This window comes from Sitophilus oryzae, unplaced genomic scaffold, assembly GCF_002938485.1.
Source record: "Sitophilus oryzae breed Bouriz unplaced genomic scaffold, Soryzae_2.0 scaffold_1614_pilon_pilon, whole genome shotgun sequence".
NCBI classification, from domain to species: Eukaryota; Metazoa; Arthropoda; class Insecta; order Coleoptera; family Curculionidae; genus Sitophilus; species Sitophilus oryzae.
The window spans coordinates 681,628-825,806 of NW_022146297.1; the positions used below are offsets into that span (position 1 = coordinate 681,628).

The 144,179-nt window shown below is 31.6% G+C and overlaps 4 protein-coding genes across 4 annotated transcripts; 1 reads left to right on the forward strand and 3 right to left on the reverse strand.

Annotated features, from left to right (window-relative positions):
• Window positions 1-22,075: 22,075 nt before the first annotated feature.
• On the reverse strand, window positions 22,076-53,071 carry LOC115880075 (progestin and adipoQ receptor family member 3). The gene is made up of 7 exons (XM_030897203.1): window positions 52,829-53,071; window positions 40,696-40,790; window positions 35,135-35,355; window positions 31,572-31,728; window positions 28,958-29,110; window positions 27,499-27,687; window positions 22,076-22,517 (listed from the first exon to the last, which is right to left on the reverse strand). Exons 2-7 carry the CDS (start codon window positions 40,786-40,788, stop codon window positions 22,284-22,286), a joined length of 1,047 nt encoding a protein of 348 aa, XP_030753063.1. The 5' UTR covers window positions 40,789-40,790; window positions 52,829-53,071; the 3' UTR covers window positions 22,076-22,283.
• LOC115880076 lies at window positions 43,351-44,730 on the forward strand. The gene is made up of 2 exons (XM_030897204.1): window positions 43,351-43,379; window positions 43,795-44,730. Exon 2 carries the CDS (start codon window positions 43,807-43,809, stop codon window positions 44,224-44,226), a length of 420 nt encoding a protein of 139 aa, XP_030753064.1. The 5' UTR covers window positions 43,351-43,379; window positions 43,795-43,806; the 3' UTR covers window positions 44,227-44,730.
• Window positions 53,072-55,630: 2,559 nt separating the features above from the next.
• On the reverse strand, window positions 55,631-80,985 carry LOC115880045 (ubiquitin-conjugating enzyme E2-17 kDa). Its single transcript, XM_030897161.1, has 5 exons — window positions 80,627-80,985; window positions 80,072-80,135; window positions 79,350-79,381; window positions 79,082-79,265; window positions 55,631-57,772 (listed from the first exon to the last, which is right to left on the reverse strand). The coding sequence occupies exons 1-5, from the start codon at window positions 80,648-80,650 to the stop codon at window positions 57,633-57,635; spliced, it is 444 nt and encodes a 147-aa protein (XP_030753021.1). The 5' UTR covers window positions 80,651-80,985; the 3' UTR covers window positions 55,631-57,632.
• A 2,671-nt stretch (window positions 80,986-83,656) lies between these two features.
• On the reverse strand, window positions 83,657-115,741 carry LOC115880108. The gene is made up of 4 exons (XM_030897234.1): window positions 115,583-115,741; window positions 95,805-95,936; window positions 94,914-95,167; window positions 83,657-83,985 (listed from the first exon to the last, which is right to left on the reverse strand). Exons 1-4 carry the CDS (start codon window positions 115,583-115,585, stop codon window positions 83,820-83,822), a joined length of 555 nt encoding a protein of 184 aa, XP_030753094.1. The 5' UTR covers window positions 115,586-115,741; the 3' UTR covers window positions 83,657-83,819.
• Window positions 115,742-144,179: the final 28,438 nt, after the last annotated feature.

Genomic DNA, 144,179 nt, shown 5'->3' on the forward strand with positions numbered 1-144,179 from the left:
TAAATTAATCATAAAATTTTCTTCGAAAATATGATGATTGATGATGGTCTGGCACAAAAACATTTCAAATTTATGATTTCCGTCTATTAACTATTTAGTCAACATGTTTAATTTATGTCAATGATGACAGGTATTGATAATTTTGATTTCAAATATCTCGAGAACTATTACTCGTAGCGATTTTTACCAAGAGATATTTTTTACGTAAAAAAATACAAAAATGTATATTTTGGCACACTGCAGTTCTATACAGGTACGGACAAAAAGTGATTACTCTTCAAAACAGTTTAAACACATGTAGGTGGCGCTCTCTATAAATAGGAGCCATATTGACATCAAAATCGAATTTCTCGTATCAAAAAACTCCCAGACACCAAATTTCATCCAAATATTGATGTTACTTCAGAAATTATTTGGAAAAAATCGAAATAAAAATGAAACTTCTACACCCTGTATCTCCGAAACTAAGCATTTTAGGTCATACATTTATACGAACGTTTTTACTTATTTTTATCTGCAGAATATGCTGCTGAAGTTTCCGGAATACAGTTCGGACCACCCTGTATATATAATGGAGTTCTTAAACACATCTGGATTTCTGGATATTATCATAAATTTGGTTTTCTTGATTTTTATGTTTAAACCCATTGCTTTGCTCTGTTCTCCTACCTTGTTGACCAGTTGTTGTACATCGTAAATACTATCTGCAATGAAGACCGTATCGTTATATGTTATTAATCATCATATTAATCAACACTCCGTTAACTTTGACTCCCATTTCCACATCTTCTAGGGCCTCTTGGAAATAGTAATAACAAATTGAGTAGGAGTGGAGACAGCACGCAACCCTGTCGCACCTTCCTTCTAACTTGTATAGGATTGGACATGGTATTGGCCAATTTTATTTGTGCTGTTTAGTTCCAGTACAAGTTTTCGATGCATTGAATGTCTTTTTGGTCTATATCAAGCCTTTTGAGCAGCTGCATCAATTTGTGGTGTTGTACGCGATCGAATGCCTTTTCGTAGTCTATGATACACAGGCACACATCCTTTCTCTTATCGGAGCAGTTCTGGACAAGCACCTGTGTTGCAACTATTGCTTCCCTTGTAACTAACCCTTGCTGTGAATCGCATATGTCCCTTTCGCATTATTTGTAAATTCTCTGGTGTATCATTTTCAGAAATATTTTTAGGATATGGTTCATCAGGCTGATAAGTCTGTGATCTTCATATTTTCTGGCAGTCTTCTTAGGCAGGGGGATGAAAGTAGAACGCAACCACTGCTTGGGGTAGTGACCCGCCTCATATATAGTGTTGAATACTTTATGTGCTGTTATGCCTCTGTCATCTAGGAGTTTAAGGATTTTTGCAGGAATTTCATCTGGGCCAGCCGCTTTATTATTTCTAGAATTAAGTATGGCTTTTTCAATCTAATCTTTAGTGATCGATGGGCCGGTTGGCGTGTTATTGATATCAGCTGGGGGTCTGTCATCGTCAAAAAGTTCTTCTACATACTTTTCCCAAACATTGTTCTTCTCTATGCTTTCGAGGACTCTCTGGTTGTTATTATTGACTGTCACAGTGTGATCTCATTTTCTTAGATATGCCAGCAGTCTCCTTCAGCTCTTTATCCATTATTAAGATCGTCATGTTGGTTTTGCAGCTGTTCTAATTCTGAACATTCACGTTTAAGCCATTTGTTCTTTGCTATTCTAATCTTTATTCTTATGAGTCTTTGACATGTCATATGTTTTGTTCTTATACTTTCGACTTCATCCATTCATAACAAGATCTCATCCGTCATCCTTTTTTGTTTCATATCCTAACCTGTTATGCATTGATTTTGTTACAACATCTATTACCTTTGTCCAATATCGTGTTGGTTCTTCTCCCATATTCGGTATTATTGCTTGAATATGTGTGTTGATTTCGTCACTCATCTCTGATTTTACTATTGGATCCCTATATAATAAATAAATAATTTTCTTTTAAATACCTCGAATTGCGAATTCGAATTTCGAAGAAGACTTTCTTTAAAAAAATAATACAAATACAAGAACTGTTCTGAAATCAAAACTATATTAGGTATTTACTTTAGATCCAGAGATTAGAGAGATCTAAAGAAGAAAACATTCGATCAATATGTACTACCAGTCAATAAATAAAATGACAGCGATCCTCATTTCATAACAATCGCTGAATTTTATAGAAGCCCTACAAATTGATACACCAATATGTGTATAGAATAACTTGAAAACTATTACATGCGAAACCTATGCATGCGAAACCTGGACACTTAAAACGGGCATTATAAGGAAACTGCAAGTTGCACAATGGTCAATGGAACGAAATATGCTGGAATTAACCAAAAAAGGCCGTAAAAGAATAAAGTGGATACGACAAAAAAACAGGTAATACCGTATGATCGAAAAGCGCCGTCCAGTTGGCTGGGAAATGACTATCGATGACATTTCCCATATAAATTTACATATAAAATGACAGCGATCCTCATTTCATAACCGTCGCATTTTATAGAAGCCCTACAATTTGATACAGCAATATGTGTATAGAATAACTTGAAAACTATTACAAAATTTCTAGTACGTTCCTACAAGACAGATAGATCCTCAAAATATCCATTGACTTCACCTACCCGAAAGGAAAAGTCGAAAAAGGCAAATCTATATAGAGAAAAGGGAGAGGCAATAAAGAAATGATATAAAATAATAAGGCTGAGCCAGGTAAAGAGCGTCGACAAATAGATCAAACCCGCCGCGATCCGCAATTGAGTAGAAAGCTTTAGTAATGATCTCCTTTGAGCCTCCGGATGAGGCAGATATAAATTTGTGGCGCTGCCGCTAACTCCGGCCGTCGTGGGGGCGGGGGGCGGCCAAAATGGCGCTCGGCACACGGGGACCGTCGCCATGGAGATGCGATTCTTGGCCGCTTAGACTGTGACCGGCCTGCGGGCTATAGAAGGCGGAGAGGTAACGGTCTGGGGGCCGGATGGGGGAGCTCTCGAGCCCGCCTGGAGTGGCGGAGCCGCCGACGACGGTGGTGGCCCAACGCATTGGCGTCGTCGGGGGTTTGAAAGGGCGCGGAGGAAATATTTTAATATGATGAGATTTCTTTACGATGGCAATAAAACGGAATAAAGCTCTTTTCGAGCATTGTTTCAAAGTGCGTTGAATGTTGCAGCTAAGCTACTTTCTGATTAACGTGATGCAAGTTACTGTGTTTAGGATGCAATACCTACTCCATCGTGCGTTTTCCACTACATACAGGGTCCGCCAATAGTCCGTTGCAGCGTCTTTTCTAATTCGAAGTTTAATAAAACACAAAGTTTACTTAAGGCAAGATGAGTTACACCGTGATTAGGCCACTAGCTTTTTAATTTAAAAGGGCGCCACGAGATTATATTCTATGAACTCTGCATAAACGATGTAACTATTAAGTAGACTTCAACACTAGCCTCGAACTGTTGAGTGCAACTACCATGAACTTCAAATATTACTATAATTAGTTGAGCTTAAGTGACTCTTACCTAACTATGAGACTAGAATGTAAATAATACTACTAAAAATGATTAAGCAATATATTAAAATATTCAAAAGTTAATATATAAAGAAATAAAATTGAAGGTAAATGAAAATAAATGTAAAGTGAAATGAAATTTAAATCGATAAATACTAAAAGTATGACTCATAAGGGGGATTATGACTCGTCATATTCCCCCATACTAAAAACCAAGTACAATATCCTGGGTGGATTACAAATATCAAACTAAATCTAACTAATATCTAAACGATCTTACTCTACAGTGTAATGTCTTGACAAGTACTTGAAAACTACTCAAACTTCCTCCGGCTTAGCTATAGTGCACAGCTACAGGGTGGCTACGACGGTATACAGCAGCTCGATGCAATGTCACTGGAGCCCATGGATGTCAGCAGAGGTACAGGTGCAAGGCAGGTGTTGAGATTTCAAACGGTGAACATAAAAACCCTAAAAAATATTGGTTGTCTTAGAAAAGAGCCTCAATTATAGAACAAGGACTAGCACAACGTGTAGGTGTCAATAAAGGTAATAAAGAAGGATTAATTAAATCTGAACTTTACCTCAACGAGGGTTTACGATGTCTAATGGGGAACTTTACACGAGCAACAGGACCGGATGGAATTCTGGACTGTTCTGTGCTGTACGGCTCTAGGTCGGACTTCTTGCTCCACAATTACGAACAACGAAATAAGATTTAAGAAAGATAACATTCAACTAATTTTTCTACGCCACGTAAGCGTGTAAAAGTCGAAAAACAGTCAACAATATGAACAAAAATCAGTTGAGCATTGACTTAGAATAAGCAGAAGAATTATAGCATACCTTGGAACTACTTGGAGACTTCTTGGGCACATGGAATCGGAACAACGGGTGAAAATTCGGCTATTTAATCCCTTGACGGAAATTTTGTTGGTGGTCCATACAAATTCAACAAAATCCAAACACGTCTCTGACCAAATGTGCTTCGGAAGACTTAGTCCTTCTCTAGAAGGACCTGCTATTACCAACAGGGAATGCTTCATGAAACACGCAGCCAGTTCTTCCCACGATGTTCTTCAGTCGGGGAATACACATGAAGCGATGCAAGGATTGAATTTCCTTCACAAAATCAAACTTCAACCGGAAATCTCCCTCCAGGATATAGATAGAGAACTATATCTCCCGACTAATCCCACTCGCAAAAAGGCATAAATAAAAAACAACGTTCTAGAATATTTTCCACTGCCATATTCCATATCCGGTCAATGAACGAACTTAACTAAGTAATTCCCACAATTAAATGAACGAATTGCACACTGCGATCCACATCAAAAATAAACGATTTAACTACGAAATTATAAAATAACTACGATAATTATAAAATTTCAATAACCAAAACAAAGTATAAATAAATCCAAAAACATCTGATTTGATCTGACAGTGACAAGTGACAGACAGGTGATCATCAAAGATAAAGAGAGTTCGACAAAAATCCTCCTGCTGGTGGCGGCATCCAGTGACAATGCTGTGTAACTGTATAATATCGCGGTGTATATTCGGTTGTATAATCGTAAAATACTAAATAAAATAATATTTAGCAATAAAATTGTAGTAAAATTGTAGTTATTGGCGATAATTTATGACCTAGCACACAGAGGTCGTAGCGAGGAAATTTGACTGTTACACCATCAGGCATCTGTAGATCCTAGAATTAAAAACTTGAGAATTTTGTTGCAAACCAAAATATGTGCAAACCTGAAGTATGTACTAAGATGTATTTGAAGAAAATATTTTGTCCTATAGGGTGGTTTGGGGTGAGTGGCATTTTTTGGCTTCTTTTCAGGTTATTTTATATAATATGAGTAAATTATTTTGATAGTTTTAGACATAATATTATTAAATAAATAAAAAATTCTTATTTTTCAGCATTTCCTAAAAAAAATATTAAAAATAAATGAACTGTTCTATAATCAAAGCTATATTAGGTACTTATTTTAGATGGTCTGTAATTACTTTGCTATAAATATGGTTATAGTAAATCATACCGGATGTTCAAAATTCTACATCTAACTTTATAAAATATAAAATATTTTTACAAAATTCTCAAGTTTCTATGGGCTACATATGCCCGACGCACTATTGTCGGACCCTGTATAATTAATTAACTGAAATTAAATAGTTCAGATATGTGTAAAGCCAGTAAAATAATCCAAAAGCTCGCAGATTTTTCAAAATTGATTGCTTAATTAATACTTTTATTCATAACTCTGTAGTATATGAGACACATTTTTATATATTTATATTTAGAAAAATATCGGATATTATGAATAGTTGTATATGTGATAAGCTATACCGGGTGTTGCATCGTCGTTGGGAACATAGGAAATCCCATGCAAAATTTGAACTGTCCAGATATTGGCTCCCCTATGGATTTTATAGCGAAGTCGAATGTCGAATAGACTTTTTAAAGGTCTGCATTTGGTAAACACACGTGCCAAATTTGAACAATTTTGGACAAGCCGATTTTTTGAGAAAAACTTAATCGATTTTTAAATTAAAACTGAATAGGTAACAATCAAACACCAGTCAAAAACCGACATTCCTTAAGTTGTCAGCGTTATTTTCAAACGTAACTTAATTTTAATAAAATTTTAATATTCAGTACTAGTAATAATTTATTGTTATACACATAAAGAAAAAGTGGGCATGAGATAAAATACGCGGGAAATAGATTAGACAGTGTATCTGACATGTCTCGGTTAATTTTCCCTAAATATCAATATTTTATTTTAATTTTATTATTTATTTTTGTCAGTTTTTGACTGGTGTTTGATTGTTACCTGTTCGGTTTTATTATAAAAATCGATTAAGTTTTTCTCAAATTACCTAAAATCGGCTTATCCAAAATTGTTCAAATTTGGCATGTGTGTTTACCAAATGTATAGTCTGTCCAACGAGAAGATCCTTGACAGTGGTAGATGTGTCTGTCATTTTAATTTCAAAGTAGTTTATTTTATTTTACAAAGAAATAGGTAGGTACAACTGGAACGCATAGCAGGAAATATTTAAAATTTGATTGACAAGATGACAAGTGATTACTTCAAAATATTGTGAAAAAAACTGTATAAAACTGAAAAAATGTAATCGAGTTATTTTATTTAATAAAACCGGTATGTGTTAATACAAAACAAACTACATACAGAAAAAAAGACACTACATACCAAAAAATAGAAAAAGAACTATTTTTTACTTTCAAGCTTTATGAAACTACCCGCATTTATGATTATATTTATCAATATAACTTATGTACAAATACAAATTTGTAATATTCCACAGGAATAAATAAAACAACATAGGTAAATAAAACAAACTATTTTATTAATAACACCTACCAAATTTTATACCTTGAAGGTTGATTAATTAACTTTAATCTTGACATTATTTTTCTGCAGTACTAAAATCCATTATTTACCTATCGTGTGATGTCGATATTTTACAGCTACTCCAGTTTTTAGTATGTGTTTAGTTTGATCCTTCTACCATATACAAGATGCACTTATCTACGACGAGATGGTATACAAACTTTAACGATGGGGTGTATAAGACTTTCTGCCTGGGCAGCGAGTATTAACCATAAACTGTGCTCTGGGTCTACAGTTAATTTTCACTCGATTTTTCCTCCACTTGACTTCAAAAGACACAAAACACACGTAATAATACGAATCAAAATGCATCATCTTCCAAAACGCAGGGTATTTAACAAAAGTTGACACAAAATTATAACCTATAATTTGGCAAGACTTTGACAAGCGTCAAAAATGACAAAAATCTAAAGGCGAGTTCATACGCATCGGCGTCCGTTTATCGTTCATCGTTCCGTCAAACCAATAAAATTGAAATACGATCTGTCATTTTTTAAATAAACCAATAAAACTGGTTAAAAACAACAAGACACGACGCATGACATATTTATATTTAAACCCATCCATAGATAACTTAAAAATTATTAGAAACTTTTTTTAGTAAAATAAATAGATTGGTATGGGACGTCATCTGCTTTTCTTCTGTCATCGTCTGTCGAAATCTTACCTGAGAAAAAAAAACAGAGTATAGACCTTTAAAAAGTCTATTTACGACTTCGCTATAAAATCTATAGGGGAGAGCCAATATCTGGACAATTCAAATTTAGCATGGGATTTCCCATGTTCTCAACGACGATGCAACACCCGGTATGTATTGTATATCACGAACAGTAATTTAATTACTAATATCAAAAAATTACGGGAATTATTGTTTGCTTGAATCGTTCGTTTGTTCATAACTCTGTAATATACGAGACACATATTTATATATTTATATTTAAACAATATCAGAGGGTTATTGATTATTATTATTGTATATGTGATGAGCTAGATGTATATAACGAACTGTAATTTAATCACTAATATGGAGGAATGACTACAACTTTTTATTTTTAAATGACACCCTCGGTATTTTTTTACTTTATTCGATAGAAAATGACACTCTAAATAGAATGGCATATATCATATGGCAACTTTTGACAATTTCGCTTAAAAAATAGTATTTTAAATTTAAATCTAAAATGTCATGGTTGTGTTAAAAATACTAATTTTAATCAAGAAGCCTTGGATTGTTTTTCGCGTCTTATTATGGCCAGTTAAAAGATGCCCAAACTGTATTTAGTTGCTCATTGACATATTTAGAAAAAGCGTTTTTCGCGAATAATTTGGTTTGGTAAATATTAAAATCGCAATCGCAGGTTACAGTCGCTGCGATTTAAAGATCGCAATCGCAGTTTCAATTGCGATTGGGAAATCGCAGTTTTCCTCATCTCTAGTTAAGCCTATAAATAGAGAAAATTGATATCAATAAAAAAAAGTTTCTAATGATGCCTCTCCCAGATTTTGAAAATAAACCCGCAGACATAAGTTCATTAATATAATGAATTAAATCATTAATTTTGAGCCGATGAACGATTTCATTGGCACAATGAAAAGTAATTCATTAACTCTATGAAATTTAAGTTCATTAAATCAATGAACAGTGTTCGTTAATTTGAAGAACATATTCATTGCTACAATGAACAGATTTCATTAATATAATGTACCTAAATCCTTATATTAATGAACCGTTGTCATTAATACAATGAAATAATTTCATAACCTATTTAGTTATACATTTAAAAGTCGACACTATTAGTAACTCTTGTTATACCATATAATCGATGATAAAGATCGCTGTCATTGATAGTCATTTCCCAGTCAACTACCTAAAATAATTCTACTGTAAATAGATTTCCATTTGAACAAGCCCTTAGATACAAAGGTAACAAAATTACCAATAATGCCGACTTACTTACGAGCACAGTAAATTTTTCCATTAGGGCTTTAAAAAACAAGTACAATAAAATAATAATAATTTATTAAACTCGATATAGCATATACAAATTAAAAATTATAAAAATCGAATCGACGAAGAGAATAGTAATGTTATTATTAATTTTAGGGTAAATTATAATAAGAAAATTAATTTACCAGTCGATATCCTGAGGGATTTCCATAAAAAGACCATTTCTTCATTATATTAGCTGTATCCTCAGACTTGATAACGTCTAGACGAATTTGCAACAGGCTTTCCAAGTCGCATCAAGTGGGTCCGATGTGAAATTGTCTAATTTGAGGGCTTGAAGGCAGGTCTCAACATCATCTTCCGGTTCTAAAAGACGTATAAAAAAATAATTAAAATGTCAAATATTAAAAGAACATTCGAATTTACCAGTTCCATGCCTCGACTTGTTACTATTTTTTTTTATTTTTATCTTCTGAAACATATTTGGAAACCGCTGTTTTAACGAATACCCACACCAGAGATCTCACACAGCGGAATTTGATTTGACAACACAACAAATTAACTACAATACGATAGGACTTTTATTTAAAATATTTAAAATATTGAAGAGAACACTTACCGCTCTAATGAAACTAAGGCCTCACTGAATAATTCAACCACACAAACGTTATTAAAGTGCCAAAGTAACCGATCAAGATGGCCACCATTTAAGTCCTAATATTTTATTTCTGATATTAATAACCGCGTACATTAATATAATGTATTTAGTACATTAATATAATGAATATGTGTTCATTAAAGTTTCAGCATTAAAACAAAGAACGCATTCATTGGGACAATGAACGCGTTCTTTATATTATTGAAAATCTTACATTAATTTAATAACCAGATTTTCATTATATTAATGAAATTGTATTCATACTATTAATAAATCAGGCATCGATCTATGATTAACAAATCATTAATATAATGAAAAAAATCATTGTCCCAATGAAAGAACAGTTAATAATCAATATTCATTAATATTATGAACAATATTTTTTTCAGTGTAAGTTTGCTTGCCATCTTTATGTCCGTCGCCATAATTATGTCCGTAATAGTTATTAATTATTAATAAGTTAGCTTAATTCTATAAACCAGAGAGTGTATCTTCTGTCCCCGAAACCTTGCATCAAGCCTTTACCGGCGGCCTGCGGACCGAGGAACGATTAATCTTGGCCCGCGACACGCCACGGCTCTTCGCGTCAATCCTCCCGCGAACTTTCATAAATCAATCGCCAAAGACGGTCGCACTCGGGGGCGGCCCCCGGCACCGTAGAGGCGGCGGGAGCGGCGACGACGACGTCTCGTAAGCCCCGCACGGCTCGTTGCTTCTAATTATGCACGCGAAAGATTTCGCGCTTAATTTAGCCTTACCGGTCCCGAAGACCCCGGTTTCCCCCTTGTTTTGGCAGTGGCGGCGCGGCCATGAATTACCCTACCGAAGAAAAAGTATTGATGATTAAATGGTATTATCAAGGAAATAGTTATCAAAAGGTGTCGGATGTTTGCTGCTCTGTATCCGAATAGACCGATACCTGGAAAATCTACAATCGCAAGGAATATCCAGAGATTTGAGACCAAAGGTACCCTAATAAATAACTGCAGATGTGAAGCAAGGCAGGAACAAAGAGAAGATGCAAGAAATGATACCGACTTGGAAGTTTTATAGTGCGTGGAAGAGAACGATGGAAAGATCAGCACAAGGAAACTTGAGGATGAAATAGGAATAGATCACACTACAGCGTTTCGAATTTTGAAACGACATAAATACTATTCCTTCAAATATGACAAGCACCAACAGCTACGAGATGGGGACGAAATACGGCGGCAGGCGTTTTGTTTTGATATGGAAAGAGCAAACACGGATAGGGAATTTTTAAAAAACATATGTTTCACTGACGAATGCACGTTTGCCTTAAATAATGAATCCAATGTTCAAAATTATCGATATTGGAACAAAGAAAACCAACACAGGTTTGTCGAAACAAGGACGCAATATCCACAGAAAGTAAATGTTTGGGCAGGGATATTCGGACACAATATTATCGGGCCATTATTTCTAAGGCGAAATTTAAATGCAGAATATTATTTGGAACTACTAGAAAATCATATTTTACCTGCTTTACATGATGCTGCTAGGGAAAATCAGGAAGTTTGGTTTGGTTTGGAGCATGGTTGGCCTAGCAAAAATGATCTGGTGTCTGTGCAAATACTCATATTATTGGAAATAATAATACAGCAATAACAACACGCATCGTTTTTTAAATAATCCTACAATTACAATCCTATAAATAAAAAATGTGTCATCAGACTCTATCACTTTCTAGTACTTCGTATCAGAATAGTGCTTTAATGCCATCTATTGGGAAATTTGGAGACTGGATTTATAATTTAGCACATGTGTTTTTCTTGTCTGTTTCTCTTGTTACATAGATATGTTTGTTACCTATATTATATTTAACTAGTTATTTTAATATTACTCTAGAAAATAATATTATATATTTTCATATAAAGCTGATAAAAGAAATCATCGCGAAATATCACACACCAGTTTCTACTCGAGCGGTAGGTCGAAGAGTTTTGGACGAGAGTATTCAACTACGTCTAACTGAAAGGCACTTTTTAAATTTTATTCCATCCACTGCTCAAAAGAGATCCACTACAAAACGCTGGTAGTTTGCACAAAAAATAAGAGAAGACGCGAATCAAGATATATGTGTCCAACTTGTAATGTACCACTTTTTGTAGTTTCCTGTTTTGAAATATACCACACAAAAAAACACTTTTAGAACATGTTATGCATTCAAAATGTATTTTTTATGTTACCATATTTGTTTTTTGTCGTATTTTTTTTTTAGTTTCTGAACCTGTATTTGAGTTTTAAATAAACTAACATTTAGAAAAAGCTGTTTATTTTTTTTAAGATTAAAAAAAAAGTTTATGAATGTGGTGAATAGGACCACTGCTCTTGATGAATTGGTATATTCGCAAGCGGCAAAAAAATGGTACTTTTAGCCGACCGCCTCGAACCAGCACCGCACAAAAGGGATAGACTGATTAGTGCCTCAAATCTTCTAACTATAATTATCGACATAAATGATTCCGATTCAAACGAGGACAATTATTTAACTCAGGGAGAATAAAGTATCTACCGAATATTAAATAAGTGTTTCAAATGCTGTTAGATTAGAGATAATATTGGCATTTTAAAACCAAAGGTTTTTATGTCAGATATTACTCATGTCTAATAAAATTTTATGTTTCCAACGTGAAATGAGTAAAGCGTTATCACAACTATATTCTGCATGGCATGTAGATTGTAGGTGGTGATATAATTTAAATAAATTAAATACACAAGAACACAATAATAATACGCCGTAAATGAATTATATTTGAATTGAAAATCGAATTTGATCTTGAAACCACTGGTTTAATGTTTGCTATTGCTATATTTACTAATGACATCGAAATTAATTTATTTAGAGGTCATTGATATTTTGCTATAAACTGGCTAAATATTTTTGAATATTATTTTAATTTTTTTTGTTCTTTGACATTGTAAACATTTATATATGTTTATTTTTACAATAAGACTGACAATATTATTTGTATAATGTTTTGTATTATCTTTTGTTTGTTTGTTTGTGTACCTTGTTTTTATTTTTACTTTGTTTGTTAGTTTACCTTTGTCCACAAGTTGAAAAATTTTTTGACAATAAAGGCATTCATTTATTTATTTATATTTATTTATTTATTTATTTAATTGGTGTTAACCATAGAGTTAAAAATAAGTGTTAATAAGTAAAAAAAATGAGTTTCTTGAAAAAAGCCTGGGCATTTCGCCACTGAAAGAGGAATTTAAAAATAAAATAAAAATATTTTTTGTAAACAACACTGGGTAGAATCCTAATAATTCATTGGGTATTATGAATAAAAGTTAAGCAAATGCTTTTACTTAAATTTCTTGAAATAGACTTATACAATTTGTATCAACCAACAAAGATAGTTCTATAGAGAAAGCAATTGCTTCTCTTTATTCATCAGGTTCATTATGTGAGGAGAATTAAAATACAACATTTTAAAAGGAATATTAAAGGAAGGACAAAATAAATCACTCATTCACTACAAAGCACCAAAACACTTTGCTTTTTCGCTCACCATGTTATAGTTTTTCCGAAATCAACTGGAACTGGTTGGGACTCTTAATTTCGGCCTGTCTTTGTCGGCACCATTGTTGGCATCGTCTGGACAAAGAAATTAAGAATCCCTGTACTTTTCCAACTGACATCGGAAATACTATAACATCATCAGCCGATCATCAGTAATTAAAACTAAGTAACTAACTTTCAGTTTTAGTTTTAATCATCTCCTGATGATGCTGACATAGTTAGCAAATTGCGCCTCGTCCTAAAAGTAAAGTGTTTTGGTGGTGAACTAGTGTTTTATTTTGGTGTTTGTCACACCGAAGATTCCAATCCACAACTGTAGGAATACCCTCCAGAAATGTTGAGTACTAATATTGGTATAAATAGATTGTAAATACCCGGTGTTGGTAACCGTAAATTAGCTAGAACTGAAGACAATTCTAACAAGATTGGAAAATACCAGTATAGAGTTCAGCCTTCGCATCGATTACAAGACTAAGGTGTTGATCGTAGATTGCGAAAAGAACAACTGCCTAGACATCACAAACATAGACCTCTGCAAAGTTGTACTAAAATTTATTTAGATGCACTTATATCTAATACCGGCACTTGCAAAATGGAAATACGCCGCAGAACACAACTGAGCTGTAACGCTATGACGCAGCTCAGGAAAATTTGGTCGAACATAACACAATCGACCAAAATCAACCTTGTAAATAGTCCTGTCTTTCTGATTATGCTTTATGCTTCTGTCGCAATGACGCCTTCGAGATGTGGTGCTGGAGGAGAATATTTCGAATAACATGGACAGCACATCGCACAAATGTGTCGGTTCTTAATGAAATCCAATTACCACAGATAGTTTCCAGCACTGTCTATAAACGTATTATTTCCTTGTTCGGTCACGTAAACAGGACCGTGCATATGGAGAGACTTGTAGTGCAGAGAAGACCTGCGGGATCCCGTCGCCGTCGACAGATCGCCAACCAGGTGGGTGGACATGATTGAAAAACTTATGAATACCTGGAGGGTGCCGTTCGAAGAACAGAGAAAAAGGAAAATTGAAGAAGGGCGGTAAGAGCATGCGGTCCGTCAGATACGGAGTTAGACGACGACGAGATAGATAAAAATTAAATTAAAGAAAACAATAAGATAAAATTGATATCAATAAAAACAAGTTTGTAAAGATGTCTCTCCCAGATTTTGAAAAAAAAAAACCGTAGACGTCATTTCTAGCATAAAAACTAGAAAAATAGAGCTAGACTGTCCGAAAAATAGTTAGCTCATTGGTTGGTGCAAGTGGCGAATACGGCCGGCGCTTGTCGAACTTTGTCGAAGTAAGGGAGACGAGAATACAATGGGTTGCCCCTTGGTGCCCCAAGGATGAGATCTGTAGAGACTAGTCTTCTATCTAGTCAAGCATCCCTTTGACCTGGTCCCGCCATCACAGGATTTAGGTTTTTGGTGAGATTGTCTCCTCTTGGTCCGAGCGGTTAAGCTAAGAACCACCACACCCTCTGCCGGTGATACATGATCACATAGAGTAGAGGGTGCCTACTGTGACAGAGTAGTTCCATCCGGCATCGTTATACGTCTTGCTGCAATTCCTTGGCGACGACACTACAGTCAGGGACAAGGCAATGAGATGCTCCTTAGATCCAGCCAAAGTGCCAGAAGTGAGTTCTGCTTGATATTGTGTGTTTTCCTAGGCTTTAGTGTATTTCAGTTTGCAATCATTATATTGAATCAATATTTAATATTTTTAACAAAGCTTGGATATTTCGCTATTGAAAGAGTAATATAAAAAATAAATAAGTTATTTTTTGGAAACACCACTGTTTATTCTTTAGACTACCCTGGACTGCCTCTTGTAACAAACACAATTATTGTTTTTTTTATCCAACATCTTCATACCTAAAATTATGTGTATGTACATATTTGTTCATACATTTTCAAGCGCAGTTTGCCGTAACGCCGGGATGACGAACAAAACCCGCCAAACTAATCTCAATAAAGTCGAAACAAGGGAAAATGGCCGCGGGGATTCGCGTCGAGAACATCGACCGGTGGCACAGCGAGCCCATAAAAAAGAATTATGAAGGAAGAGGCCGAGATCCGGCAAATCCAGTCGCAGTCGGCCGCACAAGTTGGGGATCAATGGCTCACGGCCTCGAGCGGGGCACTGCGTTTCCCCAAGGAAAATGCTCGCGACGACGACTTTCCTTATTTTCCGTCACAATTTCATTTCGCAACTCTCGGAAAAATAAAGATATAGCTAGAAAGTAGGTGGTTGCGTGTAGTGGCGGCAGTTTTTACCTACTCTAGGTATTGGATTTCATAAATGGAACGTTTAGGTACGTAACTAAGTAAAAAGCATTTCTCAAATTATGGTGAGCTAGAGTTTTTGGGATGAACTAAAATATAATTTAAAAAGTATAATGTGTAACTAACAATAACAAATTGCACATTAAACAAATCAGCTAGCCTATAAGCCACTGGAGAGGATTTTAAATAATCTCAGGTTTCCTCACTTCCTCTAGGAGATGTGAGACCTTGACATTGGTGGAGAGGTTCCTTTGACTCCTGACTAGGTGCTAGGGGAAATCCCCTCTGGCACTTTGGCTGGGTCCTAAGAAACATATCATTGTCTTGTTCCTGGCTGTAGTGGCCAAGGAATTGCACGAAGACATATAACGATGCCGGATGGGACTACCCTATCCATCATACCAGGCACCAGGCCTGTGATTATGTATCAAGGACAGAGGGTATGGGAGGGTTTTGGTTTAACCACCCGGACCAAGAGGAGACAACTTCACCTAAATCATACGATGGCGGGACCAAGTCAAAGAGATGCGTGACTAGATAGAAGACTCTACTGTTCTCAACCTTGGGGCACCAGGGGGTAACCCATTGTATTCTCGTCTCGCTTACTTCTACATGCGGGAGTCTGTAGAAGTGGACCGACTAACCCTTGCGGTCTATCACCAGCTTTCCCAGAATTCCAATGGAGATCGAGTTGGCGCGTCATCTACTGGAGGAAGGAGAGCCATAGTCAGGTCCTTACAATAGGAATTGACCTCAAATCTAAGGAGGCAAGGGAGAAAGAGAGATATATCCTCTATTATAAATTTGGGCTAACACCAGTATCAGGTCTAAGTGTGCGAACACAGTGCAAGCAGGTTTGCCGCTTACTAGTAGCCAGCGCCAATCTGGGTACCTATTCTTGACATCGTTCGCAACTTTGCGTATACGCATCACGTGTATTGTTATAAACAGGCTATCCCAGAAATAAGTGCAAGTATTTTAAAGGGTGGTAGATCTCGATAAAAGAAACATATTTTCTCTTTATCGTTTTTCAAATAAGTCCAAAATAACGGAGTTATTTTACTTTTGAAAATTTCAAAAAAAAATGATTTTTGCTCAAATTTTGAGAACCTTCTTCATGTGCCTTCTCCTCATCGGAGGTTGGCGACCATCAATTGGAATTCCTCCCTGTCTTGAGCCAAACGGATAATTGCACTTGCCTCTCCTATATTAAACCACTGGTGCAAATTCCGCAAGCAGGAAAACCGTTTACGCCCGATGCCTCGTCGTCCTTCAATCTTTCCCTCAACGATCAGCTGTAAGAAACTATATTTGTTATTTCGAAAAATATGACCAAAATATGCTGCTTTCCATCGTTTTATTGTAGTCAATAGTTCTTGGTCCTTACATATTCTTTCCAATACTTCGATATTTGTTTGAGAACCACTGGATCTTTTCTGGATTTTCTTTCTTATAAATTTAATCTACTACCTATGTTGCCATATTATCAAGAAATTATTTTTTGAAATAAAAACTAAAAAAAAATTGCAAAAAAATTTCAAAAATATTTTCAAAAAATTCCGAATTTTCAAAAAAAATATTTAGAAAAAAACCTCATAGGCGTGTTTCTGGGGTTGAACTATACTACCAGTTAAGTTAAAATACTTGCACGTATTTCTGGGACACCCTGTATATGGTTACATAGTAGCGCCGCGCCGCGCCGCCTTGCGCTTATAACCTTGAGAAATTAAAGCGTGTTATCAAATCGGTTAGTTCACAGTAAAAGCAGGTAGGAGCCGTCAACCAGCGTTCGTCGGCGTTCTCGCTTTTACCGGAACGAAAATGTATTTATTTCTGCTTTGGCAGGCGCCGACGGCGCACAGAGGGTGTTAAGAACTAAAAGTTGGCCAAAATTATGTTTTATGATTTTTTTGCTTTTTTGCTAGTAATATTAATTATTAGAGGACAGGGTGCTAATATGGAACCTCATTTTGTTTTTCCTACACAATATTTTTTCCTCTACTCTGAAACCCTCCGATCAAATAAGGCCACGATCAAATAAGGCCATTCTGTGCAAAACCAAGCAATTGGATGAGGATGCTAGAACAAGAAAGTAATTTGTATATTATAGACGATATTTGAGCGAGGATGGGTGTTATAGGGTAAAGACTATTTCCTTTAAGAATCTATTTAAATCAATGTTTTTTTGGCAGTGGCAAATATTCGCAAGATTTTTGTACATATTCCAAAGCTGGAGACTTTAAGCATTGAACGGATACTAATTTCTATGCGGAATATTGCCGAATAGTCTTACACCTTATAAAAATGCCTCTGATTTTTTAAATATAAAACATTATAAAGAAATAGAAGAGAAGGAAACGTTTCAAAATAAAAATATGGCATAAAACAAGACTTGCCAGCTGGCTCTGTATCCATCATGACAGTTATTATAAACAATTTGTAAAAAAGCACTACAAACAATTCCACTATTTTATAATCTTAGAAATTTTCAGAATACACTCAAGATAATTCATACTTATAATTGAAATATATTATTTATTTGATAGTCAACTTACGACTTAAAAAAAAGCTAATAAACGCGCTTACATTTAGTATTTATAGATTTGTATTCAGTTAAGATAAAAAATGGAAATAAAAATATTTCACTTTTGGCCAGGTTTATAGACCAAATACCCCTATGTGCGGGGCCGGCGCGGCGGGAGCGGCGTTTGGATATGGTTAGGTTAGGTTAGGTTAGTTAATAAGGTAAATTTCCTCTTAATTAACTACTTCCGAACCCTGCTCGCATCTCCGAAAAAGCCATATAACAATACACGGCATATACGCAAAGTTACGCATCACGTGTATTGTTATATGGCTTTTTCGGAGATGCGAGATGTGAGCGATATGTGGTCAAGAATAGGTCCCCAGAGACGGCGCTGGTTGCCGGAAAGCAGAAACCTGCCTCCACTATGTTCGTACCCTAAAAAAGACCAAGTTAAAGAAGTGGAGAAAAAGGAGACAGATCCTCCAGGCTAAAGGGTACTTTAGATGGAGACAAGCTCCTCGACTGTGAAGGGCACTGATGGTTAAACTCCAACCGTAGAAGGGTGTATACGTAGGAGGTAGATGTCCATTGTGGGGGCTGGCGTACTTGTTAAAATTGATACGTCGGCGTCGTATGAGCGCCAAGCTAGCGTTGGTTAGATAGAAAGTTGGTATACTTGCCAAATACGGAAATATTAGTGTACTTGCCAATTAAACGAGTCGTCTGAGCCCGACTTTAGTGATAAACTATCCATATCTGTAACATAAAATATCTAAACCTGTGCGGGTATAAGGCCACTTATACGGGTAGTGTCGGCCAAGTGTTGGAACAGAAAATACCCCAAAAATTATATTTTTTATTAAACTACTGTTTGATAAAGATTTAAGTCGTCTATTGTTCTATCCAAGTTTGTTAATCAGTTTGTCGAGATATAATTTAGTGTCTTCTTTTACTCTTTTCTGCAAACTATAAGCATGCACAAATCTTATCAGATACACAGAAAAAATATTTTAATAATAATCATAATTTTATTAGATACCTTCCTGAAAGTATCCCCGGCAACTATAATCGAAAATTGGCAACACCTATATAATATCTTTATGTGGCTCTATCAGCTCCAATGTCAGATTCTAATGAAATTCACTTTCCAAAAAAATTCTGTATGGGTATTTCGCCACTGCACTGCAAGAAAATCTACAAAATAAAATAATTATTTTTTGTAAACACTTCTGCGTTAAACCTAAACGGACGCTGCTTGTCAGAAATTATGTTTACAGTAATATAAATTTGTCTAACAAAGCAAAAAAAAATGCTTAACGTTTCGGAAAGTTATCTCTTTCCGTCTTCGGAAGCAAAAAAATACAAAGAATAAAGAAAAAAAAACTATTTAAAATATTTAAATTCAACTATTCGAGAACACTTTACTTTTTTAAAACAGATACGTCTACAAGAAACCGTTGACGTTCTGTTAAAATGACATTTTTAACTTGATATTTAAACTTCAAAATTAACAATTACTTAATAAGGTAAAACCAAAAAGCCCCAAACTTTGTGTTTGATTATTTTTAAATTTTACGTATGTTATGTTTATTTATCTTGTTGTATCTATTGTTCTTTAAAATCAAAGAAGCGATTGCCATACATTACTAACATCTACAGATGCATGAGCAATACATTTATTTTTATTAGATTGAATTAAAAAAGCCTCTTTTATTTTTCTTTTAGAGGCTATCGTTTCTTTCATTATAATTTTGGCGTTATTGAAATTTATTCTGTGCCCTTTATCCCAAGAATGCTGACATATCTTAGATTTGTGAAAATCTTCCTGTCTTAAATAATCTTTATGTTCTTTAATTCTAGCATTTAATAAGGGTCTAGATGTTTCACCAATGTAAAATTTATCGCATTTACAGGGTATTTGGTATATTACATTTTTTGTTTGTTGTTCTGTATTCAATGGTTTAATATGTGATAAAATAGATCTAAGTGTATTTTGTGTTTTGATAGATGTTCGTATGTTATATTGTTCTCCTATCCTTCTTATTTTTTCCGAAACGCCTCGTATGTATGGAATTGTAAGTTGTATATATTGTGTATTGTAATCATTGTGTCTATGACTTGGGGTTTGTATTTCGTTTAATGTTTTGTCAATAAAATATGGTGGATAGTCGTTTTTGATTAATGTATTTTTTATGTGGTTTATATCTCTATTTAGTGAAATGTCGTCTGTACATATTATTTTTGCCCTATCATATAAATTTTTTATAACACCTTTTTTTACACTTATACTGTGACATATAGTGTATCCACGGATTGACATCCAAAGAGGAAAAACTTTGTTATTCGTGGGTTTATGAAAAAAAGCTATTCTTCATAAAAACTCCTGCTTGAGCTTAAACGACCAACAGGCTTATTATTTTTACAAATGTATATACCGAGTGTTAAAAATTTTAAAAAATATGGAAAACGCTTAGAACAAATAAGTACTTATATATGTAAAAATACGAGGAAATTCTCACTACCTAAATGTACAGGGATTGGTAAAAGATTCCTCTCCATATAAAATACCATTTACTCTAAATTATTTTTTTTTGGAATGACACCTGCTACAACCTGCCTTTATTATCTATTATTTGTTTGCAACAATATTTTTTATTTTTCATTCGTTTTCTAAAAAAAAAGTTTAATAATTAATCGTGTACGAGTTTTATTTTATAGCCTCCATTGGTTAATTTAAAAAGGGAAGTAATGAAATTGCGTAAAGGTAAACAAGGATTTAAAAGTTATTCAAAAAGAAATGTTAATTTAGAGTAAATGGTATTTTATATGGAGAGGAATCTTTTACCAATCCCTGTACGTTTAGGTAGTGAGTTAAAATTTGGTAACGTGGTGTAGTTTTTCAATCCCTAGAACTTTTATTAATAACTTTTCATCCTATTTTTACATATACAAGTACTTTGTTCTTAGCGTTTACCATATTTTTTAAACTTTTTAACACTCGGTATATACATTTGAAAAAATAATATTCCTGTTGGTCGTTTAAGCTCAAGCAGGAGTTTTTATGAAGAATAACTTTTTTTCATAAACCCACGAATAAAAAAGTTTTCCCTCTTTGGGAGTCAATCCGTGGACACACTGTATATATATCCACCATATTTTATTGACAAAACATTAAACGAAATACAAACCCCAAATCATAGACACAATGATAACAATACACAATATATACAACTTTTTGGGGATGCTTTTTGGGGATTTTTTCTGTTGCATCCCAGTCTTTTTGTAAATAAATAAATAAATAAATAAAAACTTACAATTCCATACATACGAGGCGTTTCGGAAAAAATAAGAAGGATAGGAAAACAATATAACATACGAACATCTTTCAAAACACAAAATACACTTAGAAAAATGTAATATACCAAATACCCTGTGAATGCGATAAATTTTACATTGGTGAAACATCTAGACCCTTAAATGTTAGAATTAAGGAACATAAAGATTATTTAAGACAGGAAGATTTTCACAAATCTAAGATATGTCAGCATTCTTGGGATAAAGGGCACAGAATAAATTTCAATAACGCCAAAATTATAATGAAAGAAGCGATAGCTTCTAAAAGAAAAATAAAAGAAGCTTTTTTAATTCAATCAGAAAGTTTGGGGCTTTTTGGTTTTACCTTATTAAGTAATTGTTATCAGGTAGTAATTGTTAATTTTGAAGTTGAAATATCAAGTTAAAAATGTCATTTTAACAGAACGTCAACGGTTTCTTGTAGACGTATCTGTTTTAAAAAAGTAAAGTGTTCTCGAATAGTTTAATTTAAATATTTTAAATAGTTTTTTTTTCTTTATTCTTGGTATTTTTTGCTTCCGACGACGGAAAGAGATAACTTTCCGAAACGTTAAGCATTTTTTTTGCTTTATTAGGCAAATTTTTATTACTGTAAACATAACTACTGACAAGCAGCGTCCGTTTAGGTTTAATTTTAGAGATTAGATTTAGATTTTCTTGCAGTGCAGTGGCGAAATACCCATACAGAATTTTTTTGGAAAGATGAATCCGCCACATAGGTATAGACATTTTTTTGAAATTCACTTTATCTAACTCAGGTAAAGAGAAAAAAATAGACAAATTATTTTTTTTATAATTGAACAAATTAATGTCAAATTAGATATAAATATTAACAAACGCAAAACATACATAAAAATTGGTAAAAAATAAAGTAAAAAAGTATCACATTTTAATAAAATAATAACAAACATAAATGTATATAGCTTAAGATATACCAATAAAAATAATACTTAAATAATTCAAATAACTTAAAGTAACATATTCTATGGTATCCTCAAGCTATTCGCACAGGCATGGTTCAATCTGTATTCTACGTACATCATTCCTGTATTGTGCCAATAATATAACGCTCCCACTACGAAGAAATGCCACCACTGGTGAGAATGGCCGATATAATCGAATTTTCCAGCTAAAAATCTTTCCGGGATTTTGGCAATGTAGATGAAAAACGCAGTACCGCTAATTGCGTACATTCCGAAAACTCTCGGTAACATCATCTAAAAAACACATAATAATACATAACAAAAAAAAAGAAGTTAACTTAAAAAAAAATCTATAAAAAATCAGCACAGCCTATTCATTAAACAGCCAGTCGATTTCACTAGATTTTGAATACACGCGCTCTCGCCCGCGCTTCACCTATCATGCCTGCCATTGAATGGGCTTGGTGAATTCTCCGTGCGTCGGTGCTGCCATCATCCGAAAATCCCGTAAACAACCGAGTTATACAAATACACGAGCTTAAATAACGAATACACGAAAAATTTGTTATAATATTATTTGAAAAGTATTAGCAAGTGCAATTTTGAAAAATTCTACAAAAATAAAAAGGTGTATCTATGGATACCTTGTCTTTTGAATTATAAAAATCGGTTGAAATGAGCCAAGTCTATACATGCAGAAAGTCAGAGCACCAGTTTCGATAGTTTTTATAAACGGAGCTTCAATAGAGCTCATAGAATACGATGAAATAACATAAGATAAGCGAATATCTAGACAGGTACGCATTGTTTCATAAAAGTGATCGTAAGAGTGATCGTTAGAGTAAGTATAAGAGTTTTTTGTTTAATAGACAATTTTGTGTTTAGGTATAGAAAAAGTATTATTTGATATGTCAGTTTCAATTAGCAACTTTCAATGTTTGATTTGTTGTGTAAAAAATTGTGAAAATGAATAATTTATTTTCAATTTTTCATCATTACATAATTCCTCTATTTATGATACGCATATAGCATATAATACCAACATTTAAAAATTGACAGCAGTGTTTGTGGCAGTGTACAGGGTGGCGCCTCTCATACGCCGCGGAAGCTTCAAGGAGAACGGTAGTTTATATCGATATGAAATTTTAGCAGCTTATGTAGGTTAACTGAGAGCATTTTATAAAAATATACAGAACTATACAGGGTGTCCCCAAACAAAGTTACACATCAAATTTGTGTTTTTTCTAATGGAATACTTTGATATGTATTTTTTTGGGGGGCACCCTGTAGAACTCTCTATATTTTTAAAAAGTGCTCTGAATTAACCTACATATGCTCACAAAATTTCATTTCAATACAAACTGTCGTTCTCCTTGGAGCCTCCGCGGCGTATGAGAGGCGCCATCCTTTATATTGTACTTAGTGTGTTTAGTATAATTTAGGTATACTAAAAAAACTTTTACTAAATTACGAAAAATTGGTTAAAACATGTTCATGTACAAGGTGTCCCACAAAGAATAGCTCTCGGTTGTAAGCCGTAGGGGCTGCGGAAAAAAGAAAGATAAACTAATGAGGCCATGGAAAATTACTTGAAATTATTTTTAAATAAAATTTTTTTTTGGAAAATAAAACAATGGAGTTTTTGCAAAGTTTTGCCTAGATAAGGGATACTATAAATAATTGCTTCATAATCTTGAGTAAATTTTGGATTTTTTTATTAGAACTATTTCTCCCTATCTGCTAAAATAAAGAGGTGGGGAAGGTTAGATATTTTATTTAAATACTAATAACTCCGGATTAAATAATCGGAATGCAACAAACAAAGGCTCGTTTTAAAGAGCGTTTGGTATTCTATATTATACCATATAAACAGTAATAATAATCTTTTGAACTTAGACGCTAGGGGGCGCTGTCTTACACAATTTAACAAACATTGGACAATTTTTCGATTTATGTAGGTATAAACAACCTTCACAAAATTGCCAAAATTTTTGAAAGCATTTAAGAAAAAACCTAGTGATTTTCGTTTAAAAAATAATTAATTATTAATTTATAAAAATTAGGTTTCATGGCTTTGTAAATGTAATATTTGTTTTATAATAATTTATAAATTACTATAAATATTTAAGTAGAGTAAGAAATTTTATAAATGACAAGCAAAAAAACATTTAAAGAATTTCATAAAAAACTCAAAGATGGAAAAATACAGAGGGTGTTCTATTTAAAATAAGCAGAAATTTCAAAGAAAAGAAAAAAAACTGAAAAATATTATAAAAAGATATCTGGAAATAAACTTAATTTGAAGCATTAAAATGGGTAGGTATCTAAAATAGATTCTTAAAAACTTTTAATGGACGAGTTGAAGAAAAAATATAAAATATTAACTTATAAAAAATAAACACCTCTGTATTGTAAAACTATAAATAGGTTCAGCTATCTAAAAATTTCTTTAATGGTAGGTAAAATAATGAGAAACGTACAATAATTTTACAAAAAAAAAACGAAGATAGAAACTATATGTATTAAATAAATGTTTATATTTTATTTATTTCTACCTAAATCATTGCCATAAGCTATGGTCATCACCAATCAATGTAATATTTATTTAAACATAATTTTAAAACAGGAAATTACAAATTATTTTATGACAATATGGTGAAGGTAAATTTAAAACAGGTTTGTTATTCTGTGTATACTAGCGATGGGAACTATCGAATGAATTAGACTATCGAATGGTTAATGAATGAATGATTTCAACTATCGAATGGTTTTATTCGAATAAAATCATTTATTCATTTGTATAAAAGCATATGTGACAACCTCGCCGTGCGACTAAATGGTTATCGTTGAGCCACGACTACCTATCGAATGCTTTTGATAAATGAAATTTAGTATTCGTTTGATTTTTGTATGCGTCAGTGCATTATTAGTTCTTCCAAATTTTTATAACTTCGCCGTATAAATACTGTGCTATTTTTGCGTTTATTAAAATAGTTAAAATACTAAAATAGTAGTTATTTTTTAATTTTATTTATTGACGATTGTGTGCATGTGCAGGTGGTCAAAATTTTTCCGAAAATTTGTGTGGTTTTCCGTAGCCCGATCTTTCAATTATTTAATTTTATATGGTATATGGTCTATTTTTTATTGGGAAATTTTTAGAAGTAGCAATTTTTAAGAGAGAGATGAACTTACAATTAATTTTAAAAATACATATTTGTATTTTAGATGTTTTAATAATATGAATTAGTTGAACTTAATAATCATATTTAAGTAATGTGGTTAAGTAAATGGTTATCGAACTCAAACTATGGGGTGAGAAAATTAAAATGAAAGTTTTACATGTGCCAATTTAAAAAAAAGTTAAGGATGTTTGTATTTTGTTTATGGTAATTCTCTTACATGTAGTTTTTTGCGAAGAAACATTTCATTTATTTTTTAAAGTAAATGCCAGTAAAAGTAGATATAATTGTTAAATAGTAATATAAAGCACCTAATATAAATAATTTTGATTTCTAATTTTTTATTTATATTTTTCTTCCATTACACTGCATGCTTAGAAAATTAATAAATGTTTATATTTCATGATTTTAAAATTTGTTGTTAATATAACAAATTAGTTCTGTAATTACTATTATTTAAAAACCAACGTTGCCACACACAAAAAATTTAGAGACTATATTATTTTTAAATAGGATCTAATATAAATAATTTTGACATCTAATTTGTTGTTTATATTTATATTAAATGATTTTAAATTTTGTTGTTAATAGGTATAACAAATTATTACTGTTATTATTATTTATTAAACCAGTCTTTGCTTAAAAACATTAAAAATCATTTTCCTACATCCAAAATAACAAGTATTATTGCAGTGTAACAACAGAATATTAATAAAAAAAGCAGAATATAATATAGACATACTATCCCTAACTAACTAAAGCCAAACAATAATATTCTTTGCTAATATCAACTAATACCAAAATATGGCAACAGCGCCCTTCATAATGTATTTTCTGTGTAAATACTAGCACCTCAATAAAAAAAATAATGGGTCCTTATCTATATCTGACTCCGCAAAAAAATCAAAGATGCCGGCTTCTTTCATAGCTGTCGGGTTTCTCGGAAAGAAACCTACGTCGCCGGGCCACAACTAAAATTCAGTTAATATTTTATTATAATGGATCCTGACGAATAAATGAATTTCATAAATGAATGAATTTTATAAATGAATGGTTTTTGCTGCCGAATTACTAGAATACAATATTTCAAGGCAGATGACGGATCTATTCGGTAATTTTTATTCGAATAGTTTTCAACGAATGTTTTCTTACTAACGATCGAATTATTCGAATGAATTGCAGCTATCGAATGTTTCGATAGTATTCATTCGATAGTTCCCACTACTAGTGTATGCGAATATTTCCTTGTAAGAAACTTGCTCCTTACAAGCTTGAAGCCTGATCTATTTAGATTTTCTAATAAAATATTTAATTTTTTTTTGCTATTTATTTAGATATACGCTAATTTCATAATAATTAAAAAATAAGCGATACGCACACATTCGTAACGTCTACAGTAGGTATATGCGCAAAAAGTCCGGCTGCAGAATTATTAATTATTACGCTCATCATATTTTTAACCAAAACTTAATTTTTTACGTATCTATATTTATGAATTGGGGAATACACTTTTAACAGGGTGTCCATCAAAAATTTATAATTAAATTATTAATTACCATGCATTTCAGGAGAACATTTTAACTTCTACAATGTGGTCCAAAAAGGTGAAAGTGGATCGGGATGATTTTTTTAAAAGGAACACCCTGTATATTATTCCTTTGTTAGATGGAGAATCAAAAAATGAACATTTTTTATATTTAAAGTATTTCAACATCTGTATCACGTGTCATATGAAAGAGACATATGTAATAAAAACGCGAATATTTGAGCAACCTTTAGCGAGCAAATTTTGTATAGGCATGATTTAAATACATTATTTAGAAGTAATAAAAGTATCAAAAGACTTTCGCACGTAACAATTTTCTTTTAATTATTGTTACTGAGTCTCGAAAGTACCGGGAATTTGAATACGAGTCCCGGTTGTTTTGATGGCTAAAAAGAACAGGGAATTCCCGGTACTTTCGGGACCGGGATGTTCCGGTTCTGAACCCTAACTAATGGGGATTTATTATTATTCCAATGTAGATTGGTACTATACCTGATTTCTTTAACCTATAAATATGATCATAATTAATTATCATGAATATACTTACAGCAACAAGAGGATTTTCAAAACTACCCATTTTGATAGCCCAGTGGAAAGTGGGTACAACTCCATATGCTGCCCACGAGACAAACGTGATCATCTTGATGTTAGTGTTAATGTTTAATCTTGGAATTTGCAATATCATGGCTATTATGAATATGACCGTTACAGTAATTAAATAAAAGTTCTTCAACAACTAAAATCAATAATAGATCAAAATAATTATTATTGTTTCGTCCTATTGCTGCCAAAAGTCACTAACTAACATTTTCCGGACAACCAAATTCAATCACTAACTATGTTTTGAAGCGGAGAATCGATTGCAAAAGTCATTAACTACGATTTCTGGCTATTTATGTTTTATTTTAATACCGAATAGTTACTAACTATAACATCTTTATGCAATGCTATTCATCTTTAGACGCATTTTTCTCGGAAGTAATAAAAAATAAGTTAGTGACTTTTGGCAGCTATGGGACGGTTTGGCTTATACACTCACCGGCACAAAAACCGGGCGCCTTAAAATTTTCATGTATTTAAAAGTTATATATATTGTGATCTAGATGACCGATTTTGTTTTTTGATACATCTCAATAGCTTCATTTTTTTTTGAGATATTCGCTTTTGAAGAAGACACTAACATTTTTTCGTAATTTTTACATTAAAACCGTGGCTTTGGTTTTGGTCCTAGTCGACAGACCTATAAAATAGAATTTATGATTTATAAAATGTCACTGTCATTCAAAAATCATATTGATATTGTCTGTTGCGGGCAGTTACTCAAGCAGAGATGGTTTTAAGTCCAGAAGTTGGTCTCTACCATGACCAATAATTAAAGAAACAATAGCCGATACTTCAGAACTTAAAATGATCTCTACTAGAGTAAACACCAATAAACAATAATAATAAGACTTTTCAATGACAGTGACATTACAAAAACAATAAACACTATTTTATAAGTTTGTTCATGAGGACCCCAAAATGCTAAAATTGCTGTAAATTGTCATTGTCTTATTCAAAAGCGAATATATCCAATAAAAATACAGCTATTGAGATTAATCAAAAAACAAACTATCGGGAAAAGACTAACCTAAATGATAAAGTAATTTTTAAATGCCTTGCTTACTTAACATATTCCGCAGGGTGTCTCAAACTTTTACCAAAATATCAACATTTTGTTTTCCCTCGTATAATTGACAGATGGAAACGTTCATTTTTAATTTAGAAATAGATACTAAAAAGTCAAATAATTTAGCTGCAAATTGCTTAAAAAATCATCAAAATCGGCCCACTAGAACAAAATATTAAAACAAAATTATTAAACTTTAAAATACATGAAAATTTTGCCCGTTTTTTATGCCGATGAGTGTATTTATGTCTATGTCTAGAAGAGTATTTTATTAGGTACTTTTGTTAATATTTATGATTATATTAGATAAAGTTGTTCTATATAGGACTTGACTTACTTGGTCACACCAAAAGCCGTAATATATTCCCGAAACGTATATCCCATATAACGAGAGAGCAATTCCAAATAAATCGTAGGACAGATAGTAATTACAATCCTCTTCTGATCTGCAGCAGAATGTGTGATATAATGCTGATAACCCCATACATAACTAAAATATAAGAACTCTTATTTTTTCAATATACATTTACATATACCTACATTGGGTCCCGAGCTGAACTTATATTAGAAGTCTCGAGAGAACTACTATATCTAGTTCGTAGCTTTCTTGCACATCAGTATTTCACAATGATATCTTAATTCCAGATATTATAGATTTCTGGAAGCTTCTAATGCAAGTTTGGCCAGAAACGACATGTATAATGCTACAAATAAAGTTTGATAATTTTAGATTTTTTGAAAAGTGTTAAGCACAACATTAACTCATAAAGACAGACAATTTTGTTTACAACAAACATACATAAGTTTTATATTGTTTATTACAAAACTTTCAGCTCTCTTGTAAACTATTTTCATACGAATGATTTTTATTACAGTTTGTTATAAGCCAAACTCGTTCTGTTTTTTTTTGTAAATTTTACATGACTGTCAATAAAGGCTGATGATCTACACGTATCCAGTAGCTGGCGCCAGTTTCACTGGGTACAGCTGGAGCATTTTAAGATGGGCGCTGCGTACTTTAATTGGTAATTTTTTCTTATTAAAACTAAAAGAGTTTCGGAATTCCATTGTTTTTATTTATTTTGCTTACACAACGTTTCAGTCAGAAGTATCATTGACTTCGATATGTTGATGATACCTTTATAATCTGAAACGGAACCGATAGACAGTTTGATTCCTTTCTTAATCATCTTAATTCCCGAAATAACTCAATCAGATTCACGATTGAGAAAGAGAAAAACTTCTGTCTGCCGTTTCTGAATATTCTTGTAAGTAGAAGCGATGGATCCATCACTGCTGTATATAGAAAACCAACACATACGGGACAATATTTAAATTCTTAGTCGAACCATTCTGAAGCAACCAAAAGAGGTATAATTAAAACACTATGTCATAGAGCAATCACTATATGCAGTGACCAAGAATCTCTGAATTCTGAACTAAATAATATTAAAACGGATTTGCTTCAGAATGGTGACTCTGCAAAATACCTAGACAATATTATATCCAATTGCAGGTCCGACTTATTGGTACGCCAGCCTGGGGGGATGCTCTCTCTCTCTCCTGACGATTTCATATGCGAAAAGAACATCGGAGAAGAACAGGCGAATAGCTAAGCAATGTAAAATTAAAACTGTGTTTAAGTCTGGGACTACTCTAAGAAGTGTCCTAACAAAAACAAAACCTGAATCATCAAAGCAAGAGAAAGAGTGCATCCTGCCTTGCGAATGCGGTGAGTCGTATATTGGAGAGACAAAACGTCCTCTAGATGTACGACTTGACGAACATAAAAAACATACACAAAGAGGTGAAACAATGAAGTCGAGCATTGCAGATCATGTGTGGTCCAACCAACACAACATAAAATGGTCGAAAGCCCGGGTTGTCCACAAAGAACCCCATTGAAAAACGCGCAAATTTAAAGAGGCCGTATTCGTTTCTAACAATAATAAAATATTTAGCAATCAAGTATGGAAATTTCACCAATATGGCAACCACTTATAAAACGCTCCAATGTAGATGTTCTTAGTAGAAAGCCTCATGCTTGACTGCACCCAACAAATTCACGGATGAATGCTCGGCTCTATAGTATAGTATATAAGCTCAGTAGTTTTAGGATTTAGTTTAGTTCACATTTGATAACGGTCAGTGATACTTCTGATAGAAACGTTGTGTAAGTAAAATAAATAAAAATAATGGTCCCAAACTCTTTTAGTTTTAATACTGAATCATTGTCTACCACATTCAAAGTAGACAGAAAGGACAAAGGCCCAGCTACGTCGAAGCACCGGTTCCCATTAGAACACCAAAGTTAAGCAACGTAAGGCGATACTAGTGGATGACGGGTGACCGGTTCGAAACTCTGTATCGTGGTGTTGTCCAATAAATGCAAAAGTGTAAAATATATTGACACACACTGCTCACTCACGCCGGTTCGAGGCTGGATGAGATCGGGTATCTCGTGAGTAAGAGTTGACACTTGCCAAGGCAGTAGGCCATCGACCATGATATGGCCGAGGACCGCGGTTTGGATTCCGCGTAAACAAAGTAGGCCCCGTCCAGATTAGCCCTGGCAGCAAAAAAGGGAGACGTTAACTAAAATCTTTACTTTTTTACTACATTCAAAGTAATTTTTTTCTTATATTTTAGTAGTAAGTCTACGCAATCATTTCTGCAATATACCGGTAGAATAAACTGAAAATTACCGAAAACTGAAAATGCCCGTTCTGCGCAAGCCAAGATTTGGCCTATCAGTGAAACTGCCTTAAAGATATCAAGTTTGGCTTACGCCAAATCACAGTGATCAAGATTTCGGCGCAAAAAAGCGCAGTTAGTAAAATATCAGAAACTTCTGCAATATTAACCACACGTTAAACTAACTACTAAAAGCTTTGTGCAAATGTCTGGATCTTGGTAAGTGGAAAAAATACATTTATCGCCTGAATACTTACCTGAAAGCATATTAAAATAGTTCCTACAAGAATCTTGTCGCTGAGCGGAGCATCAATCTTCAGTATTATTAGATCAAAAATTGTTAAAGATATGAAAAGGACTAAACCAAAAATATGGGACCATATGTTGATCGTTTCGTTTGTCCACCAAAAAATACTGCAAGAACAAAAAAGTTTTTCATGAGAAACGGATAGGTATATTTATACAGGATGAGTCTTAAATAAGTGCAAATATTTTCAAGACTGGTAGATCTCGATAAAAGTTACATATCTTCTCTTTCGTCTTGTCTTTCAGATAAGATAATCGAGTTAAATTTAATCTATTACCTATGTTGCCATTATTATCAAGAAATTATGAATCAAATTTTCAAATTTTTTTATCAAAAAAGCCCTCATAATCGTGTTTCTGGGGTCAAAATATACCACCCCTAAAAATATTTGAACTTTTTTAAGACTCACCCTGTATAGAGGAGTTAGTGATGTATGGTGACAAGGATACTATAGAGATAAGGATAGTTCGATTCCTATCTTCCTGCACTGTCAGTTTTTTTACGTCATCTACTGACCGAGTTGAAGTTGGCGCTAAAGATTTTAGACAGTGACAGTTATTTTTGCATATGACGGACGAGCGCACAGTGCGTTGGAAGATAAATTTAGCGGGACAAAAGCGTTTGGTTAGAAATCAGCCAAAAAATGTGTACTGATAAGAATAAATAGTAGACATTCCAATTGATACAAAATGCATGAATATTCTTTGTAATTTGATACATTTTTATCAACCAAATTTGGTCGTTTTCTGCTCAGCAAGGCAGAGATCATACGAAAACAAAATATTTACAAGTGCTTATACATTTTATTAGAAAGCCAAATTATGTTGAAGATTGCCAAAGGTATGTAGTTTTCTACTGTACGTATATTATTTGTTAAAATCCTTCGTGCCGTTATTCTGCAGATATCAAACTTTCACTTTTTTTTCAAATATCGATATATTGAATGATGTAGATCTTTTGAGTTACCAATAGTTACCAACACAGGTATACTCTGTTTTTTTTCTCAGGTAAGATTTCGACAGACGATGACAGAAGAAAAGCAGATGACGTCCCATACCAATCTATTTATTTTACTAAAAAAAGTTTCTAATAATTTTTAAGTTATCTATGGATGGGTTTAAATATAAATCCGTCATGCGTCGTGTCTTGTTGTTTTTAACCAGTTTTATTGGTTTATTTAAAAAATGACAGATCGTATTTCAATTTTATTGGTTTGACGGAAAGATGAACGACAAACGGACGCCGATGCGTATGAACTCGCCTTTAGATTTTTGTCATTTTTGACGTTTGTCAAAGTCTTGCCAAATTATAGGTTATAATTTTGTGTCAACTTTTGTTAAATACCCTGCGTTTTGGAAGATGATGCATTTTGATTTGTATTATTACGCGTGTTTGTGTCTTTTGAAGTCAAGTGGAGGGAAAATCGAGTGAAAATTAACTGTAGACCCAGAGCACAGTTTATGGTTAATACTCGCCAGGCAGAAAGTCTTATACACCAATGAAGTTGCCATCGATAAAGTTTGTATACCATTTCGTCGTAGATAAGTGCATCTCGTATAATATGGTAGAAGGATCAAACTAAACACATACTAAAACTGGAGTAGCTGTAAAATATCGACATCGCACGATAGGTAAATAATGGATTTTAGTACTGCAGAAAAATAATGTCAAAAGGTAGGTACTGGTATATTCCTGTGGAATATTACAAATTTGTATTTGTACATAAGTTATATTGATAAATATAATCATAAATGCGGGTAGTTTCATAAAGCTTGAAAGTAAATAATAGTTCTTTTTTATATTTTTTTGGTATGTAGTGTCTTGTTCTTGTTTGTTTTGTATTAACACATACCGTTTTTATTAAATAAAATAACTCGATTACATTTTTTCAGTTTTATATAGTTTTTTTTCACAATATTTTGAAGTAATCACTTGTCATCTTGTCAATCAAATTTTAAATATTTCCTGCTATGCGTTCCAGTTGTACCAACTTATTTCTTTGTAAAATAAAATAAACTACTTTGAAATTAAAATGACAGACACATCTATCACTGTCAAGGATCTTCTCGTTGGACAGACTATAGTCACAGTCACAGGGAGTTCAAGCTTAACAGGTGAATGCCCAAAAAGATTTATTATATTTATTATTTATCAGATAGTATAAAAACAAAACAACTCCATCAACCAAGGCACTGAGTTTAAAAAATTGTCTTAGATACTTACTATATATGAATTTACAATTACCGAGTGTTAAAATTAAAATTAAAATATCTATCTTATTTATTATTTTCAAAATAAAATATATTTTTTAAATAAATTATAGAGGGTGTTACAAGATTACAAATTAATTAAAAAAAACTGCTAAAGGGTTTTTTGATATCATAATTTTATGTATTTGGCAATAGTTTACAATACAGTTTTTGTGTGTCATGTACGAATAATATCATAGTTTTATTATCTTGTATTTATTTATTAATAAATTAAGTTGTTAATAAATAAATAAATTTAACCATATAGTTGCTATATATTAGACCATTTGCTACGTTCTTAGATTTTAAGTTCCAAACATTGCTCTTGAGATTTTGTCCCGCTAGAATAACCATCCGCCGCACTGTGGAGCGCTGGTCAGCGCGTGACGTAGCATTCCACGGCGACTACGGCAGCGGCGATTTGACGCGATCGAACAGTCCTTTAGAATATATACATACAGTCCTTGGTATGATGATAGGAAAATTTGATGAACTTGTAGGTGGATTGGTAATATTATGGATTGAAATGAATTTTATTTACTGCCATAATCAGCAAAACCATTCAGCCATCTCCAATCTTTTAGAGAATTGTTGCTGACAAAATGCATTTGATAAGATATCCTTAACGTTATCCTACGTTCTCAATGGTAGACTAATCAGGTTGTATGTTTATCATATAGGGGAAGTTCATAAGCATTAATTTGATTGTAAGATTGTTGAAGAGTTTTTTCGTTTTATCGACCTCATAATCTCCATCAATTCTTTAAAATACAGGGTGTCTCAAATCCAACTCTCACCAATGGGATCTAAGAAATGATAACAGATACGGGGTGGCTTAAATTGGGGCAAAGTTGTCTTTTACTGAGTCAGTTTGAAAAAATCTGTAAAGGCATCTTTAAAGAAGCTTTCTTAGCTTCATCCTTTGGTGACGTGAAAAATCACTTAGCACGATTAGTTTTTCTGGAACCATAATAATCGACTAAGAAAACTAAGAAAGCTTCTTTGAGAATGTCTCTATATATATATATATTTTTTTTTTCTGCCTGTCCAAATAAATACGTAATAAAATAAAAACGAAAACCGGTATCTCAAACTTTTTCGGAATATTTCCGAAAGTGGCAGAGATAAGTTCAATTATTAAACGGATTATCATTGAGCTCAATAACACGCAACTTTTCCCCAATTAAAGCCATCCGGAATCTCTTACCATTTTTATTAGGGTAGAAATGTTATCATTATTATTTAAGATATAGTAGGTACTCACCTCTCCATACACATCGAAGTATCAAGCATTCCTCTGTAACCTCGTCTTATATACTCGTTATGTTGCATATATACTGGCGCATCCTCGAAATTTAATAAAACTCTGGCCTTCTGATAGTAAACTTCCTCGTATTGCCCATTTTTCTCGTATTTTTCAATAGTTTCACACACTTCTAAATCTTCGAGCAAAGATTCCGTGTGATCGTGTGGATGAGGCTGCTCCTAAAATGCAGTGTTGTATCAGAACTTAGGCTAACAGTGATGATGTTATTCCAGAAAAAAAAAACTACCTAATATAGTTAGTTGTTAGAATTAACTAATGTATTTTTTTGTATTTTCGATGTTATTTATATACCATTTATCAAAAATAATTAGGCTTTGCCAATTTGACTTGTGTTTGAAAAGCGTAGCTGATATTTTTGATATGAAATAATTATTATAACTTATCTACTATTATTATAAATACAGGGTGGTCCGAACTGTATTCCTGAAACTTTGGCAGCATATTCTGCAGATAAAAATAAATAAAAAAGTTCATATAAATGTATGTCCTAAAATGCTTAGTTTCGGAGATACTTAGACGGTGTAGAAATTTCATTTTTTTTTCGATTTTTTCCAAATAATTTCTGAAGTAACGTCAATCTTTGAATGAAAATTGGTGTCTGGGAGTTTTTTGACCTGAGAAATTTGATTTTAATGTCAATATGACTCCTATTTGTAGGGGGCGCCACCTAGATGTGTTTAAGTGTTTTGAAGAGTAGATAATAACTTTTCGTCCGTACCTGTATAAAACTACTGAGTGAAAAAATATACATTTACGGTTTTTTTACGTAAAAAATGTGTAAAACAGACCCAACAAATTATTGATATCTACTCTACATTATATTTTTAAACAGTTTAAATAGAATTAAAACAGCACTGATGAACCGGAATTTACGCCAGCCCCCCATTCCCTCATTGCTCACTACCTTAGTTTATTGAATTTTTATATTCAAGTGCTAAAGCCTCAATACATTATGTGCTCATGCTGTTCGTCAATGCGATGATTTGATGCGCCAATGCGTCGTCGGTATTCGTGCGAAATGTCGGTTTTTGGGCGAAAGAAATATCACGAACAGAATGGACGGATTTCCAAACGAACTAACGAATCGTATTAACGCATTGCATCGACAAACGGCATCATACACATGCACTAGACGCAATCATGCATAGCCGCAAAAACGAACCAAACCGACGCATCAGCGCATAGTGAGGATGGGGCTTAACAGCCAGACATAATGTCCATAGAAAAATACTTTTCCTTTGTTACTCACAAATTTTCTGATATTACCTAATTATTTGGTTATCTAATATCCTTGTATATGTAGAATATATAAACAAGGTTAATATCTATATACAGGGTCATGGGCGCCGGAAGAATGAAATTTAGGGGGGGGGCAAGGTAAAAATGAATAAAAAATTGACATTTTTGGTAATTATTGGGAAAACTGGAAATCGTCCGATTTTGACCAAAATTGGTATACACCCTATTTTGAAGTCGTAGATTACGAATCTGAACTTTTTTCTTGGCGGTCTCTTACCGTTTTTCAGAAAAACGAAAAATAATTTCAATATCGAATTTTTCTTAATTTCTCATATTTTTAAGGTTTTCTAGCACATATTTTGTTAGGTATTCAATAATCAATAATGTTTTGCTATTTTCTGTTACTTTTTAACTAATTCTATGCATAATAGAGGAAAATTTGCTAAAATAAATTTGTAAACAATCTGAAAATGTTAGATTATAGCTTTGTTCGGGTTCTTGTTATTACCGATTCTGAACCGTCCAAGAACTCTGCAGCGCATGCGCAAATGAAATAATGTCTTCATATTTCCTTCTGCGCATACGCATCACAGTTCTAGGACGGTTCAGAATCGGTAATAAGAGAAACCCGAAGTAAGTTTATGTGTTTCTGGCATTTAAAGCAACGTTGCCAATGCTAAACCTAAATTTAGCGTGTTTTTTTCGCTCATTCTGGAATTACGAAAGGCGGTCGCCAGAAGAACGGCTCCTTCCCATAACTGCTATTTTACCAACGAGATCTGACTATTTATACCCACGAAGTTGCACGAAAGAGTTTTGATTGCATTGGTTACAACTTCCATGCAGAGGGTGTTAATCTTTTGTTGTTATATTATTAGATTAACTAAAAAAAGATTAACCCCCTCCGCAAAGAAGTTAAAACCAATGCAATCAAAACTCTTCCGCGTAATTTTGTGGATATAGGTGTATATTTAATTATTGTCGATCTCATAATAGGTAATTTATTTAAAATCCCTAATCACCCGAAAAAATAGAAGATATGGCAACGTTGTAAATTTTCAAATTTCTAGATTAGGTCTAGAATATATTTGTCTCTCTTATTACATAGGAGAGAGAAAGAAGGATATATCAAATGTCAAACTTCCATCTGGTCTCAATTTTCTTTGCTATTTTGTTAAGAAAAGTGTTTTTCAGTAAAATGTTGGACACTTTTCTATCCCCAATCAAGTGTGGCTTTTAGATAAACTATAATATAATGAAAATATAGTGAAATTATTACTTTATAGGGCCGAAATAAAGAAAAATTCAATGTTGAAATAATTTGCCGTTTTTCTGAAAAACGGTAAGAGACCGCCAAGAAAAAAGTAGATTCGTAATCTACGACCTCAAAATAGTGTGTATACCAATTTTGGTGAAAATCGGACCATTTCCAGTTTTTCCAATAATTACCACATGTTTTATTATTTTACAGGTAACACCTAAAAATTTCATAATAATGATTATTTTTTTACAGATGGATGTAAGAAGATTTTTAGTTTTATTGTTTCAGTGATCCAGGGGGGGGGGCAAATGCCCCCTCTTGCCCCCCCTGTCCGGCGCCCATGTACAGGGTGAGTCTTAAATGAGTGCAAATATTTTCAGGGCTGGTAGATCTCGATAAAAGAAACATATTTTCTTCAATAAAATTATAATTCTCTTTTCAATTTTTCAAATAAGTACAAAAAAAAGGTAATTTTTTGCGTAAATTTTGAGAACAGATGGATATTTTCTGGGTTTTCTTTCTTGTAAATTGAATCTACTACATACATATTATGTTGCCATGTTATAATGAAATTATGGTTATTAACTAAAAACTAAAAAAAAAATACCGAAATACTGGGCTCACCCTGTATATTTGACGATTCAAGAAATTGTCATTAATTTATCTTTTCTATTCAACAAGATCTGTAAAAAAAACTAATATGGTAGGTATTCTCTAAAAAGGTAAAGCAGCGATTTATCTAAATATGTATTAAATGAATAGTTAATGTTTTAAATAAATTGATTGTTGTGACAATCTGCCATCGACAATCAACCATAGCAATCAACAAATTCTTGTAGAAATAAAAGCCAGTAGGAAATGTATGTACCGCCATTAATTCTAAACCTAAGATAGACAACAAATGGGTATTTTTTCCAAAAAGACCAATCATGTCCTACTTACCCTAAGCTAATTTCATAATATTTCTAATAGTACTAATTAAAAATCTGTTCACGTTCAAAACATGCCATTGACATTACATTCGAGGTTAACAATAGATTCTGAATTTTAATTTGTATAATGAACGTACTTCGACCAAAATTAATCAGCCGATTATGAAATTTATTGGTTTAACATTGTATATCAAATCACTTTTCAAGAATAATTTCTAAGAGTATTTATATTAATAAATTAAAAATAAAAATAAAAGATTAAAAGACCTATTTTATTTTATTTTTTCCACACACATACAGTTTTCCTCAACAAATGGACCGTCTAGCCTAAGATATATTTCTCACCATATATTTCCATTGTGTTTACTTTTTAGACTCCGTTGAGAATCGAATGCATTCGAATGTACGCTAGAATTGAATACTTCAAATAGTTCTTATTCGAATCTTAGTAGCGATTATGATACTACATTATGCTACTGATGCTAGAAGCAATAAATTGCTATAATATGTAGGAGTCACGAACTGACTATAATCTTTTAATTAATTGTTAAATATTATGCGCCAACAAGATGCAATACTTTCTCCATTTAACTTATATTATATGCAATTGATCTTATTGAAAGATAGTCAATGTAGAATATTCATACTCATTAACATTATTTTATTGAGTACTTTTAGTATATTGACAGACTGCCACATCCTGTAGTAAAATAAAAGTATACCAACGTTCTGAAGGAGAAAGATAAAAAATAATGTAAACTACTCATAAAGAAAGTATCGTCTATACCGGGTTAAAAGTGGCTCACCCTTATAACTTTTTTATTTTTGCAGATATAAAAAATAAAAACGAGATTTGGTATGTTAGTATATGACATAAATTAGGATTGATCGACGTATTCAATTGTTTTCGGTCACTTCCTGTTTCACCGGAAATTATTACAACTTTTGATTTTTAAATGGCACTATAACAAAAAATATTAGCTCAACTGAAAAATAAAAAATAAATAACTATAAATGGTATTTTTTACTTTATTCTATAGAAAATTACATTATGAATAGATTGACATATCATATGTCAACTTTTGACATTTTTGCTTAAAAAAATGTATTTTAAATTTCAATCTAGAATCTAGACGGTCATGAATGTGTTGAAAACACTATTTTTTAATCAAGGAGCCTTGGAAAAATAGATTTAATCGTCAGTATTTTTCGTGTCTTGTCCTGGCCGGTTAAAAGATACCCAAATCATATTTTTAATCATATCTCAATTTTTTCAAATGGAACAAGGGTGGGTCACTAGTATATTTGGAAAAGTATTTTCTTATGAATAATTTGGCATTTGGTACCACACACTTGGTATTTCGAGTCAAATGGTCGTTATGAACCGCATGTTACAATTTTAGATAAACCATATCCGACAATGTCAAAAGTTGGCATAAGATAATATGTTATTCTATTCAGAGTATCATTTTCTATCGAATAAAGCAGAAATATACCGAGGCGAGGGTGCTATTTAATAATCAAAAGTTGTTGTCATTTCCGGTGAAACCGGAAGTGGCAAAAAACAACTGAATACGTCGAACTAATTTATGTTTTATACTAACCCAACCTAACCAAACCAAACATACCAAATCTCGTTTTTTTATCTGAAAAAATAAAAAAATTATAGAAGTGCCACAGCAGTTGCAGTTGTAAAACCTTACAACTCCTATTACAATTAACATTTAAAGTTTTTTGCTACTTCCATTTGGTAAGTCTGCCAGGTATCACACTAAATTAATATCTCTGAAAACCCGTTAAAAATTAAAATGTATTTATTTATAATTAAGTATTTTTATTATAATTAAGTATACGTTACTTTCATGCAAGATTTGTTAGATTTGTTATTGCATATTTATTACTCCGAGTGTACTATAATTAATTACATTAATCTGAAGCAGGTTTCGTTTTAACAATCCTTCAATTTTTACCGAAGATGTTGGCGTGAAAGAAGTGAAATTTTCTCGATTTCATCGAAAGTACCGGAGCTGAACATTCGTCGGAGAAAGTCGGACTGGGTCACTTACCTTGACACTCTCGTACGTTGTACAGCAGGTTTCGTTGTCCGAAGAATCGCCATCAGGTATCAGTTCGTGTTTGGAAATTATGGTAACGGTCATCTCTAAAAAAAGAAAATAGAAACAGATAATAATAATAAATATACATACATAAAACTAGCGTTAGATCTTTAAGGCCAAGACCAAGATCAACCAGTGCACAACTTTACGCAAAACCAAGACTTGCAAACATCTATCTTTGTCAGTGATAAAAAATTACTTATTTGTTCTAAATTATTTGAACAAAGAAGTAATGACTAATGCATAAAATTTTTAATTTATATGTAAAATATAAATATGGAGAATTTTATCGATCATCATTTCCAAGTCTAGCTGTTAGCATATTAGATGCCAGCCGTATCATGTTAGAAGATGATGCAGATGACATCTGTCCAGTGGCGGCTTTACCATGAGGTCAAATGGTCAATGCCCCCCCCCCCCAAAAAAAAATCAGGAGAAAATCATAAAAACCTATTTAAATTATACTTCTTGTAAATAACTTTTCTTCCCCCCATCCTAAGATATTCAAAACTATTCCCAAAAATCTTCAATTTGTCCCATTTTTGCTTGAAAACGTTTTATTTTACCCATTTTCTCTACTGCCGGTCAAAATTTAATATTGTCCTTCGTTCCTGCTATGTTTTACACGTAATAGTTCTCAAAAATAACATTTTACAATTTATTTTGATGTTTTTAATTTTGCTTCATATAATGGCGGCCATAGGCCATACAAAAATTCTGCCTTAAACATGGCGAATTACCTTAAGCATTTAATGCAACCATTACGCAGAATTTCCAGGCACTATAGAACTATTTTGGACATATTGAGATTTGTGACAAATAGATGTTGCCAAATCTCATTTGATTAGTATTTACTCTAACAAACATGAGCAGATTTTCATCGATTCATGCACGCAATGCATTTTATGCGTGCCCGACAAGTGAGCGGCAACCTAAGGACTTGGAAAAACAACAATAAAACAATACAAACATTACTACAGTAAAACTTTTACATCAACGTGGCAACAATGCTCTGAAGAAGCCAGACAACCCGAGAGATTTTGGCTTTTAAGAACGCAGGAAATTCTCGGGATTATTTGCCGTAATTTTGAGGAGTTTTTTCTTACATGCTCTTTATAACTACCACTGCGTTTGTTAACTTTTTTTTCAACTTTGTCCATAATTCATAATAGCTGTGATTGATTATACTCGTACGTAGATATTACTTTTGCAACAACAACAACAACTACCGCATGATCGAGAAAAAACGGCGTCAACGATGGCTATGAAATGAAGATCGCTGTCATTTTATATGTAAATTTATATGGGAAATGTCATCGATCGTCATTTCCCAGCCAACTGGACGCCATTTTTTTTCGATCATACGGTATATAAATAACTAGGTATACCAATTAATTTAAAATGAGGTTATATTATACATTACCAGTTTTATAATGCAGATATTACAGCGAATTTATTTTGTTAATCACAATATTATCATATATGGCTATATAACTGGTGTTGTATACAGCACCGTAGTTTAACGCAATAAAACATTCTATCATACAACGTAATACAACTTTAATAAGACAAGTTTAAGTAACTATTATATGATCTTGTGACTACTAGTGTAACTTTTATTAAAAAAGAGAATGGTCGAAACCAAACGCTTAATAAAATCAAGCAGTCCTTAAGACAACACTACTCGACTGTTATAAAATAATTCAATCCTTTTAGAATTTATTTTTGCTACTTGGGCAAGTTTTCATAAACCGTTGTCTGCGAAAAATTGTAGGAATATTCTGGCCAAATACTATAAAAAATTGGGATTTATGGAGCTTCACCAACCAGAGGTAGGCGTATAACGAAATCAAACTTAGGAAATAGAGGTGAATTGGTCACACTTTAAGGCCAAGCGGCAACAACATCGCTGGCAGAGCTATTGAGTGGAATCCACAAGGCAGTAGAAGAACTGGTCGTCCAAGACACATAGCAAAGGACAGTTAAAAAGGAGATCGAAGCAGTAACCGATCATGGCGAGATGTCAAATCAATTGCCAACAATCGAACCCGCTGTTAGAGCGTTTATTGAAGCCCTATAATATATATGCTCCACGTAGGAGTAAAGAACAAAATAAATGAAAAATGATCATTTCCAAGCCAACTGGATTTTTTTTCGATCATACTTTTTAGGTACGTTATCATTTTTAAAATATGCCTTTAAAACAAATTCAATGAATTTCATCTCAAAGGAGGGGTTGTGGAATTAAAAGAAATATACTATTTTTTGATGATGATATGTGATTTTCTGACCTATGAGGTGTTTCTTTAATGTCGAATTTAACAACTTGTAAAAAGTTCTTAGAGTAATTAGAGCAATTTAAATTAACAAAGTAAGTATAAGGTAAACGTACCAATTATCGGCAGTGCGCTAATTATCGGCACAGAGCCCGAATTTTATTCAAAAACAAGAAATTGGTCCAATTTATACATTATGCGACATCTCTTGCATTCTGGTACAACCTGACTCTACCCCCACTACTCAACCTGTCGATCAACCGACATTGCAACACGTGAATAATAATTAGTTTAGACCTGTCAGTTTTTGTCTTGCTTTGGCGGCAACTTGTGCTTCGTGTGTGTGTTTACAAACAGGTAAAGTGAAACATCATATTTTTGATACTTAAAATGCTGATATTGACTTTAAAAGTTGTCCTATATATTTTGTGGGTTCAATATATGTGTTAAAGTAATAATAAGTGTCACATTATTCATAATTTTTGATTTAACCGGTGCCGATAATAGGAACACCAAAAAGACTCTTGCGCTAATTTTCGGCATAGGTGCCGTTAATTGGTGAAATGTACGCTATCCGAATAAGGCCTATTTTTCTATTTCTTACAAAGGAATTGTCAATTCGGTGTGATTTTTATTTATATAAAAGACCTAATTTCCTTTATACCAATTTTCGGCACCAAAATTCGGTAAGATTATAAATTTCATATACTTTCAATAAGGGTGCCGATAATGCGGGCATACTAGTGCTGATAATTGGTTTTCTTCATTTCAGCTTACTAATAGCATGGATAAGAAAAAACGATTGAATTATTCTTCTGAAGCTTTAAATAAAGCTATTGGTGCCGTTCAGGCAGGAATGCCTGTTAAAACCGCTAGCAAAAAGTATAACGTTCCTAGAGCAACTCTGCAAGATAAAGTCAAGGGCAGAACGTTGTTGGGAAAAAAATGCGGTCCAGAAACTACCCTCACGGAACCAGAAGAGTCTTTGCTTGTTCAGTGGCTATTCGATATATCAAAACGTGGGTTTCCTGCGACAAAAAAACAAGTTTTGGATAGCGTTCAGCTCCTCCTGAAAGAATTAGGTCGGACGAATAAATTCACAGATGGTCGACCGGGACGCAAGTGGTATGAGTTATTCTTAAAAAGACATCCGGAGCTCACCACAAGAATTCCACAAAATCATCTGGCTCAAGAGCCATCCTAAATGAAAACAGAATTCGCTATTGGTTTAAAGAAGTGGAAACCTATCTGAAAGATTCCAATAATTTCGACATAACTTTGAACTCCAATCGTGTCTTCAATTGCGATGAAACCGCATTCTTCTTGTGCCCTAAGGGTGACAAAGTGTTAGTGAGAAAAGGGGAGAAAACAGTTACTCGTTTTCTAATAATGATGATAAAGAATGTCTTACAACGTTAATTACCTGCAGTGCATCCGGAAAGATTCTTCCTCCAATGGTTGTTTTTAATTATAAACGGATTCCCAAATCTATTACAGATAATTTTCCTCAACGTTGGGCCATTGGAAAATCTGACAGTGGTTGGATGACGGCCGGGACTTTCTACGAATATATCGCCAATATTTTTTATCCTTGGATAATTGCTGAAAATATTCCTCTTCCTGTAATCCTGTTCTTAGACGGCCACACCTCTCATTTATCTTTAACGCTTAGTCAATTTTGCTCCAAAGCAAATATAATTTTAATATCGCTCTGCCCTAACGCCACCCATATTCTGCAGCCTCTGGATGTGGCTGTATTCCGACAGCTTTAAAGATGGAATGGAAAAAAGTATACACCGCTGGAGGTTGGAAAACAATGGGAAAAAGATCACAAAAGACGTGTTTGCCATGATTTTAGAAACAACTTTAAACAAAATGAGTAATTTTCCAGATGTGGTTAGAAATGGTTTTAAAACATGTGGTTTAATTCCTTTTTGTGCTGATAATATCAAGTTTTCGAAATATTTTAAGGACAAGGATAAGGCGGGCGGATCGCAAGACACTAGTGAACAACAGCGGGAAAGAGAGGATAAGCAGAAAGGTCAAGGTTCAGTTTTGGAGATATTAGAAGAAGAAATTCCATCAGAAATTTTAGTATCGTTTAAACAATCTGGAGAGATATGGGAAGGAGCTATTGAACATACAAGCCTTTTTATGATATGGAAAAAAGTAATAGCGCGAACTGAATTCGATAATAGAAAAAATAATTTCAATGAGAAAAGTAATGTTATTGAGATTGAGAATGATTCAAACCTTGATCGTTCAGATCTTATTAACACGATGAATGGACAAAAGGAAAACATCGACGATCTGACATCACTGGACTGATAAATGTTGACAATTTGAGCCTCCCAATAATTTTCGATTTTACCAATGATCTTCAACTTGAATCGCCACTACCTTTAATCGCGAACACCCGAAATTCACCTATTAAAAATTTAGAAGACACTGGTGATAAGGAAAGGGATCAAATATACGAACTTTTGACCTCGAAGATTTCAAATGTGTCTATCGGAAACATAGAAGAAAACGATGATAATGAACGGGATCAAACATACCGGAACATTCCAAATGTGCCTTCCGAGAACATGGAAAAAATGACGACGATGTACAAGAACAAACATACGGATCAATTGGCAGACATTCAACGCCTGTCAAATCCTTAATAATACCCCCGATGATGACCCCAGAACAAAATCAAACTGACGCAAAACCACCGTTAATCGCTATGAATTTTTCACAATTAAAAATAGTTCATGCATACCCACACCTTTTAAAAAATCCCTCTTCTGGCCTGAGTCTAAAACCGAAAAAGAAACACGAAAGCAAAGAAAGAAAATCCCTGCTGTGACGACATCTTTACAGTGGCAGCAATATTTTGAAAAAAAAGGAAGGAAAGAAAAGGCAAGAAGAAGAACTAAAACTGAAAAGAAAATTAGAACGTGAAAAGAAATCTGTTGAGAATGAAAATAAAAAGAAAAAAGCCAAGAATGATGTTTCTGTACGTAAGAGAGGTAATCAGAAAAAGGAAGCGAAAAGGATTAAAAAAAATACTCCTAAGAAAAACCCTGCCATCCCGCCACCATCAGAAACTACCGAGACATGGTACTGTTCTTTATGTGATTCAGATCGACAAATTGCGATGCGTCTGTGTTCCGGTTGCTATAAATATTACCACGAAGAGTGTATTGGATTAACCAAAGAGACGATAAAGGAGATTTCCCTTTGTCAGTTTGTGACACTTCCTAATTTAAATTATTGTTTTAATTTTTTCCAAAGAGTTTACTTTTAGTTTCGTTTTTTGAATTACTTAGTTTTAAGATTCCTTAATTAAGTAAGTAACTAAAATTAAATAAGTACCTACCTAAGTAATTTTGCCGATACCAAAGAAAGTATTCTCAGGTTTTTACAAATGTTTTTTTTGGTGTTATTTTTAAATATTTATCTTCTTAATAAATTTCTACCAGGTTTATTTGATTTTATGTAAAAAGTACATCTCCTAATGCGCTGCCGATAATAGGTTACTCCAGGTACCGAACACTAGAACAGTTGCATTTTTTTGGGTGCCGATGATACCTACACAGAGATATTTTGTATTTTTTTTAAAAGAAATACTTACAGGTAAATCTTTTAGACATTTTACTCTTTTTATATTATTCTCTAGTATCTAATGTGACTAGAACTATCGAAAAAATCGCATTTGTAATCATTATGAGTTTTCTATAGTATATTCGGTCACATCAAGATTCGACAACGTCCTTAGGATGCCGATAATTGGTACGTTTACCTTACTTGGGTATAGACCGAGTGCAAGACCTTGGGTATTTAACCAAATTTCAATATACCGAGTGTCTGTCCATCACTGGTCGTCAATAAAAAGTCCATTCTAGGTGAAGTCTGGCATATTGTATTCCGGTGGAGAAAATACATGAGGACCAATGAGGTAGTAAGTACTGCAAGTACTTTTGGATTCAAAATATTTGCCTTTCTAATTCGTTCTAATTTTACAGCAAAAAAAAATACCGTGTGATGCATCGGAACACGGGACATAAGAAATCTCATGTCAATTTTGAAAAAAAAAATTGAAATATTATCTCTCCAGATGATTTTATGCAAAAATTGTATTAGACTTTTTTGAAAAGACGTTAAAGATGTACTTTTGTCTAGAATTTCGTATTATTATGTGGAATAGGCATCTAGAAGATATTTGCAAAAATCTACCTTCAAATTACTAAAAATGTATAATACGGTCCAGAGAAAGCTATAATTAACATACCAGCAAAAACATGATTCTGTCATTGTCAAATTCGATGTCACATTTTTTTTGTTTACAAGAATTCACGAGGAAAGGGTGGTTAATTGTTTTCTGAATTGGAATGATCATCTACAAAAGAATTGTTGAACTGAGATTAGTATTCGCGGTGTATGAGTTTTTTGCTGTTCATTACTCGATCACTCGTTCATACCACATACATCCGCAATAATTTAACAAATAAAATTAATATTTGTAACTAAAGGAACTTTATTAAACTATACCTACAAATTAATAAAATGTTTACTTAATCCCCCATTCACAGCCAAACAATACCCCAAATGATAGTAAAATTCACGTCTCACAATACCAAGCTGTTAAGGGGAGACTGTTTAGCATTCTACAAAGATGTCATTTTCAGTTCATCCAAATTTCTGTATTTAATATGTCAATAAAGACGGTTTTTGAGTGTGGTCCATAGATAGAAATCCCCGTGGTCTTTTCCTATTGCTTCCCCAATAGACGAGAGTCAACGTTTTTCTTTTCTTCAACATGAAGAATATTCAAATTATTGTCGTTTTTTCACACTTCCATGTGCTTAATACCATGCCTTTAGTTTCGAATCTCTGGTTTATTCTTTAAACTGTTGACTTATTCGGTACTACAGGCTTTCCTGATTTCCGGAGACTGAGCTGTGAAACATATCTAACATAGCGGAAATACTATTTCCAGCAAAATGCCGTTTAACTATCGCACCTTTTTTAGAAGTTGCAAACATCTTAATTATTTTATACAAAATTACTCTGTTTAGTACCTTCAAATTTTTGTAAACAAAATGTGACATCGAATTTGACAATGACAGAATCACATTTTTGCTGGTATTTTAATTGTAGTCTCTCTGGGCCATATTATAAATTTTACTAATTTGAAGGTAGATTTTTGCAAATATACTCTGTTTTTTTTCTCAGGTAAGATTTCGACAGACGATGAGAGAAGAAAAGCAGATGACGTCCCATACCAATCTATTTATTTTACTAAAAAAAGTTTCTAATAATTTTTAAGTTAACTATGGATCCAATAAATATAAATTCGTCATGCGTCGTCACTTGTTGTTTTTAACCAGTTTTATTGGTTTATTTCAAAAATGACAGATCGTATTTCAATTTTATTGGTTTGACGGAACGATGAACGACAAATGGACGCCGATGCGTATGAACTCGCCTTTAGATTTTTGATGTTTGTCAAAGTCTTGCCAAATTATAGGTTATAATTTTGTGACAACTTTTGTCAAATACCCTGCGTTTTGGTGGATGATGCATTTGATTCGTGTTATTACGTGTGTTTGTGTCCTTTGAAGTCAAGTGGAGGAAAAATCAGTGAAAATTAACTGTAGAAAACAGAGCACAGTTTATGGTTAATAATCGCTGCCAAGGCAGAAAGTCTTATACAGATACACCAATAAAGTTACTATCAATAAAGTTCGTATACCATCTCGTCGTAGATAAGTGCATCTCGAATATGGTAGAAGGACCATACTAAACCCATACTAAAAACTGGAGTAGCTGTAAAGGTACTGGTTTAAAAAAAATTAAGATTAAAGTTAATTAATCAACCTGTGAGGTATAAAATTTGGTAAGTGTTATTATTAATAAAATAGTTTGTTTTATTTATGTTGTTTTATTTATTCCTGCGGAATATTACAAATTTGTATTTGTACATAAGTTATATTGATAAATATAATCATAAATGCGGGAAGTTTAATAAAGCTTGAAAGTAAGAAATAGTTCTTTTTTATATTTTTTGGTATGTGGTGTCTTGTTTTTGTTTGTTTTGTATTAACACATACCGTTTTTTATTAAATAAAATAACTCGATTACATTTTTTCAGTTTTATACAGTTTCTTTTTCACAATATTTTGAAGTTACTTGTCGGTCAAATTTTAAATACATATATTAATTTCCTGCTCTGCGTTCCAGTTGTACCAACTTATTTCTTTGTAAAATAAAATAAACTACTTTGAAATTAAAATGACAGACACATCTATCACTGTCAAGGATCTTCTCGTTGGACAGACTATAACTATTAAATGACTATTCCAAATGAAACGACAAAAGTAAATCTTTAACACCTCTTAAAAAATCTAATACAACTTTTGCATAAAATTATCTAGGGTTTGAAAACTTTTTTATTTTTGATTTGAAAAACTTACATAGGATTTCCTATGTCCCATGTTCCGATGTGATGAATTAATACGATATACGAAATCAACAGAGGACAACCAAAAAGACAAAAAAATATCCTACGTTTAAATGAGAGAGATACAGATATAATTATTATGTCACTAATATCATATCCTATTCTTTCGCTGGACAAACTCTACACCATATGTTGGTTTAAAATTACTGTTTCTTCTTCCGCATTTAAACTAACGGTAAGTCGCGTGCCTATTAATTTTAAAACTAGATCATTATATAATCACCATAACTAGCTTGTATATGTATACCATCGTATTATTTAAAAAATGGAATACTGAGTGTAAATCTACGCTTAGCCTTTTGCATAAGTATAATTGCAGACACTGTTTGCGCAAACTCCTCATCGTTTCGAATTATACAGAAGCATGTAAGATCGGTAGACGTAAGTACATATATGCATTAAAACTTTCTTTAAACATATTTCATAAATGTGCCGTAGGAAATGGTTTTCTTTTATACTATTTTTGTATAATAGAAGTTTACGTTAAGTACTTGCAATATAGCAAATATAGTTTCGGTAGCGGTACTAGCATTTTGTGGCGGTAATCATTTCGAACAAAGCTGCAGTAATATTGACAAGCACAAAAAAGGAACAACCAATAGTGCTCAAAATAACATTTTTGTTTCAACAATTAAATATGCAAGTTCCAATACCGGGTGCGTCTCAAAAGTGGCCCTATAACTATTTTATTTTTTCAGATAAAAAAACGAAATTTGGTATGTTTGAAATATATTATATAACAATATATAATATATTTGGTTGTATACGAAATTAATTAGGATTGATTGATGTATTCAGTTGTTTTTGGTCACTTCATGTTTCACCGGAAATGACTACAAAACTTTTGATTTTTATATGGCACCCTTCCTATATTTCAACTTTATTCAAACAAAATGACACTCTGAATAGAATGACATATCATATGTCAACTTTTGACATCTAAGGTGCCATGGCTGTGTTAAAAACACTAATTTTTAATGAAGGCGCCTTGGAAAAATAGATTTAACCATCTAATGTTTTTCGTGTCTTGTCCTGGCAGGCTAAAAAAATGCTCAATCATATTTTTAATAATATCTCAATTTTTTCAAATAGAACGAGGGTGGTTCGTTAGCATATTTGTAAAAAGCATTTCCTTACGAATAATTTGATATCACACACTTGGTATTTCGAGTCAAATTGCCGTTATGAACCGCATGTTACAATTTCAAATAAACCATATGCGAAAATGTCAAAAGTTGACATATGATATGTCATTCTATTCAGAGTGTCATTTTCTATCGAATAAAGAAAAAAAAAACCGAGGGTTTCATTTAAAAATCAAAAGTTGTAGTCATTTCCAGTGAAACCGAAAGTGATCGAAAACAATTATTATTGAGTAAGTCAATCAATCCTAATTTACGTTATATGTATATTAACATACCAAATTTCGTTTTTTTAACTGAAAAAATAAAAGGGTTATAGGGGTGAGCAACTTTTGAGACGCACCCGGTATACCTAATAAAATACATCGTACTTTGTACTTAAAATATTTCACACATTTTACAAAACAATACATCGTTACGGATATCAACTTTTAAAATAATTGATAACACTAAAACAATTATATTATCTTGAATAATATTAAAAATAATAATATATCACAAATACAAAACAATAAACTTAAAATTGAGAAATCTGTAAAAAACTAAAAAATAAACTATAAAGTACCTATATACTTATAATAGTTGATACATCAAAAATATTAGGTATATTTTTAAATGTAAATTTAAATTATACCGGGTGCGTCTCAAAAGTGGCTCACCTCTATAACTTTTTTATAATTTTTAGATAAAAAACGAGATTGGGTATGTTTAGTATAAAACATAAATTAAGATTATTGATTGACGTATTCAATTGTTTTTGGTCACTTCCTGTTTCACCGGAAATAACTACAACTTTTGATTTCTAAATGGCACCCCCGGTATTTTTTACTTTATTCGATAGAAAATGACATTCTGAATAGAATGACATAACATATATCAATTTTTGACATTTTCGCTTAATAAAAAATCATATTTTAAAATTGAATCTAGAGCGCCATGGCTATGTTAAAAACACTAATAATTCTTAATCAAGGAGCCTTGGAATAATAGATTTGATCGTCTGTTGAATGTTGTTAATGTCTTGTCCTGGCCAGTTAGAAAATGCTCAAATCGTATTTTTAATCATATCTCAATTTTCTCAAATGGAACGAGAGTGGCTAATTAGTATATTTGGAAAAAGCATTTTTTACGAATAATTTGATACCACACACTTGGTATTTCGAGTCAAATTATCGTTACGAACCGCAAATTATAATGTCAAATAAACCATATGCCAAAATGTCAAAAGTTCACATACGATATGTCATTCTATTCAAAATCTTATTTTCTATAGAGTAAATTAAAAAAATACCGAGGGTGGCATTTAAAAATCAAAAATTGTAGTAATTTCCGGTGAAACAGGAAGCGACCGAAAAAAAATGGAATACGTCAATCAATCCTAATTTAAGTCATATACTAACATACCAAATCTCGTTTTTTTAACTGAAAAAATAAAGAAAGTTATAGGGTGAGCTACTTTTGAGTTATAAATAAATGATTAGACAAATTCATAAATAGTACAATAAAAGTAAAATCAATATAAGTTAAAAATTGAGATACCGGTACATTATCTCAATTTTTAACTTGAATGAATGATATGAATGTTATTTTGAAAATTATCTATACTTTAAAAATATTTTTTTCATCAAAAATTCAGTTATTAAGTAATTAATTGACTTGGTGAATCTAATTTTTTCTAAAAGCACAGATTGGAGAAAACTTAAATAGAATTTAGCATAACAATAAACAAAACGTCTCTAACTTCTCTCATAGCACCTGTTTCTAAATTATTTCAAATATTCTAAACTCACATCTATTTTATATAGTGAACCAAAATTGCAAATCTGCCAAAGTTTAATATCAATTTCAATAAAAATTGGGGTCAATATCTTTGTCAATATACAAAATTTAGAAACATCTTCGTGTTAATTTGGATTAAACTTGAGGTACATACCGAATATTTTTTTCAAACAAGGATTTTTGTAGGTCCGCATGTCATACCCTTTTTTGTATTCTAGTAAGTAGACCTAATATTCTATATATCTTTTTTTGACGATTCTACCTATAATATTTTAATAATATACCATCAAACTTTATTTTATATAACAAATCGTTCAGTTGATTAATAAATCAAATAAAAGAAAAATAAGAACGCAACAAGTATAGTTCGTACTTACCTGCAATAATATAAATAATCCCATGCAAATTAAATCAAACAAATCGATATTTTGTTCGATCTGCTGCAACCAAAATCAATACTTTCTTCTGAAAGCGTCGAGATTTTGAAGAGTTGTCGAGAAAGGAGGCCAAACCAACGGGCAGACGATAACGGTGGCTGCTCGATGGCGCACCATGCACAACTGAATGGTACCAAACAGTACTAACAGCAGGCAAGAGAGGAAAAAATTAACGCAACACTGACAATAACAAGCTGTACAATTGGGAAAATTGCGTTAGGTGTTATATTCCACTCCACCTTCACTTGGACTTGGACGTAGGAACAATCATCTTTAAGTTTTCGATGTTCATGGTATAAGCATATAAAGAAATCGTTAGTATGTTTACTTTAGAGGTCAAAAGTATATGGAGACATTATTTGTTTATAGGAGAGACCGGAGTCGGTTGCTATTTATTTGTGGAATTTTGGGAGCCATTCAGTGAAAATTTTATTTTCTTTTATGTACTATAATAATTTACAAATATCTACCCCATAAAAATATAATCTTAGGTATTTAATTTGATAATACTTAATAAAATAGTGTAATACTGGGTGCGTCTCGAAAGTGGCTCACCCCCTATAACTTTTTTATTTTTTCAGATAAAAAAACGAAATTTGGTATGTTAATATATGACATAATTTAGGATTAACTGGCGTTTCTATTGTTTTTGGTGATTTTCTGTTTTACTGGAAATTACTACAACTTTTGATTTGGAGCGACCAGCGAGCCGCCATATGCCACCTCAAGGAAGGCAATGGCAAACCACCTTGAGTATATTTGTTTTGTACAGCCTCTCAAAAAGTGCAGTTCGGATTCGGCGATAAACTGTATAGACTGTAGGTCCCGTGTACTTGTGAAACACTGTATACGACGTTACAAAGTACATGCAACGCCATGCCACGCCACAAAGAACATGCAAGAGGTAGCCGACGCTCTGTAATAGAGCATGGCACGACTCTAAGAAGATGCTAGATATATAAATGACATCAAGAATCCTTAGAAATAATGTATATTGACATTCACTTTCCTAATCATAAACGTATAAAAAATACGCACTATACATAATAAATAGACATAATATGGTAAAATGATAAAAATAAATCAAATAGCCATTGTTTAAAATTCCATCACATTACATAAGAGGCCGAATTTCAAGTTTTTTATTTCTATAAAATATGTTTTTACTTTATTTCCTGCTAGAAAAATAACTTTATATGAAAAAATCAATTTTGTTAAAATCCTTTTTAGGCTCCTTCACCATTTTGTCATTAACTGATAACATAATCATGTTTGTTACTCGTTTGATTAGTTGATCTAATTATTAAAAACAGAATCGGATGTTTACCATTTATTTGATAACTTAGCAATCTGCTAAATATAAGTGTTTTTGTAAGCAGTATTTTTTTAATTTAATAATTTTTCGACTAGTACATACAATTTTTACTTTTTTAGGCTGATTTAGTGCTTTAAATTTCTATATTATACCCGATGCGTGTAAGATAGGATTTCTAGTTCATTTTACAAATACATTTTCAGTGTTTATTTCTATATAGCGTGTCCATACAAATAAATTATTTATATGATTGTACATGGTACTTATTTTTCAGTCAAATAATCTGTTATATAGATAAAATAAAAATATTCATTCGCATTTATTAACTTCGCATGTCTTCTGAATCTTTAAAAATTACTAGAAATAAACTGAAGATCATTCTCAATGTTTATTAAATCCTGAGAATCGCTAAAATACTAAACATAAAGGCCTACAGACAAGGTAAATAATAAATACAATATGATCGAAAAAAAAACGGCGTTGACATGGCTATGAAATGAAGATCGCCGTCACTTTGTATGTAAAATTATATGGGGATGGGGACTGTCATTGATGTTCATTTCCAAGCCAACTGGACGCCGTTTTGTTTCGAGCATACGGTATATTTCACGAATAATATGCACCTATTTCTAAAAATAACACACTCATCATAATATTATGGTATATAAATTATTTTTGAAATTAGCAGAGTTGTATCTTTTTTATATCTAAATTTACTCATATCTGTTTAGCTGTCAACATACCTTATCAGTAACTTTTTCATCTTATCATCAAAAAAGATTTCAATATACGTATAAAAAAACCTTCGTTTAATTACTATACAGGGCGGTTTGTAAGAAAATAATATATCTGTGCTCAGAAACAAAACAGTTAAAAGCATAGATTCAAAAATTCTCCTTCATATCAATTATATATTCATACTGGAATTTACGAATAGACTCAGCAAATATTTTTATGATTAACAATGTAGTTAAGATTATACATTTTTTCTAATTCAAAGTACTGTGAACAATAAAATAAATATGATCTCGAAAACTAAGATACTTAAAAACAATAAAACAAACATTATTTTATCAGTATGAATTATATTGTCTTAGTTAATAAAAATTAAAACAAGTCTTCACCACTCGTTAACGTCACTATCACATCACACTAAAAAGAAAAACAACTGGACAATTGGGTTTAAACATAATTTAATAAAATTCTCCAAGACGGAAAATATAAATATCCTAAAAAATTACTTTAAATATTTTACAGTTTTTTCCACAGCATGTACGAGGCAAAACAAAATTAGAATAAATTAAGAGAAAAGGGAGGACGTGGCAACCTGGGTGCTCTCGAGGTCCCGGAAAGCATCGAACTGATTGGTAGAAGCGAAACAATAATAATCGTTTATTTAAACTAAATAACTAGGACAGTAATTTTTCTATGCGTTTACGTTAGTATAAAAAAGATTACATGTTGATATAATACACAAAGATCTCTCATTTTGTCTTATTTTGAAAAATAACAGCTCTTAATATACCCAAAAATGAAACAAAAACTTCCAAATTTTCTATCACTTTATTATTTTTAGTGTAAAAACTCAATATCACCTTAGAACTAAAGTTTAGTATGATATTGAAAACATAAATTTAAAATCATTTTACAATGTCCATCACTCAAAATAAGACAAGTCTAGCTTTAATTTTAAGATATAATTTGCATTTGCCTTTTATTAAAAAAAAATCCTAGAGAAAAATAAGTTGATAAAAATAAAGAGAAGATGATAAAACATAATTAATTGTCATTTTGATTCCTTTGTTTCTATGTACCGTAAGATCACAAAAAATGGCTTTGAAATCGCATTTTGATTTAAACCTTGCTTTTACTGCACTTGCTGACAACTAGAATATTTGCATCCAAGCCACTAGAGGGCAGGAAATCATAACTCTTCGCTTGTTAACTTCCCAACATAACCTTTATTCCGTATATAACTGACATTTTTACTTTTACATATTAAAACAACTGCCTTGAGATGACACTAATCTGTTTTTCAATTTAACTACAAATATTGATTGCTTTTCTGTATTCACTAATAATCTTTGGTTTTTGATATTTAATATTTGACATAGCATTAAAAATAGAGTACTGTAAATATTGAAAAAAATACGTAAATTACCATCAACTACGAGTATTGTTAAAACCAAAATTCGATTTTGTTGCCATCTCAATAAGCTTAATGATCGCCTTGCTATAATATAAATGTAGATCATTCTTAATCAGATATTACACATAAATACGATGTAGACCTGCGCCAATTGCAGTAAAAAGTAAATATTATGCAGTAATTATATTAATGCTGAACCTATAAATGCTACCTAAAATTACAACTATTTCAGATCACAGGTCAAATTTTACATTAATCTCTACGACTTAATATTGACCAGACAGATGAAATGTAAAAAAAGTGTTCTAGAAATAAACTGTCCTAGCTCGTCGCAAAGATTAGGGTAAAACTCAACCGCGTATACAGGGCGATTCTAACTTGGAATAAATTAAGTAAACCAAAGACATATTTTTAATGGACATATGTTCAGATACCTCGATTAGTTTTTTAAAATAATTTTGTGAGAAACATTGTGTAGTTTAAAAAACGAATAAGACGTGTGGGTTACATTTTGGCAAAATAATCAGAAATGCTCGAAGCGAGTTTTGCTTAAATGGTGTTTAAACATTAATACATCAAAAAGAGAGTATTTTAAAATAATCGACGTGTTCGTGTATACCTCCTTAAAAAAAATCTTTGATTTACTGAATTTATTACAAGTTTCACCTTGCATACATTTCTGCCGACTGTAAAGTTTAAAAAAGTCTCTAGAAAAAAAATAAGTTTATTTTTATACACCTAGTTAAACCACAAGAATCTACAGTATCAATTTAACTAACATTACTTTAAGGATATAATCAACGGTTGGGGAGGAATCCGGGACCCGGGACGTGGTGCAACCTGCTGCGGAAAGTAGATAGGAGGGAGATTCTGGACGGAGGCTGTGCTTGGCACGATCGTCCCTAGTAGAACCGTCCCATCTACTCGTAGCGGAACCAGGAACAAAAACCCAACAGGTGCCCCTTGCGGCCACAATATACGCTTCGAACCGGCTAATAGAAAAGTTCGCACGTTACAAAGTTGTCTTGTTTTAAAATGTAGGCGAGATATAGTAGTTGTGTGTATGTATAAATATATTGTGGTCGAAGGTGGGAGGAACAGCAAAAAAGCGAAAAATGTACAAGGTTTGCTGTCGAGCTACGGAAACTGAACCATCCCCCCTGATGTCGACGATGCTGCTGTTTTGATGATAATGTGTTTGTTAAATTAAATAAGATTTGCTTTTTGTTTTTTTCTGTTTCATCTAATTAGGTGAAGTGCGGATGTTGGGGGCCGGGCCATCACATAGCATACTTGCGGGTCCATTCGCGCGCTAGTTCATTGTACTTTTCACGGTCTGTTTTGTATATCCTAGCGATTTCGGGAACTAGTGGATCGTCTGGGTTCGGGTCGCACAGCAATGAGCAGATAGATAAAAGTACTGAAACAAAAGAAACAAACACATTAAAAAAAATACAAAATATAAATATTTACCTATTTATTCAGGTTAGTCTTTACGTGTAAGGATTTCTTTACATAGATGTTACCGGTGTTTTTCACCCGATATGTGTGGCTCACCCATCAAATTTTTATCATTTTTTAGACAAAAAAAAATAACTTTGGTATGTTAGTATAGGACATAAATGAAGTCTGATTCAATTATTTTCGGTCGCTTCCTGTTTCAGCAGTATTTTTCTTGCTTTATTAGATAGAAAATAACATATTAAATAAAATTACATAATAATATGTCAAATTAATATAATATATAGCACCATAATATGTCAAATTTTGACATTTTCAATTAAAAGAACAGCATTTTTCATTTCAATCTATAGTGCCATGGCTGTTTATTAATGTTTTATGCCCACTTGCACCGTTTGTATAAACTTTGTTTAAAGGCTAAACAGTGATTAACTATAATAAAATATGTATAGTTAATCATTGTTTAGCCTTTAAACAAAGTTTATACAAACGGTGCAAGTGGGCATTAGTGTCTTTTTAACATTTCGGGATCCCGTTTTGAAATTCCGGGGTTATCCAATTATTGTTGCAAAAAAAATAGCAAACACGGAAATATAACTTAGATATTCACGTTTAGTATAAATAAAATATCTTCGTTGGATCCCGGTTTGGAAACTCTACTCATTAGCATATTTGTAAAGCATTTTTACGAATAATTTGGTACCACATAGTCGAACGAGTCGAACTGTCGTTACAGCATTCTAACACAACATGTAAAAGACCATACCATAACGTGGTATACTGATGCTTCCAAAACCAAAGCAGGCACAGGGATAGGAGTATTTGGGCCGAAAACTAAATACTCCGAACCAATGGGTACCTACCCCAGTATCCTTCAGGCAGAAATTTACGCTATCGAAAGATGCGTACAATTTATCTTAGATAGGAACTATCCATTGAATAAGAAGACTAAGGAAGGAGCATAATGCTATCCATGTATTCATGCATGGTGGGCGGAAAAAGGACTCTGTGGGAATCCTTGACAGTTCTGTTTGACGATTCATTTGACACATTTGTATTTGATTTGAAATTTTGTGGATTTGTCAGTCTTTACGGAGCTTATTTTATGTTATTTATTATTTATTCTACTACTGATAGTTGTATAAAGGTAGTAAATCTAGATGGAAATTGTGGCAGAACTTAAATTAACGGTGACACTATCGCGATTTATCGAAAGACTCTAAAATAGTTGGTTGTGTAGCGTGCGGTAGATCTCGGCAAAAATGTGTGAAATAATGGAACAACTTTTCGCTAGTAAGTGACTATATAATATACATACGTGTAGTAAACCGATAATTTATGAAATTCACTTAAATTAACTAATTATATATTTTTTCTTGCATTTTTGCTTTTATTTACTACTTGTCAAAGATTAGATGTCAAAGAATTTGGATACGTCAATTTGACTTACCTGCTTCAGTAGCGTATCGGATGTTTATGGTTATAAATAATTATTATAACTTAACTATTTTCATTAGAATTTTATATTTTTATAACAATTTTAATAACTACCAACATTTATTCACAACGTAAAATAAAAAAAAATATTGAGTCTACCCCACGTCTACCCTACATCATAGTTTTACATTTTTTAAATAAAATTAGAACGGCACTGATAAACCGGAATTTAAGTCGGCCATATTTGAGTCCCATCGCGGTGGACCTAAGATTTTTGATATGCTCCTTCCTTAGTCTTCTTATTCAAAGGAACTATCGAAAACAGGAAATTGCCATCCTATCCGATAGTCAAGCAGCACTAAACGCTATCAACTCGGTAACCATCAAGTTGGTCAAAGAATTCCTAGAGAAGCTCAACAAATTAGGCAACGAAAATAAAGTCCTCCTACTCTAGGCGCCTGCTCACCAAGGGATAGAAGGCAATAAAAAAGCAAATGATCTACCTAGAAAAGGAGCGCACATTCCACTAAATGGACCAGAAACGTTCTGTTTTCCAAACAGGAACTAACTGAAAGCGGAACTGAAGAATCTGGAAGACTCCATCCGTAACTTGGAATGGGTGTCCTCCAAAGGTCTAAGACAATCGAAAAAGTTCCTCAGAACTTACGACCGAGAAAAATCAAAGGTTTTCCTTGATTTAAGTAAAAAAAAGTAAAAATCTTCGGATTGTCACGGGGTTTCTAACAGGACACTGTCTCCTCAACGAACACCTCAGTAGACTGAAGCTGAAAAACAACGGCGAATGCAGATTCTGTGGGGGAAAATGGGGAAATGGGGAAACACCAGAACATTTTATCACTGAGTGCGCCGAGACGACGACCATTCGTACCATGAACTTTGGTACGGCTGATGTCGAGGATGGAGAGCTGGCCTCAGTGGAGCCGTCTCAGATACTGGCTTATGTTAAAGCCCTAAGACTGTATGATGAGTTATAACTCGTTATAAGGGGACACACAATAAATCTGTAAGGTCGCGGTGATTAACTCCCCTCCTAAACATTCTACATTCTACAGCACTCTAGATTGAAACTTAAAATACTATTTTTTAAGTAAAATGTCGAAGGATATTATATCCCATATTCAGAATGTCCTTTTCTATCAAATAAAGAAAAAATACCAACGGTACAATTTAAAAATCAAAAGTTGTAGTCATTTCCGGCGAAACAGGAAGTGAACAAATCTAATTCATCAATCCTCATTTATCTCATATACTAATATGCTCATATACCAAGTCTAGTTTTTATCTGAAAAAAATAAAATAAAAAGTTATAGGGGTGAGCCACTTTTTAAATACACCCGGTAGTCTGTTCAACGGGAAAAACCCTAACAGCGACAGTTGTGTATGCCATTTTAATTCATAGACAAATAGTATTTTCTGTCATTTTTTGAATGGGTTCTGTCGAAACCTTTCCCGACTCGTTGGACCGACTAAACATACAGATGAAGCTAATAAAAACGTGCTAAAAAACAATCAAATAGCGCGTTTTTGAAAAAAAAATTGTCTCCCGGCATGATATAAAATATCAGGTTTCAAAAATAATTAAGTAATTCCTATTTACTAAAACCGTCGCGACTTTACGTAAAACGCATGATACTTAAACGAACCTTTACTTCCTCATTTTGAGACAGTTACATAATAAAAAAAAACAAACGATGATTATTTCTGTAACCTGTATTGTTTAGCCAGAAAAGAAAAATAATAAGCTGAACAATTTGACGTCTAGCGATAAAAAAAAATGTCTAAACCGTTACACATCGTGAAATTTACTAGAAATATGACTATTATAAGAATATTAGAAATTAAAAATGATAACTACAACAAATTAAATGTATCGTGTTAACTGATGTACATGATACCTACCACATAAAAAAATAAATGATTGAAATTAAAGAAAAATATTTGGATCTATTTTTAATGAAGCTTTTTAAAAATAAAAATAAACTGATGACTACACGCGTTACGCTGGTTAAAACCGAAATGAAATTTTATCTATTGCCAAAAATTTCATTCAGAATTGATATCTACCATGCTGTCAATAAATTTAAGCCCTTATTTACTAAGTATATTTGATTAAAAATGATAAATCAATACATAACAACTAAAAGCATGGATTTTGATATAAATATAGATATTTTTTTTACCAATCTTAGGGAGTGTCGTGTGATCAATAAATTACCAATACATACATAGTTAATATTAAAAGAATAAGTAACTAATAAAGAATAATAATAAATAACTTTAGAAATAAGAGCTAATTAGAATATATTCAGTAAATCTTTACCTAAATTAATAGTTATTACCTAATATTATTATGTTAATAACCATAACAAATAAAATCTGAACAAAAAAGCATGTACTGGACTTTCGCTCGGTTAATCTCTACTTCATCTAGTCATTAAATTGAATTAAAGAAGTTATTATAATAGAATAAACAAGAAATAAATGCATACAAGGTGTAAATGAATGAATAATTAATATGGTATGTAGGCATTATCAACTGATAAAGATGGTGATACATCTGACCGAAACGATGTGTAAGTCATGTCAGTTCCAGGGTTGCCAAATATCATGATATTTATATAAATATCAAATATCGGATATACACACAACCAAACTTATATGGAATCAATCTTTATTTCTGACTAAATTTCTTGCAAGGATAAAAATTGGTACACAACTTTAAGATAAGGATTTTTGTTGTAAATAAACATGATAATAAAGAATAAACGACTGCGGCGATTTATTTTCTTTTGAATTTTCTGTTCAGTAGTAAAATCACGATTGTCCGGTAATTTTCTTTCGATCCAAAAAAAAAAAAATGCCTTATGTTGGATTAACAGATGTACAGGGACATCATTTTAAGTGTCTCACTCGATTTATAATTTTCCTGTTTGGTATTTAAAGATAATAGAAAGATTTCCTAATGTAATTTTTCGCGAGGATACCGATTGTCTACACCAAAATTTTTTAAAACGTCAATTTTGACAGATACGACGCCATCTTGATTTTTTTTTAAATGGAAACCCACACATATTTTAGCATGGTCAGTAGACATATTTTAGCTAATTTCAAAAATATATAGTTTTGTATACTTTGCACTTACCGTTTTCGATATACAGTGGATTTAAAAATGAATTGTTCCAGAATCATTTTAAGTGTCTCACCCAATTTAAAATTTTCCTCCTTCCTATTTTAAGATAGTAAAAAGATATTGTAATGTAATTTTTTGCGAGGATGCCGATTTTCTACATTAAAATTTTTTACAACGTCAATTTTGACAGATACGACGCCATCTTGTTTTTTTTTAAATGGAAACCCCCACATATATTAGCATGGTCCGGTAGACATATTTTAGCTAATTTCAAAAATATATAGTTTAGTATACTTTGCTGTTACCGTTTTCGATATACAGTGGATTTAAAAATGAATTGTTCCAGAATCATTTTAAGTGTCTCACCCAATTTAAAATTTTCCTCTTTTTTATTTTAAGATAGTAAAAAGATATTTCAATGTAATTTTTCGCGAGGATGCCGATTTTCTACACCAAAATTTTTTAAATTGTCAATTTTGACAGATACGACGCCATCTTGATTTTTTTTAAATGGAAACCCCCACTTATTTTAGCATGGTCCGGTAGACATATTTTAGCTAATTTCAAAAATATATAGTTTAGTATACTTTGCACTTATCGTTTTCGATATACAGTGGATTTAAAAATGAATTGTTCCAGAATCATTTTAAGTGTCTCACCCAATTTAAAATTTTCCTCTTTTTTATTTTAAGATAGTAAAAAGATATTTCAATGTAATTTTTCGCGAGGATGCCGATTTTCTACACCAAAATTTTTTAAATCGTTAATTTTGACAGATACGACGCCATCTTGATTTTTTTTAAATGGAAACCCCCACTTATTTTAGCATGGTCCGGTAGACATATTTTAGCTAATTTCAAAAATATATAGTTTAGTATACTTTGCACTTACCGTTTTCGATATACAGTGGATTTAAAAATGAATTGTTCCAGAATCATTTTAAGTGTCTCACCCAATTTAAAATTTTCCTCCTTCCTATTTTAAGATAGTAAAAAGATATTGTAATGTAATTTTTCGCGAGGATGCCGATTTTCTACACCAAAATTTTTTAAATCGTCAATTTTGACAGATACGACGCCATCTTGATTTTTTTAAATGGAAACCCCCACTTATTTTAGCATGGTCCGGTAGACATATTTTAGCTAATTTCAAAAATATATAGTTTAGTATACTTTGCACTTACCGTTTTCGATATACAGTGGATTTAAAAATGAATTGTTCCAGAATCATTTTAAGTGTCTCACCCAATTTAAAATTTTCCTCTTTTTTATTTTAAGATAGTAAAAAAATATTTCAATGTAATTTTTTCGCGAAGATGCCGATTTTCTACACCAAAATTTTTAAATCGTCAATTTTGACAGATACGACGCCATTTTGATTTTTTAAATGGAAACCCCCACTTATTTTAGCATGGTCCGGTAGACATATTTTAGCTAATTTCAAATATATATAGTTTAGTATACTTTGCTCTTACCGTTTCTATATACAGGGGTTGAAATCAAGAATTCCTCTAATTTTATGTATTTGAATATGAATGCCATTCACTAACAACTGAGTGGTATTTGTATCCAAATGCATGAAATTTACGTAAATTGAGCTATCTTATGATAAATGACTAGCAGTTTAAAACTAAATTTTCATTTTTTTTATATATACAGGGTGGTCCGAACTGTATTCCGGAAACTTCGGCAGCATACTCTGCAGATAAAAATAAGTAAAAAAGTTCGTATAAATATATGTCCTACAATACTTAGTTTCGGAGATACAGGGTGTAGAAGTTTCATTTTATTTCGATTTTTTCGAATTAATTTCTGAAGTAGGTAACGTCAATATTTGGCTGAAAATTCGTGTCTGGGAGTCTTGGAGTTGACATGAGAAACTTGATTCTGATGTCAATATGACTCTTATTTGTAGGGAGCGCCACCTACATGTGTTTTAACTGTTTTGAAAAGTAATAACTTTTCGCCCATACCTGTATAAAACTACTGAGTAAAAAAATATACATTTTCTTGACATTTTACATAAAAAATGTCTCTTGGTAAAAATCACTACGAGCAACCTTTCTCAAGATATTTCGAATGGAAATACATACATGTCATTACTGACAAAAAAATAAACACATTGAGTAGATAGATATTTGGCTGAAATAATAAATGTGGGAAATTTTATTTTTTTTAAATTAATTATAATTTTTTCTGCGGAAAAATGATGATAAAACAGTTTCTGTTGAACTTTTGGCATAAAAACATTTCAAATTTATGATTTCAGTCAAGTAACTCTACATGTTTAATATATGTCAATGACGACAGGTATTGATAATTTCGATTCCCAGTATCTCGAGAACCATTACTCGTAACAATTTTTACCAACAGACCTTTTTTACGTAAAAATCGTTATAAATGAATATTTTTTCACTCAGTAGTTTTATAGTACGTATACTCAGTTACGTACGGACGGACGAAAAGTTATTACTCTTCAAAACAGTTAAAACACGTGTATGTGGCGCCCCTAGAAATTGGATTTATATTGACATCAAAATCAAATCTCTCATATCAAAAATCTTCCAGATACCAATTTTCATCAAAGTATTAACGTTACTTCACAAATTATTTGGAAAAAATCGAAATAAAAATGATACTTCTACACCCTGTATCTCCGAAACTAAGCATGTTAGGACATTTATACGAACTTTTTTACTTATTTTTATCTGCAAAATATGCTGCCAAAGTTTCCGGAATCACCCCGTATGTAAAGGTCATATTGAAGAAGAATCAAAATATAAATAAATAAAAAAAATTAAGCGTCGTAATTGTCAAATTTGATATTTTCAAGAATTTTAAAATTCGCAAATTTTAAACTGGATGAGTCACTTAAAATAATTCTAAAGATTTCAATTTTAAATGCACTGTATATCGAAAACCGTAAGTGCAAAGTATACTAAACTATATATTTTTGAAATTAGCTAAAATATGTCGTATGCGTCGTATCTGTCAAAATTGACAATTTAAAAAATTTTGGTGTAGAAAATCGGCATCCTCGCGAAAAATTACATTGAAATATCTTTTTACTATCTTAAAATAAAAAAGAGGAAAATTTTAAATTGGGTGAGACACTTAAAATGATTCTGGAACAATTCATTTTTAAATCCACTGTATATCGAAAACGGTAACAGCAAAGTATACTAAACTATATATTTTTGAAATTAGCTAAAATATGTCTACCGGACCATGCTAATATATGTGGGGGTTTCCATTTAAAAAAAAACAAGATGGCGTCGTATCTGTCAAAATTGACGTTGTAAAAAAATTTAATGTAGAAAATCGGCATCCTCGCGAAAAATTACATTGAAATATCTTTTTACTATCTTAAAATAGAAAAGAGGAAAATTTTAAATTGGGTGAGACACTTAAAATGATTCTGGAACAATTCATTTTTAAATCCACTGTATATCGAAAACGGTAAGAGCAAGGTATACTAAACTATATATTTTTGAAATTAGCTAAAATATGTCTACCGGACCATGCTAAAATATGTGGGGGTTTCCATTTAAAAAAATCAAGATGGCGTCGTATCTGTCAAAATTGACGTTGTAAAAAATTTTAATGTAGAAAATCGGCATCCTCGCGAAAAATTACATTAAAATATCTTTTTACTATCTTAAAATAGAAAAGAGGAAAATTTTAAATTGGGTGAGACACTTAAAATGATTCTGGAACAATTCATTTTTAAATCCACTGTATATCGAAAACGGTAAGAGCAAGGTATACTAAACTATATATTTTTGAAATTAGCTAAAATATGTCTACCGGATCATGCTAAAATATGTGGGGGTTTCCATTTAAAAAAATCAAGATGGCGTCGTATCTGTCAAAATTGACGTTGTAAAAAATTTTAATGTAGAAAATCGGCATCCTCGCGAAAAATTACATTAAAATATCTTTTTACTATCTTAAAATAGAAAAGAGGAAAATTTTAAATTGGGTGAGACACTTAAAATGATTCTGGAACAATTCATTTTTAAATCCACTGTATATCGAAAACGGTAAGAGCAAGGTATACTAAACTTTATATTTTTGAAATTAGCTAAAATATGTCTACCGGATCATGCTAAAATATGTGGGGGTTTCCATTTAAAAAAAATCAAGATGGCGTCGTATCTGTCAAAATTGACGTTGTAAAAAATTTTAATGTAGAAAATCGGCATCCTCGCGAAAAATTACATTAAAATATCTTTTTACTATCTTAAAATAGAAAAGAGGAAAATTTTAAATTGGGTGAGACACTTAAAATGATTCTGGAACAATTCATTTTTAAATCCACTGTATATCGAAAACGGTAAGTGCAAAGTATACTAAACTATATATTTTTGAAATTAGCTAAAATATGTCTACCGGACCATGCTAAAATATGTGGGGGTTTCCATTTAAAAAAAATCAAGATGGCGTCGTATCTGTCAAAATTGACGTTGTAAAAAAATTTAATGAAGAAAATCGGCATCCTCGCGAAAAATTACATTGAAATATCTTTTTACTATCTTAAAATAGAGAAGAGGAAAATTTTAAATTGGGTGAGACACTTAAAATGATTCTGGGACAATTCATTTTTAAATCCACTGTATATCGAAAACGGTAAGTGCAAAGTATACAAAACTATATATTTTTGAAATTAGCAAAAATATGTCTACCGGACCATGCTAAAATATGTGGGGGTTTCCATTTAAAAAAAATCAAGATGGCGTCGTATCTGTCAAAATTGACGTTTTAAAAAATTTTGGTGTAGAGAATCGGCATCCTCGCAAAAAATTACTTTAGAAAATCTTTCTACTATCTTTAAATACCAAACAGGAAAATTATAAATCGAGTGAGACACTTAAAATGATGTCCCTGTACAGATAAGAATTATTGCTCTCACCGAACAAGGAATGCTCCAGAGAGACGTAGCAGATAGTAGGCGTTACCCAGGGTGTTGTATCGAAAACATATATATGCAAGGTACTTGGAATTAAGAACACACAAGGACAGGCCCAGACAAAGTCGTCAAAGAATCACAACTGAACAACAAGACCGCCATGTGTGCCAAATTGCTAGAATAAATCCCAATGATTGTGTAAAACTCCATTTTCTTATTTTTTGTTGCAGTTGCGCCCCCTAGCGGACGTTCTACAAACTTGAAAATAATTTCCAGCAATTTCCCATAGCCTCTATAGTTATAAATATTTTTTTCCGCAGCTGCTACGGCTAATACTTTCCGAGATACAGCCGAGAGCTATTCTTAGTGGGACACCCTGTACTTTGTAGACACGTACAAAAAGAGCGGAATCAAATGTTCATTAAAAAGTTAAAGCATGTCCAACGAGTCAAGAAAGTTTTCGACAGACAACATTCAAAATATGACAAAAAATACAATTTACTTGTGAACTAAAATGACAAACAACTGTCACTGTCAAGAAACCTCTCGTTTGTGACGACATCTGTATACCGGGTGCGTCTCAAAAGTGGCTCACCCCTATAACTTTTTTATTTTTTCAGATAAATAAACGAGATTTGGAATGTTAGTATATGACATGAATTAGGATTGATTGGTGTATTCAATTGTTTTTGGTCACTTCCGGTTTCACCGGAAATTACTACAACTTTTGATAGTTAAATGGCATCCTCGGTATTTTTTTTACTTTATTCGGTAGAAAATGACATTCTGAATAGATGCATACATTTATAGGGATGGGCCAATTTTGAGACGCACCCGGTACATGTATCAAAGAATTTTAAAATTTGCTACCATGACAATTATGTCAAAATTATTTTTTTAATAAATTTATTTTAATAGAAAAAAGCTCATTACGTTGAAAAGTTTGTCAAAAAAAGTTTGATCTGGCACGCCTTCTATATGATAGGTTCATTAAACTTAAATGTAAATGAAAGCAAATGATAGCTTAACTTATAGACAAATATATGATATGTTTGAGATATTCAACAAAAAAGGTACTATTATGATAGTTTAAATGTCAAGATTATGACATACTACTCAAACTTTCCAGTTTTATCTTTTAAGTCATACACCTAATGCAATAAGAAAATAAAAAAAATCAATATTGATAACGAACAATCATAATATTTACAAACATTTTAATAGTACCAACAGCGCAATTAAAATGCAAACAAAACATTACCCCTTGTTTACAATGTCATGTCAACATAAACAAATTTGTTTTGAAGCGATAGCTAACATAATTCCCAAAAATTATAAAATTACATATTGCGCGGATATTTAAAATGAAGAACTATTATAAACAATGCAGATTGGGGATTTTAGCATTGAAATGGGGCTTTATACATTAGGGTGTCCGTTATTTACAAAGTTGATCATTTCTTTCGACGGCCTCTAAATTTTTAGTTTATTGTCTAAAAAAATAACAGATTCCCATTTAATTTACATCGGAATTTGCCACTTTTTGCAAATATTTTTTTTTCTCGAGATCTTGTTCTCTCGCAGCCATTATTTGAGTAACGCGATTTTGGAACGTTATTTTTTTGTAACGTCTTGTCGCGCTCCACAATGAACGACGATCATAATGACGACAAAATTATAAATTGGTTATAATTTGCAAATAAATTATTTATAATCGCTCTTGAAGTTAGCTCGAACCGTAGTAACCCCATAGCGACTCTTTAGCTCCAGCCGTCGCGATTTCGTCGGTCGCCAACCGTAGTAACTGGCACTGGTATGTACGTAGCGTCGCGTCGCGCTACTAGAGCTGTAGTTTCGCCTGTCGCGAACAGAAGTAACCGGTAACTGCTTTAACTGATATCAGCTTTTTTCGTTTTCCTGTTATTACCGATTCTGAACCGTCCTAGAATTGGATGCGTATGCGCAGAAGGAAATATGAAAACATTATTTCATTTGCGCATGCGCTGGAGAGTTCTAGGACGATTCAGAATCGATAATAACAGGAAAACGAACAGACCTATCGACGCTCGCCCTCAGTGGCGACGTACTTCGTTCCAGCAGTCGCAGAGCGCTTCTAGGGTTCCGGTTTTGCCTGTCGCGATTTGGTCAGTTATTGGCGTTGGTGCTCCCGTCGCTACTGTTTTGTACAGTTACTTTCGAAATAGCGATTTTTAGTATGTACTAGGCATGGTATAAAATAGCGTTGTTTAAAAGATGAAACGCAAAAGCGTCAGTGTGGAGTAATAGGAGTAATCATATTTTTTTATATTGTATTTAATAGTTTAATTTCCAAAATGAAACCTAACGTGTCGCCACTGTCATAAATTCTTCTAGCCATTTGTATTGTTTACAAATTTGTCTATAAAATTGTTTCTGAATTTACACGGACACAGAGATAACGACAGGGTTGGGGGCAGTGTTGCCAGAACTTCTATCATTCTCTATAATAAATTTAAAAATACAATTTATATCATTACGAAAGTTTTAGTTTTAAAATTTGCAGTTTGTGAAAAAAGGTGGTGGAAAAGTCAGTAAATCTCAGCAAAATGTCTTTTGAGCTGGTAGAATGTAGAATGAATGGGAGGGGGGTTAACCACTGCGACTTTACAGATCTATCGTGTCCCCCTTTCTTGAGTTATAACTTATCTTACTGTCCCAGGGCTTTGACAAAAGCCAGTATCTTGGACGGTTTTATAGAGGGTAAAATATCCAATATCAGTTGTACCTAAGTTTATGGCACGAATGGTTGTAACAGCTGGTAGAATTGTAAGAACCTGACAACCTGGTTGAAAGTAGGTAGGTACTAATGCCAGAAATACTGCATAAGCGAGGACCGCGACACTTTGGAAGTCCGAACCTCGGTTACAAAATCGCGGTATTTTTCTGAAACGGTCGCTATTGTAACGCGACTCATGAGGAACCGGTATTCCCATCACTAATAACAACACACATTCACACATTTTTGTACAGAATTGAACGCTCTACAAAAAAGGTCTCCTACAATTTTTCGATAAACCTACTCCTTCAAAATTTATTTACGGTTAAAGTTAACCACTAGGTAAATTCTTAAATTTTTCAACTTTTTTGACAAAATTATGATTATTTAATCTATTAGGTATTTGAAAAACAAGCAAATTTCATAATACCATAATAAACAATTTTGAATAGTGAAAAACAATTAAAATGCAGGACAGGTAGTTAATTCTAATACTTCTTATTATAGTATCAGGCAGAAAATGGTTGAAGCTTTAAAAGTGAATAATGACGAAGAGTTCAATATTTCTAAACGCTTCATTTTTAATCAGGATGATTTTAAATGGTTTATAAACAAAAACATTGATTATTTCATAAATTCAAATTCGTTACAATTTTTTACAGTTTAATATTGATACAAGCTTTCTGCAGTTAGACAGTATGGAATGGTTAAAGGATTCTGGATATATGAGAGGCTTAGAAAAATTGAGTAGTTAATGATACTGCAGAAAGAGCTGTTAAATTGTCAGAAGAATACATTAATACTAAATTTAGAAGTGAAAATGAAAAACAATATGCAATTCAGATTGTAAGCGAGCATAAGAAGAAAAATCAAAATCCAACTAAAGAATATTTATTAAAATAAATCAGCTATAGTTAAATGGTTTAAACTTCATTAGACTTGAAGATTTCTTAATTCCCAACCTTAACACCATCAGAATTGTATATTTTTACAGTAATAGATTAAATTTTTCAAAAATAATCATAATTTTGTCAAAAAAGTTGAAGAATTTAGGAATTTACCGAGTGGTTAACTTTAACCGTGAATAACTTTTGAATGAGTAATCGAAAAATTGTATGAGACCTTTTTTGTAGAGCGTTCAATTCTGTATAAGAATATGTGATGACTGCGAGAGAACAAGATCGAAAGAAAATTATTTGCAAAAAGTGGCAAATTCCCATGTAATTTAAATGGGAAATGAATCGTCTTTGGGGCAAGGTTTATTGTGAATATTAAGGGTTTACAGTGGTCTGTTATTTTTTTTAGACAATAAACTAAAAATTTAAAGGGCGTCGTGAAAGAAATTTACAACTGCATTATTATGTAGAAAATAGTTTCAAAACACCATTTATTCATTCTGCAATCTTTTATAAGTCGTCTATTAAAATCATATATCTCAATTAATAAAGTTCCGATATATCCCCTGCACTCCCTGAGAAGCCTGCAACCACAGAATATCTAGCTACGCAACAGAAAAATATTCAAAATGAAAGAGCAAAAATTGCACAAATAAAATACTAGATAGCGCGACAATATCATAATCAGAATATAATTGGAAATTTTCATTTTTCGGTTTTAGATCGACGGCACGTCGACGGCCTTGAAGCTCGGCTAAATATGCACAGTTGCCAGATTCAAAAAGTCTTTAATTGGAATCCCATTCTTTTTCTGGTGTATAATTTCTTTCTATTATTTGTTTCTTGTCAGATACACTTACATTAATTATTCGTTTGGCTTTTAAATAGTTTTAAGTCTAAGTATATTATTAGAAAACATGCTCACAAAATACATTTTTAATATGTCATACACTATTATATTATACACTACTTTATTATGTTAACTAAGAAAATAACTTTAATTACCTTTAAAATTAATAATATACAGGGCGATTGATAGTGATATTTATTAATGCTGAAACGTTAGTAATGAAATATACGTTTAATAATAATGGAAATAATTTATTAAAATGCAGTATAAAAAATGTTAATTGACTAAAAAAATGCTATAACCATCTAACCATCCAACACCATCTAGTTTTTCTATGTTCCTTAACGATCAACATATTTTAATAATCAATTATACAAGAATGGTACTTAAAAGCTACTTAAATGCAAATGTTCTCAAATACAGATCATTGCGTGGAATTAATACTTAAAGAATTCTCATCAAAGAACAATGGTTATTTCAGAATACTTCAGTTATAATTTTATTATTAATTTTGTTATCTATTTAGCACAAAACTTAATCAAATATCATTCAAAAAATAAAAACAATTTAAATTATCAGGTAAGTTCATATGAATTATCAGATAAAATAAAGAAAAGTTTGTTGTAAAGTGAATATGTCATACCTGTAATATTTCCTATTTTCTATCTTTGTTGTTAGTACCAACTTTTAGAAGCAAATTTAACTGCCCCATTTATAATTTTTTCAAGTTATTCTTTTATGATCTTGCATAGCAGTTCATTAAGTAATTATTTGTTATCAAAATAAAAAAAACCCTATAAGAATCCTATGTTATACAATCTAGGTAAAGAATAAAGTGCTTTCTTTATTAATAATATCGATAAAAAATGTCTCATACAAATCTACATATATATAAAATGCTAATGTTTATCTGTGTCGTCTGTACTGAAGTAACGACTTGCTCTAGAAAGTTGCTTTTTTTACTAAAAGATAGCTAACTGGCTCTTCTAAAAACTGTCGTCACCGGATTTTTTGTTTTTCATTTAATTAAAAAAAATAAAAAATATTTTTTTTTCTGATGTGGCGGATGTGCCAGGCTTCAACTAGTTTTAAAATAATAATCAACGTGTTCGTCAATGTTTCCTTAAAAAAATCTTTGATTTACTGAATTTATTACAAGTTAAACATTAATACATCAAAAAGAGAGTATCTACATATATAAAATGCTAATGTTTATGTGTGTCGTCTCTACTGAAGTAACGACTTGCTCTAGAAAGTTGCTTTTTTTACTAAAAGATAGCTAATTGGCTCTACTAAAAACTGTCGTCGCCTGATTTTTTGTTTTCCATTTAATTAAAAAAAATAAAAACTATTTTTTTCCTGATGTCGTGGCGGATGCGCCAGGCTCCAACTAGTATTGCAATAAATTTCAATAAAAATTTTGTCAACTATATAAGTAAAACTTGTATCAATATTGTGTATTATTTATAAATTTTCATATACGGTCTAAAAATTACTTATTAGAAAAAAGTTTTCAGGTTACAATAGATCATGTTTAAATCTTGCTATAGGAATGCAATAACTTTGTTATTTTACTAGCTTCACTATTATTCTACATATACAGGTTGTTAACTGAACAGTTACTTATAGGGGAAGAGAATGGCAACACTGCTTATTGAGAACGTATGCACTTATAGGGTTTTCTGCCGACTCGTCCCGTCGAGTCGTCTATCGACGAACGGACCGAGGTTGCCATATTTCAAACATAAAGCTCTTACCGCGAGTAATAAACAAATTAACAACCTGTATGCAATTATACAGCATGCAGAGAATTGTCAAAAACAGATTTTCACTTAAACAGCACTTTGTTCAATAAAAAATATTAAGTTCTCTTTTCCTTTGATGACTTTATTATCTGCAATGCAATCTATTTTACCAGATATTTTAGTTAAACAGAATTCACAAAATAAAAGATAATTTAAATTATCAGACAAAATAAATCAAAGCATGTTGAAGTAAATTTAAAACAATGACCTTCAAAGGGTCTGTTCAATAAAAAAATATTAAGTTCTCTTTTCCTTTGATGACTTTATTATCTGCATTGCAATCTATTTTACCAGATACTTTAGTTAAACAGAATTCACAAAATAAAAGATAATTTAAATTATCAGACAAAATAAATCAAAGTATGTTAAAGTAAATTTAAAACAATGACCTTCAAAGGGTCTGTTCAATAAAAAATATTAAGTTCTCCTTTCCTTTGATGACTTTATTATCTACATTGCAATCTATTTTACCAGATACTTTAGTTAAACAGAATTCACAAAATAAAAGATAATTTAAATTATCAGACAAAATAAATCAAAGTATGTTAAAGTAAATTTAAAACAATGACCTTCAAAGGGTCTGTTCAATAAAAAATATTAAGTTCTCTTTTTCTTGATGACTTTATTATCTGCATTGCAATCTATTTTACCAGATACTTTAGTTAAACAGAATTCACAAAATAAAAGATAATTTAAATTATCAGACAAAATAAATCAAAGTATGTTAAAGTAAATTTAAAACAATGACCTTCAAAGGGTCTGTTCAATAAAAAATATTAAGTTCTCTTTTCCTTGATGACTTTATTATCTGCATTGCAATCTATTTTACCAGATACTTTAGTTAAACAGAATTCACAAAATAAAAGATAATTTAAATTATCAGACAAAATAAATCAAAGTATGTTAAAGCAAATTTAAAACAATGACCTTCAAAGGGTCTGTTCAATAAAAAATATTAAGTTCTCTTTTCCTTTAATGACTTTATTATCTGCATTGCAATCTATTTTACCAGATACTTTAGTTGAACAGAATTCACAAAATAAAAGATAATTTAAATTATCAGACAAAATAAATCAAAGTATGTTGAAGTAAATTTAAAACAATGACCTTCAAAGGGTCATATCTCACCCTTTAGATATGATTAAACAGCTGAGCTGATGATAAAACTGAATATAAAAAAACGATTTATGATCACGACAAATACCGTTCACTACTTTAAACTTGTAATATGATTTTGTAAACTTTGATAATGGTTTAACATGAATTATGAATAGTAATATTGTATGTTATCAATATTAGACTTGTATTTAATGTATTGGGAACAGAATTTCTATTTCACAGAATGACATATTTTAATGTATTTAATTAATAAATTATACTATTTCCAAATTTATTAACTGATTCTTTATTGTGAACTCTTGTGATTGTGTTATTTATTATGAACTAATAATAATATACTAATATTTTGATAAACATAACCCATCACTGATATAAATAATAAGCATGACACATCTTATTACAATTTACATAAACTACTACTTTTTCCTTTAAATTAAAACTTATTTTTATATTCACCGAGTTTCTCACTTCAGTTCAGATAATAATTGGGAATTTTACTTTAAAATCATTCATTATAGGAATTTTGCATTGTCATGATATCAGTAATTATCGATCTTTAGCATATCTGAATCAATCTTAATACATTAAATAATAAGCATTTATTCTTTTTTAAAGGAACATATGTAAAGAGAAAATATACCCTCTAAGCCAATAAAGCCATTTTGGTTGATTTCTGTTTCAGTGGTGAAATACCAAGGTCAGTGACATTACAAGTATATAGACTTAGTTATGGCATGTATAAAATACAAATTTAAACTAAAATGTTCAAAGTCACTTTGTAGACATCCTAAATAAAATGTTATGTTAAAGATCTTTTCTATAGCCATTGCAACAAGTGTGGTATCTTAAAAATTGATGTTACAATTTTTTTAGGAATATATATGAAACATTAAAGAAAAAAGAACTGTGTGTTAAGAATCATATTATATTGGCACAGATTAGGTATCCTATAAGTATACAGATAAAAATCTTGTCCCTAATTCGTGGTACGAAAACTGTTTTTTATGACGATGTGCAAACGAGTCAAATTTCCTGTGCGCAAAAATAAACTCGCGTAAAATAACAATAAACAGCGTAATAGAGAGATATCGCTAAACCGAATAGCGTGCATGGACGTTAATAAGGCCAGTAAGGCCAGGTGTTATTTTCTTTACGTGAGGTGGTATTAACTCTCTTCATTTATAGTTATCGGATCGGAAAGAATTCTGATCGCGTCGCGTCCGCTATTTAAACTTAACCTAACTTTGAATTTAAAACTTTGAAATTGTTTCGTTTACTAGGTATTTTAAAACTAAAGGGCTAAAGTGCTTATTTCCAGTGCTTTATTGTTCAACGTCTGCCAGTGGGTTTAGGGCAACAAGCAACAAATTCTCTTAGAAGGGCTAAGTCGTCATCTGCTGTAAACCTATGACTCTTTATAGGTTCTTTAGTATTGGAAGAGGTGGAATCCATATTTTGGGCCATATTTATTTAATTAAAACTAATCCCAGCTACTTAAATATCAAATTACCTAATAAAACTAAAGCAATAATTCAAAACAATTCAAACATAACCTAAAATAAAAGATCTCGCCGGCCGGCTCCGGTTGTCCAATACCCGCACATGCCCATTTAAGCAATTTTTAAACGTTATCAGAGGTTATTTAGAAAGAGCGCTTGGTGTAATTGATCCGCAAATTACGTCAGGCGGTAACGTTATTAGCGAGTGTTGCGTTAAAAATTGACTCGCGCATATCGTAACCATGATAAAGTACGCGTAAATACTAGATGACGCTATTCGGTTTTCCGATATCTCTCTAATAACTGTGCCGGTCAGGCGCTGTGCACCATTTTAGAGGCCACAAGTGGGCGTGCTATGTGCGCAAACTAGTCACCTAACTAGTGCCCGATTCTGAAAATTGGAACCATGAAAAACAATAAAGAAAAAACAAAGATTATAATCTGTCTAATCTGTGATATTGGATTTACTGTTCATTTTATGTAATTTTTGCAAAACAATTTAAAAGAAATTGTTATTTTTTTAAGTCCCTGTACATTTATTAAACCTTGTACATTGATGTAAAATCAAATTCGGAAAAAATTCTCTTTTGATTTTTTCGATAATAATTTATCACCTAACTATACTCTGTATTACTCAGGTAAGATTTCGACAGAAGATGACAGAGAAAAAGCAGATGACGTTCATACCAATCCATTTATTTTGCTAAAAAAAGTTTCTAATATTTTAAGGTAACTATAGATTATGGGTTTATACATAAATCCGTTATGCGTCGTCTCTTGTTTTAACCAGTTTTATTGGTTGATTTCAAAAATGACAGATCATATTTCAATATTATTGGAGTGACGGAACGATGCACGAACGCAGATGCAGATATTATGAACTCAGCTTAAGATTTTTGAGGCTTGTCTAATTCTTGCAAAATTATACGTTATATTTTGTGCAAAATTATGTAAAATATTATCAAAAGAATTGCATTTTGCATTTTGGTTCGTGTTATTATGTTTGTTTTGTGTTTTTTGAAGTTAAGTGGATGAAAAATTGAGGGAAAATTAACAGTAGACCCAGAGCACAGTTTATACTCGATGCCCAGTTTTATTAGCCACCAATAATGTTTGTATACCATCTTATATATGGTACTAAAAATGAGTAGCTGTAAAATAACTTCATCACACGATACATAAATAATATATTTGAGTACTGCAGAGAGATAACGTCAAAAAGTACTGGTTTAAAAGAATTAAGATTAAAGTAATCAACTTTTAAGGAATAAAATTCAGTAAGTGTTATTATTTATAGAATATTTTGTTTTATTTATTCCTGTGCAATATTAAAATTTTATTATTTGTATATAAGATAGAAAACAAATTTCTTGCAGTATAGGTATATAATAAAATTATATAGTAAGGTATCTTGCCACTTCACTGCTGATATAGAAATTTAATTCTACGCTGTGTTTGTCATAATGTGGATCAACCTGTTCTCACTACCGGTTTCGGAGCTCTACACCATCATCAGGTGAGCTTGGGCAGATCCACAAAATGACGACCACAGCGCAGAGATAGTTAATTCCGACTTGGCGGAAAGTGTCGGTTAGCTATTAAGTTCCGAACGGGAGATACTTTCCGACAAGTCGGAATTTACTATCTCTGCGCTGTGGTTGTCATTTTGTGGATCTGCCCAAGTTCACCTGATGATGGAGTAGGGCTCCGAAACCGGTAGTGAGAGCAGGTTGATCCACATTATGACAAACACAGCGTAGAATTAAATTCCTATATCAGCAGTTAAGTGGCAAGATACCTTATACCGTATGATCGAAAAAAAAAACGGCGTCCATTTGGTTTGGAGATGACGATCGATGACATTTCCCATACAATTTTACATATAAAATGACAGCAATCTTCATTTCATAGCCATCGTTGACGCCGTTTTTATTCGATCATACGGTATAATTTTATTATTTGTATATATGTAAGTTGTTATATTGATAAATATAATAATAAATGCAGGGTTTCTTGAAGTTTGAAAGCAAGAATTAGTTCTTTTTTATATTTTTTTGGGTATGTGATGTTTTGTTTACAATACATTCTGGTTTGTTTTGTATTAACACAGACCCTATTTTTTTTTTCAAAGAAAATAGAACAATTATATTTTTCCAGTTTCATACCTTTTTTCACTTCATTTTCAATATTTTGTAGTAATCACTTGTCTCTCAAATTTTATATATAATAATTTCCTACTATGCTTTCAAATTCTACCAACTTAGGTATTTCTTTGTAAATAAAATAAACTACTTTGAAATTAAAATGACAGACACATCTATCACTGTGAAAGATTTTGTCGTTGGACAGACTATACACAATATTTTATCATTACCACCATGACAGTTATCATTTGACACTTGACATACATGACAGAATTATTTCACATAAACTTTTTTTTAGTAAACTCAAGTTATATTTTCCCCATTTGTTGCAAACTTTGTGGCACATCCTGTAGATATAAAATCAATCTTAAATTTTTTTTAAACAATTCCGACTAGAAACGCAAAGAATGATCTAGAATTTCATGAAAAATATCATACATATTTTGGTAACATTCTAGATTACAGGATTTCATCATTAAATTAATTTCTTAGATCGATTTTATATTCTGTTATTAGCGTGATGAGGAGGTGTACATTAAGCATTTTCCCTGCTTGTTATTAACTTTTTTTGTCATTTTGATAACAAAAATTGTGTTGTCATTTTGATAACAAAAAAGTGAAATAATCAATTTCAATTAATGTGTACAAGAAAGCACCTTGTAACATATTCCTATATCCTAAATAATTAACTGAAATTAGCATACCTTTTGAAATAGTTAAGGCTGGAGACCATTGTGACCTTAATATATCAAGGCAAATACTACCATTGCTATTTATGTTTGGATGATAGATTCTTGTTGTGAATGCAACTTTTGGAGGCTTAAAAGGATAGTCTGTTGGAAAGTGAATTGTTAAGAAAAATACGCCACCCTGGTATGGACTATCGGGCTAAAAAAGAAATCAAAATTAGATTGATAATTCTACATTTATTAAACTGATAAAAATAATAAATAAATTAATGTTAATACTTACCGGTCCCATAATTGTGGCTTGCCAATGAAATACTAAAAAGAAAGAAAAATAAAGACACGTAATAAATTTAAATCATTACTAAAATGTTGTTTCAATAAAACCATTATTTTTAAATATTGAGTTAAAAATCCATGCAATATGATATTCCTAGAACAAAAAAAGTTGGCACTACTGGACAAGAATCTAATAAAAAAAAGTTCAGGGTACTTTGCTGGTTACACAAATTTATTCACAACTAAAATTCACTGAATAGCTGTTTTTTTTTAGATAATTACAGATTTTTTGTTTTGTCATTCAGTGGTGACACATCCAACCTTTTTCCACAAATGAATCTGCCATAAAGGCATACATTTTTTAATTTCTAATAATCAGTAAAACTAATCTATAAAATAATGTCTAACAATTATCACAAAATATGTAGGTATATATTTTAACGTTTATTAACTTATAAAAAATATAACTTCATTAGATTAGGTACACTAATTAATACCTACTAGTAGTAAGTTTAAATAAAATAAACATTCTCTTCAATGTATCAAATATAATAGGTATCATGATTGTCATAAATAATGGACTAGAAATATAATGTCTATATTTCTCTTAATCAAAAGATTATAGATTAATTTATAAGTTTACGTATCATTGCAATTAGACATATTACGAATAAATTTCAAGAACTTATGCTATGATAATGCACTATTATTAAACAAAAAAAAACTTACAGTCATCTCCAACAGGTCCTGCTGAACATTGTGCTGGAGGATCTCTGCCGAGGTCTTGTAATTCCTAAAATACAACAAAAATGTGAATACCTTGAGTTTACCTTCTGAGATAATAATAGACACTTGGAAGTCAGAAAACTTTGGTGAGGTTAGAAAAGCATGTGCATGAATTACAGTACAGGCATTTTTTCAATTAAAGAAATAAAATCGTAAAATTTCTTTTAGACTTATGGTGGTTGGCATCAGTAATCAGATTTTATTTATAACTGACACACTATTCCTATTAGAGGGTAATACAAATTTATCTTTGTCTCCAAGAGTTAGGTTTCATTCACACAAACATGAATTAATATGGTGAAAAGAACCATGCTATTTTAAGCAATCGGTACTTATAAAACGCTGGAATATTCGATTTTAAAACTCGATTCTAGCCTTCAATCGGTGTGATCTCAATTTCATGTACCTTCCGAGGGCGTTTAACTGTCACTAAACAATCTTACAAATAAGTTGTTCTGCCTGCAAGTATAACGAAAATTTGATAAAATTATAGCCTACCTTATTAATTCTTTTTAAAGCCATTTGATTTACTGTATAAGAAATAAAAAACTGGCTTTTCACCAGACAATGAAACGGCCAGCCCAGGACCTCTCAATAGACTGCAAAGATGGCCTCCTTCAAAACTCACAGACACGACGTAAATCAAAGAAAAACTTTAAAATATTTTTCAGCACTTTTATGTTCTTAACTAGGTACACCCTTATGAACCGCCACTAAAAACACCTAAACTAACTCTAAAAATCTATAAAACTAATTGGAATAATTGAAAAACCCACAATGTTGGAGAAATAGATGACTGATTACTTCCGTGGCGAAATTTTCTTTCAATTTTTTTGACGATGTGTGAAAAAAGAAAATCCCCTAGAAATATTGGTAATGTAGATTGCTGTATATATGAGGTATAGATTTATGAGAAGGTTACCGCTAGATGGAGGGCCAAATTGGTAATCACACATGCCAGTAGATGGCAGATAATACAAAAATTTTACTTTAAAATTTGAAAATTGATTTCGGTTTTTATTTTTCACTTAAAAATTTATTTCAACTCAGAACTATAATTGATTAAAAATTGTAAAAAGTAAATATAGATAAAACTGGTCTCTAAAAATTTATGTATCTACTAAAATTAATATACATCGATTGGCATTAGTTTTTTATACTACTTTATTCTAAAAAATAAAATTTACAACCACCATTTTGTCATGAAAATTTGATTTGAGAAAATTTTGATGGGATTGAGAAAAAACATTTCTATATCTAAAAATAATGTTCCTATATCTGTTTTCTTAATATTTTGAAGTTATATATATATGAAACAGTTAAGTGCCAAATCAAAAGGAAGTCCCTCTTCCTTTTGTCCCTGGGAAGTTCTGTGAATTTGACTTTCCATCATCATATCGCTAACTATACAGAGTGAGTCTTAAATAAGTGAAAATATTTTCAGGGCTGATAGATTTCGATAAAAGAAACATTTATTTTCCTTTTTTTAAATAAGTCCAAAATAAAGGAGTTATATTACTTTGAAAATTTCCAAAAAAATAATTTTTTGTTTAAATTTTGAGAACCACTGGATCTTTTCTGGATTTTCTTTCTTGTAAATTTAATTTACTACCTATGATGGCATATTATCAAGAAATTATGTTTTTAACGAAAAACTAAAAAAAATCCAAGAATTTTTTTAAAAAAATTCTAAATTTTCGATTTTGTTTTCGCGAAAAAAAACTTCTTGTTTCTGAGGTTGAAATATACTACCCCTAAAAATATTTGCACTTATTTAAGACTCGCCTTGTATATTGGCGAGAAAGTATAGTTAGTGATTAGGTATAGGATCTGCTTAGCAAAACATCGTTTTTATTTAAAAAGGGATAATATCTCGTTTTGACTCTTTCTTTATAACAAACAATTAGCTAATTTTAGTAGGATTAATTTTGAAAAATACACTGTTATTAAAATATAGTATAAACGCAAAAATGGAGTAAAGTTGGCTTGGAAATGACAATTAGCTAATAATAATGATTAATAATTATTTCTCCCATACATCATACTAGCGTATACCCGCGACTTCGTTCGCGTTGAATATTTAATCATTTGTTAATGATGATGATAAAGCAAAGCAAGAATTTCCATTAACATACAAACTGGATAACATTTTCTCACATTTATGTCAGCATGAGAAAAAACAATATATGGCGATATATTATATAACTTGGTAATATTTGAAGGGTAGTTTCATCTCGTTGAAATTTGACTTTTTGAAAAATCCGTTTGACAAAAATAAGCTTTTTACGTCAAGAAGTTTAAGCAGAATCGTGGTTAATCAATTATCCAACTTTTTTGAACACCCTGTTATATATGTAAAAAAACAAAATAAATTATGCGTGTTCAAGCGTTTTCCCGAAAGACTAACCTTTTTTTAAATAACAAATATTGTAATATTTGGGAAGCGTTTTCACCCTCTTGGAATTTGAGATTTGAGAAACCCCCTCCTTATCGAACCTCTACACTCCACAGTCAATCCGTTTGCCAAAAATCAGCTTTAAACGTCAAGCAGTTTAAGCAGAATCGTGATTACTCAATGGTCATATTTTATGAAACACCCTGTATAAATTTTTAAAAAATCTTAAAATATGTAAAACAACAAAATAAAATATACGTGTTAAAGAGTTTTTCCGAAAAACTCACCGGTTTTTAAATATAAAATATTCTAATATTTGAGGGGTGGTTTAACCCCCTTATAATTCGAGTTTCGAAAAATCCCTTCTCATCGAACCTCTACACCCTAAAGTCAATCCGTTTTCCAAAAATCAGCTTTTTACGTCAAGCGCTTTAAGGAGGATCGTGATTAATCAATGACCAGATTTTTCGAAACACTCTGTATACATTTTTATAAAATCATAAAATATGTAAAAAAACGAAATAAAACATACGTGTTTAAGCGTTTTTTCGAAAACTTGGCCGTTTTTTAAGTAAAAAATATTGTAATATTTGAGGAGTGGTTTCACCCCCTTGAAACTGGAATTTCGAAAAATCCCTTCTTATCGAACCTCTACACCCTAGAATCAACCTGTATGCCAAAATTGAGCTTCTTACGTTGAGTGGTTTGAGCAGGATCGTGATTAATCAGTAAGTCACTTAAGGATTTTATATATTAGTAGGTATAGATAAAATGACAGCGATCTCAAAACATCATTTCCATGCCAACTTTGACGTTTTTTTTTTCAATCGTATTGTACGTCCAGTTAAAAAGCATCAATAATTTTCTATATAAGCTAAAAACATATATAACATTTCATTTTCAGAAACACAATTTGTAATGAATTTTAGTGTAAAAATATTTTAAATATACTATCAATAATCAACAATATACAACTGCGAGTTTAAAGTAAATACAATACCTATATACTGCCCAGATATTCTGCAAGAAATGCAATAGATGCAATTTTTACATAAAGATTGGAGTGAAATTTTCAAATAGAAAGCATATCGAGCATATTGATGAAAAACAAAACTAACAATATTTAGTAAATTATTTTTATTTGTAGACTATTAAATAATGTTAATAATTTATTTATATAATACACAACTTTAGTGTAATAGATGTTCTTTGGATTTAAAGTATAATAGACTATAATTATTTATATAAAAAATTAACCATATATGGCATATCTTATTAATTAATATTAAAAAAGTTTCATGTGGAATAGCCGTATTCTTTTCCTTGTACTTTGACATTTACGAATGTTTTGGGGGTGGACGCAGCGAAACTAGACGTAATGGTCACATCGTCAAGGTCGGTGGTGATCTCGTTTTGTTGTCGTTCTTTTTCATCTTCTTCCTCTGTTTCTTTAAGATATTTCCTGAAAATATAAAAATAAACCTTTAATAAACAATTAAAATTAATTACTAAATAAATTGATATAATTTAGTAGCATTAACAAAATATATTTCAATAATTGAGAAAATCAACAGTTTTAAAATGTAATAAATATAATCTCCATTCTATTAAGAGCTCTTAGACTAGACTGGTCTAATAAAGGATTAAATATAAATGGAGAATATCTTAACCATCTAAGATTCGCTGATGATATAATCCTAATAGCCAATATTCGTGAAGAACTACAAACACGTATTAACGAACTAGATAAATACAGCCAGCAATAAAGTAGGTCTCAAAATAAATTTAACAAAAACTAAAGTAGGTAATGTACAACGAACTAGTAGACAGAAAAGAAATTCTAATAAATAACACCAAAACTGGAAATAGTGGAAGAATACATATATTTGGGATAACTAATACACAGCTCGGGATCTCTACCACCAGAAATCAACCGAAGAATTAAGTTAGTATGGGGTACCTATGGAAGAAACTCAATCATATTCAAATCTAGAATGCCACTTTATCTAAAGAAGAAAAAAATCGACCAATGTGTACCTACTACCTAGTACCTAGTCATGACTTATGCATGCGAAACCTGTACTCTTAAAACGGATATTATAAGAAAACTGCAGGTCGCACAACGCTCAATGGAACGGAATATGCTGGGAATAACCAAGAAAGCTCGCAAAAGAATAGAGGGGATACGACAAAAGACCCAGGTAATAGTCATCCACAGAGTCAAATCCCTTAAGTGGCAACGGGCAGGACACTTGGTAAGAAGGACGGACACGAGAAATTAAGAGACCTAGAGGAGGGCAAAACCTGAGATGTGATCATAATATTAGGAAATTGCTCGGGAAATTGGCAGGGATAACTTGGGCCCGCATAGCCAACAATAGACAACAATGGGTCCAACTATAAAGAGAGTATCTAAACATGTGAAGGAGGCTACGCCATTATTGAAAATGGTTGAATAAACTGAGAATGATAATGATTAAGAGCTCAAAGGGTGTTTTTGTGTGGTGTCTTCACCAGTTTCGATGATTTTAATTAGATTTTTAAATTGGAAATGATGAATTATGAACCATTTTTATATGACTTAATCAATATTTGCATATCCTCGATATACAAGTGCCTAAAACACAAAAAAGTCCAAAAAATAATAATTTTTTGATGCATTTTTTCTTAACAAATATATCGTTATTATTGACTTAATGAATAACTAGGTATTAAAATAATATAAAAATTAAACTAATAAATCTTAGAAGACTTAGTTGACTTTCCAGAATATAGCTTTATTATATTCTGATAAAATCTATATAGACAAATGAGTTAAATAGATCGAAAATTAAAAAAAAATACTAAGTGTGTTTTGCTTCTAGACCAGCGAAAACAAATATAGTCTAAAAAAATCTGTCTAACGGAAGGATCCGAGTTCTCAGGCAGTGAGAGTTGTTGTAGAATATATGGGAGGAGTGTTAATCACTGTGACCTTACAGATCTATTGTGTCCTCCTTTCTTTAATAACTCATTATACAGTCTCAGAACTTTTGACAAAAGCCAGTATCTGAGACGGTTTTACAGAGGTGAGTTCTCCATCTCCAATATGTATCAATTGTACCAAAGTTCATGGCACGAATGGTTGTCGCGTCGGCGCACACAGTGAACAGGTGTTTCCCCATTTTTCCCACAGAATTCCCATTCGTTGTTGTTTCTTATTAGCTTCAATCTACTGAGGTTTTCGTTGAGAAGACAGTGTCCTGTTAAAAACCCTGTGACAGTGTGACAGTCCCAAGATTGTTCTTACTTATATCAAGGAAAATCTTTAATTTTTGTTGGTCGGACTTTTTCTGAGTGTCTTAGACCGTTGCACAGTACGCAATATGTCCAAACCAAGTTGCAAAAAATAACATCCACAGTTAGCATTTATGGCAATAACATTAGATTGGAAACATATTAGTTAAGAGAAAACCATATAAAACTAACAAAAATCGTATTCGGAGTCTCTTTCGAGGGGCTGTAAAACAAACTTTGCGCAAAACCTACATTTTCAGTTAAATTGTGTCCAATAACTGCCTTTTTTCTACAATTTTTTAAATAGTAGGCGTTGCATTCAAGTGACACAGTATTATAACAATTGAATCGGAAGACCTTAGCTTGCTGTCAATAATTATTGTGAAATTGTCATAACGTGTTTTACGTAGATTCCAGGTTGCGGTAAATTTAATGTTAAGGTAAGTATAAAAAAGTATCTTTTATTTTGATTTTTTGGATAAAAACTAGGTAAAGGTCAAAGTAGAACATAATCATTTAAGGTTTTTTTGATAGTGGCATATATTCTATCTAAGAAAAGTTAAGTCAAAAAAATCGCAAAAAATCGCAACATTAAATTTATTGGAAGCGTAAGCCTCAATGCGTATGTGTATAGTAAGATCCTTTATGTGGATACTTCTCATAAATTAATTGTTATAGTAGCTAGAGAAGAACTTGAAATATAAAGTTACGTAATTTTTCTCAAGATTTCCGAAGAGGTATATCATAAATGTCAAATGACATTTTTTGACAAATTGACAAATTTTGACAGTACCTAATTTTTAAATTAATTGAAATGGATTTTTCTTTCAGATTTAAAAATGTGCACTTCGTGACCATTTCTTCCAGCTAAAAAAAATATCAGTAAATAGTAGGTAAGCTTTTGTGGGAAATATTACCATTTTACTGGTCAATGGTTAAAAATAGTGATAGCAAAGTAGGTATTTCAAAATCAGAAGGAAAAATGCTATTTAAATATATCATATACGGGGTATTTTATTTAATTTAGGAATACCTGTTATCTCATTGTGACATTACACATGACATCATATAGAGGATTCTTATGAGTTTTACTGGTAACCATATTGTGATTCACGGGTAATATCACTCCGCGACAACTGTAGGTATTCCTAGCTATTATAACAATTTAACAATAATTTATTTAAAAGGAGTGTCCAGATATAATGGATATTACTTTACAAAAAAATGCATTTAGGCGAATACATCACACATCAGACTAACTAAACTAATCATGTAGGGTTTTCTTTTATACATTGACACCCCCTTTATCTTTTTTATTTGACGTTTCCGAAAACTGTCTTAAATGAAAATGGTTTTGAATAAATTTGCCAAAAAAGTCTATTTCGCATATACAAAGTGCTTCAAAAAGTCTGGGCGTGGTTCACCTATCTTATTTCAAATTAGGTATATTACATAAAAGTACTTAGAATTTTTAGGAGAAAATAAAAATCAAATAAAAAATTGGGTACTAATTTGAAATAAGAAAGTTGGGCCACGCACAGGATTTCTAAGGCAACCTGTATATGCAAAGAAGACTGTTTTGAAAAATGTATTCGAGACCATTAAACTTTTATTCAAGGCACTTTTTCGAAAACGTCGAATAAAAAAGATACAGAGAATGTCAATATATATAACAAACCGGAGGAGTAATAATTGCTCAATATTTGTCCGTTTCATCTTGGCTCTGCCAAAAATCGTAATCGTAATTTAGTGAAATGTAAAATATTATTACTGCATTTTGGTAGCTGTATTAGTCAAAAGATGATTTTTCCATTTTATGAATCCCCCCCCCCCACCACCCCCAACCATTCTCAAGTCAGCCAAAACTAACTGGGTTCGCGGGCTACTGGCATAGTATGTTTTTACCAAATTTGAACGAAATCGTACAAAAAAATTATTTTTGCAACATACTTCTGGATTTTTGCCCACTGTGCGTTGGAGGATTCCCATTCCGGTTACGGATGTAGTATTTCAGATTCTTAAGTTCCACTCTTTCTAAGCTGATTCCACTTGAAAAGCCGAATGGTTCGAGACCATCAGTTAGTGAAGTGTTCGCTCCTTTTCTAGCTAGATCGTTTAGCTTTCCATTGCCTTCTATCCCTTGGTGGGCTGGCATCCAGAGTAGGAAGACTTTATTATCTTTGCTTAATTTGTTCAGCGTATCTAGGTATTCTTTAACCAACTTCAAATGGATGGTTACTAAGTTGATCACTTTTAATGGTGCTTAACTATAAAATACGATGGTTGTTTTTTGTTTCCGATATTCCTAAGATAAGTTGTAAACATCTTTCGATAGCGTAGATTTCTACCTGAAAGATGTTGGGGTAGGTGCCCATTGGTTCGGAGTATTTAGTTTTCGGCCTAAATATCCCTATCCGTGTCCCTGAATTAGTTTTGGTAACATCAGTATACCACGTTATGGTTATGGTCTTTTACCTGCTGAGCAAACGTTTCTCTCTTCAAATCCTTTTTATGGCTCAATACTACCGTGAGGTGTATCCCAAATTTGTACATTCTTGGCATGTCAATTTGGAAGACGAAAATTTAGTTTCACCGCGAGAAATGGAGAAATTGAGGAAAGTTCGCGAGTTACAATTTAAACTGCCAGGTCACCGTCCATATTCGCTAGATTTAGTTTCCAGTTCATTTTATTTCCCAAAATGGAAGTTGAGCTCGGAGAAAACAGATTTTTGTCGGTCAGTAAAAGAGGTGATCATTTTCATAAACAACTACAATATGATGACTATGAAATGAAAATCGCTGTCATTTTTTATGTATAATTATAATTATATAAAAAATGTCATGTCAAAATGTCAAATGTCTCATTTCCAAGCCAACTGGCCGCTGTTGTTTTTTCGATCATAAGGTATTTTGCTAACAAAGATGCCTACTAGCTCGCCTATTTACACGAACTCCTAAAGTAGAAGCAATTAAGGCAAAGGTAGCGTCTTTTGTAGAAGTGTTTTGCAAGTAGAGTATGTAGAGAAAAAATAAGCCTAAATAAGCCCAAAAAATGATACAAAAAAAATTTGTATCATTTTGGGGTCGAAAACATTTGACACTAACCTCGTATGTGATAAGATTCCAATTATAGGATAAATAAATTTGAAGATGAAAACAAATAATAAGTCAAAAAGGAATTGAGGTCATCATAAAATTGAGCTGGCAATTGCCCAGTAGCAAAGCCAAAACCGAGACAAGACAAGACAATCAGGACACATCATAATATCGTCATTTTCCCTACTCTGATGCACTTCTCTGATTTACATCGCAGTGTATTTTAGTTGCAGAACTCTGAATAATGATCCGTTTATAAATAACTTTTATGCCAATTAATAATAAATAAGATACTGGAATTGAATGCATATAGCGTCTGACTTTGACCTTCCCCTATATTGATGCTTTTATAATCGACCTTGGATATGATACAATTTTAATCGATTGATAATATGATAATTATTTCAATGCTTTGTTCTCTTTGGACACGTGTCACTTCTTCCGCATTTTAGCACATACTAGACTATTTTTTATTTTTATTTTTTGTAGCAATATCGGACGCTGCGTACTGGATGGTCCGAATTGTATTCGGGAAATTTGGGCAGCATATTCTGCAGATAAAAATAAGTAAAAAAGTTCGTATAAATGTATATTCTAAAATCCTTGGTTTCGGAGATACAGAGTGTAGGATTTTAATTTCTATTTCTATCTTTTCCAAATAATTTCTGCACAACCGTCGATATTTGGATAAAAATTGGGGTCTGGGTGTTTTTTGATTTGAGAAATTTGATTTTGATGTCAATATGTAGTATGTCTTTCTTGTAATGTAACCGGGTGCGTCTCAAAGATGGCTCATCCCTATAACTTTTTTTTATTTTTTTAGTTAAAAAAAACGAGATTTGGTATGTTAATAGTATAGTATATGACATAGATTAGGATTGATTGACGTATTCAATTGTTTTTGGTCACTTCCTGTTTCACCGGAAATGACTACAAATTTTGATGTTTAAATGGCATCCTCGGTAGTTTTTTACTTTATTCGATAACACTCTGAATAGAATGACTGAAATATGTCAACTTTTGGTTTATTTGAAATTATAACTTGCGGTTCGTAACGAAAATTTGACTCGAAACACCAAGTGTGTGGTATCAAATTATTCGTAAAAAAATGCTTTTTCTAAATATGCTAATAAGCCACCCTAGTTCAATTTCAAAAAATTGAGATATGATTAAACATACGATTTGGGCATTTTTTTAATCGGCCAGGACAAGACACTAAAAACATTAGACGATCAAATCTATTTTTCCAAGGCTTCTTGATTAAAAATTAGTGTTTTTAACACAGCCATGGCACTGTAGATTTAAATTTAAAATACGATTTTTTATTAATCAAGAATGTCAAAAGTTGACATATGATATGTTATTCTATTCGGAATGTCATTTTCTATCGAATAAAGAAGAAAAACCCTATGGTGCCATTTAAAAATCAAAATTTGTAGTCATTTCCCGTGAAACAGGAAGAGACCAAAAACAATTGAATACGTCAATCAATCCTAATTTATGTCATATACTAACATACCAAATCTTGATTTTTTATCTGAAAAAATAAAAAAGTTATAGGGGGTGAGCCACTTTTGAGACGCATCCGGTAAAGTCTTTCTTCTAAATGGTGCCACCTACATGTTTTTTAATTAATTTGAAGCGTAATAACTTTTCTTCCGTACCTGTAAAAAACTATTGTGTAAAAAATATACATTTCCTTAATTTTTACGTAAAAAATGTCTTTTGATAACAAGCAAAGGGAAGGGGTAATGGGGGTAATTACCCCCCTCCCAGACAGATCAAACTTCAAAAAATAAGTTTTTAATACGTAAAAAATAGTTTTTTTTTGCGTGAAACAAATAGTTTTAACGCGTAAAAAAATAGTTTTTTATGCGTAAAAAATAGTTTTATACGCAAACGTGGTTTTTTTACACGCAAAAACTATTTTTTACTTGTAAAAAACTATTTGTTCCACGTAAAAATTATTTGTTACACGTAAAAATTATTTGTTACACGTAAAAATTATTTGTTACACGTAGAAATTATTTGTCACACGTAAAAGTTATTTGTTACTTATAAAAATTATTTGTTACACGTAAAAATTATTTGTTACACGTAATTTTTTTTTAAGCGTAATAAATATATTTTTTAGTTTATTCCTTTTTCAACATTTTAAACTACACTTTTTCAAATATGCCCTTCAAATCCCTTCAATTTAATAACTGTTAGTAAGAAGTTTCATTTCAAATATACGCACGTAGTGCACACACAATTTTTTTTATTTAAAATTACCCCCCTAGATTTTTTTTCTAAAACCGCCCTTGCCTGATTAAAATCGCTACTAGCAATCAAGATATTTGGAATGGAATTAGTGTATACATGTCATTATCGACAAAAACTAGACATTTTGACTAAAACTGATATGGTAAATTTGGGAACTCTTATTTTTTAAGCTAATCATAAATTTTTCTAGAAATAAGTACGATAAGAAAGTTTCTGTTGAATCTTTTACAGAAAAACATTTCAAATTTATTTTTGCAGATTAATAACTAAATCCCGCCAACATGAGTAATTATATATTGTCAGTTATGACATATATTGATTATTTTGATTCCAAATATATTGAGAACTATTACTCGTAGCGATTTTTACCCAGAGACTTTTTCACGTAAAAAATGACGGAAATGTATATTTTTTCACTCAGTAGTGTAATACAGGTACGGGCGAAAAGATTACTCCTCAAAATAGTTAAAAATATCTAGGTGGCGTCCTCTACAAGCAGGAGTCATACTGACATCTAAATCGAATTTCTCATGTCAAAAAACTCCCAGACACAAATTTTAATGAATTATCGACGTTAGTTAAGAACTTATTTGGAAAAAATCGAAATATAAATTAAATTTCTACACCCTGTATCTCCGAAACGAAGCTTTTTAATTTAGGAGATACATAACATTTATACTATTTTTTTTACTTATTTTTATCTGGAGAATATACTGCCGAAGTCTCCCGAATACAATTGGGACCACCCTGTATAAAAATAAACCAAAATGAAGGAGTGTCGTTTTATAAACAAACTGGTTAAATTGCCGTCGGCCGGCGCAGCAGTATGGATATTTGAAATAAAGACTGCCCTTAGACGGTTTAAAATATTTATTAATATTGAATACAGCCAAAAAACGAGATAACTTTTTCAAGTGCCGGCAATTGTTGGTAAATATACAGGGTTGTTCACCACATACGACACGGAATATTGTAGCTAAACGATTAGATTTTTACAAATTGTAAGTTTTAGGTCCGTTGAAGGACTATTAGAGCTACAATTTAAAAATATTTTTACAAGATACAGAGTGTCCCAAATGAATAAAAAATATCAAAGTTGTATTTTTTTAAATGGAACACCCTATATATTATTACATTTTTAGTTTCTACGATTAAAATAAAGGTAAATTTGATTAAGGTTTATTACACTTAAACCTTACCGTTTTTGAAATATTTTCAATTTTGCGAAATTGCAGTATAAATTTTAAGGCTTCATTTCTGTGAGGGTATCAAAGTTTTTAATACTAAATATTTACTGAAGTTTATTTATTGATCGGTTATTGTGTTGCAAAAATAAAAACTTTACTACCTTATACAGAGTGTCTAAAAATTTATTTTAAATAATTACTAGCTTTAAACGGCAATAACTTGTTTAATTTAAGTGGAACACCCTGTATATTTTATGAGAATCAGATGCACAATTTAATTGTCTATCAAATTGTATTATACCATTTTTTACCTATCTCTTAAAGTTTCCGTAGAAAATGCATTTTCTTGTAATTCAGAACTCATTTATCAATATACCCATGGAATAGTGACATTTTTTTTTTGACAGATTATTTTTAAAGATGTACCAAATTTTTAAAGAGTACAGATACTAATATTGTCGATATAGTTCGTTTATTTCATTAAAAAATAAAAAAGCTGTTTAAATATTTTTTGTTAAAGAGGACCAATTAATATGATTTCAGTATTCAAACTACATTAATTGACTGTTTGCGTTGATTAATAATATTTGCTCCCAATACTAAAAAACTGAATTATGTATGTGTATTAGACAGTGTGGTTAAAACTAACACCTTAAAAATGATATTTAATTTTTTGACAAATGGTTATTTATAATAACAGAGACGTTCATTTTCATAACTTATTATTATATTGATTTTTGATTCAAATCCACATTTATTTAAAATAATTCATTAACGAACACAGTTAAGTACGTGTTAATTAGTATTTGGGCGGAAATACTGGTGGTATATTTAATTAATGGTATACTCTATTATAAAGATTTAAATAGTTTTCTTTTTGCATACAAATGGGCTAGTAATATTATCGTTTTACTAAAAACGAAAACATTGTACATTTTGCACATTTGTTGTTTTAAAAACAATCTAAAATGTCAATATTCCATGGGTATATTGATAAATGAGGTCTAAATTATAAGAAAATGCATTTTCTACGAAAACTTGAAGGAATAGGTAAGAAGTGGTATAATACAATTTGATAGACAATTAAATTGTGCATCTGATTCTCATAAAATATACAGGATGTTCTATTTAAATTAAATAAGTTATTGCCGTTTACAGCTAGTAATTATTTTACTAAAAACGATAATATTACTAGCCTGTACATTTTGCACATTTGTTGTTTTAAAAACAATCTAAAATGTCAATATTCCATGGGTATATTGATAAATGAGGTCTAAATTATAAGAAAATGCATTTTCTACGAAAACTTGAAGGAATAGGTAAGAAGTGGTATAATATAATTTGATAGACAATTAAATTGTGCATCTGATTCTCATAAAGTATACAGGGTGTTCTATTTAAATTAAATAAGTTATTGCCGTTTACAGCTAGTAATTATTTAAAATAAATTTTTAGACACTCTGTATAAGGTAGTATAATTTTTATTATTGCAACACAATAACTGATCAATAAATAAACTTCAGTAAATATTTAGTATTAAAAACTTTGATATCCTCGGAGAAATGAGGCCTTAAAATTTATACTGCAATTTCGCAAAATTGAAAATATTTCAAAAACGGTAAGGTTTAAGTGTAATAAACCTTAATCAAATTTACCTTTATTTTAATCGTAGAAACTAAAAATGCAATAATATACAGGGTGTTCCATTTAAAAATACAACTTTGAATTTTTTTATTTATTTGGGACACTTGTTTTTATTTATTTGGGTATCTTGTAAAAATATTTTTAAATTGTAGCTCTAATAGTCCTTGAACGAACCCAAAACTTACAATTTGTAAAAATCTAATCGTTTAGCTACAATACTCCGTGTCGTATGTTAGGAACAACCCTGTATAAAAATACCGCTCAGTGGTATAATTAAAAAAAAACGATATACCGCCCTTACTGTTGGTGGGCCTTAAAGTTAGGTTAATATAGGGTAGCCAACTTTGAAAATAAAAAATAAAAGGCGAGAGGGTAAAAAAGGCCGCAGGCGAAATATTTTTTGAAACCTCGCCCAAATGGTATCGTGAATTTACCTTGCAAGCCTTATGCAGTTGATGGTCTTTGTTACTTTCTTAAAATTTTGTACTCACAATTTGTTAAAATAGAACGAACGATTTTCTATAAAATTTTATTTCAAAACACGAGCTAACAGTATGTAAACAAAAAAAGCTAAACATGAATCGCGTCCACAAACGTTTATTGTACATAAATATTTCTTTTCTGTACAAACGAGGGGGAGTAGTAAAAAATACGCTGTTGCTAAATTAACAATTTTATAAGAATTTTGGCAATAGACGAATAATTTTTATACATTGAGTTTGGGGCATAAAAAAGAGGACATTTTCAATACAATACAATGAGAGAAAAGAGGAAAGCACGATCAAAAAGAGGACTGTCTTCGGGAATAGAAGACGGTTGGCAACCCTAGGTTAATGTCTAGTTGTAGCTCAGCAAGCTTTAGCAATCAAAGCACGCTTACAGCTGTAAGCGTGTTTTGGTGGCTAGATCATAATAGTTATACCTGTACTCTTCTTCTTGTCCTTTTGTTTCAGGTTTTTGCTGAATAGAATTGGGAATAAAGAGACTGTACGGTGGTGGTATCAAAGGAAGGTGAAAATAGTTTCTGTTCCCGAAGCTATCCTTAGCAGCTGAGAAAACAATGGGATTAATCGGGAATCTCGGCGGTATGAACTGTGGTAGAGATCGAGGTGCATTCAGATGAAATCCTGCAGTAAATTGGCGCTCTTGGTTTCCATACTGTTTAGAGGTCTGAAACTGTAATATAATTGCAAAAAAATACTGACTTAATAAATAAATAATAGTAAATAATAATAAACTTTCCGAACTACCGTATGATCAAAAAAAAAACGGCGTCATCGATGGCTATGAAATGAAGATTACTGTCATTTTGTATGTAAAATTAAATGGGGAATATCATCGATTGTCATTACTAATCCCAACTGGACGTTGTTGTTTTTTTCGATCATACGGTATTATAAAAATGGGAAGTAGTGTATCTGTAGGCCATATGAATATGATGTCAAAGATAATGGATCAATAATCTTTATATAATAACATACTTATTTGTAATAATTTGGATTATTTTTTTTTTTAAAATAATCAATCATTAGATTACGGACATTTTAAAATTATTAAATACTAAATAATAGGAAATAAAAAATCTGTTTTTAATGTCAGTTTTTTTATTATTTTACATTTTTTTTTGAAACAAAACTTAGTTTGGTTAGTAAACTTGGGAACTGGATTATTATAATAAATTTGACAGGGAAACGTCGCATCGAAAAACTTTTATAAGAAAAGTTTCCTTCATTTTAGCAATCACCTACTGATTTCTTTGCACATATTAATTTACATTCTGTGTATTATCAATATTTATTAAATATTTTCTTACCTGTCCAGCGAAAATCGGAAACCTAGTTTCCTGTTTATAACTTCCAAACGGAAGTAGTTCCTGCGAGTTGATGTCAACAAAAGTCAGCACCATGGCCAGCAACAAGAGGTGCCAGGATCTTAAAATTCCCTTCTGCAAGAGAATTATTAGAGCTTTAATTATTGTGAGTCCTCAGATGGTTAACGCAATTTTTATCGAGATTAAAAATTTTAAAGATAGAGCAAATTTGTTAAATTTATTTAAACAATGTTTTATTTAATTATTGAGAATTATTATTGAATTGTTTATCTATATATATTTTTATAGCGTAACAATTTAAAAAATATATATTTTACTTGTGTACCTACGTATTTATAATGCTGCTGCAAATTCTAAATTTTTTATTTTAATGTTAGTGTTTTTTATCAATTTTAATAGTTTCTTTGTAAAATTAGTTTTTTTAAATATTGTTACTTTTACATGTTCTATATGTCTAATCGACCTTAAACAAACTTATTTTAAAATGTTAGTTATTTGGAACAAATAAAATTATATCATCGAATATTCTGTAGTTATACATACAACAAGAACTAGACGTATTAACATCCACTATATATCTACAGGGTCCGCCAATAGTGCGTCGGGCATCTGTAACTCCTTGAATAAAAAAATTAGGAATTTTATTTAAATATAGACCGAGAAAGTATGTATTAGGATGTATTTCAAGAAAATATTTTAATTTCTATATGGTGGCTCAAAAAAGTATGAGTGATGGATTGTCATGTTTTTTTTTAAATGGAACACCCTGTATATTATTGCATATTTGGCTTTCTTTCTGATCACTTTACGAAATCCTAAAATAATATTAGATATACTTTTGATAGTGTAAGAGATATTTATAAATAAATTCAAAAAAAATTCAGTCTTATAAAAAATATATCAGAAATACAAGAAAGTAACTTGTAACGAAGACTTGTATTTTCAAAAACTTTTTTAAAAAAGTTAAAAATTTTTTTTTTATCAATTCTAAAATCTCTCTTGAGTATACGACATGAAGAACTAAAATGATAATAAATGAATTTGGAGGACGTGGAAATATTGCATTAACTTTCTGAGAAAATTTCTGTAGGCATTATAATGTCAAAAAAATGGATTAATAACTTTTATATAGTAAGTTACTTATTTGTAATAATTATGATTTTTTTTAATAATCAAACATTAGCTTAGGTTAATTAATATTCCGATATTTTATAAAATCAAACTAAATACCTATTCGCAATAATCACAACCAAACAAATGTTTTAAAAAAACTTACGGTACGCGCTGCTTTTTCGGGTTAATTCTAAAAAGCATACATTGGTTTTCTCTACATTAAGTATTTTAATTATATTATGTAGGATATGTCTTGCATGCTCTCCAATTGTGTAATTATTTTAAGAACATAAATGCACAACAAAGGTAAAATTAGTAGAACTATTTCTTATATATTTTTCTTAAATCTGTTGAGCCTATAAGCAATTGGTCGTGCTTAGTCATGTTTACATTTACATTTTATAGTTTTATACAAAATATACATTATTAAAACGCATGAAATCGAGAAACCATAAATACTTTAATCATAGTTTAATAATTAGCTAATAACTGAATAACTGGTTATTATATAGATTTATGAATTGAATTTTCTTACATTACGATTAATTTTCAATTAATCAAGCCGTGTTTTTCGATGATATTTATTATTTATAATAATGTATGCAATATACAGGGTGATCTATATCCTTACCAACAAAAATAAATACATTGTCAAACAATTCTGATGTGGCCCGTAAGATACTCATGCGAAAAGATTTTATTTGATACAATAGTAGTGATGAGCAACTGCACGACCAATATTAAAAAAAGTATACTTTGCCAATACCAAGACCAAGACTCCCCCTTGAACTTGGTCTTGGTAAGACCCTTACAAGTCTTGCATTTTTCAACAGATTCTTACTAGAGGCACTTTCAACATAGAAAATATTTATATTTGATACATCTTAAATATCCCATATGGAAAAACAAACATTTGAGTACAGAATGTAAGTCAAGAATATACAAAACCTGCATACGACCAGTGATGACATATGGTGCGAAAACCAGAGCCGAAACATCAGTAACAAAGAGAATCCTACGAACTACTGAAATGAAGACCTTAAGAATGATAACTGGATACACATTGAGGAACAGACAGAGAAATGTAGACATAAGAGAGAAGTGCCAAACAAACGACGTTGTCAGATGGATAAGGCAGAGAAGAAGAGAATGGAACCAGCATGTCAATAGAATGGGCCCCGACAGAATGGCCATAATAATTCGCAGCAACGTACCCCATGGCAGAAGACCTACTGGACGACCACCTAAACGTTGGCAAGACAGTTGGCAGTCAACCTCGCAAGAGTTGCTTAGACGAGGAGGAAACCGGAACTAAACAGGCGATACGCCTTCTAAAAGAAGAAGAAGAAGAAGAAGAAGATATCTATTAAACTTTTAGTTAGGTAATCGAGGGCGCGATTTTTAAATTCATTGTTGCCAACCATGGACATGCCGTGCTGACTAACTGGAATTGAAATTTTGCGCTGGGGATGCAGGTGGTAGCTCTGCTGGGAAAGATGTCAAGTTGCCGCATTTATTTATTAATTTCCTGACGTTGTCATTCGTTTTAACACTTTAGTTTTGTGTTACGATTTTTGGTTTAAATAAATAGTGTTATAATACTTTAAGCTTGAAAATGTTAACTACCACACCTTGCAGTCGAACGTTGTTCTTTTTAAAACCTCTTTTAGTGCGAAGTGGGTACAAGATAGCTTAATAGCCGTTAAAACTCATCGCAACTTTATTTGAATATGTTGAACGGGAAAGCGGTAGTAATGGCCCTTTAGGTATGTCCCTTAAGTGCTGTTGGCGAGTTTTGTTGATGTAAATAAAAACTGTTTATATATTTATAATTAACTTATTTTTGTTTCCTAAAATATTTTGATCAAAAGAAAATATGTAAAAGCGGGCAATACTCTGCCGGTCAAGATTAATCACGTAGCTAAAAGTTTATTTGATATGAACTATAAATAAGTAGTATTTTTAGTAATTTAATGCAAATAAAACTTTCAATAATCAATATAGTTAGTCTGTATTTAACTAACAACTTAAATTATCCAAAATCACTCTAGCTGTTTATTGCCAAAAATAATACAATAGGAGTATTCATACGACCTTTAATATATAAATCACATATGTACATAAAATATTTCCTAAAAAGTGTTTTTATTTTGAACAATCCTTTTATTAAAAACATACTTTCTAATTTATGCATATATTCTATTTGTATTTACTTTCATACACGCTAATTAAAAAAAATGATGTTTTATGTATTAGTTTTATATCAATAAAGAATACCTTGCAATCGTTTTAATTTGATATCTATATAAATAGTATTGATTGGTATTGATTCTGATTTATTAAATTTATTATCTATAACGATTCATTAAATATCGTGCTTCTGTTATAGTCTCTCCAACGACAAGAACCTTGATAGTGATAGATGTGTCTGTCATTTTAATTTCAAAGTAGTTTATTTTATTTTACAAAGAAATACGTTGGTACAATTGGAACGCATAACAGTAAACTTCAAAATATTGTGAAAAAAAAACTGTAGAAAACTGAAAAAATCGAATGGAGTTATTTTATTTAAAAAAAATTACGGTATGTATTAATACAAAACTAGCAAGTGTGTATTTTACAAAACACGACATACAAAAAAATTATAAAAAAGATTTCTTACTTTCAAGCTCAAGCAACTTTTTGACATGCTCCTGCATTTGTTATTACATTTATCAATATAACTTATGTACAAAAAAAATAATAATATTGCAAAGATATAAATAAAACACATCATAAATAAAACAATTCTTTTTATTAATAATAACACTTACTGCATTTTATATCTTAAAAGTTGGTTAATTAACTTTCATCTCTAGGCACCGAATATTAACTGTAAACTATGGTCTGGGTCAACACAATTTTCCCTCGAGTTTTTCTCCACTTAATTTTAAAAAACACGAAACACACGTAATAACGCAGTCCAAAATGCAAAATTCAAAATATTTATCATTTCTGTTTGACACAATTTGACACAAAATTATAACTTTAATTTGAGAGTTTGACAACTCTCAAAACTTCATACGCATCGGCGTCCGTTTGTCGTTTATCGTTCCGCTAAACCAATAATATTGAAATGTGATATGTCATTTTTGAAATAACCCAATAAAACTGGTTAAAAACAACAAGAGACGACGCATGACGGATTTAGTTAACTTAAAAAATATTAGAAACTTTTTTTAGTAAAATAAATGGATTGGTATGGATATCACCTGCTTTTTATCTGTCATCGTCTCAATCGTCTGTTGGAAACTTACCTGAGAAAAAAAATTCTATATTACGTTGTCACGGGAAAAATGTTATTAATGCCTTTTGTTTACTGATGCGTTAACCTTCTGTTTACGGTCATTTTTTTTATGGTGTTGTTAATTCAATATAGGCATGTCTTGGTTAATTTTTACGAGCGAAATAAACTTGCCACCATCAATTAACAATTTTTTGAACTATCATTACTATTATTATGATGTTCTTTTTTTAATATCACGAGATGGCTTTGGTGACTATTGTCGCAATGTCATATCGACACTGATTAGAACTAACTCTATATTAAATATTAAAAAACGCTAAAATGTAACGATACAGGCTTGGTTTTATTAAATATTAGTAACACAAACAGAAATATATAAAAAAACTGTAATAACTAAGTGTACAAACAAACAAAAAACTTGTAAAAAACATTGCCTCCCCCGGCTGCTATAACTGTCTGTAGACGTCGGTTGATACTGTTAATGAGGCTGTAAATATATTGTGTTACGTTTTCCCATTCTTCTTCAAGGACCAAGCGAATATTCATAATTTCGGCCATCTTCTACAAGATCAATGACTTTTGCACAATCTTCGACACTAAGAACCAGATTCAATCGTACACAACAATAATTAACAAAGCCACCTCGTCAGTATGAAGAATAACATCAGAAAGTAACGATAATTGAAAAGATTGCAAAATGTTTGTGGCAAGTTCGGTTTGGTAAAAATTAACCAAGGCATATGTTGACATGAGTCAAAAAACCAAAAATTCAGGAGACATGGTTCTGACCGAAAAATAATGTTTTAGGAAAATTTGGCGACGAAATTATTGCACAGGGTGTTTTAAAGATAAGGTAAAAAACAACTCTTTGATTAACCCTGTATAATAAGTCAACTACTAACTGAGTTTACGAATTAAAGTTAAAATATTTATATACAGTTTACTAAAAAATTAAGGAAATAGGACTAAAAATTAAAAAAATAACATTTTAAACTAGACCAAAAATGTTTCCGTTTTTTTTGCATCTGAGTGTAATAATACATTTTTCAGATCATAATTTGATTTACAAGTATATTAGGAAATACATTTATGTTAGACAAAGCAACACAAAAAACAAAGTTAGCACAAAAAGAATAAAATGTCTTAACTACAAGTTACTGAGACAAGCACGATCATAACCTTTACTCAATTTAGTCCTCTTTTATATTAACATTAACACTTGTCATATTTGTGGTAAATAATAACTTTATCTGGTGATCAAAGGTAACTTGGGCAATTTTAACCTACAACTTAGAGCTATATGACACACGGTTCTCGGTCATGTCATTATTGGACACGCCTCGATTTTTGATACGGAATATTTGGTGTTGAAGGATACACATTTTCCTTATTCATTAAGATCTCCTTGACGATATGAAAATATTTTTTTTTAATTCGTTTTGAAAAGTTTTTGTTATGGTGGTATGCCATTACTTGAACCCGGTTATTATTTTGATAATGACCAATCATAATTATATATAGACAAATTGAAAAATAAAGTTGAAAAAAAAACACGGTTCCATATTAACTGAATATTTTTCAATATCACTTCAAAAACACACAAATCTCAAAAATTATTTCAAAGTTATTAATCTAGATTTGCAGGCCATCAGTCTAAACAGAAAACCTGACATAAAACGTTTTCAGAAAAACTGACTCAGCCTGTAGATAACTGCATCGCACTTGTATCGTAGATGTTAAGAATGTTGTATATAGTTTCCTTGTTATTTTTTCATTATTTAAAAACTACACATATAATACCGTACCATTGTGTAAACTTTGACCGTACGATCGAAAAAAAAACGGCGTCAGCGATGGCTATGAAATGAAGATCGCTGTCATTTTATTTAAAAATTTATATGGGAAATGTCATCGATCGTCATTTTTCAGCCAACTGGATGCAGGTCTTTTTCGATCATACGGTACATATATTTTAGTAAATAATAAAATACCGTATGATCGAAAAAACACGGCATCCACTTGGCTTGAAAATGACGATCTATATGATATTCCTTATATAATTTTATATATAAAATGACAGCGTTCTTTATTTCGCCGACGCTGACGCCGTTTTTTTCGTCATTTTTCCATATTGTATTTCTTATAAAGAAACTAAAATCTTTTGGTTTTACCTCACAAGATAAGTGTTACCTTTACATCTACTTTATCTATCTATAAAACAGCCCTCTTTAGAACTTCAGCTTATATCGTATGATCGAAAAAGAATGGAGTCAAAGGTGGCTAGGGAATGTAGAATGTAGAATGAGTGGAAGGGGGTTAATCACATCGACCTAAAAGATCTATTGTGTCCCTCTTTCTTGAGTTATAACTCATTATACAGTTTATAACTCATCATACAGTTTATAACTTATCATACATGGGGATATTCCCGTTGTACAAGGGATAGGGTATTTTCCCATCCTCCTCTGTTAACAGATGTTCATCCTCCGAGAAGTGGAGTTTAGCCCTCCGTGTCCTTTACAGTCGAGGAGCTTGTCTTCGGCTGAGGTAATTTGGTCTCTCTTTGCTAATCTAGTCTAAAATTAACTTGGTTTCTTCTTAGACCTGATATCGATGTTGTTTCGAATCTATAATAGAGAATATATCTCTCTTTCTCCTCTGTTGCCTCCTTGGATTTGAGGTCAATTCATATTGTGAGCACCTGACCATGGCCCTTCTCCCTCGAGTTGATGACGCGCCAACTCGATGTCCTTACATTGGAGTTCTGGCAAAGCTGGTGATACGTCCCTGCTCGCCTCCCGATATGAGGTCCTGTCAATTCTGTGAATTATTGCCTTCTTGTGATGTTGATGTCCAGCTGTCATACCAACGTTTTGGGGGTCTACCCACTGGACGTCTTGTTTCTGGCATTCGTGTTTTGGCCCACTTGGCAATTCAGTCTGGACCCATCATGTCCACGTGATCTCTCCAAAAGCGGCGCCATCGCCATGCTCTTACCCATCTGACAACGTCCTGTACTCCTACTCCCAACTCTCTTAGCGTATCCGTGTTGCGTATTCTGTCGAGCGTACTTTCTTTTATTGTTCGTAATATTTTCATCGCCGTTGTTCTCATTTTTCTTTGATGTTTGTGTTCTTGTTTCAGCAGCGTAAGTGAGTATGGGTCAGGTCTATATATGGGTCTTATAAATTCGCGTCTTACTCTCTGTAGGTACTCATGTATTTTTTTCCATGCATATTATATCACGTACCCTGATATTCTTAAAACGTTTTTAATCTGATTGCTCACTTCAGTTGTTATACTACTGGTCGATGTTTCTATTCCTAAATAATAGAGACTTATTACCTGATTAATAATGCGCTCATTTACTACCAGCTTACACCGTATTGGATCTTTGGATATTACCATAAATTGTTTTTTTTCGCACGAAATTTGCATATTAAGAATCTGTGCCTCTAAGTTAACTTTATAGAGAAAGCGCTGTAGGTCGTCTTCATTTTCGGCAATCAGGATAGCATCATCTGCGTAGGTTAGGTTGCTGGGGTTTAGGATCCTGTTTGATCCCTCACTCGGAGGCCTTGGGCCCATGGCGATACCCCTGTATTATTGTACCAAACCTTCCTCTCATTCTTTCTTTGCGTTAAAGCACTTCCAGCTCTTTGCAAATTTCCCGATGTCGCTGATGGTGGCTTCTGCTGCTTCCTCTAGTCCCTCCAAAAAACCTTGCCCTAAAGTTTGAAAGCGTCGGTATTCCAGTCCCGAACATTGACACAGCAGATGCTCTATGGTTTCTTCTTCCTCTCTGCATTCTCTGCAGTAGTCGTCATTGGAAATCTTCCATCTCACGAGGTTTACCCCCGTGAGGCAGTTTGATTAGTGAACACCTACAATTTTGTGTACTAGGTTCTTTTTGTGCTCTAGTAGTTGTTTTATCTTTTTGCTATGTACCACTGGCCACAGTCTTCAACCTGTAGCGCAAAACATTACATCCTTGATTACTTGTAGAACATTACAGCCATCCGATAGCCTTAAAGATCGTCGGATATCTAGTTCCTCTAAGAAAATGCCTATAATTGTGCCTCTTGAAATTACGGAAGCATCTATGTAGACTGCTATCTCTTGAGTGTTCATTACTTGGTTGCTTTCCCATTCTTTTCTTGTCGGGATGCGAATCCTGATATTTTCGATGAACATATTGAGCTTATTGTCCAATGGTATTTTCACTGTTTCGTTAAATAAGAAATGTAAAGAACTACCCTCGTATACAAAAACGCGAGAAAAGCTTTGTTTTTTTACTTATATATCCCGTGCAACTCTTTAGTATGCTACAACGGTCGTGATATTATTAGTTAGTTATTACATTTTTTTTACAATAATTACTCAGCGACTTTGTTATGCGTCTAGCTAAAAACATTAAAAAATCTAAACATTCTATGTAGTTATATGAACAAAAAATGAGTGACTTGAAAGGAGTCAAAGAGATTGGATTTAATATGAAATTAAAATAGCCATTATTAAATTTGCTTGTACAGGGTGAGTCAACGTTCTTACATATTTTGTTTTATTTTTTTTTGTTGAATGTAGTAGATAATTTTTCAGATCTAAAACTAAAAAAATCGGACTTTCATCTCATTGTCTTCATTTATTCTTAACTTACACGTAGTGAATGACATGCACTATTTGACAAAATAAGACATTAATTGATTTGTGTTTGGGTTATGACAATCTCTCTCTGACAAACTCCTTACGTTATTCGTATAATAATTTTATTTTGCAAGATTTCTTTCATTGTTTTATTGGGTACAACACATCACGACTTATCTTACATCGATATTACAAAATTTTGATTGCAGTACCCTAAATTTATTGATTTTTTTCTTTCACTGCTTTACATTACATTATATTTTTTCATTGGTAACGACTATAAATCTCATGTAGCTATTATTTTGTTGTCGAATTCTATTACTGAAAATTGTTTTATATGCGACAAGATAATATCAGGACACAGCAGAATTTAAAAAGCTAAACAGTAGCAGGTATTGCAGAAATGTAGGTGCATGTGCAAATGTCTATAGGTATGTATGTGTATGTGGACTACTAATTATGATGTCAAGCTACTGAATACCAGATATTGAGTGCAAAAATATTTCGTATAGGTAATAAATTGATGTTAACAGGCAATCAAATATTATTTAGTCATTACATTTGTACAGGTCTAAATACACATACCAGATAATGATTAGTAACTCAAATTATGCCTAATTTGAATCATGCATATACTGAGTGAAGTATTAAAGATCTGAGTCCTACATCATAGTGTTTTGTAAAATTATGTTTTTTAATTAATAAAAACCCAATTTAAGGAAAATTTACGTACTATACAGGGTGTCACAGATAACAGTGGCAAAATAAAACGCGTTATTTAAAATTAATAAGCAACACGTTTAATAATTTATTATTAATAATAATCTACAGTATGTCGATAAAAGGGTGATAGTAGTTATCGGAAAATGCTATACCTTAACAACAGTAAAAAATATGACGTCAATCATATTAGTTACTTACTAATATGATTGACGTTACTAGTTAAAATCCTCTATTGAGGGACAAGGAGACACAAACTCACAGTCTCGTATAAAAAAAAATATTTAAATTTTTACTATTTAAATAAGGAGGGGGCAACATGTTTCGGGTATCAAATCCCATCCTGAGGCCCAAAAGTTTTTTCTTAATTTTCTATAAAACGGTATGGAATTTTGAAAAATTACAAATGGTATTAACGATTTTAGAACATGCAAAAATTTTTATGAAGAATGCATTTTTCTCAAAAAGTTAATAATAAAAAAGTTTTTTCTATTTTGTATATATTTTTTCGAAAACTCAGCAATAAAAAAGATCTCAATAGTTGTATACTTTTTAATGGCTAATCTATATTTATTATTTATTTTATTCAGTGCTTTGCTAAAAAAATATAAGTGTGAAAATATCATTTTACTTTGTTACAATACTTTAATTTTAAAAGCTTTACACCTATTTCATATTTTATTCTTATTTCTATATGAGAAAGTAAATATTGCTATTTAAAAAATTCCCATTATTCTAATTTGAAATGCGTTCAAACAACTCACGTAGTTCATCATATACGCAACTTTTCCCAACATGCAAGGAAACTACGCAAGAAATTTGTGATGGTATTCTGTTGATGAAATTCTTTCTTAAGTGCTGAGGGTAAGAGGAACTACCATCATCGACATATTTGTCTTGGTTATGTAATTTATTATAGATCTTAAAACGTTCCTGGTATTATACAGGGTGTCCCAATATTCCGTGCTATACAGGGTGCGTCTCAAAAGTGGCTCACTCCTATATCTTTTTTATTTTATCAGGTAAAACAACGAGATTTGGTATGTTAGTATAAATTATTGATTAGTATAATAAATTGATTGACGTATTCAATTCTTTTCGGGCACTTCCTGATTTACCGAAAATGACTACTACTTGTGATTTTTAAATGGTACTCTCGGTATTTTTTTACTTTAATCGACAGAAAATGATATTCTGAATAGAATGGCGTATCATATGTCAACTTTTGACATTTTTGCTTAAAACAAAATTGAATTTTACATTTCAATCTAGAGTGCATGACTGTGTTAAAAACACTAATTTTTAATCAAGGAGCCTTGGAAAAATAGATTTGATCGTCTACAGTTATTCGTGTCTTGTCCTGGCCGGTTAAAAGATGCCCAAATTGTATTTTTAATCATATCTCAATTTTTTCAAATGGAACGAGGGTGGCCCATTAGCATATTTGGAAAAAGCATTTTTTCCGAATAATTTGGTACCATACACTTGGTATTTCGAGTCAAATTGTCGTTATGAATTGCATGTTGCAATTTCAAATAAACCATATTTGAAAATGTCAAAAGTTGAAATATGATATGTAATTCTATTCTCTATATATATCATTTTCTATCGAATAAAGCAACAAAACACCGAGGGTACCATTATCTGCCAGTATTTTCAGATTTTTAAATTAGCTGATAATTTGTGGTATACAGTCCAACCTATTTTTTTTTAAATAAGGACCTGCATTTTTATTTCAAGTCTTGAAAGAACTCGGTCTCCTGAGTACAATGATATGCCACACATAATATTTTTTTTCTCGGGCATTTAAACTTTTTTTTTGAACAAAAAATGAGATTCACGACAAAAAATATTTCTTATCACATGATGGCGTAAATATGGAATGTTATGTTTGTATGAAAAATGATCTTTAACAATAAGCTTCATAAATTTTAAATGAATTAACATTGGGATTGATTTTTATTGACGCCTTCTAACGGACAATCAAAGCACTTTTGTATAAAGGTAAATAGTATGCAATTAACTTTTTTTTGATTCATAAAATATGTAGTGGTTCTTTGTCCACGGAATATTAGAACTCCCTGTATATTTTGTAGGTCTCTATGGAAAAAAAATCAATTTTTTTTACAAGAGACAAAAAATGTAGTAAATACTATTACCATTTTACGAAAAAAATCAGCTATCGGTGCAGTATGAAAATATTTCTACTAAATTTGTTTATTATTAATAGAATATAAAAATATATAATTAATATCTTTCTTACCTATATTACTGAGCCACAAGAGGTCCTCGCGGCCGCAGTAGAGGGTGGGACCCCACCTGGGACCCACTCTTAGTCAAATACAATACAAAAAATACCTATATTAATAAAATAGTCGCAATATCAAGTTTCAATATGTATTGCCATTATTACCAGTTGTTATTTGATTTCCTAAATAAGCCATTTTCATTACAAGAAATAACTACTTTAAAGATCAAACTACATAAATGCAAATTTTATTTTTATGATTATTCCTGTAATGGCACTTCTTTGAATTACAAGCTTTAAAGTTATCCCCAATATGTCGTGCAAAAGTAGGCGGATATTTCAATTATTCATTTCACAGTGACATTTTCATGCCAGTATTGTTTAGTACAATGTTAATATGAAATCATACCAATAAAGTGTGAAATTACTCATAAAGAAATACTGAACTATTTTTTATAATTAAAGATTTAAGAAATCTTTGTTAATTTGTATGCAGCAATTAGTAATTTGAGTTTCCTTATTATTTTGGAAGACAAACGTTATTAATTACTTCAGTCGGAGATGTAAGTATATTGCTATTCTAACATTAAAAATCAAAATAATGTGTTTTGATTAAGAGTACATTTCACTAGTGTGAAAAAGTAACAAAATAAGTGTTCGGCATTTAACGTTTTTTATGTAAAACTGGGTAGGTATTTTTACACAAATGAAGAAGGAAATTATATAAATAATTATACTATAGTCTGTCCAACGAGAAGATCCTTGACAGTGATAGATGTGTCTGTCATTTTAATTTCAAAGTATTTTAATTTATTTTACAAAGAAATAAGTTGGTACAACTGGAACGCATAGCAGGAAATTAATATATGTATTTAAAATTTGACTGACAAGTAACTTCAAAATATTGTGAATAAAACTGCATAAAACTGAAAAAATGTAATCGAGTTATTTTATTTAATAAAAAACGGTATGTGTTAATACAAAACAAACAAAAACAAGACACCACATACCAAAAAATATAAAAAAGAACTATTTCTTACTTTCAAGCTTTATGAAACTTCCCGCATTTATGATTATATTTTATCAATATAACTTATGTACAAATACAAATTTGTAATATTTCGCAGGAATAAATAAAACAACATAAATAAAACAAACTATTTTATTAATAATAACACTTACGAAATTTTATACCTCACAGGTTGATTAATCAACTTTAATCTTAATTTTTTTAAATTAGTACTTTTTGACATTATTTTTCTGCAGTACTAAAATCCATTATTTACTTATCGTGTAATGTCGATATTTTACAGCTACTCCAGTTTTTAGTATGTGTTTAGTATGGTCCTTCTACCATATTCGAAATGCACTTATCTACGACGAGATGGTATACGAACTTTATTGATAGTAACTTTATTGGTGTATCTGTATAAGACTTTCTGCCTGGGCAGCGAGTATTAACCATAAACTGTGCTCTGGGTTCTACAGTTAATTTTCACTCGATTTTTCCTCCACTTGACTTCAAAAGACACAAAACACACGTAATAACACGAATCAAAATGCATCATCTTCCAAAACGCAGGGTATTTGACAAAAGTTGTCACAAAATTATAACCTATAATTTGGCAAGACTTTGACAAACGTCAAAAATCTAAAGGCGAGTTCATACGCATCGGCGTCCGTTTGTCGTTCATCGTTCCGTCAAACCAATAAAATTGAAATACGATCTGTCATTTTTGAAATAAACCAATAAAACTGGTTAAAAACAACAAGTGACGACGCATGACGAATTTATATTTAAACCCATCCATAGTTAACTTAAAAATTATTAGAAACTTTTTTTAGTAAAATAAATAGATTGGTATGGGACGTCATCTGCTTTTCTTCTGTCATCGTCTGTCGAAATCTTACCTGAGAAAAAAAAACAGAGTATATATCCGTATTGTAGCACATTTTTAGACAACTTCTTTATTTTTAAGATTTTGATGGTCAAACATTAACAAAATATTCCTTATGTTTGGACTATTTTTTTTCGAAAATAAAGATATAATTTAAAATTGAAATAGATTCGAAATAGTTTTGTGATTACAGTGATATATAATTTATATGGTTTTGTAGCTCTGCAAACCTTAATCAAACCTTAATCAAAACACCTGTGTTTGGAATTTTTGGTATGGCTTAACACGACAGGATCGGGCTAAACCTTTGACAGATTTCTGAAATATAATATATATTTCCTTCGGCCATACACCCGCTTTACCTGACCCCTGGGAGCGACCCGAAAGTACAGCGTAATAGACTCTTAAGTTGTAGGGTTAAAAATCCACAGAAAAAAAATAGTAGCTATCAGTAGCGTGTAGTGGTTAAAAGGGCGGAGGGGGCGAACACCTTAAGGGGCGCATTGATCAATAAAGGATCAAATAAATTCCACTACATGAAAACTTTTATTTTTTTTTAATTATAAATTTGTTTATTAAAAAAGTTAGTATACAAAACAGTTATTTCAAAGATGCAAGCGTCTTGTTTTAACCGATTTAAAAGAATCAATTATTTCGTCTATATTTAGATCCTGGGCTGTGTCTGCTTCAATACTGAGAAATGATAAATAATTGGTTCTATTTTGTGTGCTGGTGCACCTCTGGTAATTATTAATTCTTCCTAATCTACTGAAAGATCGTTCTGCACCAGCACTGTCGGTGGCTATAGTGTAAAAAATCCTCAGGAATGCACATAAAGATGGATATTGAATACTATTGAAATATCCAGTGGCGGTGTCATTTTTTTGAGCATTATTACTTTATTTCATTATTTTATACCGGTTATCCTAAACTTTATTCCTATATTTTTTGTATATTTGATAGTTAAGTTGTGTTTTATTGTTTTGTTATCTTGTTATAATGTTTTTCGTTCATAGTTTTTAATTATTAATATCAAGCTTGATCGTATATTTGTGTTTTAAAACGAATAAATTTGTTAAGGGTAAGACGCTACATAGTCAGACAAGAGAAATAATAGCTAATTTATATAGGTAAGTTAATAATAACGTGGATGAAATCTCATTTGGTGTATTTCCTTGTGTTCATAATAGGGTTTGCGATGAAGAAGCTACAGAGAGTTCGCTTGAGTTGCCGCTTAAACGTAAACTTGAGCGGATATTTCTTTATACCGGAGTTAGCGTATCGGCTATAAAAAAATTCACACAGAAGATAAAAAAAAGGCTGAAAACAACCCCGATAAAATGATATCCAGCTCTGGAAAGAAACGACCAAGTGAGACTGCTGTCGAAAAGCTCGACGACTTTTTCGAAGTGGTCAGGAATTTGATAAATAAATTTTATCTCGAATTCAAACTCGTCCCCACAATTAGAAAGCTTTTGCAAAAATTGCAGGAAGAATCGAATTTTCCTTTTGCAGGGAAATGCTTAGGGGGTTATTAAAATCAAATGAATTTTTTTGGCGTAAATATCAAAATAACAGATAATTATTAATGGAGCGGCCCATTATATTGCAGAGAGAGATTGCATTGCAAAAATATATACGCGAAATTCGAAAATATAGCCAAGTATTATCTATTTGGATGAAACATATGGGTAGACAATGACCTAACCTTTAAAAACTGCTGGCGGAGCGATACCATATCTGGTGTAATAGGCAATATTGGATCTACTAGTGAGTAAAATTATGTTTTGTTTGCGCTTCCAAAGTTAACTATTTTCAAGATTTTTTTGCTGGAAATAGTTATATCTAGAATTATGTATTATAGAAAAAAATATAGTTAGTACAGATATATAAATAAATATACCTCAAGACTCAGTCTTGATCATCTGCTGATGGCACACATGGTTAGCGAAACGTGCGTCCAGTGTAAAATTAAAAGTGTTTTGGTGGATTGTACTGATTTAGTGTTTTATTTTGCTGTGTAACACCAAAGGGTCCAACCCTCAGCTGTAATTATTTCTTCTATTATATTAACAACACAATAATAAAATGATTCAAAATACTTAAGGGAGCTTTAATAAAAGCTTTTAGTGTTTATCTGCTAACTCAACAGTAACGATTCAAACAGCATAAAGTTTTTTGAAAAAAAATATTAATCTGAGTATTATATTTATGATACACATTATTTTCATATAACACCGTACGCCCATGCCTATTTTATGAATGAAATTGGGCGTGTTTTGTTTACAACTGCGTTCCCCTGCCGATACCCCGTAGCTACAGATCCGTTGGTCACACTATACAAAAGTGCTTCGTTTGTCCGCTAGAGGGCATCAAACTTAATAAAATAAACACACTTTTTCAGATATTTTAAGAACCGTTTTTCCGATTTGAATGAGATTTTTGGTGTCTATGTTTTGCTAAGCGTTTTAACATTTGAATTTCACAAAAATCAGAAAAAGTACAGGAATGGTAAAAACTACCCCCACCCCTACATAAATATTAGTATAAATATTTTCCAACTCCACCGACGAAAGATTTTCTTTTCGTAAAATGATCCTTCTAATCTTACTACCTTTTAATCTTACTACCTTCTAATCTTACTACCTTTTTTGTCTATTATAAAAAACGCCACATCGCATAGTTTTTGAGAAAAAAAATTTGGAGAATTTATTTTTCCAAAGCAGACCTAAAAAATATACAGGGAATTCCAATATTCCGTGGACATAGAAACATAGAACAATTACGTATTTTTCGAATCAAAAGAAGTTAATTGCACATAATTTACCTTTATACAAAAGTGCTTCGTTTATCGGTTAGAGGGCATCAATTAAAAATAAACCCCAACTTTAATTAAATTAAAATTTATTAATTTTATTAAGCTTTTTATGAAGTTTATTGTCATTTTTTTTTCAAATTTGCCAACTAGATTACTAGAGCATAATAGATTCTATATGCGCCTCCTTAGCGTGATGTGACAAAAAACATTTTTTGTAAATCAGCTTTGGAAAAATATTTTTTCCTTAAAAATTATACCCAGTGGCGTTTTTTACAAGAGACAAAAAATGTAGTAAATACTAGATGGACCATTTTTCGAAAATAAAATCGGCCGGCGCGGCGTCGGTGGAGTTGGAAAATATTTACACTAAAATTTATGTAGGAGTGGGGGTAATTTTCACCCTTCCCATACTTTTTCTTGAGTTTTGTGAAAGTCAAATGTTAGAGCATCGAGCAAAACAAAGATACCAAAAATATCATTGAAATCGGATTTTTTTTTCTTGTTTTATTTGTCCATTCTTCGATGGACATATCTAATTATAATAATATAATTATTATTTAAAAAATGTGAAATATTTATTACATAACCACTTCCATCCAACAATCCGATGCTAGATTTCATGCTCTTGGAAAAATACTTGCTCTTCTTGGTACACAAAAAAATCGGCACCCAGTGGCAAAACAGGCATTTGACAAAAGAAAGTAATTCATATTAATTTAAAGTTAGATTGCATTTTTACCATTTTTTGAATATTATCTGCCAGCGGTACTTTAAAAACATGCACATAAAATTAAATTGGAATATATTAAAGCTTTGAACCTATATTAAAGCTTTGAAATATCAGAATAAGATTGACTGCTCCACTACATTCAAAATTTAATAGAGAATTAAATTATGGATCAAATATTGTATATTTATGGCTCTTTAATTTTTAAGTTATATTATAGTCCTAATATACACTTAGATGCAAAAAACGCAACAGATTTTTTTTTCCTTAAGTTTAAAGTGTTATATTTTTTTATTTTAAGCCCTATTTCCTTGATTTTTTAGCAAATTGTATATAAATATTAAACTTGTGAACTTTAATTCGTAAACTCATTTTATTATAAATTTTAGTATTTGACTTATACAGGGTTAATCGAAGAGTTGTTTTTTACCCTATCTTTAAAACACCCTGTTCAATAATTTAATGAGTAAATTTTCCTAAAAGATTATTTTTCGGTCAGAACCATGTTTCGTGTATATTTTGTTTCTTGATGGCAACACATGGATTGGTTAGTTTTTAAGATCAAAATGAACTTGCCACAAACATTTTGCAATTTTTTCAATTATCGTTACTTTTTGATGTTATTCTTCATACTGACGAGGTGGCTTTGGTGATTATTGTTGTTACGATTGACTATGGTACTTAGTGTCGGAGATTGTGCAAAATTCATTGATCTTATTGAAGATGGGCCGAAATTATATATATTTTCGGTCAGAACCATGTTTCGTGAATATTTTGTTTTTTGATGGCAACACATGGCTTGGTCATTATGCAAAAGTCATTAATCTTGTTGAAGATGACCGAAATTATGAATATTCTCTTGGTTCTTGAATAAGAATGGGAAAACTTAACACAATATAGTTGCAGCCTCATTGGCAGTATGAATCGACATCTACAGACAGTTATAGCAGCCGGGGGAGGCAATACAAAGTATTTTTACAAGTTTTTTGTTTGTCTGTACACTTAGCTATTACAATTATGTTTTTTTAATATCCTTAGTTCTGTTATTGTAACTAATATTTATTAAAACCCAGCCTGTATCGTTACTTTTTAATGTTTCTTAAATTTTAATATAGTGTTCTAGTGCAGTGTCGATATGGTATTACGACAATAGTCATCCCCCTCAAAACCATCTCGTGATATTAAAAAATAACACCATAAGATAATTATTTTAAAAATTAACCGAGGCATGTGTTAACATGAGTCAAAAAACAAAATACTCATGAAAAAGTTACTGAAATTATTGCTCAGGGTGTTTTAAAGCTAGGGTAAAAAATAACTCTTCAATTAACCCTTTATAATCAGTCAAATACTAAAGTTGAAGTTTATACAAAACTGAGTTTATGAATTTAAGTTGATAGATTTTTTAGTAAACTGTATACAGGGTGTCACAGAAATAAGTACAAGTATTTTAACTGGTAGTATATTTCAACCCCAGAAACACGCCTATGAGGTTTTTTTCTCGAAAAAAAAAATTTGAAAATTCGAAATTTTTTGAAACAATTTTTGGATTTTTTTTTTAGTTTTTAGTTAAAAACATAATTTCTTGATAATATGGCAATATAGGTCTTAGATTAAATTTACAAGAAAGAAAATCCAGAAAAGATCCAGTGGTTCTCAAAATTTTAGGAAAAAATAATTTTTTTTTGGGAATTTTCGAAGTAAAATAACTCCGTTATTTTGGACTTATTTGAAAAACGATAAAGAGAAAATATGTTTCTTTTATCGAGATCTACCACCCCTTAAAATACTTGCACTTATTTCTGGGACACCCTGTATAGTTTACGAAAGAAAAAATCATGAAAATAGAGCTAAAAATTAAAAAAAATGTGTGTAGGTTATAAAGTCATCAATATTTATATTAATATACATGGCTGAATATTCTACTGCATTTTATGTTTAATATTTAATATGTTTGTCTACTATATTATTATTATTGTTGTATTCATTTATTAAGATGGTGCTCACAAGATATTTAACTGCCATTTTGAAGAACTATTTTTGAATATGGTGTCAAAAATATTTCTTTCCTTAACCATATTCGCTACATTGTATATAAATATAATTTTAACAAACCAACGAAATTTTCAATAAAAATGCGATTTTGTCAATAAATAAAAATTACTAGTAGTTAAGCTCTATCTTATTTTTCTTCATTTGAATATTAAGTTAACATTTGCATAATCAAAAAACGAACATAACATTTTAGAAATCAGCATCTGAATTAAAACAAGTAGCTCGTACAGCCTTTTACCCTAAAAACTAACCATTTTCCACAGTATTACGCACGTCGATCACGTCTGTCTGCAATTTTCTCGGCCGGTCTTCGTACACGAGGAAGTGCCAACCTGTCTCACATGTACACTCGCACTTTGAACGGTTACCGAGTACTATCGGTGGCACTCTGTCTAAAACATTAAATCAAAAAATAAAAGTGTAACCCCTACTATTTCACCCGCGGCCGGCATCTCCTTTCGGATTTGATCTCGCGCCAGTTTTCCTCTTTTCAAGTTCAATGCGAACGGTCGGCTATGTCGGGTATTTATTAATGGAATGACGCGTGAGACGCGGATTAACCCTTTTAAGAATTTGAAGGGCAAACGGAAGCTACACGGGTAATATATTTAAAATATTCGCCTCTCGTGTTTGTTCGCATACGAAAAATTTCAATTAATGCCTGTATATAATATTTTTAGTATATTTTTTAAATTTACATTTTTTTAATTGTAAAGTAATATATTACATTTAAATGGAATAAATTACATAACAATTAGGTATGTCAATTACAGGCTTGTCTTCTGACATTTTTTAAATAAAACGAATTATAAAAATTCAATATACATATATGTATGTGTATTTGTCGTAGGTATGGAAAAAGTAAAATATAAAATGGACAAACGCTTACTTCTTGCATTACTATAAAACTACTACTTCTAGTTTTGCAATCCAAACGCAATATTTCTTTTTCGCAAATAAAAATATCCGACAACATTAAAATCACTGAAACTTTTGCGGTTGACAACTAGTGGAGTGCCCAGAGACTTTTACCTCGGAGTTTAATAATTACTGTGAATGTATTAATCTGAAACCTTCTGTATTCTGTTTTATAGATAAAATACTAAAATGTTTATCCATTTTTTTTTCGTTGCTTTTATTTTATTATTTTAGTAATTTTAGAAAATTCTTAGTTATTTCCTTCTTAATTTTTTGATTATTTAATTTTTTTTTCTAAGTAAATTTATTGAAATAAATGAATCTAATGCATATGTTATACCGTATGATCGAGAAAAAATGGACTCCAGTTGGCTTGGAAATGATGATCGTTGACATTTCCCATATAATTTTACATATAAAATGACAGCGATCTCCATTTCATAGCCATCGCTGACGCCGTTTGACGCCTATTCTGTTTATATTCTAATCATTAAAATTTTGATTGAAATCAAATTATACAGGGTGGCGCGTCATATACAACGCGGTTTTTGCAAGGAGAACAAAAGTTTGTATTGAAGTGAAATTTTGTGAGTTTATGTAAGTCAATTTCTAAAGTTCTACAGGGTGTCTCCAAAAAAAGTTACACATGAAAGTTGTGTTTTTTGTAATGGAACACCTTATGTATTAATTGATTTTCGGATTTTAATAAAAAAATAAAGGCAAATTTCATTAGAAAAGTATATAACTAAAATGTATAGTTTTTGAAATACATTCACCGGCACGAAAAATGGGCACCTGAAAACTTTGATGTATTTTAAAGTTTAATATATTTTAGTTCTACTGGGCCGATTTTGATGATTTTTTAAGCAGTATGTATTACAGTTGAGGGTTGGATGATGCTAACATGATTAGCGAAACGCGCGTCCAGTGTAAAAGTAAAAGTGTTTTGGTGTATTGTGGTGATTTAGTGTTTTATTTTGCCTTATTAAGCAGTATGTAGCCAAATTATTTTACTTTTTAGTATCTCTTTCTAAATTAAAAATGAAACTACCCATCTGTGAAGTAGACGAGGGAAAACGAAATGTTGATATTTTGGTGAAAGTTTGATACACCCTGTGGAATATGTTAAAACAGCAAGAAATTTAAAAATAGTTTTATCATCTAGATACATCCTTTCTCGGCAGTTTATTTTTTGGTTCACCTTATTAGCTTTATATTTTTTGGAGATATTCGTTTTTAAAGAAGACACTAACATTACAGTTTTTTTACATTAAGACCATGCCTTTGCTTTTGATCTTAGTCAACAGATCTAGTAAGTTCTGGTACCGAAGCAGGCCTTATAAGATTTGCTTCATTTAGTCTTCTTCTTATAGTCCGTTAGTTAATATGTACGTTTCTTAGGTGCAATTCATTATAAATTTAAAAAGCTGGCAAACGGCGGTTTCTTAGTGATGTTTCTCTCTTCTCATACGAAGATTCCTCATGGACGTGGTCGTAATTCAAAAACCACTCAGTATACTCTATGGTATTAAGGTATTTTTGGAACCGGAATTTTATAGCAAATTCACTGAACTAAACAAATAACAAGCATTTTATTTCAAAAACTAAAAGTTAAGTGTAAAAATATATTTGACTCACCCTGTACTATTTTTTCGAAACACGGAGCCATCTTGTATGTATGTATTTGTATATGTGTGTTTATTTAAAACCAAAGTGAAAGCAACACATTTAAATGGGTAAACTTTGTAATATATCTTATTAACAATACAATGCAAAAAGTTTTATAAAAATTTGTTCACAGTAAACGAATTCCGAGGTTTGTATCCCATAAAGGCTTAAAGCGCTCCACTAAACGAAAACTGGAAAAAAATAAGAGCACTTTTTGTTTTGAACCTGCATATCAAAATTACTCTGTACCTACTATTATGTTTTTGTTTTTGAAATAATATAAAATATACTAGCATTATTTAATTACTAATTATAACTTGTGAATTTTAATATTTTAACTGTCTCTGAACAATAACTAACTTTTTGTTATCAAGATGATATTTTTTTAAACGTCAACAGGATCGCTGATATGTTTGGGAGCGGTCAATTATTAGGTAAAATATAAGAGGTACCGAAAAAAGTTAAATATAAAAGTTATAGGGTTTTTAAATATCTATTATTTAAGTATACAGGGTCGCGGCACATCAAAGTTTAATTTTTTTTAAATGGAACCCCCTGTATATTATTGCATATTTTGGTTCTTCCTTTAATTCTAAGCAAAAATCTAAATACATACATCATCATCATCATCATCAACCAGCCTGAAGTGTCCACTGCTGGACGTAGGCCTCCCTCAAATCCTTCCACTCTTCTCGGTCCTGTGCCACTTGGATCCAGTTTCCCCTAAATCTCTTCAAGTCATCTGACCATCTTGTCGGAGGTCTGCCTCTGTTTCTGAGAGCATCTTGTCTTGGCCGCCATTCTAGTATTAGCTTGGTCCATCTATCATCCGTTCTTCTGGCAATATGCCCAGCCCAGTTCCATTTGAGTTTTTTAAGCAGATATATAGCATCTGTTATTCGTGTACGCTGTTTTATAACTGTACTGGGTATCTTGTCTCTTAGAGATACACCAAGCATTGCTCTTTCCATAGCTCGTTGGGCTACACGGATTTTTTCTATGGACTTTTTCGTCAGTGTAAGTGTCTCTACGCCATATGTAAGTACTGGCATAACGCACTGATGGAACACCTTCCTCTTTAAGCACATTGGTAGATCTGATTTTAACACATATCTTAGTTTGCCGAATGCTGCCCATGTTAGAATACATACAATGTTCCTTAAATCAACCGTTTCCGAGTTGTTGACTTTTGAAAATATCACTTAAATAATTTGATTTAATTAATTTCGATCTGTTCGGTTTAATTTAACGATGCCATTCTGCGGAAACTGCGATATTTAAAAATATTTGACATTAGTTTTCAAGTTAGCATTTATAGATGTATAAAATGAGATTATATCAAGTCTGGAAATTACAAAATTTTTGTTTAACATTTCAGAATAATGTTTTAATTTTTGTTTAACATTTCAGAATAATAACATCGTCATTCGGAAATGTTGAATTTAGGTACATAATCGTAATACACATAAACACAACAATTTCCGAATTACGAAGTTTTGATTTTGAAATGTTAAACAAAAATGTTGTCATTTTCAGACTTTATTCTCATATCTCTTCAGATATAATCTCATTTTATACATTTGTAAATGCTAACTTGAAAACTAATGTCAAATTAACCATCTTAACCATTTAACCGTCTCTTAAAGACGTTAAATGAAACCGAACACATCGAAACTAATTAAATCGAATTGTTTAAGTGATATTTTACCAACCCGGTAGAAAACCAAAACTTCACAAAAGTTCTATAACTAGACAGATTTATAACCAGTTCAAAAGATGCAGCAACTAGTACGTAAGGTAGATTTCTCCATCAAATTTTCCAACAATTAGTGGGATAGAAAATAATCTTCTTCTGTTAAGATATCTAAATATTTTGTAGATAACACTGTTACGGAAGAGAAATATATCTATGTATAGGTGTGTTACATAGGAGAATGCCGTCCAATAAGGGAAACATATTTATTAGGAGTAGTGGGCACTCACCTTTATTCTCGTTCTGGACATCTGAACTTTCGAACTTGTTGGTAATTCTTTTAAAAGAAAAACTGGATTTGCACAGTAAAAATAGCGCGCATTCGACCTAAACACTAGGCCTTGGATGCTAATCTCTCGACACTTGTCGGTGAGTATTCGTACCCACTAAGGTTTTTTGGGGTATTAAGAATGGGAGGAAGGAGGAAGGCATAGGATCCAACAAACATATATAATAAGAACATAGAATTAAGTGATTCAAACAAGTTCGTTTGGTTTGAAGTACATCCCTTTGTGCCTCTTAAGGAAATGATGGAGCTCTTTTGGTGCTGTCTGTAAAACTCTAACTCTCAAGTAAAAAATAATTTTTACTTGAAAGTAAGAGTTCACAATCCATCTTCCTTCAATTCAATTCGCTCATCTCAGCAAGAATCTCATCTTCTAAATCAGTGCAAACCTCGTAGACGTTTTTCAAGCTTGTGCAGTGTGCAGATACAAAAATAATATTTCAAATTGCTGCTCGGCTTACTAATTACTTAGTAATTTAAATTTCGAACTTGATTATCTAAAATTTAAAAGAAATGTCATGTGATTAATTTTATGTGAAAAAAATTCAGAAAATTTCAAAGTCAGTTATCGCGTTCTAGATATATCAACCTACTATAAAATACATAAAATATATTAGTTCTTAACTAAAAATTATTGCAAATCGCAGTTGCAATTTTGAATATGTAAGAATAATGAATTTAATGCCAAGCAATAAATTCCAACAAATATTTCGATAATAGATGCATTAAAATCTTTAGTTATTTCTAAATTGCATAATACCTATTAGAACCAGATCAACAGCCGTCGGTAGTACAGTCGAAGGATTTTAAATTCAATGTCAAAGACGATGATTACCTACCTCTCTCTTTTTCTATTTCCAATAAATATTACAAACAACATATGCAAATTTCCGTTTTTTTCATCTGTAATTTAATGACAGATAATTAGAATCTATAAGATAAAAAACAGATGCGAACGCAAAAGGCGCTAATAATCGTGGAAAATCGTAGATTTAATTATGATTCATATTTTTATTTCTAAGAATATGCGTGTAGTTTTATAATATGTTTGTAATTGTAAGTGCTTCGTAAATATATATATCGTAACAAGAACTATTATAAAAGAAGATCCTTCCAGCATTTCTCTTTAAGTTTGTTTTCGTCCATTGATGTCCAAAAGGTAATTTCGCATCTGTACCTTAAACACTAATGCCCACTTGCACCGTTTGTATAAACTTGTTTAGCCTTTAAACAAAGTTTATACAAACGGTGCAAGTGGGCATAAGACATTTACACGAACTAAGCAAGACTTTCTTTGCACGATGAGAGATAATCAACAGAGATAGAAGATTTGTGAGATGACATGACAATCACTTATGGGAAAGTATATTGAACTTTTTTTAACTGTCAATTTCAGAGCTTGCTTAATCATAAACCTTTTTTACTGTACACTATTAATCAGTCTTACATTATATTTAGGAACTTTATATGTTGAAGAAATATTAAAGGTTACAATTGGATATTTGGACATAGAATAAAAAATTATTCTAGTATACGTCTACTCAATGGTTTGAATTTAGAATCACAATAATATGTTTACAGATATTTCAATCATTAATAGATAACATGTTCCATAGACAGCATGGATCTTAAATAAGTGCAAATATTTTCAGGGCTGGAAAATTAGATCTCGATAAAAGAAACATATTTTCTCTTTACCGTTTTTCAAATAAGTCGAAAATTACCGAGACATTATACTATAAAAATTTAAAAAAAAATTGATTTTTCGCTTACGTTTTGAAAACTACTGGATCCTTACTGTGTTTTCTTTCTTGTAAATTTAATCTACTCGTTGCCATATTGTGAAGATATTATGTTTTTTAACAAAAAAATTAAAAAAATGCATTTTTCCGAGACGTTTGTTTTAAAGCAGCGTAGCTCCAAAACAAACAGATAATGCCGTGATTAAAAAAATAAAATGCTCAGAAAAGATGAGACTACAAAGTTATTTAGCAATAGCTACTACAGCTGCTGCACCCTACAGGGTGTTACAAAGTTCGGGCAAAAAACTTCGTCTTATTGTTGTGCTCTGTATATGTTCAAAATAAATTCTGAATAAAAATTTCTGACGTAGCATCCGTTAAGAAGGAATTAATTTACAATTTAAAAAAAAATCTTTGAAATTGGGACTAGTTTTTAGTAGCCGGTTTTTTTTTGCCGGTGAGTGTATATTAAAATTTTTAACATTTCGTTATCTTACTTATCTTACCCCCAATGACTAAAGAATCCAAGGACAAATAACACCCGAGAACAAACTGTGACGATGTCACCAAACAGTGCCGTGGCACATATTTTTCTTAACTTAGCTGTTTGAAGCAATATTTATATTTTTTGATAATTGTTTTGACTACGCCTATGGTGTATCATCCGAATTAATTACGAAAAGAACGTATTAAAATGTTAACAAAAGGTACAAAACTAGTATCGACGTATAGCACATATCAAGTACATATAGATGTTAATTGAAATTGAAGAATAATTATCGAATTCAATTAGAAAACGCTAAAAAGTTGGAGTGGACTATTTATTTACCTATGAAACGTAACTCCTGGCTCTTTCTTATCGCTGCTGCTTTTACACTTGAAAGCTGAACAACTAATCACCATTGTAATAAAGTTTATACAAAGTTTACTACACACAAACTATTAAAAATCGCTAAAATTGTCGCTGGTGACCAACTGATGACTCATTGTTTGCCACCAAAACAAAAAAAAGGTCACAAATTCTGCCGCAGCCCGTATAGGGGTGTTACATGTCCTTATATTCTTTAGTCATTGCTTACCCCACAAGGACTGCATAATAGCACAATAACCTCCTTAGTTGTACACAAAATACAGCACAATGCAGACACTTCAATTTAGGTTAGGTGAATAATAGATTTTTTTAATTATACCTATTTGATATTTATTTACCCACCGCCCATCACTGATTAATTGAAGCGACTCGGATTGCTTGGCAGTCCTGCATGCATGTCCAATAAAATGAATACAAGGGGATCAACCAGGAAAGCTTCCTTCGGCTTCCTTTTACCGCCTTCGATTTTACCCCGGAGAATTAGATGCTGAAAGTGACAGCATTCTCCACGTAGCATGTGTCCCAAATGGCCATCCAACTACCAAGATATAAGGTAAAAAATAAATATAAAATTGAGTGCGTGCTGCTATTTTTACGTTACACTTAACATACAATTTATTTAATTTTAAGTACGATTAAATAAAATCATTTCTAGCATGAAGACTAGAAGGATAGTCTTTATCTGCTATAAAATACCTAGTAAATATTTTTTTTTGTTGCTATGCCCACACTCCTTCAGAACTTACGAGCCGCCATTCCACAAAAATAATTTTGTAAAAAAGTTATTAAATTAAAATAAAATTACGTTAAGGATAACTGATTTCTTTTAATAAATTTCCCACAGGTACACATATTATTTCCCATGCAACAATTCAAATAAAACTAAATTGAATAAGCTTTTATTGCTTTGAGAACAAATTGAATGTTAATTACTTTTTGATAAACGAAAAAACAAGATTAAGTATATTTAAATGTAGATGCACGTAAGGCACTTAAATATCTCTAAGTTGCAATTTACTAAATAAAGAAACTAATTTAACTGTGTATTTATGATACTAATTGATAAGCACTCCAATATACAAGTAGATATATATAGACGGTGGTATAGGTATTTAAAATCTATATAGTTCATATCAAATAAACTTTAAGTCACGTGATTAAGTTTGACCAGCACAGCGTTACCCACTTTATTTTTAGGAAACAAAAATTATATGAATTATAAATATATAAATAGTTATTATTTACATCAACAAAACTCATCTTCTTAACAGCAGTTAAGGGGCCTAAAGAGCCATTACCACCGCTTTCTCGTTCAAAATATTTATATATTATAAGTTGGGATGAGTTTTTTACGGCTATTAAGCTATCTTGTACACTTTCGGGTATACTTCTCTTGTCGGGATGCGTCTCCAAAATCGTGTTTGGTGAGCATATAATCCGTTTTCTTGTCTAGCAGATGTGGACTCGTGTTCTCCATGATTTTGCCTATCATTGGCAATATCTTCGAGTGACCGTAGTTGATCTGGTTCCACAGATTAGATCCCCTTAATCTTAAGGCACCCTTAGCGGCCAGATCCTTCACGAGTCAATTGAGTGATTGGTTAAACTACAGCTGTGTACATTGTACATCCAGTGTATAATGTACGGTTGCAGACCAAACATTTTCTTACATGCATAGAATGCATTTGTTCCCTTTATCATCCTTTCCTCCGTGTTTCTTTTCCAGAAAAACTTCGAGTCCATAATTTGTTGATGCCCAAACCGTTTATTTTTGTCCATTCCGTTAGCTTCTTCAGAGCAGATTCCATGATGTCACTGATCGTCTGCAAGCCTTTGCCAACGATCAGTATTACCACGTCCTCTGCATGTGCCTTTCCTGATTCTCTTCTTTGTCAGAGAGGTCATATCGGGTTCATTACAATCAGCCACAGCAGTTGTGATAATACTCCTCCTTGTGGCCTGCCTGTTGTCACGCGCTTTTTGATTGAGCTGGTTTAGTTTCTCATCTCCGATGGGATAGTCCTGTTCTCTAGTGCATTTTTAACACACAGTCGCATTTTTAACACACACATTTTTAACACAACTAACTGCTCTACCTTTAGTTCCTTAGAGGGATATTTCAGTTGGACCTACGACTGAATGCCGAGCACTTTCGACTAGGTTGTGGTGCACAAAATTCAAATGAAACTATACCCATTTTATTTTTATTTGAAGAACAATTTGATTGTAGTTTTTTTAATATACAAAACTATACAATTTAGTAAGGCTCTGCGGATTGACAAGTACTTAATAATTTTCAATCATTTTAATAATCATTTTCAAAATCAACATCCGCTTCTTAAAATATTTTGAGCTATGTAACTAAAAGAAATAGTAATGTTAAACTAAAGCACGTGTATTTTACAGACTGTTTTACTACTTCATTGGCATGCTCATTGAAATTTCTTTCAAGTTCATCTAAAGCTAGTATTCATTAATTAAAAAAATCCGCACAACTATTACGTAAATCCGAAATAGTATTGAAGGTACTTTCAAGAACGTTCCGAGTGACCATAAATGCGTCACAGCCACACACACTTACAAAGATCGATGTGGCTGGCGTGATTTTCAAAATGAGAACACACCCACAGGCGCTGAACTGATTAGTTCCTTAAAGGTATTTACATGGTCGAGTGAATTGATAGTGGGTATATTAAAAATATGCCTACTATTAGTTCAACAATATATGAAGCATTAAAGAAGTTAGTACTTACTGTTCTCTACTGTTTTATAGTGGTTCTTATGGTCTGTTGAACGAGTTGGTAAAATTTCGACAGACGACATCCAAACCTATGCAACTGACGCAATTGCCACTGTGAAGTATCTTCTCGTTGGACAAACTGTACGTGTATACTGTCTGACAAGGAAACCAATATACAAATTATTATTCGATTGTTATTTGTCAAATTAATTTAAAAAGTCAGTTCAAAATATAGCTTGTTAAATCTCACATTCTCTAAAAAAACAATTGACTACCATTTCCGTTTCTTTTCGCAAAGGATCTTGAGACAAAATCTTTAGAGCATATCATGTAAAAAAAATTATTTATCTGATGCGTAGACAATTTTCTTTTGAACGGTATGCGAGTATATTATGTGTATTTCCAAAATTCTGTGTGTCATAATTTTTAAAGTATCCATACAACCACATCACATCATCCACTAAAACATGACTCAAGAATTATTTATAAACGTTTCTGAAATATGGATGTTTTACTATTGTGGTTTTTATCGATGCATTGATATTTGTCTAAAGATGTTTTACATCGATATTTTTTCAAGGAACAGTACCATTTATTTTAAACCTTCAGTATTTTTCAGTTCTTTTAGAGAAGTGTTTCCCAAACTTATATAAAGCACGGAACTATTTTGATAAAAAAATTTCGAAACCCCCCTATTTCAGTAATTTACGCTATATTAATATAATTACAGCCACGACAGGTAAAATTAAATTTATAAGAAAAATCGATTTATGGCCGACTTCTCTTGGAAAAAAGCAGCTTGATTCATTCCAAAGATGTATCCAATTACAGTGGTACAAATTTTGAACAAGTGTACATGCATGTTAGTTTGCTTAACTTTAATCAACAGCGTTATGCATGATTAATTCGACGAAGAAATTCAGAATAGTTACAGTTGCAGATAGATACTGAATCCGTTTTAACTCATATCCTTTCAAAATATCGAAATACCAATAAACATGAAAGAAAAATCAAGTGATATTGGAACTCAAGGAATATTGAAACACCATTTTTTCTCAGGGCCAGGACACACATTCTCAGAAGTTTGGACCAAAAAGATGCAGGATTAATAATGAAGCGTAATATGGTTGGTTCCATTTGTAACACGATATTTAATGAAACTAATGGCAAATCATATTAATTTTAAAACCACAAAGGAACTGCTCATGCTTAGCAGAAATAAAGTGTGGATTACAACAGGCCTCTTGACAACTGCTACCTGAACAAGCTTAACCTGTATCAATACCAAGGATGTCTTTGCTGCAGACTCAGCGATAAAGATCCTGAAACAGAGGAGCACATAATATGTCACTGTGAGGCTCTGGATCGCAAGCTACGCTTTTTTACTTGGGAAAGGAAGGCTAGAACCGGAAGAACTCTGCTCCCATTCTATCAAGGACCTGCACAAGTTGGCGCAGGGTACAAGGTATAAGGATAGGAGAATGAGTGCAGACATAGAAAGAAGCGGACGACCCCTTATTATTGAAAAAAAAATATTATTCACTCACAGGCACGAAAAACGGGGGCACCTTAAAATTTTTATGTATTTTAAGTGTAATATATTTTGTTCTGGTGGGCCGACTTTGATGATTTTTTAAGCAATTTGTAGCTAAATTATTTGACTTTTTAGTATGTCGTTCTAAATTAAAAAAGAAAGTTCCAAAAAAACAAAATGTGGATATTTTGGTAAAAGTTTGGTTTGGTTTGAAAAAAATAGAAAAGTTATAGGGGTGAGCCCCCTTTGAGACGCACCCGGTATATTATGTATCTTTATCTCCCAACTATTAAAAAAAATCAGGCCCCCGTATAAGAGTTTAATTAGAAAATACTCTATCTACACAGCAGTGACCCAGTAAAAAAATCAGTACTGTCAACGTTTTAAACTCCTATTTACAGAAATATAAAACACTAGCGTGTACCCGCGACTTCGCGTCGAATTAATCATTTGTATTGATGATGATAAAGCAAAGCAAGGATTTCCCTTAACATACAAACTGGATAAATTTTTCTCACATTTATGTAAGCATGAGAAAAAACAATCGAGTAACCCCTCCTTATCGAACATCTACACCCCACAGTCAATCCGTTTGCCAAAAATCAGCTTTAAACGTCAAACAGTTTAAGCAGAATCGTGATTATTCAATGGTCATATTTTATGAAACAGTGTTTAAGTAACCGGTTTTTAAATAAAAAATACTCTAATATTTGAGGGGTGATTTCACCCCCTTAGAATTAGAATTTCGAAAAATCCCTTCTTATATAACCTCTACACCCTAAAGTCAATCCGTTTTCCAAAAATCAGCTTTTTACGTCAAGCGCTTTAAGCAGGATCGTGATTAATCAATGATCAGATTTTTCGAAACACTCTGTATACATTTTTAAAAAATCTTAAAGTATTACAGTTGAGGGTTGGAACCTTTGGTGTTACACAGCAAAATAAAAACACTAAATCACCACAATACACCAAAACACTTTTACTTTTACACTGGACGCGCGTTTCGCTAACCATGTTAGCATCATCAGCAGATGATTATAAACTGAAGTAAACTGAGTAAACTGAGTTTATAATCATCTGCTGATGATGCTAACATGGTTAGCGAAACGCGCGTCCAGTGTAAAAGTAAAAGTGTTTTGGTGTATTGTGGTGATTTAGTGTTTTTATTTTGATCTTAAAGTATGTAAAAAAACAAAATAAAATATACGTGTTTAAGCGTTTTTTGGAAACTTGGACGTTTTTTAAATAAAAAATATTGTAATATTAAATATTACAATATTCTGAAACCAAAATTTGAGGGGTTGGAACTGAAATTACGAAAAATCCTTTCTTATCGAACCTCTACACCCTATAATCTACCTGTATGCCAAAATTGAGCTTCTTACGATGAGTGGTTTGAGCAGGATCGTGATTAATCAGTGGGTCAGTCACTTAAGGATTTTATATATTAGTATAGATAACATGACATCACACTCTGGTGATATGACATTACGCTCCGGTAATTGGACAAATTGATATTGAGAAAATGTACGTTGTAATTGTAATCTGATGTTACTAATTAACTTTGTAAATAACTTTTCAAATTAAAAAGATTTATCTAAAAAATATTTTGAACTACCTATTACTTCTACTGAATTTATAAGAAAAGATTACAGCGGATATAAAAACAGATTTTTTTTAAGCTGTGTAATAAAGTGTTAATGAAATCAGATAAAAAGAAATTACGACCACAAAAACAAGGCATCATTATAGTAGAAGGAAACTCTTTACTATGTTATGTTTTTCAATAAATTGGTTCATGGTTTTGGCCAAGTTAAGCGTTGTAAAAGTGGACAAATTAAAGATAGTGTTAACATAATAGAGACACCTTAATAAAAGCAATTTGTCTTTCATTAACTAAAATAATTAATCGTTTAAAATAATACAGTTTGGCATAAATGGAGCAAAACATTATTAATTATTCTTGTTGCTTTTCATGAAGCTAAAATCAAATTAAAAGTATATAAAATAAATTAAACTAAAAAAGGTATAACAATAATTTGTTGCACCTTATATTATAATATTAATTTCTAATCAAATAATTGTTACTTTATATTGTTAATGTTTTCATCTGTCGGCCAAATTATACTTTATTATTTGGAAAAGTCCTGTATATTACTATTATGCAATATACATGTTCTGTGCTACCAAGACAGTTGGTACTTCGACTGCATGTCTTTTAGATCGAATTTTTAGAGTCAAATTTGAATTAACATATTTTACTGTCATATTCGTTTGCCTAATAGCGCTTATGAAGGCGTATTGATTTTTTTTAAGTCATTGCACATTTTTGTTTCAATACTTAATGTTGGTTTTAAGCGTCTGATAGTATCTAAAATTGACAAATGTAATAAATTAGTCTCAGGTACAGCATGTTAACTTCTAGTTTTTATTTAGAATATGAGTAATATTATTCTTTGCATCCGGACTAGTAAGTACCATTATGGTCCATTTATGTTCGTAACAGCTGCTAAGAAATGCATGTTGATTGGAATTCTCGGTAAAAAAATATAAAGACACATTACTTTCTCGTTGTTTATTGATTAGATACACAGAGTGTTCTATAAACAAAATAGCAAAAGGCGCATTCTGAATTGACCTTAGTGAAATCAATAAATATTCCCAAAAATATGGCTAGGGCAACTATTAGAGATAATGGTATACTTTGTGCTTAAGTTAATTTATTAAATCTTAATTAATAAGTAGCCGCTGTTTGTTTTACCTAATGGGTAAGATAATTTTAATGTCCACTTTCTTCCTTCTCTTTTTGCATATACAGGGTGTCAATGTAATGACACGTGTAAAAAAATTAGTAGGTATGATTTCTTTGAAACTAAAGGTTTTGCGTATACAGTTTAGCCAAAAACTGACTCAGTACTTCTACGAAAAAAATATATCATAGCCTATATCGCTGGAAAGCTTAAAATGGCGCTCTTTTATAAAGGCATGGCCAACTATGGTTTCCATTCAGAGATATGGAAGTGGGAGAATGAGCTTCGACGAGTGCGCATCCAAATTTTTGTCGACGGCAAGATGGCAGACATCTTCCAGGTCTCGCTGTCACTTCCCCTCTTTAATTGACATCTGTTTGTTTTGTTTTTTTTTTTCGTTTGTGTTGTTATCTAGTTAAAATTTATTATCATCTCAATTATTCTAAACACTAATTCAAAAAGGCTTGTTGTCGTGCTTGTTGTATATTGTCATAGTCATTCTAAGAAAGCTAATACGCGGAAAAAATGATTAGTTTTCATGTGTAAGTTTATACAACATAATCGTGTTTACAGATGATCCAAAACTGTTTATTTTTAGTTTTCCTAAAGGCCATTTGTAAAAATCGTGATTGTAATTGGGAATGGTCAAAAATAAGTGTATGATGAGGCCATTTAAAGAGGATGTTTTTATTACGTGTGGAGGAAGATGATACTTGGAATCAATGTTTGTGCTTCTGTAAAACAGTGCACTCTTATAGTGTCCATGAAAGCACAAGTTCAAGTGTACCAGAAATATGTCAAATAAGATTGGTTCTTACTTGACAAGAAGATTATTTGGAGGAAAAGAAAACAAGATAGGGTATTTTAATCGAACAGCGAAAATTTAACATTTTTATTGTAAATTTTGTTGTAGGCAGTTGTAGTTTTGTGCTAAATATTTCTAACATTAGCAGCAACAGTGTTCAGAGTGTCAAGAGGAGGAGAATTCAGTTAATTAGATTTATGCACAGTTACAGGTATAAAGGCTTTTTCAAACATAGTATCGAGTTCTATAGTCAACATTTTTAGTATTCCTACAACTGTAAAAACAAGGAACATTGGACTGAAAAAAATGGCAAGATTTATATAGGAAGAAGGGTATTATGCCAATAAGAAAATTAAATCTGTAGGCAGAAGTTTCTTATTTAAAAACTGTTATGGGGCATATATTAATTTGTATCTGTGCCACAAATCACTGAGAAAAATCATATAATATTCATAATTGTTAACGAGATGATATTTAAAGAGTGTTAAAAATGAGACTATTAGTCATGAAGCTTACAGTGTTACTTTGTTTCAATATTACACTTTTATTCTTGTAAAATCTATGATGAAGTTCAAAAGCATTTTGCAATGGCCTTAAATTGTGAGTTGTGAGCCAGGATTTATAGTAAAGGTATTTGATGCAATGAAACTTAATCGGTACCTTCCAGTATGTATTTTAGTAAGGGGATTGTCAATCCCATGTTTTTAAATAGATAAAATACAGGCCAAAGTTGACAATATTACAGTTGAGAAGAAACTATTTTATCTTAAAAAAAAATTTCTTAAAATTCTGAGATCATATAATCTAATTTTCTTAATAATAAATTAGGTATATGTACATACAGAATTTTGTTATGGACAAATAAGGATCGACAAGCTTCTTTTGTGCAAAAAATAAATGATTTTTTCTAGTATTACGACAAACCATAATGTGTTTTACAAACTTACCGGTAACAGTTTTTGTTTATAATAAAATATTTAGGAATAATTTGGGTTGTTTATCAATATATTAATGACTTGAATTTTGACAAATCGAATTTGTATCAAAATAATTTTACGAAATATAAAATTGATGTTCTATTACAAGATTGAGTTTTTATTGTCGACAAAAACCAGGATAAATACTAATAATAATACCCTTAATAAAATCAATGATGTTTATGTATTATGAAAATATTTGTTAGAGGACATGTTATGTAACAGTTTTTGAAACATAATTTGAAGGGACGAATAAAAAAAATAAAACAAAAACATATTTTTTCTAGGTTTATATTAAAAATACAAGGTAGATAATCATCAAAAATAATTATGAACCAAATGTTTTTTATGAATATACAACTTGAACAAAAAGTTGTTTAGAACAATTTTTACCAAATTTGCAAAAATTTTAAATTGAAACGCGTAATTCAGTACAAGTAAACATGAAATATTGTAAATACTTATTTAATATCATTTCGAGTGTTTTACGACGAAAAGGTCATCTGTCCGTAGCGTCTTTTGTCAGAATATTCGTATATTTAGTGTATTATATACCAATATTGTACGCAGTTTTGAAACTGACAATTAAATAAATCATATTAATGTTAACTAACCATAATAAATGAAATTTCACTAAATTTAAATTGCCCCCCGTATGGTTGAAAACAGCAAATTGATATTTGATTACTTATAGATTACCACCTATATACAAAATGACACAAAGACCTGGAATATGGCGCCCAACTTGATTAGACCTTCTGCGCATGTTGACGCTCATTCTCTATCCCTTCTATTTCTCTGTTTCCATTTCAAAAAACATATGTTTGTGTCATATGTCAAAAATGACAAGCTTTGGAAAAAAACACAGAGAACACAATCTCATGAAGGATGTGATTATCGAACTTTTATCTGAAAACTTTTTGCCTAAAATAGAATATAATGGAATTAGGAAGCATCTTTAAAATAGCCGAAATTTGTTTTTTTTCGAAATATCTAGCCGTAAACTGTTTCAAAAATTCCAAACGCGCATATATTTTTTGACCTTACAAAACTGCAATTCTTTTCCCATTTAACCGAATCTCTAGCTCCAGTAGTTTCCTAGATACCCATAGAGAACATCGTAGAAAACTCACCCTGTATAATATATGCAAAAATGTCAAAAAAAATTCTCAGTGTTAATTCAACTTTAGTGACAAATGCGTTGTCAAGGAGGGAGCAGGAAGTGTCACTTGCCTCCCTCTAGAGACTCAAGGATCGTTTTATTATCAAAAACTGCCAAAGGCCAAGTTTTCAAGAAATTTAAAAAAAATTCCCAAATATTTTGTTTTACTGAACTTACTTATATTCTCTGCGCTCTGTTTGTTTATTGATTTTGCCATAGTTTGTATCTGTTGTGTTTGTGTATCTCTCCCGAAAAAAAATGTTTAGTTATACAGGGTGCTACAAATTCGAGGTACGAGCATTGGTCTCTTGGAAACCGTAATATATACGAAAATGGTTAAATTGGGACAAAGTTGCACCTTGGGATGTTTGCCAACATGATATCAAAAAAGTTTAAAAAATTTCAAGGATTGCCGAGTTTTTTTGAAAAACGGATTTTTTTGAAAATCAATTTATTTTTTCCTGACGTTATTTTCTAGAAAATTAAAAAACTAAACTCTAACAGTATTTTTAGATTTTTAAATTAGTTGATAATTTGTTAGATACAGAGGCCAACTTATTTTTTTTTAAATACGGCCACTGCATTTTTTATTTCAGATTTTGAAAGAACTCTGTCTCCTGAGTACAATGATATGCAACACTTAATATTTTTTTGTGTTTTGGACATTTGAACACAATTTATTTAAACTAATTTCAGGTCCGGTTTTTTTTTAATAAAAAATAATTAATTTTTTAATCAATTTACAATATTGATTAAAAATTTTTAAAATATTGAATAAGGAAAATCAAACGCAACAAAATAATAAAAAATAATTATAAAGTAAATAATATAAATATGATATATGATATATGTATAAACAATAAAGTTATTTCTCCGGAAGATGGATTTGAAATAGAAGAGCAGTATAATGGCGAGGTTCCTGGATCTGTCGCCAAAGAGCGAGGAGGGGGGAATTTCTTAACTTCATTTGTAAAAGTGAAATCAATACATTTCAACATTTACAATAAAGAGTACAAAATGCATTCGGAAGCATAGAAGAAGATATGTTCAAAGAGCTATAAATAAGATTGAACGAAAAATAAATTAATTTGTGCATTAGGAAGGATGGTAACCCTTTCGAACATGTAGAGCATTAGAAATTAGTTTGTAAAAGTTGATTTTTTATAATTACTACGATTAATATTATGCATATTATTAGATTAGATTAGACATTGAAATTTCAAATTCACAATAAAAAGAGTTAATAAGTATATCTTTAAATTGCTAACCTAGACATTATTTATTTGAATCTTTCAAATGGCTCGATTTTTCTTATTCAATTATAGTTTTAATTTATAGTTAATTAGCGCTGATCAATATTGTTGCGATGAATATAGCCAGATTAAAAATTTAAAACACAAGAGTCGGACTTAAAATTATTTTAAATAGTAATTAAATAGTTTTTTTACTGTTAAGGTACCCAAAATAAAAAAAAATATCAAATGTGGCATATCATTGTACTCAGGAGACCGAGTTCTTTCAAAACCTGAAATAAAAAATGCAGGTCCGTATTTAAAAAAATTAAGTTGGCCTCTGTATTTCACAAATTATCAGCTAATTTGAAAATCTAAATATACTATCAGATAGCCCTAATAAAGTGGCTGTTAGAATGTGCAATTAGTTTTTTGAATTTTTAAAAAGTAACGACAGGAAAAAATAAAATTGATTTTCAAAAAAATCCGTTTTTTCCAAAAAACTCAACAATCCTTGAAATTTTTAAAACTTTTTTGATGGCATCTTGGTGAACATCCCAAGGAGCAACTTTGCCCCAATTTAACCATCTTCGTATCCATTACGGTTTTCGAGATACCGCAATGCTTGTACGTCGAATTTGTAGCACCTTGTATAGTCTTTAATTTCGTATTCTAATGACTCAAATATAGAGTACCTAGCTACAAAAGTAGACTAATTGTGATTTTACAGGATTTTTTTTATATTTTGCCAAAGATAAAGAATTTATTCGATTGCTCTTTGATTTTGGTATTTGATTATTTCTGTCACTAAGAAGAAAATGTATCTTAGAGTAGAGCCGTAGAGCATTTCATTCCTTTTTCATTCTAACTGACTTCTAAATTCTAGCTAAACGATAAACTATCAATCCGTATTTGCACAAACTAACTTATATAAATTTGTCTGTCATATTTGTAACCAGCGCATTCGCCATTAAATTGAAAAGATATGAAAAATCTTCCTTGGCCATTTTGTGTGGAAAGTACTGTATTTTAAGGTAATTTCACAGATAACATGTAATATCAAAATTTTCGTTAATAATTAATTACTTAAAAATAAAATCAATTTTTTTACAATTAAAAATATATTTACACGTAAAAACAGAGATAGCAAAATAATATTTTTGATACACCTACAATATGTTCCCGGATTGTCTTTAAAAGAGGAAATTTTTTTTATTATTGACATTTTGAGAAAAATGTATACTTTATAAAAAAATTTTGCTTGTTCTAAAATGGTTAATCCTTTTTATTTTTTTTCCAAATTTCTATACCGTTTTAGAGAAAATTAAGAAAAAAACATGAAAATATGGCTGAATTTTTTCCTAAAAATCAAAAGACGTTTCTATGCTAATATCAATTCGATTTCATTCTTTTATACATGGTTATTATTAATTTTGATCAACGTCATATTCTATGCTGTTTATTTTCCGATAACTATCATCACCCTTTCCGTAGCATTGATAAATTTTCTGCTTCTTTAGCGTTTTAAAATAATAAAAAATATTACGTTAATTAATTTCTATGGCTAACAATCTATCAAAGAATGAAAACCTTTGATGAAAACGAAGTTATATTATCATAGAAACGAGTTTTGATTTTTAGGACTTTGACGAAAAAATTTAACCATGTTTTTCTCTTTTTTTCTAAAATGGTATGTAAATTTAGAAAATTATAAACGGAATTAAACATTTCAGAACAAGCCAAAATTTTTATGAAAAACTAATTGAAGCCTGGCGCATCCGCCACCACATCAGGAAAAAATACTTTTTATTTTATTTTTTAATTAAATGAAAAACAAAAAATCCGGCGAGGACAGTTTTTAGAAGAGCCAATTAGCTATATTTTAGTAAAAAAAGCAACTTTCTAGAGCAAGTGGTTACTTCAGTAGAGACGACACAGATAAACATTAGCATTTTATATAATATGTAGATGCCTTTTTCTGAAAATGTCAATAAGAAAAAAGTATTTCCTCTTGTAAAGACAATTCGGGACATACTGTTATAATGAATAATGCTCGTTTAAGAATTACACTTTAATTGACAATAGTAAATTGAATTAACTATTTAACTTACAATAAATAGCTAAATCTACTTTAAATATGTAGCGCATTATAGTTAGGTGTAGAGTAGCTTAAGCTAAACCTCGCAATAAAAAAGCATGCCAAACCATAGTGTAATGTAATGTTTAACTCGATTACTAACAAAGACAAGTTTATTATCATTATTAAACGCGTAGAAAATATGCTCTAGGTGAATATCTTTGTGTTAAGCAATTTTGTGTTATTAAAAAATCAAAAATATTAAAATGTATAAAAATTACAATTTTAGTATATTCTTGACAATAAAACGAATGGGCTTTTTTCAAATAGAATTTTTTTCTATTTTATTTAAATTCATATTTTTATTAGGTATTTTTAAAGATATTTAAACTTGAGTTGAAATATCTTTGGGTATTTTATTTTTGGACAAGATATTGGGTTATCTCATAACCTAAAAAACAACATTAATGAGTACTAAAATAGCGCTATGACGTCGTTCATTAGTAATACAAGGTTAGTACCAACAGACTTTTGGAGAAACGACAGGACTTAGAGGCCAAGATAACTATCTTTTTTAATCCCAGTGATAATAAAAGCAAGAGACGAATTTTTTAGTTCTTTTCTTCTCCTTTAGAGAATTCTTTATATGGGGTGAATCAATCAGTAATAACACTATATATAATAACTTCGTTTTTTGACAAATGATTCTATTTTTTATGAACAATAATTGTATACCGGGTGCGTCTCAAAAGTGGCTCAATCCTATAACTTTTTTGTTCTTTCAGATAAAAAAAACTAGATTTGGTTTATTTGATTTTTAAAAGACACCCTACTACATATATTGTAATAATTGTAACATGTGGTTCCGACAATTAACCGTGATCCATGATTAACGACAATTTGACTCGAAATACCAAGTGTGTGGTACCAAATTATTGGTAAAAAAATGTTTTTTTTTCAAATATGCTAATGAACCAGCCTAGTTTCATTTGAAAAAAATTGAGATATGATTAAAAATACGATTCGGACATATTTAATTAACTGGCCTGGACATATTTTAACTGGCCAGGACATGACACGAAAAACATTAGGCGATCAAATATATTTTTCCAAGGCTTCTTAATTAAAAATTAGTTTATAACACAGCCTTGGCACTCTAGATTGAAATTTAAAATACGATTTTTTAAAAGCAAAAATGTCAAAAGTTGACATAAGATATGTCATTCTATTCAGAGTGTAATATGTGTAAATATATACCGAGGGTGACATTTAAAAATCAAAAGTTGTAGTCATTTCCGGTGAAACAGGAAGTGACCAAAAACAGTTAATAATAATAAGTTAGTAATTTATATAATATACGAACATAACAAATCTCGTTTTTTTATCTGAATAAATAAAAAAGTTATAGGGGTGAAAATTTTTTGAGACGCACCCGTATAATAATTGTTTAAGTTTTTCATAGGTGCTATAATATTTAAGGTAAAATGTTGCTTCACTTGCATCACCCGGCGAGCCGTTATCTGCCGTTACCTGTGCCGTTACTGTCCTCAAGATTTTTCATCACTTATAGCGTCAGCTATATTTTCTGTGCTTATAGTGAAAAATGCACCATTGAATGCAAATTTAATTGATACCACCTTATGCTTCGAGAGTTTCCCTTAGAAGTTGTTTTTACCTATTATTGCTCTCATAAAGTTTTTCAGGATACTTTGTAGTCTGTCCGAAAGGCAGTGGACTTTTTCTCTCCCATTTTAGTCTAAATAATGTATCTATAACCGGATTCTTCCTTTTAGAACCTTCTTTTATAAGGTGACATACCTTTCGGATAAAACAATGCTTTTTTTCTGGATTGGGCTATCACAATTGGTGCATGGCGAGGGTTTTACCCGGTTTGACTAAAACCAATGAAGAATGAGTTTTAGTGGAAGTATTTTAAGTTAACGTCTCCTTTTTGCTGCTATGGTTGATCTGGACGAGGCCTACTTTCTTAACGTGGAATCTGAATCGCGGTCCTCGACCATAACCAATGGCCTAGCGACTTCCCAACTAGCGTTTATAGTGGCAGATACGCGTAACTGCTACTATCAAAGCCACTACAAAGTGGGCGGTGACCATCGGCGGCTACGTCGTAGGTCGTAGCTGCTAAGTAACTGCGACCAAAATGGGGAAAGATTTTGGGTAGTGTCTTGGGTAGTTTTTGCCACTAAAAAAGTTACTATGACGTGTTACTATAAATTAGCCTACTGGTGAATGCGACTTATATGTTACGAAGCTGCCTAGTCGGGGGTTCGTGGCAACCAAGTGTTATCCACCAACATGTGGAACTTTCGTTAAGCTTTATTCGCAGCGACCTCTTTATGCAATTTCACATTTCATAAGAATAAATGTCATGATAGAAAATAATTATGGAAGCCACATTATTATTTTTTCGTTATTTACCGTGCGATTTTAACGCCTTTTTTAGGTAAATTTCAGAACGCAATCGACTTTACTGAATAAAATAGTGGGTTTATGAAAAAATTTTCGAGCGTCTCTCAAAATATTTCAAATTATTATATTATTTGCAGTAGAAACTCATGTAGTAATTAAAAAATAATAATAATTTGCTTGAAACTGGGGTCAAACTTTAAAATATTAGTCCACCGTCAGAAATAACAAAATAACGAAGGAAAAATGCTATCTAGGTATATTTAGCTTGAAAACGCATAATGTTCGAGCCATTTGGCTGTTCGTCTAAAAAGTCATGAAAAAAATATGGCCGTGTTAGATATTAGATTATATTATTAATAATCTGTCAATTTATGAAATAATTATTATGTTTATGTAAAGAGTGACAAGGCTCGTGGTTATCGTACCGCAGGTGCCCTCTTACTGCCTGAGGGTTGCGCTAGACCACCACTTGGACTTGTATACACACATAACATACTTAAGAGATATGGCCCTATTCATTGGCGTGCCGCTAACAGGCCGTTTAATCCGAAAAATACTTTATAGTTCCATATGCTTCCACCTACAAAATACCGGGAACAATAACATATTAGGCCAACCCTACCCGTTTGGACCTTGAAAATCTTCGGATTAATAAAGTGACAATTGTAGCTACCCAAAGGCGACTTTTTAGAAACAATATTTTTTTTGGAACCACATGATCAACGATTCTTTAGAACCACAAGGTGATTTTTTCCAAGAAAGTTTCCTGCGCCACCAAATTGCCACTTAATTGGAGCGTTGCTACACCGATCGCGGTGGTGGCGACTATATATTACATTGGTGACCACTATAATAACGTTCCGCCCTGTCTTTTAAAGTTCCCATTTGGCGACGCGACGACGCGAATATGCCAATTCAATACAGAATAAGACGGCATTAAATTCTTCGTTAGAAAGTACTAGCATATCTAAATTTCTTTTTATTCGCCTTAGGCATATTACAAAATTTTAATAAAGCTTAAAAGCAAGTAAAAGAAAACACTGAAACAGAGCAGCACACGCTGCAATCTGAGACAATTACATTTATTAGGGTATATTAAGTTATAGTCACTATAAAGTAGCTGGTTTTGATCCCCGTGACTTTTTAGTGGCAATGGATGAGCGACGATTACTTTATAGTGACCTAGGAAGGTAGTAGTAACTATTTTGCTACTTTCAATGCTACTATAAATTAGAAGTAATTAGGTGTCGTGGCCGCGACTACCTCGTAACTTAAAAACTTAAATTGTTACTATAAAGTAATAAAATTTAATGGAGGCATTATGGTACTTGTTAGTAACCCCTACTTTGAAAAATTACTATAAAGTTTTTTGTCTTTTATGGTGTCATATTCGAAGATTCGGGTAGTTCCAGCCACTTCTTTAAATTACATGTTTGCGACTTGCAATCGGGGTGTTTATTTTCCACTTTTGTGGTAGGTGAGCACTAACAGGTGCTAACAGGTCACTCTCGAAATATACTTCAAAGTGACTATTTCTTATAGAGTGACATTTTAAGTGGCAGAGTGGGCCTAAAAACTATACTTTAGGGGCAGTGACATTTTAAAAAGGACTGGGAACTATATTTGCTAGTTGGGTTGGTGAGTATCTAAATCGACTCTTACCCACGAGATATCCGATCTCATCCGATCTCGAACCGGAGTGAATGAGCAGTGTTTGTCAATAGATTTTACACTCTTGCCATGGAACAACTGCACGACACTGAGTTTCCTGACGATCACCTGTCCATGTATCTCTCTGTAACAAAACTATATTTTGGCTGTAAATTCTGTGTTTATTACGAGAACAAAACTTCCAATACTATTGTTGGGTACTATAATAATTTATTTAATTTATAAAATTGGTCAACCAGAGTTATTTAAACCTGGCATAAAGTTATTATTTTCTATACCTATGAAGTTCTGATTGGTATCTCGTCTCTCCTAATCAAACTATTATAAAAGTATCCATATTGTGACAATGGAATGTGTCTCTTTATGATTTACTCTTTAGGACATAAACAGTTCACAGCAAGTATGCGCATTTGCCCAATAAATGAGTCATTCTTACAGTTGATGTTCTACTGACTTATAGCCTGTTAATTTTGAAAAACTCCTCATCGTGTGGCCTTAAAATACCTTATTGCATAACGCACAACAAACCTTAACATAGTTTAGTCTATTTGAGCCACTGCGTACCAAGAGTGATATAAATATTCCGCCAACATTACGCTGCAAAACATTAGCTGCGGTACTTTGGTTTTTGGGCGCGCCCGTTCTAGATACCATTCGAAGCAGGCAGTACCGGATTACCTCCATCGTCATCGCGCCGGGTTCCGGTAGTGACCTTAGAGCAGGTTAGTCCACCCGAACTGTTACCGTGAAACGACAGCCAGAAGACAGACCATCTCGTGTCCGTTTCCGGTTGCCCCGGAGCGATTAGAATGGTGGAGAGTACTGGTCCACGTAATTTTTAGCATTGACTAAATATTTGCCAATATATTATTGGTCAATATTATAATAGCGTCAAAGAAGAATTTCAATAATTTAGTGGTTTATTCTATTTCTAATATATATTCCATTGTAGTAGACAGCAAACTGCCGGAAAGAGGAATTGACATTAGATACAAAACATAAAAAGACTCAGGGCAAAAAAATATATAAAATTCATCCCAAAACTTCAATACTCTGATGACTGCGTTCTAGTTGCAAACACGTTAAATCAATTACAAGAAATGTTGAACACATATACTTGGGCATACGAGGCTTTAGGCTTTAAGCTGAACATCGATAAATCTAAAATCTTGTGCACTCCCCAATTACAACAATATGCTATAAAAATCGGAGAAGAACTATTGAAATACGTAGCGAAATTCAATTGTCTCGGCAGTTTGATTCCGGAAAAGTTCAATATCGACTCTGAAATTCAGCAAAGAATTAGCAGCGCCTCAAGAGCATTCTGGAAATTAAAAGACTTTCTACAATCATGATTTGAGCACAAAAATTAAACTTGCAGCGTACCGAGCAATGATAATTCCCACTATGTTATATATATATATATATATATATATATATATATATATATATATATATATATATATATATATATATATATATTATATACATTACCACAACGTTATATTATTTATATTATTACCACCATATTATATAATTATATAATCATAAGCATTTTAAGAAGCTTGAGGTTAGTGGGCCATTTATGTACCTATAGGTAAAACTCTTGCACAAAAAATCTATGTAGCATCTACATCTACATTACAACTACAGGAAGTCTAAACCGCCAACTACAGGAAGAAGTAAAAGAGCAGCAGTGTAAACTTTGTGTTGCATTCATCGACCTAACAAAAGCCTTTGACTCTGTGAATAAAGATGCACTTTGGGCAATTATGAAAAAGTTCGGGGTACCCAACAAATTTCTTAAAGTATGTAAAAGCCTCTATGACAACAACAAGTCAAGGGTGTCACATCATGGATCACTGAGCGATCCCGTCTTATCAAATACAGGAGTTAGGCAGGAATGTGTCTTAGCGCCTCTCCTATTCAACATATTCATGGCAGCGCTCTCCATTATAGTGGACAGCAAACTGCAGGAAAGAGGATTGGGCATTAGATACAGATACGACGGCGGTCTGTTCAACATAAAAAGACTCAGGGCAAAAACATGTACAAAATTCATCACAGAACTTTAATACACTGATGACTGCGTTTTACTTGCAAACACGTTACAGCTATTACAAAAAATGCTGAACACATATACTTGGGCATACGAGACTTTGGGCCTTAAGGTGAACATCGATAAATCTAAAATCATGTGCACTCACCCCGAAAATCACAACAATGCTATAAAAATCGGAGAAGAACTATTGAAATATGTAGCTGAATATGTATATGAAATTCATTTCGTTTTTCAATTCGTTCTATTAGCAAAATACTCCAGGCGAAAGACAAGCCAAAATATTATAAAACCTTAGATAATATAAAACCTTGGAAGTTTCACAGTTAAAACGGAAACCCCTCAACGGAATAAATCTTTCATATCACACAGAAAAAAGAACTAAGAGATTTACGAGAGACGTTTAAAAAATACTGTGTAAATAACACCTTCGTGTGAGTATGCTGCACCAATAATGCAAGAAGCTTCTACAACATAAATGGCTAACTTAATCGTCACTAAAATGAAACAGTTGTTTAGAAGGATATAATTGTTTTAAGAAGCATGATGTTACTGGATCATTTACCTACCTATAGTGAAACTCTTTCACAAAAAAATCTAAACAGCTTGAATTGAAAATCACTCAATTTAATATCCACGTCTACATTAAAAGTTATTTTACTGTTAGCGGTATTTTTCTAGTGCAAGTTCATCCAGCTCACACCTGATAGTCGGTGATATAGAAACTTTGCTTACATCTAGCTCCGAGTTTTTTAAATATTTCTTTCAGGATATTTTTGAAATATTTTAAATTCTGATATCCGACCAATCATCATAATAATCATTATCATTTTCAGCTTATTCAACCATTTCCAATGAGGAAGATGCATATATTTTATTTTTCGCCAGAAACTGTTCAGTTTACTAGAATAAATATGTGTAAATGCAAAAAAAACTTTTTTCTTGAAAGCAGTACCACAATTTTATAAAACGGGCCATTAAAATACTATGGATAACGCAAACGACGCCTCGCGAATTGAAACGATATTCTATTGGTCTGACGTCACCCGCCGTTCTCGTCGACGCGCGATGGCCAGCAGCAGCCAGACGTGTTCCGTTTATGTACGTATTTAGGTGGCGTACTAAGACATTTTGTTGCTTTAGCGTTGATTGGAGGAGCTTTTTATGCTTTTTTGTGCAGTTATTATTTGTATGTGTTGTGTATTCTGAGAATTGTTAAGTATTGGCAGATTCCGGGTTTGTAAAAGCACAATCAGATAACTTGCCAAAAGTCGATGCTTTTATGTTGGCTGCTTTTATAAATACAAATTCCCAATTTATTGGTGCTGAATTACGAGGAAAAAAACAGAGAGGTATGTAACATTTATTCTTTGTAGTACTGAGGCATACTTAAGTATAAGTAGGTACCTACTGTTACGAACTTTTATATAGTTATAAATATTAATGTTATAAACTTATTTTTCAGATCAGGTAGGGAGACGTACGGAGATAATGCTATAGGTTATGTAGAAGTGAAAAGAGACAAAAATATTTGTTTAGTACGTGGAAAAATAACTCCAGAGCATAGCGTGAAAAAGAATTTTTTTATATATTGACACCCCCTTTCCCTTGTTATTTTTAAAGATTGTTTTTTTTACGAAATTATAGGAAATAAATTGTTTATCAGTAATGAAAATATTATATAAGGTGTCCCATAAGCAAACGCCAAAATTAAGTTACTTTTTTAAGTGAGACACCCTATATATTTTTGGATTCTTCGGAAATTTCTAGATATTCTAGATATATTTCATGTATAATGTCCTATACCTATCTTCAAATGTTTACGAAATATTGACAGTTGTAAAGCGAAAAATACCTACAATTTTCTGGACCACCTTTTTTGAGACACCCTGTATAACTAGAATTAATTTTAAAAGAGAGTATATGAAAAACCATGCAACTCTTTTATTTAATGTTTTCTTCTAAAACTTGCAGTTAAGGCTGTATGTGGGTGTCAAAATATAATGAATAACCCTGTACATTCAAATTTCATATACCTATGTAAGACAATATATTTACATAAATATATGAACTTACATCAAAATGATCTTCAAAACAATAAATCGTAAAAATAGAGGATAATTTAACGTTTTTCTTTTCATCTCTTCTCAAGGCCTTGGACCATTTTTTTCTG

Coding starts and splice junctions, on each gene's coding strand:
- LOC115880075 (XM_030897203.1), bottom strand. CDS start 40,788: ATGACCGTTACCATAATTTCCAAACACGAACTGATACCTGATGGCGAT. Junction 35,356..40,695: donor CAACGTACGAGAGTGTCAAG/GTAAGTGACCCA, acceptor ACTGCATTTTAG/GAGCAGCCTCATCCACACGA. Junction 31,729..35,134: donor ACTTCGATGTGTATGGAGAG/GTGAGTACCTAC, acceptor TTGTTCTTGCAG/TATTTTTTGGTGGACAAACG.
- LOC115880076 (XM_030897204.1), top strand. CDS start 43,807: ATGGATAAGAAAAAACGATTGAATTATTCTTCTGAAGCTTTAAATAAA.
- LOC115880045 (XM_030897161.1), bottom strand. CDS start 80,650: ATGGCTTTAAAAAGAATTAATAAG. Junction 80,136..80,626: donor CTTTAAAAAGAATTAATAAG/GTAGGCTATAAT, acceptor GTTGTATTTTAG/GAATTACAAGACCTCGGCAG. Junction 79,382..80,071: donor AGGACCTGTTGGAGATGACT/GTAAGTTTTTTT, acceptor CTTTCTTTTTAG/TATTTCATTGGCAAGCCACA.
- LOC115880108 (XM_030897234.1), bottom strand. Junction 95,168..95,804: donor TTCCGATTTTCGCTGGACAG/GTAAGAAAATAT, acceptor ATTATATTACAG/TTTCAGACCTCTAAACAGTA. Junction 83,986..94,913: donor GGACAAGAAGAAGAGTACAG/GTATAACTATTA, acceptor TTATATTTTCAG/GAAATATCTTAAAGAAACAG.